This window comes from Apostichopus japonicus, chromosome 2 (assembly GCF_037975245.1).
Source record: "Apostichopus japonicus isolate 1M-3 chromosome 2, ASM3797524v1, whole genome shotgun sequence".
Taxonomy (NCBI): domain Eukaryota; kingdom Metazoa; phylum Echinodermata; class Holothuroidea; order Aspidochirotida; family Stichopodidae; genus Apostichopus; species Apostichopus japonicus.
In genome coordinates this window covers 7,709,489-7,832,080 of record NC_092562.1, presented here as the reverse complement: position 1 = coordinate 7,832,080, position 122,592 = coordinate 7,709,489, and the positions used below count along the sequence as shown (strand labels likewise).

Sequence of the window (122,592 nt, the reverse complement as noted above, 5' to 3'; positions counted from 1 at the left end):
TTACAACTTTATTTCAATTACCAAGGAGATCATTTTAAGCTATTCATTGCTATTTATTTTTCTTTCAGTAGGTGCCCGAAAAAAATGGGAAAAAATTTGGTGGGGGGGGGGGGGGAGGGCTGCAGCCCCCGCCTCCTACGGGACCTACGCCTATAGTGAAAGTGTTCGGTTTCGATATACCTGATATCGGAAATATCTGCTATTTTTCTGTTCCTTCAACCAAGTTTTGTAAAAGCCATTATAAGAGGTTGCAATATTTCTACACCAAGAAATTAAATGTGTCGGAATTTTCCAAAATTTCCTCACCAACATTCGTCATCATATTTTCCTCTACTCGTTCAATTTTGACCTGTCTGTTAGGGGTTCAAGGAGGTTTTTCTATATTGCTTGTCTATAGATTGAATTTTGTGCAACATTATGGGTATGTTTTCAAGTGATTTTATTCACGAGAAAAGTGAATTTTCAAATTCTCAACAAGTAATGGGCTTAAAACCTTCAAAAGTCGGGCTTTCGGATATTGTGGGCCGTGACGTAGAATAACCTACAAAAGCAATAATCCATAGGACATGCAATGAGGTCGAACATGATGTGTGACTGGTGACAATCTTCAAACAGGTTATGGATGGAAAAAACTTTTGGGAAATACTTGGTTCTCAGGCAAAAGTGTACATCTGGTTGCTCATTTTCAAGCCCGAGAAGTGCCATTTCCGGTGATCTGGGGGTATCAAAACCAGAAATTTTCTTGTACGCTCCGCGCCAACCGATGGTGGCGCTCCGCTTAGATAGTAATTCGCGCCCCCCGGGTTAGAAAATCCTGGATACGCGCCTGTATAGCCACACAAAAAGACTATGCCACCAAATATTGGGGGGGGGGGGATATTAGATACTATATCCCCCTACCTAAAATATTGGGGGACATGTCCCCCCCCCCGTCCCCCCCCCCCATGATCGCCGCCCATGGTTCTGTCTCTGCGTTGCTATGGCAAAATTGAGCAGTTGGGTAAATTGAAATGTGCCGCATACGTCCCTCGCCATATGACAGGGCATTGGGGATATTCATTGGGCCAATGTATATGTTACCGTTGCGAGATATATAAGCAGAAATTTGCTACTTGGACATGCAGCAGCTTCCTGCTATAGGCGTGTATACAATGCACAAGCGGATTAGTCTCTCTCACATCACGTCCAATGTGGTTCTTGAGAGTCGTAAGAGTATACAAATCGTGCGGGATTATTATCAGCTCAGCTAGAGAAAACCGATGTTCATCACTGTGCTTAGTACCACGATCTTGTGTTAAGACCTTTATTAAAGACCTAATTTATAGTTTAAATATGCCTTGGAATGCACAACTTGAATTCTAAAATTGCAACTGAATAAACTCAATAGAGGGAGGACAAATAGACCCCCCCCCCCTCACTAGGTCCGCTTCTTTGACCACCATTATAACCTAAATATAATACTGCCATGATGTCCAGATATAGTATTGTCAATTAGCCCTTTTTTAATCGCCCCCCTCCCTACACACATTTGTTTAGGACATTCACACCATTTTTCCAGAACCACCCCCCCCCCCCCCCCGCAACAATTAGCTGTTACCTTCTACGGTCTCTTTTGATTTATTGGTCGATTTTGGATATCATATAGTAAAAATACAATTTTTTAAGAAACTTCTCAACAGATCGGGGGAGGGGAGGGGTTTCAGAAAATATGCATTGTTTAGTTACATTTGTGTAGTACACGTTTTCCATTTAGTGCAATTCGAAACTGTGTCCCCACGCCCTCCCGGTATCTACAGCGGCTTTATATGTAAGTTCATGAGAATTATCTAATATATATCCTTCAAGTTACTTCCAGTATGCGGAGGCACGTGGAAGTAAATTCAATGACTTGCGATTATTGTTGAATTGTCGTAGGCATGTATATTTTACATACTTTGGTGATTTTTTGTTTTTATAGAAACATGCCAGAACATTTCTTGTCTGTTCGTGTGAACATCAGTAATCGAGTTGGTTTCGAATATTACATTTAAACTGAACGAGCATGTTCTATATTCCTTTCGATACGTCGATTTTTCGTAAGAACTATAGGACATGCCCCAATAAGGCAACATTTTCAGTAAATTGTTTAGATAACAAGATAATATCTTAACAAAAATCAGAAAAAAATGTTGGATTGCTCAGTTGCATTAACAGAGCAATTGAAAATATTTCTGCAAACTGTTGAATTGACCACTTATGATATGTATTCAATTCAACAATTTTCTGCAAAATGTTCAATTGTCAACTTTTCATATCTCGTCAATTCAACATTTTTCTGCAAAATATTAAATTGTTCACTTCATTCCAATTGAGCAATTGAGCACTTTTCTGCAAAATGTTTAATTGTTCACTTCATTCCATCTGAGCAATTGAACAATTTTATGCAAAATGTTTAATTGACAACTAATCATATGTCGTCAATTCAACAACTTTCTGAAAATGTTCAATTGTTCACATCATTCCATCTGAGCATCTAAAATGGTACATAGGAATAGAATGCAATGATTAGATTATGTTCCTCTTTAACATCAAAACGAAATTTTGACCTGGAATATTCTTTTAAGAGCGGACAATAAGAGCACACAATAGGAGAAGAGCGCCATCTAAATTCTAGCGGACAATAAGCAACGGTGAAGTTGCGGTGGTACTCAACGATTGTTTGTAATAAAATTGAAGGTACAATTCATCCAACTAATGAAATGTTTATAATTAATAATCTTTGTTATAGGAATAGCTACGAAGTGCGATACAGATCACGAGATAGAGTAAAGGCATTTCGATTTCTCTCATAATGTTTGATGTCCATGACATAACTTCTATCTTTCGCTAAAATTTTCGATTGAAAAAATAAATATATTAATGAGTGCGTTAATTAAATACCATTACAGCCAGGGGCGTCGTTCGAAAAGAAATTTTTGGGGGCCCGTGAGCAGGTGATGACTATCTAAGCGGAGCGCCACCACAGGTTGGCGCGCAGCGTACAAGAAAATTTTTCGTCTGGCAGACCCCTCAGATTGCAGGAAATGGCACTTGCCGTGCCTTATGGCAGTAAGCAACACCCCTAAAATTGATAAAAATTTCCGTCAATTTTTTATTTTGGGAAATATTCTCGAAGGAAGAGATCGCCATTTATTTCTCAGTTTACCAAATCCTCGTCTCCCAGGAGCGACCAAAATTTAAGAAATCGAAACCTTTTCGTGTTGGCTGATCCATGATCACTGCCCATGCCCGTGAAAAGTGGTGACTGGGTGAAGAAAAAGCTATGCCGTTTGAAAACATGGGCAGAAAAAGCGAAAGTAGTGAAACCCAGGAGCGTATCCATGATTTTCCAATAGGGGGGCGTCAGGCATGAATGATCGCCGTCCTGGGGGATGGGTCTAAGTGGAGGGGTGGACAATTTTTGCTTTCGAAGAAGGGCTGGAATGCAAAATGGTGCCATATGCATGGGCGGCGATCCGTACTTCCGAGTGGGGGGGGGGGGATATGACCTTGTTGACTATCTAAGCGTAGCGCCACCATGAGTTGGCGCGAAGCGTACAAGAAAATTTTGGGATTAACAAACCCTCTAGATGGCCGGAAACGGCACTTCCCGAGGTTTCCAAGCGGCATATACCCAACTTTAAAATAGGGATGTCATGTCCGAAATATCTCATAATCAGGATCCAAAATACTTTTTTTTTTAATTTCGGGTATTATTTTGGGAAAATTGCCCCTGTCAATCTTGTTTCAGGCGCAACGTTAGAATGTTCGAGAGCTCTTTTATATTATTCGATGAAGAAAATGGCCTCATACAGGCTATTATAGGCCTATACACATGCAATACACAATTACACATAGTTACATTCCTATAGGTACCGATTGCTAGGGCATCCAGGTGAAACGTGTATTAAGCATTACCCTGGTAACATGAGATTCTCAGCTGTTCGAGGGAACATGAACGTGTGTAGGCCTACTATAGGGCCTATATGAATACTATGAGGGTGCATATATGTACTATATCAATACCGTGGGCGCAATAATACATTTTGTTGTTATAGGGCCAATGAAGCCTACAGTCAACTATTCTTGCTTCATAAAGACGCTTTATTTGAAAAGATCGCACTGCGTTTATGGTAGGTGAGAAATGAAGTTAAAAAAGAGCCGTACTTTAACGATGATGCATAAATGTAGGCATGAAAATATTCTTATCCCTGGCATTTGGTGGGGGGGGGTATGGTGTATTACATCCCTCCACCCATTTTCATGGGGGGATATATCCCCCCTTCCCCCCAGGATCGCCGCCCATGGCCATATGTGATCCATTTTTCGACCTTAATAATAAGCAACATTTCCAGTAAATATGGACACAAAATGCACAATTTAGTATGGCTGGCATGTCACTTAGTGTTTATAGTGATAATACAAACACAATTACCATCTATGTTTCTAAAACAATTATGCTGCCGAACTTCGCCAGAACCTTTTTTTGGCAAACAAAAAATAAAGCATACGGGAGGGGGGGGGGGGGTTGAGCGATCACCGACATCTCACATAAAAGTCGTCATCAAATTTTTTTTTTTTTTTTTTTGCTAATCTTTTTTTTTTTTTGGTGACGGCCAATAGGGGGGCGCGCGCCTGTTGCGCCCCCCCCCCCCTGGATACGCCCCTGGAAACCTAAGGTAAAACGCGCGATAACGAAGTGATTATTTTCCAGGGTAATTGAGACTGTATCAAACGCGAGCTAAGGACAAACATATTCAAAGGCAATGGCATTACTAATCTCGATATGTCGTCTTCAAGTTGAGGTGTGTGGAAAATCTGCAACAACCATCAAAGAGCAATTGACTATTTAGTCTGCTTATCGATTTCGAAAAAACTTTTCTTTTACATTATGACAAACTTTTATGACACCTTTGACAAAAAATTTGGGGGCCGTTCCCCTCCCCCCCCCCCCGAGCCCCAATGGGCACGACGCCACTGACTACAGCGTGTACAATCTACCGTTACAACTCAATCAGTAACGATATGTTTAAAATTAATTATCTTTGGTTACAGAAATAGTTAGGTAGTGCAACTCACACACATCATGAAGGAGACAACATTAAAAGAGATAAGAACATCAAAAGAAACAGCAACATGATAACAGACAGCATAGAAGTAAACAACATAATACATGTCCATAATTCTGAAGCGTTTCAGCGTTCCATAGTGTTGTCCTCTTGTATTCCGCCCGAGTTGTACACTTCAATTTCTATGGTTGTGTTTCATTTGTTGTTTACGTACCACAATGCTGGATGTTCGGTGTCTCCTACAATATAGATCAACACCGTTCAATGCGAACTATATTCACTGCATATGAAGGAGGCACTAGCACTTCTAGACAGTATCTGGCTTTATTTTATAGTTATACCCAACGCTGACCCTGTTTCTCGTCTGGTCAGTAACTCAAAATCTAGCCTCATTAGGCATACCACTAGTACCAGCAACAAAACAGTGTAGGTATCTGTTCTGCTATTGTTAGACCATTCATTAATATTAAACAATAATTCATACTGTAATACAGTACTGAATACACTACATTATTCTGTAATTACTGAGTTCCATTTACGCGGCAGTCGGAAGACTGTACCAAGAACTATTATTGGACCGGTGGTGACTTAATAATCATATTATACAATATACTGCTCTTGTAATAGCTGGACGATTAGAGATTACTGACAACTTCCTCCAGCTGCAGTGTAAATAGTAAGATGGCTTGATATATTTCTTTTTGTTGTGACTATCAACCTGGCAGCTGGGTGAATAACAATGTTTTACCCACAACTCATCCTGCAGTTATTTAACCAACAAGAGTGCAGAGCTTATTGTAGCCTAATGAGTAGTACAATGAGTAGCACAATTTTGCACTTGTCGATGGCCAAGTAATTAGGATAATTCACATTACATTTTTTGAGACTGTGAGCTGAATAACAGACATGTCCCTCAATTAATTTCCACAATGTTCAGGCAGGACAAGAGCAGTATGCCTTATTTGTCTGACTGCCAAGTGAATCACATGACCAGTTTTCTTATTCCCCCAGCAGTCGAGGGAATAGTGCAAGTGTTGTTACTGTAAGGCGCTATCATTGTTTGGGTGTTGTTGTTAAAATTGGTAGTATGTGTAATAATTAGTAAGCTTCTCAAATAGATTCAGAATGTTCTGTGAAGCACTTAAAGGTACATCTTCTTCTAAATGGCTCTTTCTGACAAAGGTTGACAACAGATTGTGCTAGAATTGATCCCAACATTGTGTCAATGAAGTCTTGAAGAAACTGATTTCAGGGAAAAGAGTTCACAACATTTCAGGTTTTGTAACTGCAGTTTAGTAATCGGATAGCTCTCTGTTGTGTCAAAGAAAATAATCAATCTGATTAAAACATGGAATGAGGTACTTTCGTTTTTACTAACTTCTAAATTTTAGTATTACAATGACATATAAGAAGATAACTCAAGTTTAATATGTTATTTTTGGTTCCAGGTTGACTTTACATTAGCAGTAACCAGCAGTTCCTCTTTGGACAATTGTCCACCTTTCCATAGTAATGACCTGTTGCTTTTAGTCACATTATTATTTAAACTTTGTTATGGACTTTGTAAGCTTGACAAATTTGTTTTATTTACAGTTGGACTTTTCTCAAGACTTTTGATGAAGACAAAAAGGCCTCATCATGACACACAATCAAGAAAGAGGACACTTCGTGAAGGAAGGTTTAATTGGTCTTGGAGGTAGGAACTTTTCCATTAGTGTTTTAGTATAATTGAATGAACAGCTTCAATGTTTTGGCTAGAACCAGTGACCTCAGGAGGCTTTAAATCCCTGATGTCACTGGTTTGAATTTTCACTCAGGGCAATCATTTCTTTGTTATTTGATATAGCTTTAATTTATAATAGTATTTAGTACTATCATAATGTGACCCTGTCTGAATCTCATTCTTACTGGAAGATTTGGGAAGACAAAAGAAATCATTTAATGTAGGCATTAAAGTCTCAATACGTGTTTGCTGATGAATTTTGAAAACAAACTTCGCAGAGAAACCCTGGTCAAGTCAGAATTCTGGTCCTCGGAAAGGTTCAGACCAAGATCATGCCATCCGAGAGAGACCAGACTGGCCAGAGGGAACAAGATCATCTTCCAGGACCCTGGGAAGAAGAGCCCCACAGGGCAGGAGTCAAGGATCAATCAACAGAGTTCATCAGACCATCCCGTCCATGGGGAATCAGAGGCACCAGCAGAGGCTCCACAGCTACAGTACGACTGGACTGGAACAGCGACCACTAGACCGTCGTTCACCGCTAGGCCCTAGGGGTGCCCACCTCACCCCCTTTCAAATTCAGAGCACTCCCCTTCTGACTATCCACCGCTCGCAGAGTATTCATGGGAATGACTGCAATGGTAGTCTCCTACCTCAGAAAAACAGGAGTCACAGTTTCGTATACCTAGACGATTCGCACGTGGTAGGAGAGTCAGAGTCAGATGCAAAAAGCAATGTTTGCAAGACAGTACAGACTCTCCAGGAACCGGGTTGGATAATCAATGAAGAAAAGTCACAGTAAAAGATTTCACGACGGGATAACCAGTCCTTCAGTAGGGAGGATCGAGGCGGTCAAAACAATCACAGGTCAAATTCTATCACAACGAGAGTCATCGACAGGGATGTGGCTCTGGGTGTCTGGGATTGATGGCCAGCATGGTCATTGTGGTACATCTATGCAGATTGCACATTCATTTTATAGTATAGTCTTTTAAATTGAATGAATTACCAGAAGCAGACAAGTACATTGCAAATAGTATTTGTTTTATATGACATTGAAATCGGCACAGTATTGAATTGAATGACCTTGAAGTACAATACCCAGGCTCAAAACATGTGGAATATCAAAACAGGCAGAAACGTTTTTTTGGAAAAATCCCAAACTTTTAGGATTTTTCATTTCAAAATAAGGCAAAACACCCTCCTGAAATTGTTAGTACAAACAGGGTGGTACTATATCTCTTCCTTTTTAACCTGACGTGTTTTGAGTTATTGGCTGTCAAAGACGACCTCTTTTGTACATCGAAGCAACTTAACAACCTCATAAATGAATATTAGGAAATGCTAGAACTCTGAAATTTGGTAAGGTGTAAGGTGTAAGAGCTGGTCACAACTCTATGCATGTGTTCGTGGGTCGTTCTACTGTCTCCGTAGACTTATAATTAAAGTATAAAACCTTGACAGCTCTAACACGGTTACTTTGGTAAAAAATTGGCATCAAAACCTCTTCCTCATCTTGCTGAATCGCTGAATTGCACAACTTGCAAATATAGTATAGAAAAGCATTGTAATCATTATTTTGTATTGTTTGTACTATACAAAATAACCTCTGAAAGACTCAAGTACCCTAAAGCAATGGTTTAGGAGCAATTTTTCACTAATAAAGCACAGGTTTTAGTGAAAAAAACCCAAATCACATATTATGACACTTTGAAGTTGACCTAACTCCATAAGATAATGTTTTTATAACCTAATTTTTTATTTTCCATATTCATGGGATAGACTCTATAGACATCTGTAATAGAAAAGTAGTAGAATGTTTAATTGCTGAGAAATGAGACCTCAAAAATTAAAAATGTGCCAAAATGACACGGTCGCGACAAATTGCGGTACTTCAAAGTGTGATAAATTGGCCAATTTTGAAGCAGTGCAACTATATACTGTAAAGTTTTCAGAATGTACTTATATCATGGTGTTCCAAGCATACAATAAATTTGGGAATTTTTAGAGAGGGTGCAGCAACAGCCATCCGTTATTTGACACAGAATGACCCATATATTCATACTTGTTCTTATGTACCGATTCTGCGCATGATGTATATATTCATACCTGTTATTATACCAATTCTACGCATGACTATCCAAATATTTATCTGGTAATCCCCATACGGATTATATGCTACTGTACTGTTTGTGGTTGGACTGGGCCTTGTAGTGGAGTGTACTGAACTGAATGTTCGCGTTGATATGAAAGACACATAAACAACACTGATTTTGTATACTTTAATTTCTTGATAATCAAATCTTTAAATAAGTTGCTGCAAAAGGAAGCAACATAGATGGGGAAGTCCTCATCATAAAACCGCTGATACATTTGTAGGCTAGGCTAGTGTCAGTACAGTTCATGCTATTGTTTGATCATACAGTTAACACTGGAAGTAGCGGTTCCTCAAAATTTCAGGTATACCTGACAATACCAGTGATTCGTCAGCGGGTATATCGGTATCTGTAATTATGCTGATGCACCCTTGTGCTAATAGGATATATCCTGTGGCTGAAGTCAATTGCTGGGCATAATTGCCTAAAGGTTCTGCAGCTTTGTTTGATATCCTGTGAATGCATCTGGTAACAGCAGAGTGAAGATGTCATTGGGGCATTGCACTAGAAATGTCTCCTTTATAATATTTGATCATTAATACACAGAGGAAAATAGTATTTCTATAAAAATGTTGGAAATTCTAACAACAGAGAACATTGACCAGGATGACAACACAGACAAGCTACTGTGACAGACTTGTTGGAGTAGTTGAAGGTTTAGTTTGTCAATCTACCACATCTCAAGTTAGGGAGGAGGGCCAAGATATTGAGATGATGGAGTTTCTGACTTTTTGTGTTTGGAATATTGTTCACCTCAATATCATATTTTTTATAATGTCTGCCACCAGAATTTCCCTTTGACAATACAAATGTCCATACAATGTTTATTCTCAGATTGGTTTTATGACTTCAGACTGTTTGTTTTTAAACTAACCACAAACATTGAATGCCCATCCAGAACAAGAGGTTTATCCAAGATATACAGTAAGATCAGTAATAATCAAAGGGTCATCTTCAATGCTATTTTGCATTCTGTTGATCACTCAAAGAGAAATCCTTGTTCCCTCTTTCACAAATGTCTTTGGAGTGCTATGATAAAGTATAAATTGTTGCCCAAGTACTTTATTCCTGTGATATCTTTTTCCAGTTGGAGTCCTCTATGGTGTAACCAGTGTTGTGGTTGGTCATCCTTTTGACACGGTCAAAACTAAAATGCAGGGCCAGAAAGGCTATGAATCTACCTCTATGATCAAAACTATAGCAAGAACTTTCAAAAATCAAGGTGTCATTGGATTTTATAGGTAAGTATCTGGAGAGTTGGTTGCTTCGAATGAGTTGAACTGATGTAACTGTCCTGTCAAGGGCTGAACTGAGTTTACATAACTTTCTAGGTGGAAAGTTCTTTAATGCTTCAAGGAATGAATGCCCCCTTGAAGATTCTCCCAACTAATCCTCATACTCAAGTTCCTACAGGTGTATTCCTACTACTGTACAGTGATTTCTTAATTGTCCAGTATAAGTTTGGTGGTTTTTGAGGTAGCAAAGTCTATTAAGTTTGTCACTTTTGTATTCAATATTATAACCTCAAGCCACAGATCTGGATATCTGAATAAAATGAAGGGAAAATCACAATTTCTAGGTTCTTGATTAAAGACTATTACAGAAAATTCCTTTCTGATGACATCACCACACAGGTCCAAGTCACTGTACATTACCAGTGTCATGAAGTCATTTAAATTTGAATACCTACATCACTGTCAGCAAGAATGTGTTTTTAAATTTTGTTGATCAGTTTTCAGTTTTATATATCCTAACAACTGCAATGATACAACATATTTTCAATTACGTGCTAAAGCAATGTAAATATTATACAAGGGAAAACATTAAAAAACATTACCATAGACAATATTCTCTGTTATGATAATGTTGGATGCAGTAAACGATGACAGATAATATGAGAAATTTACGCTAAGGTATTGGTAACTGTTACTCTGCCAGTTTGTACAGCACAGAGCAGCGATTACATAACAATGTGATAAGTTGATAACATCACACAACATACATTGGATCATATAGTGATGCAATAGGTTTTAAAATATTGTAGAATGCTTTAATTGGAACCAATGTGGGACAAATATGTTACTGAGTGTAATTACAAGTTTTACAACAGTGCTACTTAAGTGAAAGTGCTGCATAGTATGCAGTGGCATCTCTAATAAGGATATATACTCATTAATGGAGCATTTTGGGTTATACAGTTATTTTGTAAACAATACTTCCATCATTGTTTCAATCTTCTTTATAAGTAATGGAAAGTATAACAGCTTTTTGTCAAAAGCATGTATCAGGTTATCAACTTTTAAACTGTTGAGTGAGTTTTGCATATTACCATATTCCAGTCTGTCCCATTTCGTTTCACCCACATTGGAAAAGCTGAAAAAGTTTACACTATGAATGACACTACCACATGTATTTTCTTAGGGCTCTTGTGCTTTGGTCAGGCTTGATTTTCCTTTGTACGCTGTAAAATGATGAGCACTCTTCCACAACAAGAATTCCGTCCTGGAAGCTTGGTTGTTGCTGATTATTTCTGATGAATTAATTAATATCTCTGTTACTTCATTTCTGCTTATGTGGCAGCCTCTTATCACATTTTTTCTGTGTTTTTCACTGCAATTGTTTTGCAAATATTACTATTTCTAACAAGACATATTTTCTTTTCACTTTTAGGGGTTCTATCCCTGTATTGTGGGGTTCTGGAATTTACAGATCAACCCAATTTGGTGTCTTTGAGTCAGTGTAAGTACAAACTTAAAACATTGTAGTGATAGAATATCCAAAGAAGTGACCTGGTGAGGGACTTACAAATACTACACCACTTGTACGGAAATAGGATTCATGTGTCAGACAGTTAAACTTCACCTTAGATGAGAGCAGATTGTTGTCATATACTCTTGTATTATACACACATTAATATTGTATCATTCATACAGAAGGCTTTCAAAAAATCTAACTAAGACACATACAGTGATGGATTTAAACCTCAGTTTTCCCCTTAAGAACTAAACATTGATCTTCCAATGGTATCTTGCCTGCTGTATAGGCCTGAGTCGGGTAGCAAAAAATCGGAAACGGGTACCTGTTATCGTACTTGAAACTCCGGACCCAATATTGAAAAACAAATCGTGGAACTAGCCAAGCACAATGTACAATGTACATAAATGCCACCTTACATAACACCTCCAAAATATACCTTTTCAATGATGCTCCTGTTGTTATTAACAACTGAATTCATGTTTTGATGTATAAGAATAAATAATGTAAATGCAAATGAAATAAAGAAAAACCTTGCAAACATATACTTCTGACTGTTTCTTTACTAAGATGATTTAGGGTTCGCATTAGCCGCAGGATTGCGCGATTCCCGCAATTTGGTTTCAAATCTCGCATGTCAAAAGTTGCCAAGACAGGAATTTCCGGTACTAACTTTCAGCTCTCAACTTGAGTTAAACAAACGTTTCGGTTATGACAGTGTAGCGGTTCATCGCTAAACGATAGCATTTGGAATAAAAGTTTAGTAAAAAGCCACTTGCGATTACTTTTGTTTTGTTATCCCATCTATAATCCATTTTAACATATTCCTTGCTAGTGTTTCCTTCTATGAAATAGATGAATGCAAAAATAATGATCTTGAGAGTTTCAATATTTACGCATGAACGAATGTCTACAGTAGCTACAACTATGAGAGGAAAGCACTTGCTACTTGATGACAAAGCCACTTGTCGTCAAAGACACATGCATTCGACAAACTATGTTTTCATAAAATCCCCACAAATCTATGATCGCATGGTAGCCTAAATCATAAAGATTCAACATTAAAATCTAGCCTAACCATCTGTTGATTCGCCCAAATTGGGTCGCAGTTAGCTGACCAGTGCTAAAACTATTCACCGAATAGTTTTGTTATTGCTGCTATCTTTGACCACATGGTAGCCTAACATCACGCTAAGTCAATAGGGAAATCAAGCCTAATCATCTGTATATTAGCTCAAATTGTGACACAGTTAGCTGGAACTAAAATATCCGTTGAATACTTTCATTAATGCTGGTATCTGTTATCCACATGGTAGCCTAACACCACACTTAGTCAACGGGAAAATCTAGCCTAACCTTCAGTTTGCCAACAAAAAAAAAACTTTGTGTAGCCTTGTTTACAACTTTCAATTAGCTGGAAATCAGCAATTGTTTTGAATTATGTGCTATGTTTTGTAAGAGGGAATGTAGTATTTTACGTACACTGTTGCTGTTGCGATGGATTGAAGGTTTCAGTTTTGAGAATTTTTCACCGGTATAATATTTTTGTTTTCGATGTTGAGTGATTTTATCTGCATATGAAAAAGAATCATTAAGAAAGGCTAAAACTTGATATAGGAAGTAATTAAAACAACCATCTACCCTACAAGAAAGTTATTTCATGAAATTTATCTTCCGTATTCGTGTGTCTCGATTAATCAAAACATGCAGACCTATTGAATTATTGAAATCATAAAAGCACTCGCACGGTTCCGCGATTTTCATCTCCGAAAACTGGTACCCGTTTTGTGCGTTTTCGATTCGAGTACCCGAATGTTGGTCGAGTACCCGGGTATCCCCGGTATCTGGGTACCCAACAAAGGCCTACTACTGTCAATACATAAGACTTTCACAGCTTTATAAAACCACCACGAGCATTTTTATGGAGCACACTAATGTGTATGTATGTGATACAAGATCTTGTATATATGTGATTTCAAATTGGTTGCTTAGCAAAAAGGATAGACATTTTCTGCATCTTTAGGGTCAAACCTGATCCTCATTGCGTATTGCATGGAGAGGATAGGAAGTTTTTAAAGTTGGTGATAATCTGTGAATCCATCTAACAGCAGCAGAGTGATTGATGTCATCATAGCATTGAGATGGATGCAAATGTTTTCATTTGCTTTCAAATATTTAACTCGCAGTACAGAAAATATCTCTGCAAAGAAGTTGCATTTTGATTAAAGTCTACAAACAGAGCAAATTGACAGTTAAACATTCTAAATGTATCACCTTTCAAGGACAAATCAATAAGAATATGATAGGAGAGTTTAATAGTAAATGAAAGCTTTTAAAAAGCATTTGACCACCTGTGATCCACACCATGGAAGAATCCATAACTTAGACAGTTACATTCAATTAATTATATCTTGAGTTAGGAGCAAGATACAGTGCTGACATACAGACATAACGTACTGTACAGTGTGTAAGTTTCTTCTCTTCAAAATAAGTGCTATATTGTCACCGGATATGCTTTGTAGGTGGATAACCTTTGTAGATCTCATACATGACATAATGTAATAAGAAATTGTTATGTTTTCTTAAACTATATTTATTCTTTGTTTGCATTCTGTAAATATTCTTTGTGTTAATCTCACCCTGCTGAGCATTAGACTAGATTTCCTGCCACTCTAATTGGTGAGCCTCAGATGTTTTAGTAGGTCTAAGCTTGTAAACATTATAACTCAAAAAGAATATCTTAGGTTGAAGACCTTACGTAGTATGTATATCTACCTGGAGTAAGGAAAATTAGATGAAATTAAGTGCAGGTCAAGGGTCATTTGAAGTCAGCACAACTCTGAACACTTGTAAACATGATAACTCAAAAAGTACAATTGGGTTGAAATTCGTATTCTGTTGTTGATTCATCTTCCTGTCAAATGAAAATGTTACTTTGTTTTGTGGAGTTGGAATGTCATCTTAAGGTCGACAGAAGTCAGAAGTACAAAAGCTTGTGAAATTCAGTAACTGCCAAAGTAAATCTTAAATGAATTTGATGTGAAGCTTTATATAAGTCTGAGAGCCTTGCTGATCACTTGAAGTGAACAGCACTTAAATTAATTGAATATTCTCATTTATCATGTGCAAGGAATCACTTAACCTTGAGCTTGGCTCTCTTGATGTGTTTTGTCTTTTAGGCCTCTCCTACATGTTTTCCATGTTATGTTTTACAGGTATACTCTTCTAGACAATCCAACTTGCAAGACTGAAATACCTCTCACCGCTGGTTTGCAGATGTATGTATGACTAGCTCACTGTAATGTTAAAACAGCAGTTTAAGATGTACTGTATGTATGACTAGATCACAGGTTGAAACCACTGTAATGTTAAAACAGCAGTTTAAGATGTATGTTTGACTAGATCACAGGTTGAAACCACTGTAATGTTAAAATAAGGGGTTAATCAACGGTGTAGTGTGCGTTACTCACAGGATTAATGCATGATCGGGGGATAATGCAAGCGATGCACAAGGGCGGAGCCCGAGTGCATCCAGCGATAGCATTAACACCCGGAGTGCATTAATCATGTGAGTAACGCACGCTAGACCGTTGATTAACCTGTTCATTCATACACTACCATTTGTGTGGGGGAAAAATCATAAAACAAAACATTTTTGGTGACATACTGTATAACCAAAGGTTTATTAAAGTGATGCCCCGTAATTTTACCGTGCGTTACTCACAGGATTAACCACGGTCAGCTGACCTGAATGGACCAATAGGATTTAGGAATCTTTACTAAGTATGAATGAACAGTTTAAAATGTATTTATGACTAGCTCACTGTCATGTTAAAACAGCAGTTTAAGTTAAACTTGATCATATTGTGAAGGCTTCTGATGCTAGATATCACACAGCATTATACGTGGCTTGATCAAGTCTGGTTCATGTAACGAAGATGAAGTAAAAATGTTTTCAAATTTGCAAGTTGCTTTTCACATATGATTTACATGGTATAAAATTTAACTGTAGGTAATGAATGTTGAGAACGGAATGGAGTTATTACTTGCTTGTATAGTTATACCATTCATTTGGTAAAGCAAACACTCTTACAAACATCTTAATGTGGACAATTGCAATCATATTTGGAGTAATAAAATTGGCTAGGATTAAATTGCCAACTAAATGCTAAACTAATCTGAATAACAACAAAGTGATGCAGTGTGCTATTTTTTTTAAGAGCAAGGCTAAACAGTTTCCATGTATATTTATACAGTAATTGTCACTTCTATGAGTTCATACGTTTATATGTTATTAATCATTCTCTGTTGTATGATATCACAAAATGATGTTATTGTAAATGGTGGTGTGTAAGAATCTAGGTGTTTTCATATTAAGTGCACATTTTATAAGGTAGTACAGCAACAGTTGTCAGAATTTTCAGCAGTATAAACCATTTTCCAAAAGGTGGTTGGAAATTTGTTGAAAGCAAATTGCTGCTACATATTTAATACATAGGAAGGTGCAGGTATCAACTATGCATGCTGTTATCTGGTATTCATCCTGGACAAGTATGTATTACTTGCCTGCAGTGCTACAACACATCAAACAGAGTGGGTATATACTAGTAATTCTGTATAATACACTGTTTAATTTTACAGAAGGGTAGTGATTGCTGGGATGTGTGGTTCTACAACACAACACATCAAACAGAGTGGGTATATACTAGTAATTCTGTATAATACACTGTTTAATTTTACAGAAGGGTAGTGATTGCTGGGATGTGTGGTTCTACAACACAACACATCAAACAGAGTGGGTATATACTAGTAATTCTGTATAATACACTGTTTAATTTTACAGAAGGGTAGTGATTGCTGGGATGTGTGGTTCTACAACACATCACATCAAACAGAGTGGGTATATACTAGTAATTCTGTATAATACACTGTTTAATTTTACAGAAGGGTAGTGATTGCTGGGATGTGTGGTTCTACAACACAACACATCAAACAGAGTGGGTATATACTAGTAATTCTGTATAATACACTGTTTAATTTTACAGAAGGGTAGTGATTGCTGGGATGTGTGGTTCTACAACACAACACATCAAACAGAGTGGGTATATACTAGTAATTCTGTATAATACACTGTTTAATTTTACAGAAGGGTAGTGATTGCTGGGATGTGTGGTTCTACAACACAACACATCAAACAGAGTGGGTATATACTAGTAATTCTGTATAATACACTGTTTAATTTTACAGAAGGGTAGTGATTGCTGGGATGTGTGGTTCTACAACACAACACATCAAACAGAGTGGGTATATACTAGTAATTCTGTATAATACACTGTTTAATTTTACAGAAGGGTAGTGATTGCTGGGATGTGTGGTTCTACAACACAACACATCAAACAGAGTGGGTATATACTAGTAATTCTGTATAATACACTGTTTAATTTTACAGAAGGGTAGTGATTGCTGGGATGTGTGGTTCTACAACACAACACATCAAACAGAGTGGGTATATACTAGTAATTCTGTATAATACACTGTTTAATTTTACAGAAGGGTAGTGATTGCTGGGATGTGTGGTTCTACAACACAACACATCAAACAGAGTGGGTATATACTAGTAATTCTGTATAATACACTGTTTAATTTTACAGAAGGGTAGTGATTGCTGGGATGTGTGGTTCTACAACACAACACATCAAACAGAGTGGGTATATACTAGTAATTCTGTATGATACACTGTTTAATTTTACAGAAGGGTAGTGATTGCTGGGATGTGTGGTTCTACAACACAACACATCAAACAGAGTGGGTATATACTAGTAATTCTGTATGATACACTGTTTAATTTTACAGAAGGGTAGTGATTGCTGGGATGTGTGGTTCTACAACACAACACATCAAACAGAGTGGGTATATACTAGTAATTCTGTATAATACACTGTTTAATTTTACAGAAGGGTAGTGATTGCTGGGATGTGTGGTTCTACAACACAACACATCAAACAGAGTGGGTATATACTAGTAATTCTGTATAATACACTGTTTAATTTTACAGAAGGGTAGTGATTGCTGGGATGTGTGGTTCTACAACACAACACATCAAACAGAGTGGGTATATACTAGTAATTCTGTATAATACACTGTTTAATTTTACAGAAGGGTAGTGATTGCTGGGATGTGTGGTTCTACAACACAACACATCAAACAGAGTGGGTATATACTAGTACTTCTGTATAATACACTGTTTAATTTTACAGAAGGGTAGTGATTGCTGGGATGTGTGGTTCTACAACACAACACATCAAACAGAGTGGGTATATACTAGTAATTCTGTATAATACACTGTTTAATTTTACAGAAGGGTAGTGATTGCTGGGATGTGTGGTTCTACAACACAACACATCAAACAGAGTGGGTATATACTAGTAATTCTGTATAATACACTGTTTAATTTTACAGAAGGGTAGTGATTGCTGGGATGTGTGGTTCTACAACACAACACATCAAACAGAGTGGGTATATACTAGTAATTCTGTATAATACACTGTTTAATTTTACAGAAGGGTAGTGATTGCTGGGATGTGTGGTTCTACAACACAACACATCAAACAGAGTGGGTATATACTAGTAATTCTGTATAATACACTGTTTAATTTTACAGAAGGGTAGTGATTGCTGGGATGTGTGGTTCTACAACACAACACATCAAACAGAGTGGGTATATACTAGTAATTCTGTATAATACACTGTTTAATTTTACAGAAGGGTAGTGATTGCTGGGATGTGTGGTTCTACAACACAACACATCAAACAGAGTGGGTATATACTAGTAATTCTGTATAATACACTGTTTAATTTTACAGAAGGGTAGTGATTGCTGGGATGTGTGGTTCTACAACACAACACATCAAACAGAGTGGGTATATACTAGTAATTCTGTATAATACACTGTTTAATTTTACAGAAGGGTAGTGATTGCTGGGATGTGTGGTTCTACAACACAACACATCAAACAGAGTGGGTATATACTAGTAATTCTGTATAATACACTGTTTAATTTTACAGAAGGGTAGTGATTGCTGGGATGTGTGGTTCTACAACACAACACATCAAACAGAGTGGGTATATACTAGTAATTCTGTATAATACACTGTTTAATTTTACAGAAGGGTAGTGATTGCTGGGATGTGTGGTTCTACAACACAACACATCAAACAGAGTGGGTATATACTAGTAATTCTGTATAATACACTGTTTAATTTTACAGAAGGGTAGTGATTGCTGGGATGTGTGGTTCTACAACACAACACATCAAACAGAGTGGGTATATACTAGTAATTCTGTATAATACACTGTTTAATTTTACAGAAGGGTAGTGATTGCTGGGATGTGTGGTTCTACAACACAACACATCAAACAGAGTGGGTATATACTAGTAATTCTGTATAATACACTGTTTAATTTTACAGAAGGGTAGTGATTGCTGGGATGTGTGGTTCTACAACACAACACATCAAACAGAGTGGGTATATACTAGTAATTCTGTATAATACACTGTTTAATTTTACAGAAGGGTAGTGATTGCTGGGATGTGTGGTTCTACAACACAACACATCAAACAGAGTGGGTATATACTAGTAATTCTGTATAATACACTGTTTAATTTTACAGAAGGGTAGTGATTGCTGGGATGTGTGGTTCTACAACACAACACATCAAACAGAGTGGGTATATACTAGTAATTCTGTATAATACACTGTTTAATTTTACAGAAGGGTAGTGATTGCTGGGATGTGTGGTTCTACAACACAACACATCAAACAGAGTGGGTATATACTAGTAATTCTGTATAATACACTGTTTAATTTTACAGAAGGGTAGTGATTGCTGGGATGTGTGGTTCTACAGCCAGAGCAGTGATAGAATCACCACTTGAACTTGCAAAGGTAGTTTATGGTGTCACTATACTAAGTATCTCCATATGTGTCAATATACTAAGTATACTCCACATGTGTCACTATACTAATTATACTCCATTGTGTCACTAAACTAAGTATACTCCATATTTGTGTCAATATACTAAATATACTCCATATGTGTCAATATACTAAGTATACTCCATATGTGTCACTAAACTAAGTATACTCCATATGTGTCAATATACTAAGTATACTCCATATGTGTCACTATACTAAGTATACTCCATATGTGTCAATGTTCTAAGTATACTCCATATGTGTCAATATACTAAGTATACTCCATATGTGTCAATATACTAAGTATCTCCGTATGTGTCAATATACTAAGTATACTCCATATGTGTCACTATACTAAGTATACTCCATATGTGTCACTAAATTAAGTATACTCCATATTTGTGTCAATATACTAGATATACTCCATATGTGTCAATATACTAAGTATACTCCATATGTGTCACTAAACTAAGTATACTCCATATGTGTCAATATACTAAGTATACTCCATATGTGTCACTATACTAAGTATACTATATATGTGTCAATGTTCTAAGTATACTCCATATGTGTCAATATACTAAGTATACTCCATATGTGTCACTATACTAAGTAAACTCCATATGTGTCAATATACTAAGTATACTCCAGATGTGTCACTATACTAAGTATACTCCAGATGTGTCACTATACTAAGTATACTCCATATGTGTCACTATACTAATAATACTCCATATGTGTCAATATACTAAGTATTTCCATATGTGTCAATATACTAAGTCTACTCTATATGTGTCACTATACTAAGTATACTCCATATGTGTCACTAAACTAAGTATACTCCATATTTGTGTCAATATACTAATTATACTCCAGATGTGTCACTATACTAAGTATACTCTATATGTGTCAATGTTCTAAGTATACTCCATATGTGTCAATATACTAAGTATACTCCATATGTGTCACTATACTAAGTAAACTCCATATGTGTCACTATACTAAGTATACTCCATATGTGTTACTATACTAAGTAAACTCCATGTGTCACTATGCTAAGTATACTCCATATTTGTCACTATACTAAGTATACTCCGTATGTGTCAATATACTAAGTATACTCCATATGTGTCACTGTGCTACAGTAAGTATTCTCTCTTTGTAGTTCTGTGTCCAGTTTTTGTTTGTTTATTATATTTCACTTCACTTTTGGCAGGCGTGTCTGAAATATACGCTATTCATTATCCTAAATTTGTGCTGTGATTATGTTATCTGTGTTGTATATGTTATCTCTCTCTCTATGAAATTTAAAATAAACACAATCTGTGTGTATTCTGATAAATATGTTATGAATGTACTTTTGTGTAAATTTACAGATAAGAAGACAAACACAGCAGAGCTGGAATTATAGAGGCTTGTATCAGGTAAGGTTAAGGGCGGGGGTGGTTGGGGTGGGGGGTGAACAGTTTGATAGGAACTAATGTTTACTGACAACTCTTTTATCTAGTGGGCTTGGTATTTCAATAAGTCATGTTTACTGGTTGATGGTTCTGGATTGGACCATGGTTACCATGGATTGACTGATTAACAAGGTTTTTGTGTTATTTTAATCTGTCTAATGCTCTAAAATCAAGTTGATATAGCTGTTTCATAATTTGGACCTTTTCAGAAGATTTCTGTAGATGATAATATCACCATGAGTCAAATTGTAACAAGAAAGAAATGAAATTCATGCCAGTGTTGACATTTTCAGTTATGCAAGTTAAGTTTGCATATATCCAACATGTTTGAGAGCTAGTTTATGTCAGTGCTACAATGATAATAATGTAGGTGAAGTATTGATGATGTGCTCAAAGACAAGTGATGTTGCTCATAACAAGTTTTGTGGAATCTTCATTTCGGAGACTAGACAATCATATGAATGAAAAACTGCGTATCCTAGTCTGAGCTAAGTCTGACATCCGTTTTTGGTTTCGATGATAATCGTAACCTTTGCATTCATGGTAATTTGAGGTCACTAGGGGTCAAATTGTGAAACCTTGTGAACACGAAATCTCAAGAAGGGAAGGCCGGACCAATTTCATATGTAGTGTGTAGGAGTACATTGTGTGAAAGAAGCCTAATGTTTTTGTTGGAGGCCAAAGGTCATTTGGGGTCATTAGAGTTCAAATTGTGAAAACCTTGTAAACATGGTATCTCTATATTGGTTGGGCAGATCTCATATTTGGTATGAAGGTATATAACATTGAGAAAAGAAGCCTATTGCTTTTGATGGAGGTTAAAGGTCATTTGGGGACAACAGGTCAAATTATAAAGGCCTTGTCAACATGATATTGGAAGAAGGGAACCTTGGACCGATCTTTATTTGGTTGTAGATGTACCATGTAAAATTTGGGGAGCCTATTATTGCTTTTGGTGGAGTGCAAAGGTCATTTGAAATCAACAAACTCCATTCATTTACTTCACTGCCCTCTTACCTGTCTCTCTACACTAACATGCGTTCCTCAACATAATATCCCAAGGGAAGCTTGGACAGATCGCATATTTGGTATGTATTTGTACCACATTGAGTACGTGAAAAATGCTTGATGTTGTGGATGGAGGTCAATGGTCATTTGAGTTCACCAGGAGTGAAATATTTCAATAAGAACAGATGTCATTTTTAGTATGTTGACGTATCTATCAAATTAAGTACAAGAAGCCTGTTGTTGAGGTCAATGGTCATTTCAGGACAGCCTGTGTCATTTTGAATTTATTGTTTGTCACATCACACTGCTTTTCACTGTATTACTAAGATCAAGTATGTTGTACACCCTCACTATTCATTATGTCAGATTCATGAAAAACACTGTTCATGTTACATCATCGAACCACAAAGCATTTTTGCATTCTGGTTATTTCCATAGAGCAAAGACCAGATATTTCATCACTTTAATAAATAGAATTATGGATGATAAAACTCAATTAGCTCCTCCATTCTAGACACATACACTAAATTTAGTGTAGTATTTGGTAGGAGATGGTAAAGAGTTGCTGTAGGTTTTAGTCTAGGGTCAGGTTGGTGATTTCACTTTGAATTCTTATGATCATTTGGTGTTCTTTTATGTTGTTTCTTTTCAGGGTTTTGGAGTTATGTGGTGTCGTACATTAGGTTTAATGACCACATACTTCATACTTATTGACACTCAGAGGAGACATTTTCCTCAAGTCTTTGAACAGTCTGTGTTTGGACCCTTCTTGGTTTCAGGAGTAGCTGCTACATATCCTTTACTTATAAACAGGTGATCATACCGTGATCAATATTAAATACTAGTAGTACTATCATTTCAAAATAGGAAGAAAGTAAACATTTTCTTAATAGCCTTGTTAAAAAGTTGGAAGAGTAACAAGTTCCTTGTCTCTCTTCCATCTCTTCCATCTCTATCATAGATGAAAGCTATCATTATGCCATATATGGTGTTTTGGTAATATTTTTAAATGTATGAATGACATATAAGAGGTAAGTAAATGCCTACCATGTCAGATAACTGTGACATAGGTCTTCCATTAACAAGATACGTTCTTATTAAGGCTACTCTGTATCTTGTATTAACCCTGCACATTCAATCAAGTCTGCTTACGGACAATCCAGTAATCATATCTCTGGCTTGGAGAGTGCACCCTGATAAAGTTACCACATATCTGAAAGCACACACTATTATCTTTATGAATCAAGAACCCTTTGATATGTAAACAAATACAATGTAAAAGCTTACACAAATATATAACAGATATGTTTGGTTTAGTCCCTAGATTCTGCAGTTATCTGAAAGTTGCATTTCTTAACTTGATACACTCTAGCATGGTGGGTGGTTTGGCCTTTGGAGTATATGAAAACACAGGTGCAGGCTGACTATGGAGAGTAAGTACAATGAGTTCACTCTTCGATGGTGGTGCATATGATTTACATTACATTGTAGTTATCAGTTATCACATGTAGTTATTGTAGTTATCAGTTCTGAGTCAGCAAACTACATGGCCCATAAAGATAGTTTAGCTTCAAGTTAACATTCAATATGCACTGCTCTCATTTCCTTTATTTTGTCTCAGTTGCCAATTACCATATATAAGTATTGGTGTAGTTACATTGGATAGATATACTGAATTCATTTTGACTTTGATGCATATCACTAAAGTGTTGAAGAAAAGGTGGAAGTATTAAGTGCAGATGTTGCTTGTTAAAGGTGGGGGTTGTGGGCAAATGGAAAATGCAATGGACCAGGGATCTAAGGATTGCATGTTTGAGTCCTGGTTAGTTCATTTAAGTTGTGTCCTTGGTCAAGGCGCTTCATCTCCATTGCCCCTCTTAATACCCAGGTGTATAAATGGGACCTGCGAGGTAACTTGTAAAGAAAGTTATGTGTGCCGGTTTGTGGCTGCACCCTATGGGAAGTCCTAAAGGGGATACATAGATTTGGCGCACTGTAGTGCCCGGGCAGCAACTGTTTGAATAGTACGCACTTAAGCGTGTAGATGTGACAAAGTTTCCAATGCCCAGGGTTAATTGATGTAAAGCCTTGGTTAGATACAAGAACAAAAACCTATACTTTAATTTAACTAAAAAATAACATGAATAAATGTTAGTATATCTATGTAATAATGATGGCTAACATGAAGGTTTGTACTTGTGTACATCTGCTTGGGTGTATAATCTTGTCATGTCTTGCTTGTAAATACTTCTGAAGAACAAAGAATTAGATGGATCTCATACTTGTAGGTGTTGCCCAATGTTGAGTGCAGTCAGAATATCGGTCTTGCTGGAGATGAAAGGTCTTTAGCAAACAAATTGTGAAAACTTTGAAAATTGATAGCTAAAGACAAGGAAACTTCAGATGTTAGACTTTGAAAGCAAATGATGCCATTATAGCCTCAGTGCATTTTTGTAGCCTGTTTCAACATTGCATTAATGGAAGCTGGATAACTTAATCTAACTTGAGGTGGTAACAGTGTCTTCAAATCTGCCATGCTTCTTTATTTTCCCAGAAAATTGCCAGTTATGAAAAGGATAAGGCTGGTACTCAAACAGAAAGGAGGTTTCTTTGGTCTGTATAGAGGTATTGGTCCAGGAACCATCCGTAGCTTCATTTCAAATGGGACCAGCATGATTGTCATGTCCAATGCACAAAAGAAGGTGACAGAATGGGGTCTAAGAGATTAGCGGAAGTAGAGCAGTCAACCGAGCCACAGTTCGTTAATTGAGAAGAAACAATAGGATGGAAGCTAATACTGATTAAAAACTAATGTGGCTCTCCAACACTTCTATGTAGGTTGCTGTTATATTGGTCCCGATGTTCTATACTGTTTACATATTTCTGTACTCTCACAAGCATCAAACACGCCAGTTAATCTTGCCTTCAGAGGGGTGATTGACTTGTTCAAAGCAGAGATATGTACAGCACAATACAAAATCTTTTGTGCACACTTGTGCAGTGTGGTTGAATGACATTTATGCTTTAGAAAATACAAGTTGAGGTGATTAAAACAATAAGTCTGACTTGGAACTCACAAATATGTCTCAAAGGTAACTTTTTTAATTATTACAAATGCAATTGTATATACCACTAGTGATCAATGTAGTATTATGATCTGCATTTAGAGATTGTTCAATGACCAAGATGACAGAAGTCTTTGTTGATTTGGGGTTGGAGAACCACATATTCTCAGGGTTTAATTTGCAATCAGGCATCATTAGTAATTTATTGCATCATGGCACAGTGTTTCTGATACTAAAAAGTGATTTCATACTAATCAAGTTGAAACTTGTAAGTGTAATGTCAGGATCATGAAACTTAGGGATAGTCACAGTTTTGATGTCTTGTGGTGTCACTCTGGTGTCTTGTTTGTGTTTGACATGTCCATTCAATATTTAAATACAATAAACAATGTCAAGAAAATAACTGAAAACCTTGCTGCAGAGAAACTCTATCAATTTGTATTTTCAGCTTTTGAATTTCTTGCAATTAGTAAAACAGTGACTTGATTGGACCAATCTTCTGGTGCTAGATCACTATTTTTAACAGTTATCCAAATTGTGTGAGGTATTTCACAGAGAATTCATTTTTGCAATTAGCTTGAAATATTTCCTTTTGATTTTCAGTAATATCTAATATGACTTTTCTGTTCCAAAAATGCAATAATACATTATAACTGAGGATTTTATCTTTAATTTATCATGATGAAAATCCTAGAGGTTTTATAAATTTACTTCACTCCTCTCTTACCTGTCTCCATTCTACCTATGCACTTAATCTACCTAACCTACAACAGACGGTAACATTTTAGCACTGCGCCCCCACTGACATACTTTAGGGTCAACACCTACTACCTCTTCCTTCCAAATCTATCATCCTCAAGGCTTACAACTGTTTTTCTAGTGTGATTTACATCCATTGGAATCTTGTTTGTTAAAAAGTTTTGCTGAAGTTTCTGAAGGCAGCTAGGTATTCAAGATAACATCACCTTCATCAAGCACTGATAAGTATCATGCTTAAGTTTGCAGATTTTTGGACATGAGGTTTGTCATTAGATTTCCCATCATGCCTGTCTATTTGTCTTTACAAGTACCAGTTGTGCACAATCTTAGTTGTCATTAGTGCATGTTATATATATTTATATATACTTATATAGTGTACTGTACCAGTTTGAGCCTTTGCTGTAACTGAATAGAACAGTCTCAATGTGTTGTGAGGTGAGTTTCAACCTTTTTTCACCTCTCAGGTGGTATGACTGAATCAGATTGTTGATTAGTTATTACACAGCTCATGATTGTATCTTTTGTCAGTTTCCAGATGATCAGCAATGGGTTGTGTCTATGTAACTTCATCATATGCCCTCCACTGACCCTGCTTTTGGGCTATGAACGCATCTGTAGGACTGTGGGTTGATTCGGAAGGAAGAGGTAGTAGGTGTTACATGGGGGCTCAGTGCTAAAATGTTACTAACTGTTGTAGGCTAGGTAGATTAAGTTAAAAGAGGAGTGAAGTAAAACCAGTATGTTTTGGGGATTTTAGTGGTTGTGTTTTCATCATTTTTGGTAGTAAGTGACAGGTATGAAAAAGGTTACAAAAAATCATGAATTCTAGATGTTGTAGAGAGCTTCATCAAAATAGGTGCAACAAAAATATTTTTTTAGTTATTTCCATTACCATTTGAAATTAATAGCGAGGCTGAAATTTGATGTGTAATAAGTTAGTTATATCACAAGGAGATTGGTATTTTCTTGGTCTACGTGTGACTTTGAAAAGTTTGTGAATCGTTCATGGTATCAAGGAAAACGTGTATTTCTACTCAGATTTGCAGAAATTCTGACCTCAGTAGTGATGCATACTTGGTTTAACAAGTACCATATGGAACTGGTATCCCTTCTGTATAATCTTACATGCATTAACAGGAGTGAACAGTGTATAATGGATCTTAGTAGAGCTATGCTATAACAACATCGTTGTGTATACAAACTATAAATAGACTTGAACTTGGTCACATGTCTTTTGATGGAGAAGATGTTTTGGGTGTAAATAGATATTTGTAATACTCTCAGCGAACTTATGTTAATTTTTAATGAAAGCAGCTGAGAAGTAACAACTTCTATGAACTTTTAAATTAAGAAAAATATATATATTTACTGTCATAGCAATAAGAGGCTAGTTTTAAACTACTATTATTAATCAGCCATCTACTGTTGGGGGAATATTCTGATTTAAACTGATTAATAAAATGCTAAATTAATGTCAGTCTAACTGGAGGTTACATGTTAAAATAACATGATTCAAAGACCTCTGTCAACTGATCTTAATTAGGCTCATGAACTGTTTAATTTAAACTATTCAATAAGTTTGAATTATCTGTCCCTCAGGTATTCTTAGAATTATTTTAACATGGCCACATTATTTTTGGCCCAAATATTTTGATGTTGCTTGACATAAAGAGAGCATAAACAGTTGGTCCAGTGATTTCTGCAATGTCTGTAGGAGGCTCCATGAAATAAGATGCAATATATATATATGCTGTGCACTTGTTTCAGTAATTAAGTCTTTTTTTATTTCTCGGTTAACATTACAACCGCTATGTTTTGATAAAGTTTTATTATCAGAGGTTGTTTAAAAAATATGTGATAATAACATGCTAGTTTTCATGATATGTCAAATTCTACGGAAGGCTTTCTCCAGTGTCAGGGATATGCAAGTATACATATATAATATTAATAATTGAGACTCGGTTACTGGAGCTTAGGACCAATAATGAATATTTATCAAGAACAGATTTCACTTATGAAAGTTGTTGATTTAGAGTTTGTTAATTGTTTTGTAAGGGTTGGGGGAGGTGGGGGAAGGAAAATAATCTTTCTGGCCTGTCGAGCAGAATTGGATCCTAACTTATATAAAGAAGTTTTCTCGGATATAACAATCATTCGACAACTCTGTATTAACCAATTTTATAAACCTATGAATACAGGATACTGTTATCTTCAATATAAGGATCTTTTAAAGTTGCTCTAACATGTCAAATTTATGTCTAATTTTACCATTTCTGCAACAAGCCATGTTGTCTTCATATGTAAAAGTTATTAGTGTTCACTATCGACTGCATGAAAAGTCAGATTAATGGAGCCATTATAAAATACAACAAACGATATGATTGTATCATTATAATTATATATCTGTAATCATACCAACAAATCTCTCCTCCTAAGTGGTGGTGGCCGCTGCCAAATAAACAGCAGACCACTATACTACAATGTGTCCTCACTTACAGAAATTAAGAGTCACCCTTGTCTTTTAATTAATCATCTGATCACAGGATTTTGCATCATTTGGTAGAACTACTCCATTGGAGGGAATACTCTGAACTGAATTCAACTTAAATATTACAATAACCAATTTCCTAAGATTCAGTTTCATCAGTTCTACAGTAATGTTGCTAATTTCATTTTAATAAAAACTTTTAGATAGAAGAATTGACGGGTGACATGGATATCAAGCCCTGTCCAATGTTAGAATTATTACTGTTACTATCTCCTGAAGCCTGTAATTGATATAACATATAGAAATATTTAAAAATTCTTAAAGTTTATGTTAAAATCTGATGAAATTGATAAAACAGTGATAAAATTGATACAACCCACTTAGTAATTTGTGGTATGAAAATCTGAACCATATTTTGGTGGAACAATCGCTGGGCAATACAGGAAAATGAAAAGAGATGTATAATTACAAACAAAAGCTCATAACAGGTCAAGATTTCCTTGGTTGAAGCAAGGGACTGTTAGCAGTATGTAGTAACGTTGATTTAACTTAAAAGCATTATACAGTTCTATCAATAATTGAAAGACAAATAAGGAAGGTTGTCTAATATAATAAACGATAAAGGCATGAACAGTTCACTATACTTTGCCAGAGTACTATGCAACATGAAACTCCCTGTTGCATATGCACCTCAAAAGAAATTTCTTTTTCTTTTCAAAGGTTTGGTCTTTTTAGCATTTCACTCAAGGTTTTCACTTTCTAGAACCCTTGCATTTATTTCACTTCATATAACCTTTCATACAAATTTAATTTCACAATATAACTCTCATTTCTTCATCATACTGAACCATTGCAAACAAGCAAATGTACCCATGAAACATGATGTAGCTTTAAACATTTACATATGAGTAAAACAATACATTAAATCCTCCCTAATAGATTAAGCAGTTGATACCTTTCTTATTAGTTATCTCGTTGTAGTCACGAAGGAAATTCCACTATACCATGACTTGGTAAGGGTGACTAACAATGCAAACTGCAACTCTGATAACCTAACACCACAAGCAGCAGAATTGCACTTGATATTTATGGCCTGATTGTGCCCACACTCTAGTGACTGAATTCCTGAACAGAGTGGCCTTAAAACTGTCTTTGGTAACACTTTGATACTTCTTTAGCTAAGCATCACAGAGACATTGGTGGTAGAATGAGCCCTAAGTCTTTAGTTTCTATAGACCATGGCTAGCATGGTACAACTGTTACAAGGTATTGCACTAATATCAATACAGATGTCTTACTCTTATTCATTCCATCACTTTTAAATTTTCTACTATATTTTAATTTCATGTCATAATTTTTGTCAACCAATCTCACATTGAATTGCTAAGTTGGTGCTGTTAACAGTTTTCTGTACATTTTTTCAAATTTACCACTTATGTCGTTAGCGTTGGCAGTGATTAAGTACTCACCTTCTTTGTTATTTGCTTTAAAGTGTAATACACTTCAGTATCTTCACTTCATAAACACAAAAACCACCTGGATCTGAGACTGACAATGTGACATGAAAAATGCATCACTGTTTTGACACTTCAAAGCATTGATAATACAGGTTCCTTTGGAAACATGTTCAATGAAATCATAGTTTTGGTTTAGTAAATCTCTGATTCATCAATCAAACTAGTACTGAGACTCACCATGAATCACTCAGTGGGGACCTACAGCTGATATGTCAATTACATGTTTGCTCACTGAATATCAAAATAGCAATGTACATATAAGCTGGTAAATGTTGAAGAGTGTGCCCAGCACCTGCTGTGTTCATTTATCCATCACCTATTACAGACTTAGTTGACTAATTTAGGTTTGAAAATTTCTTCAGTATAAAGTTTGTATAAAAGTTAATAGATACAATGATGTGCAGAGAATTAATTAACACCATCCAACTAATTCAACCTCATGCTTCTTTGACAAATCATCCTTCTTTGATTTGAAATAAGTAAAATTTTGAAAAATGCTTGTGGCATGCGTCATGCTAATATGCAATGTGCTAGCAGCTAATTTATGACTAGAAGGTTTACACACCGAATGCTATAAATTCATGATAACTTAATCACCTGACTTCACTTGAAGTACTCATTTACAAATCACACTGATCAGGGTGCTGTTTACCAGTGCTCTCTGACTGGTTATCCTGGTTTATTATGCCAATGAAGAATCTCTTAACAGATCTATGAACCAAACACCTCTGTCTCGGAATCAATCTCCTTGAACTCATAGTCACCTCTGCCATCGAACATCAGATAAAACTGTGGGTAAGAGGTGATCAATGCCTGTCAATTACGTGTTACAATATTCACATATGAATCACTCATGTCAGAGCCATTTGAAAACATTCATATAAACAGAAATAGTTACTCAAAAATATCTTCAAAAAGTAGGAAATATTCTTGTTACTTAAAATGTTAAACAAGCTGTATATGATGTGCATAACTTTGGCAAGATATGTCATTAACAAAGACAGTCAATTTCCAATATTTGTACTTTTACAATTGGTTGTAATTACAAACTCAGAAAGTAAATTAACCTGCACTAGCCGAGTTTTATAACAGACCAGTTGAACTGCAACACCAAGAAAATCCACATCACTCTTTTCTTGGTCTGCAAATTATGCATCCCAAGAGTATTCATATAAATATTGCAAACAAGACTGTTATGTTCAAGCAAAAACAATTGCATACAAACTTGATAAAGTGTGATACCAGGATAATACTGAAATAAAGAGGCATATACTGCATTGCAAACCAAACACTTTAAACTGGGCAAACTTTACCAGGATTTGAAAAGGCAAATACCCTCATCCACAAATAGGAGATGTGTAAAGTTTTGAAAGCCAATAAGTATTCTAGAAAGGCAAACCTGACATTTTTATTTCTCTTACTATAAAGTGTGGTCTTTTCACCAAATGGTGATTGCATATTAGCTTTACATTTCAGCTTAGACATATCGTACATGAACCTGTACTATGATAATTACAGGATTGCAGAAGCAACCTTAGTAAACTAAATTGTCCAATCAGCTTCCTATATACAATTTTTCTTTTCTGTGTTGGTTGCATTGAAACTGATATTTGTGTATGAATGAATTAGGCAGTTGTTAGTATTTTGTGATTACTTACATCATGGTGCTTCCAAAGAGACTTCCTGTGAGACACCGTAAACAACGTAATACCCACCTGGAGAAAATCCAGAAATATTATGACTTAATTTATAGAACAGTGCTGAGGAATTAATAATTATTGATCACATTACATACTTCTAAATTGTGCCTCTCTGTAATAATGGAAATTCAATTTGTCTTTAATCATAAAATAGTGCGCCTAGCAGTATTATAGCTGATGAATGACTGTAGTTACATCATAACCATTGTGATGTGAAATATGTATCTATGCCAGCCTGCTTCACTTAAACAAGGTAATACTTACAGGCCTTTCTGTAAGAAATTGCTCAAGAGTCATTACGGTTATCTTAATTTTGAAATTCCAGTGATGAAGTCCAACATAGACTGAGTGGCCTACTCAGTGTTGCTTCAGAGTACATAAACAGTGTTGGATTTTCAGGAATTTGAGAAGGTTGTCCGAAGGACTACCAGTTTCAAGGATTTTCAAATATTTGGTAGTCCTGCAAAAAACCTGGTAGTCCTTCCAAATTTTCCACCAAAATTGAAAATGAACACAAATAATACAAAAAAAAACATTTTGGTGCTCAATCTGATTGTGTCAACCAAAGCTTTATTAGTTTAGCATATAACCATGTTATTGTGTACTGTTTTCAAAAAGTGTTTGCACGGGGTATCCGGATACCCGCCCGACGCGATACTACCCGGTTCCTTATTTATTACCCAAATACTACGCAGTGTGATTTTTTTTTTGGCAAACCTATGGTTAGGCAAGATATTCCCATTGAGTTATGCTACCATGTGGTCTAAGATAACAGCAATAACGAAAGTATTCCAGCATTGTTATGAACACAGGATTCTGGGTACGGGACGCAATGTTTTGGCCAGGGACGCAAAATCTTCAAATTGCTTGCAATCCCCAAGTACACACTCACAACTAGGTCAACGGAAAACATAACAAAACATATTTTTGAATGAACATCTTTCATTATTTCTTCTTCTGACAAGAATCAAAAGTTCTCTACTCCTACAGATCGTTGAATTTGTTTGAAAATAAATATATCACAACAATCAACCGCAAGGTACAGGGCTACCAAAACTTCATTACAGAGATTTTCATGCTAAAAATAGACAATGACGCTTTACCAAGATTCCCGTGATTTGATTGGCTAATAGTCGCTACCGATTGTCTGCAAACATTCTTGCATTTTTAGTGCTCAATGAACACAAGTAACTTGTTTGACAACAATTACTTGCAACGTTTACTTTTTCCCTGTGTAGAAATAATGAAGCTTGTGGTAAAGACTATCATATGTCTGCACTCAAATATCATACCGTTAGGCCTTGTCTCATATTTGTAACGTACATTTTGACAACAATCACTGGTGGTACGAAGATGCATTTGAATTGTATCTGAGACTATCACGTAGGGTTGGGCGATATATCGAAAATTATTATTATCGCGATAATTTTTTTTTTCAAAACGATATTTTTTGAGGATTGAACAAATGACGATAATTTCAACTTCATTTACTGACTTTTGAACTTCGAAAAAACCCGTCCTTTACAACATTGACTGTATAGAGAAAAACTCTGCAAATCAGTAGAGAAATTACCAATTGTGTACGAACAGTAAGTTGGTACATCTTTCAAACTTTACGAAAGATCGAGCAAAATACTTTCGAAAAATTCACGCGAAACTGGCATATCGTGCTAAATGCAACTAATGTCATGTAAACAAGGCTCTAGTTCACCCATTTATGAACAAACCATCAGACCACATCTGGTGTTAAGCGCGGGGAAAAGAAAGTATTTTCTAGAATTTCCACCAAAAAAAAAGGAAAAATTAATATCCTACCATAGTTAAGTGTATACTATGTAGCCTAACCACTTCGTCGGTTACGGATCTCACGTAACAACAAAAACACAACTAATTGCATTTTGCGAAGTTGACGTTTTCCACAAGGACATGGGAACAATATTTAGCATTTAGTTAATCATGCCAAGTGGCCTAAAACATGGGATTAAAAGGTTATGGGATTAAAAACACATGGGATTAAAAACACAACTAATTGCATTTTGCGAAGTTGACGTTTTCCACAAGGACATGGGAACAATATTTAGCATTTAGTTAATCATGCCAAGTGGCCTAAAACATGGGATTAAAAGGTTTACTTTCATAAAGATGGCCATACTTTAGCCATTGGGCCTTGATATCGTGCTATGTCTGTATGTTATAGACTGTGCCTCGTGTATCATGGGGAATAGATTGTTTTGTTCATGCGGAGGAGTCGGTTGGCTTGAGGTGTGTTTTACGGGGATATTTACCTACTTTTCTTGAACGTCTAAGATAATATTTCGCATAACTTTACCGATCCTTTACTGACTGACTGACCTTATTAATTCTAGAGTGGAGCCAAAATAGTTTACTACATGAAAAGTTTTTTGGAAACGTGCCAAAAATGTTAGGGGTAAACACTGCAGTTGTAAACTGATGTACGTATAGTGCTCGCTGTTCATTGTAAGGCAGTCTAGAAACGGGGCTTTGCCGAACGTAGTTTGTTTCATAATATCGACAGTTTTGTTGTAACTTTTTAAAGATTGTAAAACAGATTTAATCTCTTTCATTTTATCACGTAATATAGCTACTCTAACTTGTCATTTTAAAATTTTCATCAGTTTCCGTTTCGTGACAATTTAAATTAAAAAAGTTGTCAGTATTTTTTTCGCTAATAACATTACTGTATTCCATGGCACCTTATAACTGCGTCACAAATTCAGCGGTATAGGCTAGATTTCCCCAATTGACTTAGTGTGCTGTTAGGCAACCATGTGGTCGAAGATAACAGCAATACTGAAAGTATGCCATGGATATTTTATAACTGCGTCCCAAATTCAGCAGTATAGGCTAGATTTCCCCCATTGTCCAGCAAAGCATTTTCACTCGGCCTATAGACTGTCAGTGTCTGATCGACTGTTGTTACAACACCGTACAAAATGCATTACATTGACATTTAGCCACAAGTCTCATTTGTTTTCTGGGTACATCATTAGAGACTAACGTTAGGCGACTTTATTAGTGAACAGATTTTTTCTAACGATGTTGTAAAGTTAATATTTCGCGCATGTTTTTAAATAATTCATGTTTGGTTTGGGTGTTATTCAGAAACTATTTAATTAAATTGACTTTCGTTTTTAATCAAATATAATTAGGCTCAATAATTCTTCAAAGCCTTCATTTTTTTTTGGTCGTCCGAAGGACTACCAAGCACACAACATTTTGAAAAATTTGGTAGTCCGACGTAATTTCTAGTCGTCACGGACGACCGGACGACCGTGAAAGTCCTACACTGATAAATGATAGCAAAGTAAGACCTGCTTACAGCATGAGGTAATCATATAGGGGACTGCAGTAGATATCATCTGTATATAATATATCTGCTGACATATCTTAATACTTACTTCTCTTGCATGTGCATAGATATAGCCTTCAACATCCACTGACACTGCACTGGTGCACTCATCAAGGATGGCAAACTGGGGTTTATGGTAGAACAAGCGAGCCATCTGAAAACAATCATAATATGTTCAGCGTAGATCATACTACTAAGGAATACTTACTCCACAAGTAACATTATTAAAGATCTCTTTGAGTCTTCCTAATACCAAGTACTGATACTGATATCAAATAACACTAAGCTTAAACTTTAGGGAAATAAAATCTTTTAAGTTTTTCAGCTTTCCTCAAATGTAAATTATGCGGTACCCTAAACAATAGCAATCAAAGCAACTGCAATAGATGACAGAGGTCAATCTCTGGTTAAACTTATGCGATCAAGGACTTCCACCAATAGCTAAAGTGTTACTTTATTCTCACTAAGGGAAATTACACACCATTTATATGCATTGAACCACATTGAGTCATCCAGTTTACAAGGTGGATTCTTTGAATCTTGAGCTCATTGGAACATAAGACAACACTGCTACTCTATGGCATATGAAGACTTACAGCAACTCTCTGCTTCTCTCCTCCACTCAAAACATCCATCCAGTCCTGGACAGATTCCCATCCTCCTTCCCTCTCAAGGATGTTAGTGAGCTGAACTCTAGAGATTGAGTCTTCTAGGTCTTGGTCTGTAATCCCTCTCTTCAACATATCCTCCTTGGAGTCAGGATATATAATCTGGTCTCTCAAAGTTCCAAGAGTCATGTACGGTCTCTAGAATCCACAGGAACACAAACACAAAACAGTGACTTCAAGACACAGAAGACAGCTATCAATCATATACATACTAAGTGACAATCAGGGTATAAATGTGCTTAGCAACCTGTCCTTCAAATAACAGTAATAGTGAGGTATGTGTCTAACAGTTAGGTATCACTTAGTAAATTACAGTATCTTAGTATCTAACAGTACATTATCCCTTAGCATGTAGCATCCAGTAGCTAACAGTAAATTATCCCTTAGCATCGAACAGTTTAGCATCCCTCAGTATCTAACAGTAAATTATCCCTTGGCATCGAACAGTGTAGCATCCCTCAGTAGCTAACAATAAATTATCCCTTAGCATGTAGCATCCGTCAGTAGCTAACAGTAAATTATCCCTTAGCATCGAACAGTGTAGCATTCCTTAGTATCTAACAGTAAATTATGCCTAAGCATCGAACAGTGTAGCATCCCTTAGTATCTAACAGTAAATTATCCCTTAGCATGTAGCATCCCTTAGTAGCTAACAGTAAATTATCCCTTAGCATCGAACAGTGTAGCATCCCTTAGCAGCTAACAGAAAATGTATCCCTTAGCATCAAACAGTGTAGCATCCCTCAGTATCTAACAGAAAATTTATCCCTTAGCATCGAACAGTGTAGCATCTCTCAGTATCTAACAGTAAATTATCCCTTAGCATCGAACAGTCTAGCATTCCTCAGTATCTAACTGTAAATTATCCCTTAGCATCGAACAGTGTAGCATCCCTTAGTATCTAACAGTAAATTATCCCTTTGCATCGAACAGTGTAGCATCTCTTAGTATCTAACAGAAAAAATTATCCCTTAGCATCAAACAGTGTAGCATCCCTCAGTATCTAACAGTAAATTATCCCTTAGCATCGAACAGTGTAGCATCCCTCAGTAGCTAACAGTATATTATCCCTTAGCATCAAACAGTGTAGCATCCCTTAGTAGCTAACAGAAAAATTATCCCTTAGCATCAAACAGTGTAGCATCCCTTAGTATCTAACAGTAAATTATCCCTTAGCATCAAACAGTCTAGCATTACTCAGTATCTAACTGTAAATTATCCCTTAGCATCGAACAGTGTAGCATCCCTCAGTATCTAACAGTAAATTATCCCTTAGCATCGAACAGTCTAGCATTCCTCAGTATCTAACAATAAATTATCCCTTAGCATCAAACAGTGTAGCATCCCTTAGTATCTAACAGAAAAAATTATCCCTTAGCATCAAACAGTGTAGCATCCCTTAGTAGCTAACAATAAATTATCCTCTTACAGTGAAGTATCCCTTACTATTGAAGAGTAAATTGTCCCTGAGCATCAAACAATGTAGCATCCCGTAGTAATTACGTGGCTAACAGTAAATTATCCCTTTCAATTGAACAGTCAAATATTACTTAGCATCTAACAGTAAATTATCAGAGTATCAACAGTGAAGTATCCCTTAGAGGTAAGAAAGGCAGAAGTCTCTTCCAGGAATTCATAACACACAATCTTCTACCTAACCTAGCAAAAAGAAATGTGCAAATCAAACCTGGGGTACATAGAAAAGCTTCCTAGCCTCTGGCTTGGTGACTTCTCCCCCGAATAAAGGCCAAAGCTAAAACAAAACAGTGTCATTTTCTGAGTTTAAACAATTTAAGCATGAAGCAATACATTTTTAACAGCTAAAGAATGATTGCAGGAAGAGAACTTCCTTGTCTTAGAGATGAGACATCAGAATATGATCAAAATGAAACATGAATTAACCACTACCTTCCTTCTACCAATCCATTGAATACGTATGTCATTGAATACGTACGTGTGTCCATCAACACAAAAGATGTTACTAAATCAGCAGACAACAAAATAAACTGACAAGCTAGTTTCTTTGCTTTGTACACACTCCCCTTAAAATCAGAAGGTAATAGAAGGGGAGGGGAGTGGAAAGAAACCCTGAGGTGACAATAGTTCTATCTCCTCTTCTCAATGAACCTCTTCCATACCCATTTAAAATGATTAGGTCACAATAGTATTACCTCTCCAAGGATTCTAAACAATGAGCTTTTCCCACATCCATTTGGACCACACACCAATACATTCACACCAGAGTTGACAGTAAAGGTCATCTCCTTCACCAGAACATCTCCATTTGGGGTAACAAGGGGAACTTTCTGAAAGCTAGTAAGAAAGAAAGAATTTAGACAAACAAGCGTGCATTCAATCACTAACCATTTCATTTTAATGTCACTATTTCAAAGTTTACTATATATTGTTCATGTTTGCATGTCATACACATTTAATCCATACTGTATAGCTGTATACATTGCAGTATCTGCATGTCATACACATTTAATCTATACTGCATAGCTACATACATTGCATTATCTGCATGTCATACACATTAGGAGTGTTAGCTCAGTGGTTAACGCCGGTACCTTCCAATCATAAGGTCCCCGGTTCGAGTCACTCCAAGATCAATGTATGTCGTCCAGTTACAGAGTTGTAACAATTCATAATCATGGACGTTAAATATGAATGTAAGAGACTGACTTCGGTCAGCTTGCAGGTTTGATAAGCCAATGAGGCTTCTCCGCGAGTTCCTGCTTGCAGGAGGATCTAAAATACATACATACATACATTTAATCCATACTGCATACCTGTATTATCTGTATGTCATACACATATATTCTATACTGCATAGCTACATACATTGCATTATCTGCATGTCATACACATTTAGTCCATACTGGACTTGTGTGTTCATTGTAGTTCCAGTAGCATCAGTATGTATTCAAGACTATAGAGATAATATATACTAGTAAATCACACCAGTCATACTAATAATGGCAGTTTAATACACCAAGCTTATCATAACAAGTTACACAACATTCTACAAAGGTTGATTTATAACAAATACTGACTCAATAATATTATCCTGGTAGACCATCTTGCCTGATCCAGGAACTAGAGGTTCCCTGTCATCTTCACTATCAGAATCTACAACAACAAAAAAGGAAGGGTTGATTAACCTCATTTGTGTTTTGTGTTTATAAACCAAAGTTTACAATCCTTATTTCCATACAGAATGAGAATCCCCCCAAATATCAGACAAAGCACTCTCCCAGTGATCTTTTTCCAACCAGAAAAAAACTGCTTTTACTGAGCCATGTCAACATTTTGCTTCTGGAAATGAGGGAACCTGTTTACTTTAACTCGCCAGGAATTCAACAGGCTCTGTGATTCTTACTATGTTATATTTCAGAGAATGTAAAACGATCAAACAAGACTATTGCCCTCAAGAAAGTGGATCCGGATACCAGTAAGGTGCATCCACATACTAAAGTCCGTCCAAGATTTCCTTTATAAAAACAATAGGTTTCTTTAATTCACTAAGGTAATTCCAAATTGGAAGGATAAACTTCATGAAAGGATCAAAGTTATCCTGTTTACAAGGATTTCATATTTTAGCCTCCCTTGACCTCATATGACCTTTGACATCTAATAGGGTTCTTGAAATCGCTAATATGGACGACAACACATTTAGGTCTTCAGAATTCTTGTGCCCTAAAGTAACCTGTGATATTCACAGCAAAAAAAGATTTCTTTGACTCAATGGAGGTGGATCCACATAACAGGTTCATTGACACTTTTCTTTAGTAGCTTACAACGTATTCAGACTTTGACCTCTGTTGACCTCAAGACCTTCACCTCTACAAAATGTGATAGAATTCTTGTATTCACTATGGCAGATCCACATACCAATTATGACAATTATTTATCTCATTCTATGCAAGTTATCTCATTTACAAGGTATCCAAATGACTTTTAAACTCTGCAAAACTAATGGGATTCTTATCCTCACTATGTTGGCTCCACACATGAAGTATAAAGTTCACCACAGCTGTGTCTTTTGAGATATATATGTTTTCAAGTGGTCTTTCTTCAAATGATCTTCAACCTCAACAGAAAGCAATAGGGCTCCACCTTCTACATGACTTTCATCTAAGCTTGAAAGTCACTGTGACTAGAAGGTTTTCAAACTGTGACCTCTAATGAACTCCACTTAAAACAATAGACTTCTGGTACTCAATACACACACCAAATGCAAAAATCTAGCCATCTAAACTTTTTTAGTTAATAGTTTGGAAAGGTTTTGCAAACAATGACAACTATGTTTCTTTGAATCTTGCCTATTATTTTATATAATTCCATAAATTACAAATTATTTTCCAAATAAAAATATTTTAGAGATTCAACTTTAAAACTGCTTTAAAAATCTATTCCCCATGATTTATTGTACAATAATTATTTTATACAAATTGTTTTGTACGTAGGAAAAATGCAAAACCCCTCCCATTGATAGCAAGTTCAAGGTTAACTCTATCACAAACTGAGAAGTCTCTAGATAATAGTAAGTTAGCTTCACCTTTTCCTTCCTTGACCATCGTCCGTTCGTATTTTCCAAGATTAAGATCCTTCAGCACCATCATTAGTTCATGAACACGTTCAGTGAAACTAAAAAAAAAATGTGACTTCCCTTTGCAACCAGTATTTTAAATTTTTAATATTTGGATAAACTCTTAGAAAATCTGTGCCTAGAATGGCACAAGATGTAATGCAGAGAGAACTGATCTAACAGTTACATATCCTTACAGGACATATGATATGTGCTCTGAGCTGTAATAGAAAGATACAGGAGTATCTGACCAATGGATTACTATCAAGATAATCTGACATGGAAGCAACTAATTAAAAGGAAATTGGCTAAAATGCTACAGGATCAATAGCAAACAAAGTGTCAAGCAAAAATCCACATATTTTTAACATTATATTGATAAAGTATATGATTTTACACTGTTGACTTGCATATGATGTACAAAAATGATAAAATATTGCATCCTTAACCAAGTTTGCCTACTGCCAACTCCACAAAACACTTGACCATATAGGGAGTATCATTTTCTATTCTAGAGGAGGGGAGGGATGGGGCATCATATTTGAGGGTTCTACACATTGTATACGTAATTAATCTCCACATTGTATACGTAATCACAGACTATATAAAACAATGCTTCACCCTGCAAGTCGAGCCATTTCTCTTCCTGACAGAACTACTCTTCCAATTGCTTCAGACAGACGGATCAACATACGTCCAGCATTGTAGTAGTGCTGAAACAGTAGAAATACTATGTAGATATAGGTCTATTAACAAAGCTACATTTGTATGATGAAAACAGTAAATAAGTATGTTGCAACGAGAGTATGATGAAGAACAGTTCAAGTTACCATGGTAATATGCTTAATCTCTTAGTAGATTGAGTTCAATAATTGGATTACAACTTAATTAATGCAGCATAATGCTATATGTTTGAGACCTTCTCACCTTCAAAGCTTCTGCTTGATTCATATTCTCCAGGAGAGGATCGTCAGGATTCATGAATGGCCGACTGACAACATACCAACCCACACAGGTAGCACAATCTGTTACAAAGTATAAAGAAACAACAATTTCATAGGTTGCACTGTATACTCACTATGTGAAATAGCATCTTCAAATCTGATGCAAGGCTTTAAGATGTTAGAGGATATTAACAACAGCAAGGCAGCAGGTTACAATGTAATACAGCTGTTGAGAAACTTTGATCAAGACCCTGTAAAGTGGTTGGAATACCTAGCTTACGACACAGATCAACAAGTCAGTTCATCACAAGAAACCCAACAATCAATAGGAAACCAGTACATTACTTCTCTCCAATTACAATGTGCTACCAAACGTTGCATCTCTTTTACTTACCTTTATTCTGTTTTAATTCACCTTTGAAACAAACTAACATTATGCTGATGATAAGTAAGCCTTCATCCCTAACATATTGTTCTGATGACAAGTACCCACACTGAGCTGCATTTCCTTCAACACCCAAATCCACTGTTTCTGTCCAGTTTTCTAGCTAGGACTATGTGAACAGGAATGCAATGAAATTATTTGTGTAGCTAAAACAATGCATTGTCAGACTTACACTTGGCAATGATATTATCCACAAAACCCATGGAGAACCTGAAGAAGATGAAGTTATTCAGATGTTCGACCTGTGGATACAGAAGAAACAGTGTTTGACTTGTTACTTGTTTACTAACAACACCTTGACTATGTAACTCTTAACCCATTTACACCAAATTCCTATTGACTGAAGCTTATAGCATGTGCACTATCACTTATAGTACATTGCACACAGTAGCTTGAAATGTTGGAATTGTCCAGTAACACTGATTGCAACATAACAAGTAACACAGATCTCACCAGCTTCCTAAAGGCTTTTAGTACACTGCACACTGTAGCTTGAAATGTTGGAATTGTCCAGTAACACTGATTGCAACATAACAAGTAAAACAGATCTCACCAGCTTCCTAAAGGCTTTAAGTACACTGCACACTGTAGCTTGAAATGTTGGAATTGTCCAGTAACACTGATTGCAGCATAACAAGTAGAACAGATCTCACCAGCTGCCTAAAGGCTTTTAGTACACTGCACACAGTAGCTTGAAATGTTGGAATTGTCCAGTAACACTGATTGCAACATAACAAGTAAAACAGATCTCACCAGCTTCCTAAAGGCTTTAAGTACACTGCACACTGTAGCTTGAAATGTTGGAATTGTCCAGTAACACTGATTACAACATAACAAGTAGAACAGATCTCACCAGCTTCCTAAAGGCTTTTAGTACACTGCACACAGTAGCTTGAAATGTTGGAATTGTCCAGTAACACTGATTACAACATAACAAGTAGAACAGATCTCACCAGCTTCCTAAAGGCTTTTAGTACACTGCACACAGTACCTTGAAATGTTGGAATTGTCCAGTAACACTGATTGCAACATAACAAGTAAAACAGATCTCACCAGCTTCCTAAAGGCTTTAAGTACACTGCACACTGTAGCTTGAAATGTTGGAATTGTCCAGTAACACTGATTGCAACATAACAAGTAAAACAGATCTCACCAGCTTCCTAAAGGCTTTTAGTACACTGCACACTGTAGCTTGAAATGTTGGAATTGTCCAGTAACACTGATTGCAACATAACAAGTAAAACAGATCTCACCAGCTTCCTAAAGGCTTTTTGAATAGTCCTTTCTTCTCTCTTATTTCCTTGGTAGAATGCAATTTCTTCACTGTTAGTGATGAGGCGAGCGTTTACAAAACGAAATTCACCCTCAAGACGTTGTTCCTGGACTGTCATCTGACTGACTGGCTTCCTCAACCTGAATATGAAACCAGGATTATTATAAGTCTTTACTGGTATAATGCTACTCACTGCTCTTTCAATTTATACACTTTCCTCTTTGTTCAAACCCTTCCCTGATCCCCTACCCCATCCCCACATAAATAATTTAACATACCTGGTCAAAATAAGCCCAGCAACAGCAAGGTAACCTATCATAGTAGCTGGACCTTGAGCTCCTATTGCCAGAGCGAGCTGGCGAATGTAAATAACAATGTCCAGTACAGGCTGTAAATGGAGGCAAAAGAGAACAAAATAATTGTAAAGAGAAACATGATGACAAGTCAAATGAACCTTGTCAACCAACATCATAACTATTAATTATTGCAAAAGCCTCAGCATTCCTTAGGAGGATTGTAATACAGTTAATTTCAGGGGGCAACGAACATGATATAAACGTAGGAAGATTTATTAAGCAACTCTCAAATTGTGAGGAGGTTAGGTCTGTGAGGATATTGATTACCAATAAACAAAGAGCAGATCCATCCATGTTCCCATTACTGTTGCTACTCACTGTAACCATTGTTTACTTAACCGAGACAATAGTCTAACATTACATCGTACCTTACTAAGGTTGGAGTACAAGTCAGCTACACTGTTGCAGAATTTCTCCACGTCTTGAGTTAGCAGTTGGTCAGCATTTGCAACACGGTTGTCCAAGTTACTCATCTTATAGTATGTGAAGCCCCTGCATTGAAAGTAAAGAATGTTGATTGATACCATCAATATAGAATCAAATGACATCTGACACATGGCTAGCTAGGGGTATTCTAAACAGATCTTACAACATACATATACTAAAGGAGTTTTGATTTGGGTGCACTTTCAATGCTAAAATGCAATGAATTGATTTTAAAAAATGAGAAGAAAAGTGAAACTTTGAACATTTTCAACATTCTTATACTGCCATTCATTTGCAAGACATACCTTGTAGGCAATCTGAATTTGATCAATTGTAATGTTATTCTGAGCAAGCCTAAGTAGGTTTGGTCAGATTGATGTAACTTTGTAACCATGCAAACTACAAAAGACTGCTTTAAGTTGCATGTTATTGCTTCATTGCTTCCTTTGTGGTGTTTGTGTACTTCATAGAGGGGTGGGTTAAATTAGTTACTATTCACATTTGATCTCCTTTCCATGAGGCTCATTAAATTTGTGAGATTCTCCTCTGCGATATTCATTTAGTGGCAACTGAAGTATCCAAAGGTAATTAGTTCTCTGACATTTCTCCCATTTCATTCCTATTTGCTGTTTTTATTTGAGAAAATATATAATTTTGACAAGTGTTGCCTTTCAAACTATAATTCCATTCTTCTGACACTGGTATTTTAAAAGCAAGCAAGTAAGCATTAGCAAGGAGCTAATGACAAGGCTATTATTTTACAATGCTAAGCAGCCACATCATGCATATGGGAGGAGCCGAATAGTGATTAATTACTCAATTAACAGTTTTGGCAAATTTTGAGTTAATATCATTGGTAGACCTTCAGATGAGAGATGGTGGGTTTCTCCTTGATGAAAAGCCCACCTACCCTTAGCCGTCCAGTTGTTAAGGTTTGGTACTAATGCCACCATCTTTACCAACACAACACTGACATTGATAGTTAGATTGGGACTGGATGACTCACCGTAGATACTTTGAATACAGGTAATTGGTCAATCTGGTTCTGAATCTCAGTTTAAGTTGGTTCAATCCATACTGTCAAATAAAGAATAACACAATCAGATAGTAGCATTCACAGCTTAGTATTTCATATTTTCTAACCCACACTCTGCTCACAATTGCATCTCAAACAACAATATGTGTTTGTTGAGCTTTAAAATAGTATTTTTGAGCATAAGTAGGTTACACTTTCCTACCATGTAAAGAATCATGCATTTAACAGCCAGAAAAAAAAGAATAAAGAAAGATTTGTGTAAGCTATGCAGTTAATGTATGCACAAAGCAGTGGAGTGGGTGCAATAGAAATAAGTATTAAGTATTATTTAATTTCTTACAGGGAGGCCTCCAAATATGTTACTTTCAGGTTAAAATCTAAGTCTAATTTGTTACAATCAGCTGGCTGAAACAGTTACTACAGCACTTTTGGTATGGTTATAATACACACTTGGTTTATTATTATTATTACTGTCATATTTATGTACATGTTTTTTTTTTAGTTTTTGTAGAGAGTGATCATTTGTCAGGCAAACATTTGTTTTTCTTGTTTTCACTTCCTTTCACTCCAATAATTCTTGTTCCTCCCACTCTGGGCTTGTTATATGATATGAGAAACAATGAAACTACACAGCCAATAGAGATACCTGCTATGAAGGTCCCAGCTCATTACTGATGTTTGTCTTATCTACTTTAAAGATTAACAAGCTTGAACCTTTCTGTTCTAACAATAATACAACCAACTAGCTGCAGATTATGTGCCAAGGTGTGCAATGACAGGCATCACTTTCAAAAGCAAACAGTTGCCCTGTGTACATAGAATGCAGCAACAGTTCTTTGATTTATTAAAGCCATAGACCAAAATTAAATATTAGATCATATAATCTCATGAGATACCAAGAGTCATTTATAACAACCTACCTTCAGGACATTGTTGACCAAAGAAATCTAGAAATGAAGAAACATAAATCAATTTGACATGCATACCACACAAGTAGCTATTCAATACTGGATTGTTAAAAAAGAAAATCACTTGGAAAGGAATTGCTGAATGAGGCCTTCTATTTCAGGCTATTATAAGCACAATGGTCAGTACTAAAACCAGACAGCCAACAGGCTATTCATTGCCATGTTTCAATGAGAATAATTAAGAAAAGAGCAGCAATGCCGCAAAAATCTCAGTACTATAGCTGTGCTTCTACTTTGCATTAACAGAGTATCAATTAAGAAAGGTAAAGCAAGGAATTGTAGGTGGGAGCTATTTAACCCTTTTATGAACGAAAGTTTTCATCAAGAGAGCGTAAGTTTCAAGTTACAAAAGCAGTACAACATGATGCAATATAAAACAAGATTGCAATCTATGGAGTAGCATATCTCATCGCCAGCATACACTGATTTCAAATGAACAAATTTACTATTAGCTACGCAATCTGACAATACAGTTTTTGAAGTTAACATGACTACATTCTTTTGTGAACCCTATACTGAACAAAACTAGGCTGTGAGTCCTGATTCCTGGGAGTTTAAACCCCCATGACCTTATCATAAGCATTTAATGCAACAATCAATGAGAGTAATTACCATAACCACTTCATGTCAATGCATTTTCTCTTTTCTGAAGTAAGTCTGCAAACCCTACTTCACCACATGTCAACCAATTAAGTCACAAGGTTATTTCAGTTGCATCATTTTCTCATTACTGTAGCTTCTCCTAATCCCTGAACTTACCATGGGCATGGCATACATGAACCTTATCAGATACATCTTAAACTGCTCATGGTTTCTTTGGATTATAGAGCTGTGAACAAGAAAGATAATGAAAATATGAGACTACAACACAGGAAATTCTGCAAAGAATCATGCCAAAATATGTTACTTATTAAGCACTCTTCTTAACTTACTACTGCATTACTATTTCATTTAAAGCAGGTTTCTGCCTGGTCTTCAATATTACTGTGTTTTACTTAAAAAAAACTCAGCAAACTAAGATGCTCTCCTTTCATGAGTAATTAATATTTCCTTTGGTTTTCAACATTTTCCTTCTTCATAGAGTATCGACCACAAGTCCAATGCACATTGGGAACATTTTCTGATTTCATTACTTGAGATAAAACTCACAAGCCAAGCTAATGCTTGCCATTGAGTCCAATATATTTTATAACGCTGCTTAAAAAAAAGGTAACTTACCTCTCAACTGAGGTGCTGTTCTGTATCATCCAAATATCACACACTGTTCTGAGAATCAGAGATAGTGCCACCAACAATAAAAGACCACCCTGTGTGAAAATTGTCATAGTAATAACTAAGCATATATACTTAAAGATTTAGCAAACCACAGATTTAAATTATGGATGAAAACGCAAATACATGGTTAGTGAATCTTTCATGAATTCATCTCAGATATGATTGCAAGGTCAGTTTCTCGTCCAAGATGTAGACATAAATTGGTGCGAGACTTTCCTGCTTCTAGATCTGGCAATTCACAACCTACATGTTTACTGATGTAACTTTCAGCTATGGTAAAACAATTTTATGGGATGTAGCAACTAAAATATACAGTTCAAGAAAATGTAGAACAATTGCAGCTGGTTGTCTTGGCAACGTAACATCTCTGCCATGGAAGTGAACTTTTTGTTAAAGACACATTGATTTTTTGCACTGAGCTCATGTCAGACTTTAGAATTAGATTCCCACAAGAAGGTGTAATTGTTGTGTTTCTAAACATATGACAATGCATAGCATAAGCTTGCAATATTTTTCTACCACTAGTACCTATCCTACTATATAATATCAGATGAGAGTAAATACAATCGTAAATAAACTGTAATTACTAGATATGATACACTTTTATTGAATATCTTGCAATATGATCATTAAGTGTAATACTGAAAAGTTACCAGCTGCTTGTTTTTTTAATTATATGAACTTCATCTGTCATTTGACTGCAGATATACATAGCACAGTATGTCCCTGCAAGAGAACCTTCAACCAGAGGGCCAGTTGGCTTTGTGATTATTGTCACATAATTTGCTCAAAATTTTCCAGCTCTTATTCGCAGCACTCACTTGTTGGGCATCCAACAATTAATTCACTAGTAAAGATTTTACAGTCTAGAATTTTCAATGTTTCAATATCCAAAAAGAACTGTTCCCTTTGTAATTATAGATATGTGTAGATGTTCTATTTAGCAAATGGACACTTTCATTTTCCAATTTTGAGTAAGCAAATCAGCTCTGCCACCAACCATCCTCTTAATAATATTTTTAAAATGAATGAAAGTTACATGACATTGTTCCTACACTGTGAAATATTTTCACAACTGACTGCCAGAGCGAATTTCATCTAGTGTAAATCACAGATAATAAGGCCAAATTTGAGATAAAATGTTCACCAATTGAAGCTCAAAGTGTGAAAACTGATAAGGGCCAATTGAGTGTGTTTAAAGCATCCAACACAACAGAGTAATAACTATTTGAGGTAGATTTCTTTCCTGGATGTCTATACAGTATGTATTATTGAAGACCTTTTGATGGAGACCTTGCAGCTTTAATTTGGATGTTAGCATGTTTAATAGGATTACAGACCTCAAGTGACCTTTGACCTCTAGCAATTTCTATAGGGTTCTTGCACTCAACAAGCTGGAGATATATACTATGTATAACAAAGCTGGATATACATACTAAGTATGAAGTTCAACAAAGATGTACTTTATGAGTTATCATGTTTACAAAGTTCCAGACTTTCACTTATGTTGACTGCAAACAACCTTTGACCTTCAAAGAAAAGGAGAGGGTTCTTGAACTCCATAAGATGGATCCGCATACTAAGTATGAACCACCATGAAGTTTGTGAGTTACTGTGCTTACAGTACAAGCAGGCGTCACATACACACACACACGCACTCACATGCTATCACCATAGCATAGATTTCTTTTGCCTCCAGCAAGCAATCAAGAATTGATCTAAGAATATATCGGATACATAGTCTCTTCTCTTACCTCTCTTGAAAACCATCCTGGTACAAGAATCTTTAGTATTTTATACAGACGGCTGAAAATAATAAGACAATTTTATTATTCATCTCTTTATGTGGCAGCCAAACAATGTTGTGTAAAGTTCTGTAAACAAATTTATCACTTCTAGAATCTTTCCAAGTAGATTTATTTAACAAAATTTAAAATAAGTTGAACTGAAGGAAACCTCAAATGTTCTTTTTGAAAATATTAATGTCACAGTAGATTCCAAATTCTTCTCCATTTGTGAAGTGAAATCCAACTTCTTTTCTAACCGACTGATTAACTAGAAATGCATCAGTCTTCAATGCAGAGCGGCTAAAACACTCTGATCTTAAATTTGTCAACAATTCAAACATTGGAGGCAAAAGAGGAGTAAAGATTGTGTATGCAAAATTACTGCTGGTTAGATGCATTTCACATAAAATCACCAAATTTTGAAACTTTGTCATACCAAATGTTATGAGGTTGCAGGTTTAGTTGCAGAACATTTCTAGTAGTAATTCTCAGCATTCATATTAATATCCAATTCAGGAAAGGATTCATAAACCAAGTATAACTTCACATTTGGAATACTGTGGTTAGAAAGTATTCAGACTTTGCCCTCTGTTTACCACAAATGACCACAGAAACAATACCCATAAGATTGACTCACGTATCAAGAATGAAGTTCAATATTTAATTTTTTAAGTAGTTTTTTTACAATCTGAAGAACAAGGGAAAATTGACAAGAAAATTACAAACAATTCTGAGAAAAAGATGTTTTGCTAGAACAGGATTTGTATCAGTGACTTTGAGATTAGAGGTCCAGGTTTCTATTACACATGGAACCTTATTGTATTGCCACAAGGTGGCAATTTATTGGATTGCCAGATGGTGGAAGGATTGCCACATGGTTATATCCTTCCTACTGCAACTATTGGTCAATAAAGTAGACTTTTTTTGAGCACTTGATAAATTTCAATCATGTTTTTTTTTTAATTTAGATCACAATTTAGAAGTATACCTAAAGAAGACAGCATCCACAGCAGCTTTGCTTCTGTTAGTTTTCTCCTCCTAAAAGAAAAGCAAACAAGTAAACATTAAAATGATAATCAGTCAAATTTGAAAATGAGAACCTCAAGAAGCCAATGAACCAAACCATTTTCTGTATTGTCCATTGTGACACAGCTATACTTCCAAAACAATCATTAAATAATTTATTGTACTTACAATATACAGTATTTAAAGTTGAAAGGTCCACCAAAAATAGACGGCACACATTTGTAATGAGGCATAGAAGAATGAACTTTAAGACTCCAGCAAGAACTAAATAAACATTATAAACAGCACTGAGTACACAATATAATACACTATGACTCAGTAAATGCTGCATGCCACCAACTACACAATGAAACTGAGGAGCCTCTGTATACTGTACAGTACCTGTTTGTCCGTGTGTGCTACACTATTGGTGAATCTGTACAATAAGGGGTTAATCATAGTCTACCAGGCAACTATCACAGGATATTAACAAGTCCAGCAATAGCCTTATACCCCAGTGCATAAACAAATTGTAGACTGTTGATTTATTCATTCATACAAAACACTGTTACAATTTAATAAATGCTATTAAATAGGAAAATAACCAACAATTGTCTCAAAACGGTACCCCACAGGTTCTTTACTTTTATTACAGTCAAGTCACAAACAATGTAAATGTGCCAATCAATTAACACATATATACATGATGTGTAAAAGTAAGAGGGCCTGACATTTCGATCCTAGCAGGATCTTCTTCATAGGCTGAATGACAAGTTACAGTAACAGAAGGGACCAATACAAGCAGAGAATACAGACAGGTTAATGAGCAGGGTGAACACAAAAAGAGAAAGATGTAAGGGGATTGGTAGACAAGGGATGGATAGAAGAAAGAATGGGAGCTGATGAGCTATGGATTGTAATGCTGAAAGGTACAGTAGCTGACAGAACCCACTGTCCCTTCTGGTAATCATCACATTGATGATGTACTAGTTCAAATATGACAAAGTTGACAAACCTCCCAAATATCCCAAGATAAAACCACTGGGATAACAAAAAGTATGTACGTATCTAATATGAGTTACATTATTTAAAGTAAAGGTTATATTTACTGTAACTTAGGTTACAATTTCCTGGAACAGTGTGATCCATCAGCCTACGCAGTTGAATACGATTCAGTTCTTTACTTTTTATTATCATGAAAGTTTGCTGATGTAAAGAAACATACCAGGAATTTCTTAACACTTAATAGTTTTATGGTCAGAATCACAGGGAACTGTAATTTACTTGAAACAAATGTAAATATTCTTGCACTTTTTAAGAGGGTTTGATCCAGGGGCTGTCAGATTTCTAACAATTTTGTAAATTTATATAATTATATAAACAATCAAGATAATAGTAATTGTGAATGAGGTCTGATCTAGTGATCTTAAAATGGGTGAAGCAAGGTTTATATGAAAGTCTGAAAAATGATGTTTACTGAGATGATACTCTGCTGATAACAATGCAGTGGATTTAAGATATGTAATCTAAAGCCCAGCCGGAAGAGATTTAAAAGTTAAGAAAAAGACATTAAAGTTAAGAAAAGAGAAATTAAACTTAAAGATTAGGCCTTATAGTTTCATGTAACATCCAATAAAAGCCAGTTAAGACAACTGACCCATACTGTAGGTTTGTGCCAGATTGTTTCTGTCTCTACAGTGGCACAGGCCCCCAAATATGTATTTGTCAGGCCTTTCAATCCCCACCCTTCTTCAGAATTGTCAGGAATTCTTTTGTCTTAGAAAATGGTTTGAGCAGTACCCCCCTCCTGCCCCCCTCCCCATACCTGACCAAACATGTCTAGCTACATCACTGAGTTTAAGCGATTGTAAGGCACATCTCTGCTTTCTTTTAATCTCAAATTAAACCAAGATCTTGATAAGCAAAGAATACTTTATTCTATGAGCAACATCATTGTCTAAATGGAAGCTACATCATACTGTTTAAGGATACCAAAGAATTTGAACACAAATATGGTTAGTTTACTTACTTTCAAGTTCACTTTCAGGTCAGCGAATGTGCTGAAAACAAGAAATGAGAGTTGTCACTTCCTTGAAGTATTGAATATATATCTTAAATTATAGAGATGCCGTGGCAATTATTTCAGTAGGTAAGGAAATTGTTTTCATAATAAGAACCTTAATTATAACAATGACAACATGACACTTTTCCTTTTATATTCTATCTGTGCAGTAAATACAAGTAAACTTGTTTGACAAAGTGACTCCACTGCTACACTACCTGCTCGAGCTTGTATGCATTATTCTTCTGACATAGGTAATTCAGTTTTGTGCAAAGATCAACTACAGTAGCCAACTAGAACTTGTAATAGGTATCCTTACATTACAGTCGGACTATATCCTGACTTAAAAATAATACCACATAGCATTTGATACATTGTTGAGACGGATCCATGTTATACAGCCTAAATGTAATAATCTGGTTGCCTTCTTCCCATCACTGTGAAAGAGCAACTTTAGTAAGTACAGTAGGAGCTCTAGTATTTGTAAAGTAAATATTATATGTTTAGATTCTTGTCAAATGAGGTTATGTAATTTGTACACAATTTCTGTACTGTACATTTCTTCTTGGTTCACTGGAATTTGACCAAAATATTAAAGAATTAATGAAGGCAAAGGATCAAAGACAATTTATTTTTTTCAGTAACCTCAAAACTCACCAAAATTCGAATTCTAAGTGAACCGATTCCTGTTTGACTGAATACGCTCGCTTTTAAAATTGGTCCCTACTCCCTAAGCCCTCACCACAGTACACAGTAAGCCACCATTGATTCCCTTAAACGCTTGAAATTCCATATTGATGACTTCAGAGAGGATCAACTCTCGTAACAAAGTCATTTTCCATGTGGTAACCTCCCCCTCAGCTGTTGTTGCTAGGGCTAGCACTCTAGAAGGGCTTGCAATTTGTATAAACCCAACGCAGTTTAAAATATTAACGAGGCACCCGAAGGTCATAGTTACAAAAAAAAATCAAGCATTCTCTTTTCTTTAAGTGTTCTTTAAAAGGAAGGCCTAGGTTTTGCTAAAGAAGCCAATGAAGCTAGGCATAGTGTACGCTAAAGTAACAGTAACAACGTAGGCTGACTGTCACGTTAAGCATACAGTATGCCTTGCCAGACTAAGGCTTACTTCATATCCAATTCAAATGGAATGTTCCTTATACATGTGGGCACGTAATGTCGTTCCTCATCACTAAGGTAGCTCTTAGTACATGTACAGTACCTTTATTTTGGAAAACGGTTTCAAAGTCTGTATTGACTGTTGAATAGCCTTCTGGTATGAAAGAAGCTTCGCAAAATTATCCACTTTCAGTCAACAAACACAAACCACCTTTGCAGGCAATATCGCACAGTTGAGTTGCCACAGTGTCCTCTTCTTCTCTCTTTACTGTTATCTTTCCTTGCCTGTCATTCCACTGCTTTTAATATTGGATCAAAATCATACGGCTGCAGCCCTGCCATTGAACCTTCTTTGATTTCTTTCAGTTTGGTTGAGAAATTCTAATGAAATTGTTGTTTACTGAGTACAGTATGCTTTAGTATCGCATTTGTATGGAGAAAGCGCTACTGCTCAATTGAGTTGTTCCTCCCTGACGTCATCAATATGAAATTTTAAGCCTCTTACGTAATCAATGGCGGCTTACTGTGCATTGTAAGGCCTTACTGTAGGAGTAGTGTTCAAAGATTATGCCAAAACAGAAAATACTGATTACCGATTATTTTTTTCATAATCGGGCTGATTTCGATTCCAATTATTTGAAAAAGAGAAAATATCCCATTCATATGAAATCTGCAATAAAGTATGTGATAGAAACAATTATTGTTGTGATTTTCCTCCCTTTCCTTTTGCTTTCCTTGTATAAACAGGCTCTTATGTATCCTTTTGTATGTATCAAATCCCCTCTGGAGTTTCACAGAAGGAAAAAAAAAAATGACAAATTTCCAAAATACGAAAATATGACATCTTACCTAGTAAGCATTGTGCAGAGCGAATGGCCTAACCACCATGGGTGTATGTTACCTGTTAATGACTTGAAATGCACTAAGAATAGTTACTCAAATTATCCATTTCAAAAAGTATCTCAGACAAACCATCCATCTTCAATCTTTACCAAAGTGTAAATTTTAATTACATATTGCTACATTCCGTCAATATTTTGTACTTATTTTCAGAATTATTCTGTTTATGAACAAATATAAATGTTACAAACTTGAAGTTAAACATCCTTATTCGTTACCTATTTAACTCCATTAAGTTCAATTAGAAACTGTGAGATTAGGCCAATCAAACTGAACAGCAAATGGTACCATCGTAACTTGTATAATTACTGTAAAATGTTACCAGATTGATGTAAAGAAATCATAAAGTTCTAGAAACTACTCCAATCATGTTTTTCACATGAAAAATTTGCATTTATTTGCATATTATTTGAGCAAAATTCTAGACTGTATTCCAAGACCTGTTTACAATGTAACAACCTAGTGTTAGGCCTCTAATGCAATGGCTATGGAATCGAGGCATATCAGCATTTCTTAATTAAATTAAATTATTTTTAAAGGCATTGCGGCAAACATCGAAAGGTTGAAAAAAATGGAGATAAGAGGGTCCACAGTAGTGGAGGTGATGGGCAGGGAAGTATGGCCCTTTGCAAATTGTGAGAAAAAGAAACATAAAATTACAAATTAGTGCATCAAATACTGCACTATGGAGCATATCATGCCTAAACATAACCGTATACTCAGCTAATCAACATAGGCACATTCGTTACTTCGCGAAATTGGTATTGTTACCATGCTTACTGTGCCGAGAAACATCAAAGTCACTAACCACGCGGGAAGCAAAATCGGCGACCATGGCAGCCTTATTTGAAAAATTACATTGTGAAAGACGTACAGTATAGAGGATATCTTTATTTAAATGTTTCGTAGTAAAAGAACAAACCTAGAACATCAGTTGATATTTTCACTTTCCATATGTTTTTGAATAATGATATTTTCACCTTCCATATGTTTTCGAATAATGGGCATGACATAACTGGTATTCCACGTAATTTTACCGATTCCGATTATGTTCCGATCATGCAATAATTGGCCCGATTCCGATTATCGTTTGAACACTACTTAGGATCCAATTTTCAAAGGGAGCGTATTCAGTCATTCAGGAAGCAGTTAACTTAAAAATCGAATATTAGAGAGTTTGAGGTTACTGAATAAAATAAATTGTCTTTGATCCCTGCCTTTGTTACTCCTTTAATTGGCAGATCACGTTTTCGTGCTCTTCAAGGGTTACCTAACCTATCCTGCTACTGTAGCTGAGTAGGTAATGCAAGAATGCAATGATGCTAACCATCAGTTTTTCTGTCAAAAACTGTCCAAATCTCAGTGAATCAGAAGAAATATATACTTATTGTTACCCCCAAAAATTTAAGTGAGAGAAAATAACATTTTGTTAAACTTCAGGGGTCACTAAAAGATTTTTCAGGAAGAAATGACACTAGTATGTGTGCATTCATGGTCTCCTTTCTGTAAACTCTACAAATACTCTCCCAGTTAAAGCCATTGGTACAATTTACATGAACTGATATGAAAGAGCTCTAAACAGATAATATACATTTGGCTTATTGCTACTAAGTTTGTAAATACTGATTCATTATGCACCTTTAGAAATCCAGTTAACATAGGCTATCCTTTTTGATAGCAGTTTCTGCGATGGCAATCATCAATGTGTGGTTCGATATACATAGGCCTAGGCCTACCATTACAAAGTACCGGGTGCAGTAGTTACATTACTTTGCAGGCTATGCTAAACTGTAACATGTACTGACTACTTGGTATGTGCCAATTAAATATTAACGCCGTTGCTAGCCGAGCTAAATTGGTATCCGGTATCTTGCCCTTGATATTTTCTGCCTTCAAGTTCTATTGGAGGCTAGCCTACCGTTACTAGAGGTTGAATACAATGACATCGTTGTGAAAGCCTAGCCAAGTAGGAGCTAACGTTAGCCGTTAGCCTAGTTTTCCCAAAGATTACATCTTACCTTTTCCTCTTTTGTCTCGAAAAGCTAAGAGGAGCTAGCCTAGAAAGGTAAAATATAGCAAAACCTGAGCAAATGGTTATTGCAGATGTTTTGCTGTAGAGAATTTTACTGATTGCTGGAGCCATGATTAACTCGCCCTTAACTGTACAAGTTGGTAGAGAGAGGCAAGGTTACAACAATGACGAGTTGATGATATCGAGGGTGCATATATATGCTACAGTCACTTGGCCTTTCTGTAAATTACTTGCGCATCGCCCATGAAATTGCACGCTATTGGAGGAGGGGAAGGGACGGTCACGTTTTTGATGGGTTGGAAGGGGGGGGGGGAGAGTTTGGAAAGTTGTATGATATAAATCACGAGCTGGTCCTGGCTTAGCATTATTTCCCAGTCAGATTATTTTTTTCAATTCAGTCCATCCGTTCAAACCACTAGTGAAGTTGGTTTCTTATTCTCAGTATGACAGAAAGGTTGTTCATGACTTATTATCTTTGGTTTCGTTTGTAATCATGAAGACGTACGCAATGGCAACGGGGGCCTACAGGGGCCCGGCCGGACAAGTTAGGGGATGGGGAAATGAGGCATGTGACTTTGAATCGTGGCGACAAACCACTAACGTTGTGCATTCCATGGCCACAGATTCCAGCAGTAGGATGTGCTCTTCAGCAGGAGTGTATATTTTTCAACAAGTTAACAACAGTTACCATCTTTTGAACCCCAATTTATATTTAAGATATAGTTCAACCAGAATGCAATATGTATTTGGTTTCGATGATGTAAAATGAGCCGTTTTCTTCATGAATCTGACGTACATGATCTTAGTGATACAGTGAAAACTGTGTGATGTGACAAAAAATAAATTCACGACACAGGCTGTCCTGAAATGACCATTGACCTCCACTACAGGCTTCTTGTACTAAATGTGATACATCAACATACTAAATATGACATGTTTTGATGAAATATTGTGTGAAACATGGTTTACACAATTTGACGACCATTGACCTCTCCCCACAGCATAGGCGTCCTGTACTCAATATGGTACAATTACATACCAAGTATGTGATCTGTCCAAGCTTCCCTTGTAATATTATGTTTAGCTGTAGAGAGACAGGTAAGAGTGGAGTGAAGTAAATGTTTGGCATTTTTTTTACTTCAAATGACCTCCACAAAAAACAAAAGGCTTCTTGTAATCAATGTTATAAACCTTTATACCAAATATGAAATCTGCCCAAGCTTCCAAAATCAAAACCCAAAAAGGTCACTTTTCAAATGGCAACATGAAATGTAGAATTCAAGGCTACTTAAGAATTAAGTATACATGACAAGCAAAACATATTTTCCATAACTTTAGACAACTATATTTTTTCTAGGATATTCCCCACCCACCTGGTGATGTTTTTACAGGGTTTTGCCTACACTGTTTTTCGATGGGGGAGGGGAGGGGGTGTAACTTAATGGGAATGCACCTCAGTGAATTTGTTGGTTCTAAGTTTCAAGGATGATATTTAAATACTTAAGTTTAGAACACCTCATTCAGAAACTAGTATTTTTTGCAAGATGGCCAAGATATAAAAATCCAATATCAATAATCTTGAAGATAACTGGAAGTGTCATTATTTATCATTAAGTTAAACAAGATGTTGTGCTATATTCCATGTGAAATTCAGCCTATGAAGTTATTCAATTATCTGGTTTGCTTCAAATACGAATCATGAATGAACTTAATGATTGTATAGTTGTAAAAAATCACAGCCAACTTTGGAGGTGTTCTACAAACTGAAGGCCAACAGGTAGAATTAAATTATATAAACCTTTTTAAAACTTCTTGGGTATTCCTGGGACAGTATTTAACATCCTGAGACAATATACAACATCCAGGACAACATTTCTGGGACTCTTTTTATCTGGAAACCGTATTTGGAATATGAATCTGGTTACCACAACTGATTATGGTAGTTCAGCTGTAAATTCATCAACAAGATCCCAGTGTACTCCAAAACTCTTTCAAGGGGAGAATAATTAAGACATGCTACACAATCGTTCTTTTTTATTGTCAAAAGTTTCTACTTCTACTTCTGACTTTAGACCAACAGGAATGAACACATCAAGAAAGATTTATTTTCTAAGCCAATTTATTCTTCACATCTTTTCTTCACCCTTTTGCTTCTCGTTTGTCAAACTGCTCAATACAAAACAAGTTCAGCTGCATATTACACCCAGATCTCCAATGATCATCCATAGGAAACATTTTAATAAGGATGGGAGATGCAAAAGCAATCCATCATATATAATTGATATGATAACAAACTCCATTAAGGAAATTTCACCCATATATCAAGAAATCCCTGCTTGTTTCACACACTTATATAAATAATAACTTCAGAAATTATTTAAACATGTTTTACAATTAAAAATTTCTAGACAATTCTAGACAATAGGGAATTCTGAGGTAAGGGGCCATTTTCTTGAAACCACACTTGTTGGCTGAGCTAAGTTGGAGATCAAGTTTAAATGTTCCCTTGTGCTTGTTCCTTTGACACTAAAGGTAAGATGCTGTTATTTGCATCACTCTACCTTGAGCTGACATGATCATCATGAATTTAACATGAAGCCTAAAATTGACAATATGACATTAAGTCAACTATACTTGGCAGGTTAAAAGATATCTGATTACTACACTCTGTAAAAATTCTTACAAAGAATAGATAAACAGGTCATTTAAATATCTATCATGTGATATGTGAAAAAGTATATCAATTAATAACATTAGCCACATTGTGAGCCATGAGTCTTATTCAGAAATATGTTAAGGAGTGTCCTTTGATATTTGCTGTTGAATCTATGATATATAATTTGTAAATAAAAGAGCAAGTATTTCACCTTATGTTAATAAGTGTTGTACAAAATCTTACAGAATGAAACAATACAGAGAGGATTTCTCTAGGGTAGGAATATATTATAAGCTTAAAAAACTAACTTTTTCATAAGCAATAAGACTGTGCCCATGATTGTGGTATATTTCACAAGACAGAATTAGTGTTTTATTTGGTTGCAATTGAGGCACACTTGAACATTCTTGGTGTACTTGACTGAGAAGATGGACTTGGCATCGGTTAACAAGCAGCATGTAATTCATATTAAGTAAGTTGACAGTCCACAGTCACAAATAAGGAGTATGTAACCAAATAAAATGTGTTGAATGTGTGTGTATACACAAACCTATACAAAGGCATGTCATACATTTATCCAAATATGCTAGGATATGTGACAAAGTAGCAACGATCAAATAAAGGGATGACCCCATTGCCACCTTGCTCAAGCCACATTCCTGAACCTAATTGTGGGAGCATTCACAACACCTCCCCAAAGAACAACAGCATTCTTTAGTTATCCTTACTGTGCTGAATCTATACAAAAGACCCTAAAATTAGTTTTTGCTGATTCTGTGTTGATTGTAAGAACTTGCTATTCCTAAACACTACTTGTTGTGTTGGTATTGTTTGCATTTTGACTGACAATAAAGAGAACCTTCTTGGCTAGTTCAAGGACATCGGAATGTACTGATGGGCTGACACTCTTGGTAATTATGTCTTCAAGTATATCCATTCCACCTTCTTCAACAAGCATTGGACAATACTTTGAAGCTGTTGAAAATGTAAAAGATAAATGTGTCAAGATCATTCACTTCTTTAAAACACGAAGACATGCCAATTCTATCAGACACAGTAAGCAATGTCCACAGAATTTCATATAAGTAACTTCACCTTCATTTAGTTCTCACAAGGTGACCTGAAAAATATAATAACTGATTACATGGCTTAAAAAAGCTTTGTGTAAAACCCTGAAACTTGTTCCAGTAGCAATAGTGAAGATAATAAAATATGACTAAGATAGTTTTACTTACGGTTCTTAGAGCAAACGTGATGGATGGCCCAAACGGACCAAAGTTGCACTTCTCCTATCAAGTAGCAGGTCAATAAAGGAAAGAAGGGACTGAAGGACCGATAGGCAACCATCTCACCCTCAGGGTTTTGCCAGCCTGAGATACTTTTATGCTGCAAAACAATTAGTTGCATTCTTGTAAGGAAAGCTTCCAACAATTTAAAATATTTCTTGCAGTGAAACACTGGCACTGGTATAAACAAAAGTTTATTTCTAGGATCAAACTCCTCAACAACCCCCTACCCCCCCCCCCATGTTCTTGTACATATCAATGTCTCACATGAACAACTTTGATTGAACCAGAAGCCACTGAAGTACTTAGCTTAGTTCATCACTAGTCAGATGTAAAAGGAAAGGAAAAATATAAAATCAAGTATCAAGTGGCTGATATGATGGTTGGCTGATCTCATAGCATCTAGTAATGAAATAGAGCAAAAGAAAGAAAACATATAGCTGCATCTTTTTGATGTTTCCCTTTTTACAAGGTCTCATGAGACTGTTCTGTTTCACTGACATGAAAGGACCGCTGAATTGCACTAAAATATGAGTGATGTTGTAGCTCTATTGACTTTGCAGAGTGACTTGTACAATAACTCTTATTCGCACTATCATGGCTTGTAGTTCATACACGATGACAAAGACAACAGAGGAAAGTAGCTATGTACTACAACCAATTTTATTTCTGCTGTAACATACTTAAGATGACATTGGACCTATTGTTCTGTACTGCTTACCGTGCCTTGTCACTAACTGAATTGTTTAAATCTTGGTTGTCTCCTATCTTGTTTAAACAAAGAAAATTCCAACTATCTTGAGTAGCAGGATGCATCCATTTGTTTGCACTCAACTCCATATTTCTGCAACTTCCCATTGACCTCTTACCCTTGTACAACTTTTGTGACCACCACCAATGGACTCTGCCTACCAAGTTTCATCCTGATCAGACTCAAACCTCAAGAGGAAAAGCATTTTAAATGATTTGTGTTTGGACTTGCCTTGAGCCCACATCATCTTCAATCTACTTTTTGTATAAGCAATAATGGAGTCCCTAATGGACAACAACTTGGTAAGCTTTCATAAGGACTGAGCATATGAGCTGCAGCAAAAACACTTGAACTGATGCTGACAGACAGATAAATAGGAAAGAGAATATTGCTGTGGTATAAGCTCCATCAGTGATGCTAGCTTAACACCATAAGGATTGGTACTCCTCAAGTGGGTATGAGATTCTTCCCAAACTCCATACTTGAGATAACATGTTCAGACTTTGATCTCTGATGACCTCAAATAGATTTTGTCCTCTAAAAAAACCATAGGGTTCATTTATTCAAATATGGGGCATCAAAGTACTAAAATTGAGATCCATGCAAGATTCCTTTCTTGAGATGTCATGGTTACAAGGTGTTTAGATTTTGAACCCTGCTGACCTCCAAGAAACAATATGGTTCATCTACTCAATATGGAACATCCACATAATAAATATGGGATTCATCAAAGATTAAATTCTTTAGATATTGTCTTTACAAGGTTTCACATTTTCACCTCTACTAACCTTTAACCTCCACCACAAACAATCTGCTTCTGGAGGTTACCATGGGGCTTTGCTCTTTGAGATATCGCATCTACAATGAGGCATCACACATGTATCATACACACACACACACACATGATTGCAAATGTTTACGGTCAACATCAAAACAAAATTCTACACTGAACAACACATATTATGTGTGCAAGACATACAATCACACTACGGTGTACAATAGGTGCTAATGTGAACAATAAACACTATGAATTCATTCATTGGTGGACAGTACATAGTTATTTATGGTGTTGTCTGCCTGATTGGCTTATGTCTTTCTGAGATTTGTCATCCCTGTATGTCCCACTGAAATAAAATTGAGCAAGCAACACTAATTAAAAAAACATTTCTTTATATGTTTTGATTACTTACCAAAGCATATCTAAGTTCACTTCTCTTCTCTTCTGACAATTTCCACATCTCAGGCCCTTCATGTAGAAGGTGAGCAACAATACCTGCTGCAAAATAACTCACTTCTATCTGTTTGTTGAACAAGAGGTTCCTGAAAGGGGAGCATAATCAAAGATATATTCTGAAATACATCTATAAGTCAATGTGAGACTATTCCAATCTCTTGTGTCATTCTGTATGCAGAATGAATCCCTTTCTTACATTTCAACATCATGGATGTGACATGTGCCTAGTACAGAAGCAATTTCTATATCATAAAATTATAAAGAAATATGTTTATAATTTGATTATATAGAAATTGGACAAAGTTTCAAACTGCAATGTTACTCTCACCAACTTAATGTTAACACACGCATAACCAACTTATAAGTACAGGTTCAGCATATGAAAACACACTTATTCAGCACAATCTAATAATATGTAACACAATGATGAAAAAAAATTCCTCCAGTGACAAAATTACCTGCAATGTTCAATAAAGTCTTCTCTCATTAGGGTATCTCGTAGTGACTGGACCTCTGCAATATTGTTGATAAGCCCCAGAACTTTTGTTTGTAAAGTTGCCTCATCTTTGAAAGTCTGGTAAACAATTGTAAATATTTTCATTTTTAGAAATCTATAACAATGAAAAGTATATACTTCAAAATAGTAAAACCAGAATGAAAAATGCATTGCGGTTATGATGACTTCATAACACTAAACTTCTGCTTGTTCACCAGAAATAGCTCTTATAATATAAATGTCGTGAATCACTATTTTGATGTACAATTACACAGTGACATGATAACACACATGTCAGTCTATTGTACATGGCAATAGGGGTCTTTAGTCAATATGGCAAATCCATATACAAGGTATGAGAAGTGTCCATGATTCTTACTTTGAGATATCATGTTTTAAAGGTTTTCAGAGTTTACCTTCCGGTGACCTTAAATGACCACCATAAAAACAATATTGATCATCTGCTAACCAAGAGCTACCAACATACCAAGTTTAAAGTTCAAGCAACTTTTCTTGAGATATCCTGTTTACAAGGTTTCAGTCTTTGACCTCCATGACAAACATTAGGTATCATTTGCTCACCGAGGGCTACCAACATACCAAGTTTAAAGTTCAAGCAACTTTACTTGAGATATCATGTTTACAAGGTTTCAGTCTTTGACCTCCATGACAAACATTAGGTATCATTTGCTCACCTAGGGCTACCAACATACCAAGTTTAAAATTCAAGCAATGCTTACTTCTTGAGATATCGTGTTTACAAGGTTTTCAGCCTTTGACCTCTAGTGACTTCAATGACCTTTGAAGTTTAGAGGTAAAGTAACTTTTTCTTCTTATGATATCCTGTTTATAAGGTTTTCAGCATTTGACCTCTAGTGACTTCAATGAACTTTGAAGTTTAGAGGTAAAGTAACTTTTACTTCTTATGATATCCTGTTTATAAGGTTTTCAGCATTTGACTTCTGGTGACCTTAAATGACCTCCATGCAAACAAAAGAGATCCAATTGCTCACCAAGGGCTACCAACATACGAAGTGTACAATTCAAGCAATGTTACTTCTTAAGATATAGTGTTTACAAGGTTTTCAGCCTTTGACCTCTGGTGACCTTTGACCATGAAAAACAAAGGGATCATCTACTTACCAAGTGTTACCTACATACCAACGTTCCAGTTCAGACAACATTTGGTTCATGAGATATCATGTTTACAAGCCAAGGCGTCACATACACACACATATACGTACACCCAGCTATAAATACACACACCCCCACACACGCCATAACCATCGCATAGATTCCTTTGGACTTCAACAAGGAATAAAAATTGACTGATGCCCACACTTTAAAAGTTCATTTTGATAGTTAATTTCCCTTAAATAAATTTCCCTCAAAGTGACATCATATGTCCAGAGAGTCAGGTGATGGTAAATGAGGTTGTCATACACTCTAATAACCTTTGTCTTTACTGGAGGCTCAACCTAATAAGATAACCAGATATGATTAAGAGATGACTGAATGTACAACTGGTTTCATGTTTTCACCATAACATGCTAAGGATGACCTACAACCATATACTGTTACTTTTGCCATTATGAATTTGAATTGAACAAGTCTCTAGGAAATATACATGTTTGTATCATTGTTGCTTGTTGCTGCTTATTACTTTGTATGACCTTTGATCCCCTTCACCTGTGCACTTTCTTTACTCCACTAACAAGTGATTACTGTTACCATGTTATCAAAATTAGAATAAAGCCCTTTAAGAGAAGATTTAGGCCAGTTATGACCTCAAATGATTTTAAACTCTTATCCTTTTACAAACAATTTCCCCTTTCACCTTTCATCCATTTTCACCAATTTTCACCCAAAAACAGACATGTCTCCCTTGGGTCTCATGGGTCTCCCTTGACCTTAAATTACATTTGCCCTAATTTTTGTGTCAGCATTAATGAGGCCCTGAATTGAGCAAACTTCAGCCACTTTTGTAAGGATTGAGAAAATAGACTAAGAGCAACAGACAGATTAGCACATAACACTGGCATAAATTAATTGGCTTTGCCAGTTGAGCTAATACCTAATTAGTTTGGAGAAAATATTTTCAATACAAAAAACCAGAAGAATTTTATATGTCACAAAAGGGTTCCAGAAATAATGAGTCATATTAAAACTGGAGGAATTCAACGACCCAAAAAAAAACAAAATCATTTTTCTGGGGGGGGGGTTAGACAGGAGAACATGTCGATATGCTTTGGCATATATCAGTCATTCAAGTCACATATGACAAGAGATCAAAATGTGATGGGACAAGCAATTGTACCTCTAAAATATCAATAAAGAGATCTAAACCACATTCATTGAGGAAGATGGAGCAGGTTGCAGGAGACTCATCTGTTAGGTTCCACAAGGCGCTCAGAGTAAACTTGAGGGTTATGTCTACTGTTTTGGCATCTGCCTTCTGCTTCACAATCTGAAGAAGTTTCTGCAAAAGTATGAAAATTTAAATTGAAAAGTTTCCTCCATCTTAATAAATGGAGATAGTATCCCATGTAAATAGATAGCTTCCCTTTTTGTAATTTGAGAAACCTCTACTTCTGCCACAGTATGAGCAAGGTTCTGAGAAATATTGAGAGCTTACTATAAATAGCTGTTCAACTGGTATGCCATGATTAGTTTTGTATCTTGTTCTGCAGCATCAAAAGACCAACATTTACTTGATATAAGTAGGTCTATATTATATTTATGATATTTATTTATCACAAAATACTTATTTCCAACTTACCATTTAATGCAGGAAACTGTCCTTTTACCTTACTATTATACTTCCCACCTTTTTAATGATGATAACATATCTACCAGGAAAAGCCTAATGTGCTATGTCTACAATTTCCAAAGCAAGTCCTCCTAGAGTATAGATAGCAGGCATTATGTCTTCACTCTAATTAATGCTATAGCTGTCTGGTGGTCTGCATTCTAATTAGCTCATCAATGCTATAGCTGTCCGGTGGTCTGAATTCTAATTAGCTCATCAATGCTATAGCTGTCTGGTGGTCTAATTAGCTGATCATTCCTTTAGCTGTCTGGTGGTCTGCATTCTAATTAGCTCATCATTCCTATAGCTGTCCGGTGGTCTGCATTCTAATTAGCTCATCAATGCTATAGCTGTCTGGTGGTCTGCATTCTAATTAGCTCATCATTCCTATAGCTGTCCGGTGGTCTGCATTCTAATTAGCTCATCATTCCTATAGCTGTCCGGTGGTCTGCATTCTAATTAGCTCATCATTCCTATAGCTGTCCGGTGGTCTGCATTCTAATTAGCTCATCATTCCTATAGCTGTCCGGTGGTCTGCATTCTAATTAGCTCATCATTCCTATAGCTGTCCGGTGGTCTGCATTCTAATTAGCTCATCATTCCTATAGCTGTCCGGTGGTCTGCATTCTAATTAGCTCATCATTCCTATAGCTGTCCGGTGGTCTGCATTCTAATTAGCTCATCATTCCTATAGCTGTCCGGTGGTCTGCATTCTAATTAGCTCATCATTCCTATAGCTGTCCGGTGGTCTGCATTCTAATTAGCTCATCATTCCTATAGCTGTCCGGTGGTCTGCATTCTAATTAGCTCATCATTGCTATAGCTGTCCGGTGGTCTGCATTCTAATTAGCTCATCATTCCTATAGCTGTCCGGTGGTCTGCATTCTAACTAGCTCATCATTCCTATAGCTGTCCGGTGGTCTGCATTCTAATTAGCTCATCATTCCTATAGCTGTCCGGTGGTCTGCATTCTAATTAGCTCATCAATGCTATAGCTGTCCGGTGGTCTGCATTCTAATTAGCTCATCAATGCTATAGCTTTCCGGTGGTCTGCATTCTAATTAGCTCATCAATGCTATAGCTGTCCGGTGGTCTGCATTCTAATTAGCTCATCAATGCTATAGCTGTCCGGTGGTCTGCATTCTAATTAGCTCATCAATGCTATAGCTGTCCGGTGGTCTGCATTCTAATTAGCTCATCAATGCTATAGCTGTCCGGTGGTCTGCATTCTAATTAGCTCATCAATGCTATAGCTGTCCGGTGGTCTGCATTCTAATTAGCTCATCAATGCTATAGCTGTCCGGTGGTCTGCATTCTAATTAGCTCATCAATGCTATAGCTGTCCGGTGGTCTGCATTCTAATTAGCTCATCAATGCTATAGCTGTCTGGTGGTCTAATTAGCTGATCATTCCTTTAGCTGTCTGGTGGTCTGCATTCTAATTAGCTCATCATTGCTATAGCTGTCTGGTGGTCTAATTAGCTGATCATTCCTTTAGCTGTCTGGTGGTCTGCATTCTAATTAGCTGATCATTCCTATAGCTGTCCGGTGGTCTGCATTCTAATTAGCTCATCATTCCTATAGCTGTCCGGTGGTCTGCATTCTAATTAGCTCATCAATGCTATAGCTGTCCGGTGGTCTGCATTCTAATTAGCTGATCATTCCTATAGCTGTCCGGTGGTCTGCATTCTAATTAGCTCATCATTCCTATAGCTGTCCGGTGGTCTGCATTCTAATTAGCTCATCATTCCTATAGCTGTCCGGTGGTCTGCATTCTAATTAGCTCATCATTCCTATAGATGTCCGGTGGTCTGCATTCTAATTAGCTCATCATTCCTATAGCTGTCTGGTGGTCTGCATTCTAATTAGCTCATCATTCCTATAGCTGTCTGGTGGTCTGCATTCTAATTAGCTCATCATTCCTATAGCTGTCTGGTGGTCTGCATTCTAATTAGCTCATCATTCCTATAGCTGTCTGGTGGTCTGCATTCTAATTAGCTCATCAATGCTATAGCTGTCTGGTGGTCTGCATTCTAATTAGCTCATCATTCCTATAGCTGTCTGGTGGTCTGCATTCTAATTAGCTCATCAATGCTATAGCTGTCTGGTGGTCTGCATTCTAATTAGCTCATCAATGCTATAGCTGTCTGGTGGTCTGCATTCTAATTAGCTCATCAATGCTATAGCTGTCTGGTGGTCTGCATTCTAATTAGCTCATCAATGCTATAGCTGTCTGGTGGTCTGCATTCTAATTAGCTCATCAATGCTATAGCTGTCTGGTGGTCTGCATTCTAATTAGCTCATCAATGCTATAGCTGTCTGGTGATTTGCATTCTAATTAGCTCATCAATGCTATAGCTGTCTGGTGATTTGCATTCTAATTAGCTCATCAATGCTATAGCTGTCTGGTGGTCTGCATTCTAATTAGCTCATCAATGCTATAGCTGTCTGGTGGTCTGCATTTTAGATATCTTATCATTCTTATAGCTTTCAGAGGCCTGCATTTTAAATAGCTGTGAATCACATTCTGTGGCGATAAGGAATTTGAATACTGACGAGAATGTGTTATTTTTTTTATTCCGAGAAGGAAGTCACCAATATATAAATATGAGGAGGTATGCATGAATGCGATCTTCCCTCTTAGTCAACAGACTATGTAGTTAACAGATTGTATCAATTTAAAAAAAAGCTGTTAGGATGTGAACACATGGTGTCTTCAATCATTTCCTTTGCAGTACCTGTGGAAAGAAGATTTTAGACTTACCACCATGTTCCTCTTGGTGCCCAACCAAGTTGTTTGGACAGTTGATATCTTGGCAGCAAGGATTGAACAAATGGCAACAGCCATTCTGGTAATGGAATGATCGTCAAACACAAAGAGGCAATCCATAACCATCCGTGAAGCCTTGTAACGATCAAAGTTCTGGAAATAAAGTTACATGTTAAAACCACTGAAAAAAATTGCAGGAAAATGGTTTGCATTTATTCATATTTCTCTGTTGTTTTGACCTTGGACACAACCACATAATAATAGGCTTAAATCGTGTTATGCAGTGCTATAGTGAAGTACCTTAATCTAAGTATAAAATACTTTTGAGTACTTGAGGTTCCAAGAACGTAGTATCAGTGCCCAAGTTCACCATTTTAGAATCTGAGTACTGGGGTACAAGTATTCTTGATTTATTAAATATACAAGAATCTGATGCTTATCACTGCTCCCTGGTGAGCATATAACAGTTGCATGTGATGAAATTGCTTTGATCTAGTTATAATTGTTCGAAAAATTCAGGATATATCATTATTTATGAGAAATTTTCTGATATTGGAACAGTAATGAGTCAGAAGCAAGCACCTTCTTGATGTGTACATAGGAGTGTTTGACTAACAGTAATACTGCAATCATGCTACAAACTATTCCGTACCTGAGCAACATACATCACTCATACACTTACTTACACATACGTTGTAATACACTAGCCTACATGTTTGATAGCTTACTGCTTGAGTAGACAGTAGTGTAACATAGAATGACTACTTGGGTGTATGTCACATGAAGTAACATTTTAAGCCAAAAGTTCAAAGGGTCATGTAAAATGTGGCTGTAGAAGTACTTAACAAGTCACTCTACACTCTTGATTCAACATTGGAGAGGTGCAAAGAGCACTTAAAGAGGGTGGTAATCATCCAGTATCATCAGAAAACATTTCCATATGTTGCTGCTAAGGGATTGAACGAGTTACCAAAGGAGTGTAAGAATGCCAACTCCTTAAATACCTTTAAACATTTTATCCAGGACTTAAACTAATTTCTTATGCTCTTAATTTCATTTCAGTGATTGTCATTTTTAAATGTATTTTTTCCTTTTCATGATGGTCCCAAAAAGGCCTACATTTACCAGCAATGTACCAACAACGGCATACAGTCGGACTTAAAATTGTGGAGTTATTGCAAAGTAAAGATTTGACCCCAAACCTCATTAATATTCATAAGGTCACTGTCAAAAACGATAGGTTGTACCTTCTTACTATAACAAATTTACATAGCAAGTATGACAAACATCAATCACCATGTTGTTGAATTATCGCGGACCCAAGCAAGTGTCACAGATGGACACACACACGCCAACCTAACTGCATAGGTGGTTCCTTTGCTTCCAGCAAGGAACCAAAACACCTTGTATTGATTTTGCACCAGTCTTAAGTAACCATTAAAAGGCTTTATTGCAGTACAGTTATCTTCAGTAAGGTGGTATCAGCTATTATTCTATTGTGACAAGACAATTAGGGGAATACCATTCTTTCCATGGTGGTTTAGTTCTAGACCTCTTCCATGTGTTTTAGTATTGGTGAATGTGTTTTTAATCACAAGGTTAAATGGAAAGAAAGTCTCCAACTATATGTTGAGTTAAGACCTGTGGATGCTGCATATAGGTTTGGCACTTGGCCCCAAAGCTGCTGTGCAAAATCATTATTGGTTACAGAATGTTAACAAATGATGTACGAGTATAGTCTTCTGTGGATTTTCTTTGTTTTCTTTGCCTATAAGGGAGCTGTCACAGCAAAGGGATCCTGAAATCGTCCCCCTCCTGTTATTAAACACCAATAATACAAACTTCATATTTTTTTCCATACCCAAAGTTATTTCACCCATATAAAAACTAGCCCGATATAGGTAAGAGACCTAACCTTGGTCCTAACAAGCTGCACTAATAGCACCAGTGCACTTTTGCATGTTTTCAATAAATAATTACTCATCTCCAATTGAAAAAATTACCTTTTAATGACACCTGTCCCTATGAAACCTAACACTAGCCCACATATATCACATAAAATAACCTCATAAGCCTAACTTATTTAATATAACAATATGTCCGCCTCAGTAAATACTCAAAAGTGGAAGTTCATTGTGTATGTAAAATTTATCTTCCACTGCAACACTGTTATGTCTGCTTCACACCCCTCTAAGCCTTTCACCAGGGGAAGGAACTTCTTGAATCTTGACATTATTAATTACCCAGGTCACCTAAATAACTGTCCCTCCCCCCCCCCCCCACCTACCACTGACAATTGAAGCAATGAATAATAACTTAAATGGCTTAAAATATATAGCTACCATCCTTTTAAGTTCTTTTCTACAAGATGGCCAAACTGGCACATTTACTGCTTCCCAACAGAGAAACTAGCAGAAGTCCACTACCATGACAGCCAATGGATGCACTCAATGACCAGAGGGATGAAATGGTTGTAAAATTATGCTATGTAATTATATATGAAAAGAAACAAGGGACAAAAGAAATACATCAGAAATACTAAGACAATTCTGCTCACTATGAAACTTACACTAGTCAAGTAGATGGCAGGAAACCCACTAATGGAGGTAAAAGGCTCATATTTACATCCTATTACTTACCACTTCCTGCAGTATTCTGTCACTGCACAAGGTTAGAAGAGCATTTTTCTGTAGCTGTAATGTATTTATAAGAAAAGATGTACTAATATTCAAGTTCAATTTCAAAGCAGCTAGGGATGAGTGGTATATATGATATGTATCTATATACAGTAGTGTGAGGAACAAAACTGAAATACATAACACTATAAGAAATGTCCCAGAGAATGTTCAGCTTTGCTTGTAAATGACTTAGAAGCACAAAAGAAGTTTTACTTGATGCACAGACAATAACTGTTTGTAAAAGAGTCTTATTATGAAAAGGCGAAGATCACCTTGATCTAAGAACACATGTTTTAGAGTAACAATTTTGACCCATATTCTTGTGACCTAGAGAGCAAACCTGAAAAATTTCAGGAGGCATGATGCCTTCTACATTGGAAGAGTAGTATGCCTATGTAACAAATGACTCAAATCTCTGGATTATTCACACTCCGCATAAGCGAACTGGCAGTCTATGATAGTGTTCAAACGATTAACTGAATCGGAATCGGATGCGGTCCAATTATTACATGATCGGATCATAATCGGAATCGGTAAAAATTACGTGGAATACCAGTTATGTCATACCAATTATTCAAAAGCATATGGAAGGTGAAAATATCATTATTCAAAAACATATGGAAGGTGAAAATATCAACTGATGTGTTAGGTTTGTTCTTTTAAATACGAAAAATTAAAATAATGACATCCTCTATATGTCTTTCACAATGTAATTTCATCAAATTAGGCTGCCAGGGTCGCCGATTTTGCTTCCCTCGTGGTTAGTGACTTCATATTTCTCGGCACAGTAAGCATGGTAACAATACCAATTTCGCGAATTAACGAATGTGCTGGACAGGGTTGAAAATAAGCGGGGGCGACGGGCGACTCGCCCTCGCAAGTGCTTAACCAGAATGAAAACATTTCATGGTTCCTTGCTGCTGTTCATTAGTTCCATTCATAGGGAAATTTCTAACAAAGCCCTAATACAGCAACAGTAATTTATGCTCACAAACTTTTGTTGCCAAAGTAATGCTAAGCCCTGATATCAATTGCAACACACATCAGTGTGTGAAGACTATCTACCATTATCATCGTACCAAGTTTGACGAAATTCCGACTAGTAATAGTAGCCAAGTAATTGCAATTTGGAGTATTTCACGTTTGACCCCATGACCTCATTAATATTCATGAAATGAGCACCAAAATCAACAGGGTTAATCTACTTACTATGGGCCACCCACTCACCAAGTATGGTAATGATTGGTCATTCCCTTGTTGAGTTATTGTGCATACAAACTTTTCATAACGAAATAATGCTAGGCCCCCCCCCCCTATAAACATGCATGATATCAATTGCAACACACATCAGTGTGTGGAGACTATCTACCAATATCATCATACCAAGTTTGACGAAATTCCAATAAATAGTAGCCAAGTTATTGCAATTTGGGAGTTTTTCACGTTTGACCCGTGACCTCATGAATATTTTTTAACTTTGGCCTCGTATAACTTCGCACACGAAGGTCACACGGGGGTCAACCTATTGACATTTATGATCAGAAGGCACCTTTGACATCTGAAAATAGCATCGAAACTGTAAAAATCCCCAAAACACGAAAAGGTCACCAGAGGTCAAATTGAGGTCAAGGGTCACCCAGATGCGGGTCGACAGCTGCATTACATTGAAGCAACTCCCAACCTTAACGGACAGTTAGTTCTGAAGTTATCACAAAAATACTAGTTTTTTTATCATTAATTGACCTTTGGTGACCTCGGATCACATGACCATTAAGTTTGAAAATATTCCCCTATACCATTTGCAACTTGTCCCAAAATATCAACCGTGTCACACCTTGGAACTGAGAGTTATTGCATTAAATGTCTGAAAATTAACTTTGACCTCGTATAACTCCGCACACGAAGGTCACACGAGGGTCAACCCATTGACATTTATAATCAGAAGGTACCTTTGACATCTGAAAATAGCATCGAAACTGTAAAAATCCCCAAAACATGAAAAGGTCACCAGAGGTCAAATTGAGGTCAAGGGTCACCCAGATGCGGGTCGACAATTGGATTAAATTGAAGCAACTCCCAACCCTAACGGACAATTCGTTCTCAAGTTATCGCAAAAATACTAGTTTTTTATCATTAATTGACCTTTGGTGACCTCGGATCACATGACCGTTAAGTTTGAAAATATTCCCCTATACCATTTGCAACTTGTCCCAAAATATCAACCGTGTCACACCTTGGAACTGGGAATTATTGCACTAAATGTCTGAAAATTTACTTTGACCTCATATAACTTCACACACAAAGGTCACCTGGGGTAAACCTATTGACATTTTTTATTGGTGAGACGTGAATATAGCATCAAAACTGTAAAAATTCAAACATTTTTTTCTTTGCCCATTTTCTCACCCAAAATACTAGTTTTTTAACATTAATTGACCTTTGATGACCTCGGATCACATGACCGTTAAGTTTGAAAATATTCCTCTATACCATTTGCAACTTGTCCCAAAATATCAACCTTGTTACACCTTGGCCCTGGGAGTTATTGCATTAAATGTCTGAAAATTAACTTTGACCTTGTATAACTTTATACACAAAGGTCACCCGGGTGTCAACCCATTGACATTTTTGATCGGAAGGTACCTTTGATATCCAAATCTAGCATCAAAACCAAACATTTTCTTTTTCGCCCGTTTTCTCCCAAACTAAGCACATTTTTTCTAATGTGACCTTTGACCTTTTCACCTTGGTTTCAAATGTAGTTTGATCTGCTGATTCCAAAAATCAACACGATAAGTCTGTACAGCCATCCTAACTCCGACCGAAAACTTTGACCCCTTATAAGTTCGCACACAAAGGTCACACGGGGGTCAACCTATCGATATTTATGATCGGAAGGTACCTTTGACATCTGAAAATAGCATCGAAACTGTAAAAATCCCCAAAACATGAAAAGGTCACCAGAGGTCAAATTGAGGTCAAGGGTCACCCAGATGTGGGTCGACAATTGGATTACACTGAAGCAACTCCCAACCCTAACGGACAATTCGTTCTCAAGTTATCGCAAAAAAACTAGTTTTTTAACATTAATTGACCTTTGGTGACCTCAGATCACATGACCGTTAAGTTTCAAAATGTTTCCCTAACCAGTTCACAACTTGTCCCAAAATATCAACCTTGTCGCACATTGGCACTGGGAGTTATTGCAGTTTTAGTATTTTGGGTTTTTGGACCATAACTGACCTTTGGTGACCTTTGTGGGCACCAAAAACAATAGGGTTCATCTACTCACTATGGGCCACCCACCCACCAAGTTTGATCATGATCAGTCAATCCCTTGTTGAGTTATCGTGCATACAAGCTTAAGCGTCACACACACACACACACACACACGCACACATACATACACACACACACACGCCAACCTGAATACATAGGTTCCTTTGCTTTTAGCAAGGAACCAAAAAGCCCTCCTAAAGCACAATTGCGAGTGCGAAAAAGAAAAGAGAAATATAAAAAAATCGCCCTTGTTATATCAGGTGTCTGTGTAAAATTAATTGTGACATGTGTTTGCTTTAGCTAGGGTTTGCAGTTGCAGCGCAATCGCGCAAACAGTTCTCACAATGCCGCATCAAATTTGAAGCAGTGCGGGAGGGTCGCACACAATCACCAGGAACTTCCCGCACAGTCACTGGCAAATTACGGCCTCCACAAAGCAATTTCAGTACCAGCGACAATAACCTAAAATCCCCACAAATCTCCGACCACATGGTAGCCTAACTTCACACTAAGTCAACATGGAAATCTAACCTAGCCATCTGTTTATTTGCTCTAGTTGTGTCGCAAATAAAAAATAAAAAATATCCATGGAAACTGCTATCTTCGACCACATGTTAGCCTAACAACCACACTAAGTCAATGGGAAATGTAGCCTATCCATCGGTTTGCAAAAAACAATTATGAGTACCAGTGATCTCCTTGACATGAGTAGGAGTAAGAGTGCAAGGCTTGTAAAAAAACAATACTTTGCGTAGTTTTGTTTTCATACTTTCCTTGCTGCTATTATCGCGCGCATGGTACCCGAACACCACACGTAGTCAACAGGAAAATCTAGCCTAAGCATCACTTCATTCGCTGAAATTGTCACGCAGTTAGCTAGAACTAAAATATCCGTGAAATACTGCAACCTTCGACCACATGTTAGCATAACAACCACACTAAGTCAATGGGAAGTGTAGCCTAACCATCGGTTAGCGAAAAAACAAAAAAAATTGCGTACTGTAGCTGTGTTTACAACTTTCAATTTGCTGGAAATCAGCATTTGTTTGGAAGGTATGAGTGAATGTTGTATTTTATATTGGAGATAGTTTCTAGTTGTTCTTATTTCTTTACATCAATCTGGTAACATTCTAGAGTAATTTTAAACAAGTTACGATGGTACAATTGCTTTTCAGTTTGATTGGCCTAAGCTTACACTTTCTAATTGAACTTGAATGGAGTTAAAAAGGTAACGAATAAGTATGTTTAACTTCAAGTTCGTAACATTTCTATTTGTTCTTAAACGGTATAATACTGAAAATAAGTACAAAATATTGACGGAATGTAGCAATATGTAATTAAAATTACACTTTGGTATAGATTGAAGATGGATGGTTTGTCTGAGATACTTTTTGAGATGGATATTTTGAGTAACTATTCTTAGCCCATTTCAAGCCATTAACAGGTGACATTCACGTCGAGGTGGTAAGGCCATTCGCTTAGCACAGTGCTTATTAGGTAGGATGTCATATTTTGTATTTTGGAAATTTGTGGGAAAAAAATCGTTTTTTTTCTTTCCGAGAAACTCCAGAGGTAATTTGGTACATACAAAAGGATACCTAAGAGCCTTCTATTACAACGAAAGCAAAAGGAAACAGGAAAATCACAACAATAATTGTTTCTATCACATACTTTATTGTCGATTTCGTATAAACGGGATATTTTTTTCTCTTTTTCAAATAATCGGAATCGGAATCGGCCTGACTATGAAAAAAATAATCAGTAATCGGTATTTTCTGTTACAGCATAATCGTTTGAACACTAGTTTATGAATAACCCTTTCGCTAGTAGCTATCTATCTTGAGTTTCCAAATTTACAAACAAATTGCTATCTTACATGTTTATCAATTAAAAGAAAAGGCCTTTGAAAGAGTTGGGCTTCAACATTATATCATAAGTGTAAATGATGGAATATGAGTAGTGACATTATCAAGTTAAACTGGATCTTATATAGCTTGGTGCGAGCTTTGCTAATAGTCAGGTATTCGTAATCAACATCGGGCAGGTTCTGAGATGAAAGAATCATTTAGAAGTAATTCCTTAAATTAAAGCCCTGCTGTGAGAGGGTACCATGCAACTATGAAATTCAACGAGCACTTTATTTAAAAAGGGTGAAAGTATTTGGCTCATTTTGACTATCCAGTAAAATCAATAGATTCATCAACTTTGTATTTGTATGGCTTTAACCTTTGACTTGTACCAAATAGGGATTATTTTTCCATATTTGGGAGCTTTAGTTTTATACCTAACCACTTACCATGACTGGTGATTTTCTTTTACCTCTATTGATCTCAAGTAGCCTTCAAGTTTACACAAGGTTTAGACAAGGTTTTAACCCTAACCCTTACACCTCCAAGGAAATTGTCAAATGTCTTTATAGGGTCTTGAAAGAGTCTTTACTTTGTTACTCACCTGTTGTTGTGTTGAGAAGTTCTCCATTGCATGTAGAATCAGATGTACCATCTTACTAAGCAGGGATACATGTATACTCTCGCCCAGACGGTTCTTAGTTAGGTTATACAAGCAAGCACTGCAATTATGAAAGCAATTTAATATTAAAAACAATTGAATGTTTCCTAACACCCTCACTGTGAAATCAAATGAAATGCATCAAACACGTAAAAATTAGCAACTAACAATGCTCTGCCATATACATAAAGCATTCCGATCTTTATAACCAAGGTGGAGGTTTCTTGAAGTGATTAACAACATGATTTTAATATCTTTCCAACCTCAAGAATGTCCTGCAACTGTCTATTGTGACTAGAAACCATCAACTTATTTTCTAACTCGTACAAGTTTTTGTAAACTTAAGCCAAATAATCAGTACCTGTTCTCAAAATGTTTGGCTGAGAAATAAACTTGACTGTTACAATAACTTTGTCTTGAAAGATCATACGTAGCAGTATGAACATACTGCATGAGTGGGTTCTAATTTGGTATTTCTGGTAAAGGCTATGTGTTTCAGCATTACGATTAGTTAAAAGTAGTGAACAAATGCAACCAACAAGTTCACATAGGTTTCACTGTTTCTTTCATCAGGAATTGATATTTCTTAATGGTGTCACGCTGGTACAATGGATTTTCCAGTTAAAGAAACATATATATATATAAATATATGTATATTTATATATAAGCATGATCAATTAATTTTAAAAGAGAAAGTATCTCACCTTGCTGCCATCTGAACACCAAGATGTTTTGGGTTTGCCCTCATTTGAGGAAGGATGGCCTGGCAATAGATTGTAGAAAATTATCACTGAATGAGAGCAATTATCTTTTTTGACAAATTTGAGCCATATGGAGTCACAACAAAACAAGAACCTATTAACATATTTGTCTCACCATAACTCTCAGGGAGGATATTAGAACAACCAGAAAGCCTGATGGCTTTATGATTTCTTGTCATATTAGTTGCTCAAATTCCACATAACTACTGTATCTGACTTAAGAATTAAGTAAGAACAAGAACATATCAGAGATTTCCAATTCTTATTTGTAGCACTCACTTGTGGGTATCAACCAAATTCACAAGTAAGGATTTTGCAAAGTAGAATTTGTACTCCCAAATGTTTCAATATCCAGAAAGAACAGTCTTCCTATGTGAAATATAGACACATACTGTAGATGTTCTACATATGATCAAATGGATGTTTTTCTTTCACAAATTTTGAGATAACAAATCAACTCTGCCACCAACCATACTGTACCTTTAATAATTGTTATTAATAAATGAGAGTTACATGAAGTTTTTATTCACTTTGAAATATTTTCACACCTTATTGCCAAAGTGAAAATCATCTAGTAAAACAAGAAGGCCAATTTTGAGACCATTTGAGATAACCTGTTGACCCCATGACCACAATAAGACCATTTAAGATAACCTGTTGACCCCATGACCACAATAAGACCATTTGAGATAACCTGTTGACCCCATGACCACAATAAGACCATTTGAGATAACCTGTTGAACTCCTTGAAGCTCGGAGATGAAAACTGGTAGGGGCCACTTGAGTATGTTTAAATCACCAAGCATTAACTTTATGCGGCAGATTTCATTTCTTGGCTGACTATCCAAGTTTACTTGAGGTCTATTGTATTTTAAGCCTCTTCACAAAACTATTAACTGAACTGAAGTTGACAAACCCATGTTCACCAAAAACAAACTATAGCATCAGAGAACTCACAGATTAATTGTAGAGCTCTTTAAGTTTGAAGCTATCATGTTTGCAATGATTTCAGACTTTGAAACCTGTTGACCTCATGTGACCTTTAACTTCTATTAATTTCAAAAGGGTTCTTGTACTCACCAAATTGGGTCTACATACTAAGTATAAGGTTGTACTTTTTGAGTTATCATGTTTACAAGGTTTTCAGACTTTAACTTATGTTAACCACAAATGACCTTAGACCTCTACCAATTTCAATCTATAGGGATCTTGAACTCATGAAGCTGCATTTACATACCAAGTATGAAGTTCAACAAAGGTGTACTTTTTGAGTTTTCGTGTTTGCATAATCTCATACTTTGACCTCTGCTGACGTTTGACCATCAGAGATCAAGATACCAAGTATAAAGTTAATCCACCATGAACTTTTTGAGTTATGGTGTTTACAAGCAGGTGTCACATACACACACAAGCCATCACCATTGCACAGATTCCTCAGGCAATAAAAAAAGAAGGCCTTTCATTATCTATGTGAAAGTATAAAATTTCAATAATAAACACTGAAAGTTTACAAATGTCCACAAAATTCCCTTTAGGATGGTTGTTAGTTTAAAGTTAGAATTCATATTACCTTAACTAACTCAGGTTTGGGGTCCTTCTCAATGTACTGTGTCATATTGAACAAACACCTCAACAGCTTGTGGCCATAATTTGGCCGTTGTTTGTATCTCAGCAATGCCTCCAGAATCTGATCTTCAGTTACCTGTCCAGCAATCTGAGTGGGAAAGCAAGCATGGGTTTATAGGAAATGAAAGAGCCACCACAAGTATACGATATATGTTTATTTACAAATATATTACTAATTTCTTCTTGGAAAACCTCACCATCAAACATTAGCATATATAACATTCACATGCAAATATAAGAATGTTGCTACTTCAATAATCAATGACAGCAAAAGAGTGTAATTCCACTTAAAACTATTTGCTGAATCTCTTATACAAATGACAACCTACCCATACCTTCAAGTCAGGGTTGAATTCTGTGTACTGTTTCTCCTTGAAAAACATACTGTCACAAACTTCTTGAGAAAGAGCCAAACCAAGAAATTTGAGCTTGTGGTGGCAGTGTACAAATCTCTCCAACATCTCATCTGTGATATCATCTCGGCCAGATAAATCTAAGGATACAATATTAGGTAATGCAATCTTGGAGTTGAGGAGCTGTTCCATGGTTCCTTTGCCTTTCAGTTTGTTCGAAAGCATATGCGGTATGCTGTCCTGTGAGATGTCCAACTGCCTCAATGCACACATTTCAATAATAACAGGGATAAGATCTTTGTCAGGTACACGAGTCTTGAACATGGACAGAGACTTCAGCGTATCCTTGAGGGCTAGTAGTGGTTGAATGTTATAAACTAGTGTCCCAGAAATATCTAAGCTATCCAAGTGAGGCAGATCAGACACAACACACTCAAGACCAAGATTGTAGCCAAACTCTGTATAACTGACATCAAGATGTCTAAGGGATTTTAACTGTGGCAGAGATATAACAATACAATATTTGGAGGTGTTCATGAATGTACACCTACTGACTGTAAGAGCTTTAAGATTTTTCCTCGTCCATTCTCCCTGAGCTCCAATGATTCCATTGACATTAACACCATGAAGTCCTGTAGCATCCAGCTCCAGTAGGTGCTGAGTGGACAGTGATCTCAGCCCTTTGGAGGAGACATTGGCATGCCTAAGACAGGCACGCCTCAGGCTTCCAATGGTTTCCTTTCGAAAGAGACTTAGTACTGTGTCACTTAGTGACCCTAGTTTACTAAGTTTCTTTAAAAGTTGTTCTGCTAATTCTTGATGAAGTATTACATTTGATTCTCTGAAAATCAGTTTATTCTCCAGGTGGTCTCCATCCCCTGCTGGAATTTCTTTGGTAAACTCTGGTAGGTTTGTGGCAATGTATTTCAAACATAATGTTTGAAGACTGTCTGCTGTGATAAATGACATCTCAAACAGTACATCAGTCACTGGTCACTGTGGCACGTTGGAATATATCTGAAAATAAAATTTGCTAAAGTTTAAGTATTTAAAGCTATAACGTAGAGTGCAGTCAATGATTGGGAAAATTGTAACTTGAATTGATAAACCTGCAACTTTGAATCTCTTCTTTGAAACACTCCCTCCCCTCTAGAAAAAAAAGCAACAACACACCATTGTACCTAGAAATTTGGGACAAGCTTTGTTCTAGCCTGGTCACTCCTTCAACAAACACGTTGATCTTGGAGATATAATCTAGATATATCATCAGCTATGACTTTGCACATGACTTCAAATTTTTATTCAAATATTTTCAATACATGACTTAATTCATGACACCTTATCGTTACTGTCATGAAGGTTGCTACGAAACGAGTATTTTGTAGTTAATTTTCGACACTTCACTCAGGTAATTCTATTCCTTATCAAAATTAAAATGTAATCCTTGTTTAAAATCACGATAAGTCATTGGCCTAACTTAACATTAGGCTGAGCATTGGCTAGTATTATTTAATATTAGGCTACAGTAGGCTATTGTGACAGTGCAAACGCTTCCGTGTTCACTTACCGATTCGAAAGACTCTGTCAAAGAACACTCACATCATTTTCAAACCTGATCATCCATGTGCTCCAGCAGTAAAATTTGTTTGTTGAATGAACCAGAAGAATGCCAAATTTCGGTCTTAGTATAGGAGGAACTTCCCTAAATAGTATGTTCAGACCTACTCTGCAGTGTGTACGTGCAGCGACTGTAACCTAACTTTTACAGTACGAATGGTGCGCAGTTCATTTACATTGGAGATACCATTTTCCGTTCTGACCTGCCGTGAAGTGCCATATCAGGGGTCATCAAGGGTTACAGCTTCCTTTTCCTCGAGATAATAACATGACAAATGTAACGCCCAACCAAAATTGACTCCGCCCGATAAGTACGGTACGGAAGCTTATGATGAACTTTCATAATTCCTGTCTTTCGTAGCATAAAGCCACCTCCAATGTAATGGGTTAATAACCCGTTGCGCAGGAAGTCAAAAGTCGTACTTTTACCAATATTTAATATTTAAAAAAAAAACTAAATACCTTCTACTTTTATACGCATGACCTTATGCAGTCCCAAGTTACAATCATAATTATTGGTTTCAATGATTACCGTTACCTATGCAGTAATGCTGACGGAGAGTGCGTACGTGTGATGCCTCGCTTGTAAACACGATATCTCAAGAAGGCAGTGGCGTAGCCAGCGGGGGGGGGGGGGGGGGGCAGGGGGCGGGAGCCCCCCAGTTGAAATGCTCGCCCCCCCCACTTGCCCCCCCCCCCAAATGGAGTTATTGACTGTGAAAAAAAACTTGAATGCACACTAAATATGGTGCTGCGCCTATGTGCATATTAACATGGTTTTTATGCAATTTTTATTCTTTACCTTTTACCTAATTCTCTATCTGCGAAATTGGGTGGCCAAAATAAAAATCACGTCCATGGGAACATTGCCTTGAAAAAGAATTTGACCCAAGCAGCAGCGCAAAAAACGCCACTGTCTCTGTATTGTCATATGTGGAAACGGGCTGGCAATTTAATTAAACGGTCTCCGCGGCACTCACAAGCGGAGGCTACGTTCAGTTTATGTTCACAATGTTATCCCTGATCCCTGGATTGTGTTCCGAAATGATTCACACGTGAGTGACGTGTATGGCAGAATGAATATCACAGTATTTAGAAACAATTTGCATTTTGACTGAAACTTACAACATGTTTTGCTACGCCTACGCGACCAATCGCGATGTGTTTCTTTGGTTAGGTATACACAGAACAGCCTAGTAGTCTATATACATATATATCAGTCACGCAATAAATGTCCCCGATTTCAGTCACGAAAATATGGTCACCTTTTGGACGCTAGGTATTATTAGGCGGTAAATTATATGAAATATAAAAGTACGTCACTCACCTCAAACACTACAGTCCTATTTGCGCTAGGTCGCCGTCTCGTACGAATACTACAGACAGGATCCAATTAAAAATCCAACACAAATTCCGCTATCAAAATCCTAATCCATAAAAACAATTCGCCCGGAAGCGGGGGCAACACGTATCCGATTTGATATTGAATAAAAGTAGGGAAAAACAATAAAAGTTTTCCGTTTAAGCGTAATTTCGTCGTAAGTATAAGCGTTGTCGATCCGTTGAATATCGTAATCCAAGTCGTAGTCGTTAGTCGTAAAAAGCTCTATACAATCTATCGTTGTGTGAAAGATTTCGCTTATCGTTCGTCGGAATAAAACCATCCATTGTTTTATCGAAACCAATGTCTCTTGACCTAGAATTAGTCATGACATTGATGGAGTGATTATCGATCGTAATTAATCTTATAAAAATGAGGGCGCACTTCCGATTTAAGAAAAGTGAAGTCCTCTACATAGCCCCCTTCCAGATCACTCGCGAAAAAGAGTGATCGATAAGAAAAACAAAACGTAATATAAAACATATATGTACACAGTTCTTCACCTATATCGCACTGGCCAATGAACCCGCCTACCTGATCGCGTAACGGTCTTTGGCTTGTGGTCAGGCTGTATGAGTCCGGTGGGCGTATCGTCAGAGTGGCGTGTCTTGGTTGAAAGTTCGTCGTTCTCGAAAGAGGGCGTGGGCAAAGTAAGTGGTTCGGTCGGTTCCACAAGTTCATCGTCTTCAGCATACGCGACCTTAACCTGTCAATCGACACTGTGTCGTGTTTGCAATTGATGTCCAATACAAATGTTTTGTCCCCCCTGGAAATGACACGGAAAGGCCCTCGGTACGGAGGTTGCAGTGGACGTTTCACTGAATCGACTCTAACCCAAACGTGTGTGCAGTGCTGAAGATCGTCGGACTGCTGCGCATGTCGTTGATTTGGCCTGGTGTCGGTTCGTTTTAAATCGGCCATCTGACGTTTCAGGCGGTCGACGAAAATTGTAGGGTCAAGTTCTTTCACGTCAGGAACAGGAGATACCAGTTGACATGGCACGCGAAGAGTAGTACCGAAAACTAATTCCGCTGCACTGCACCCGAGGTCGGCTTTTAGCGTTGTACGTATGCTTAACAAAACAAGTGGCAAAACCTCGGCCCACTTGGAAGGATCGCGTTGAGCTTTGATGGATGATTTGAGATGCCTATGGAAGCGTTCCACAAGCCCGTTGGATATCGGGTGATACGCAGTCGTACGTATTCGTTTGCTGCCGAGAAGAGCGGAAAGTTGTTTGAACAGAGCAGATTCGAATTGAGCGCCTCTATCCGTCGTTATAGTCGAGGGCACACCGAAAATGGAAATCCATCTGCTGACAAATGCTTCAGCTACAGTCTGGGCAGTGATATCTGGAATACAGATTGCTTCCGGCCAACGAGTGAAGCGGTCGATAACGGTGAGGAGGTATTTGTATCCTCTTGACGGTGGGAGTGGGCCCACAATGTCCAAATGAATGTGTTCGAAACGAGCATCGGGGACAGCAAAAGTACCAAGTGGCGTCGTCGTGTGTCGGTGCACTTTGGCGCGTTGGCAGGACTCACAGGATTTAGCCCATGACCTGACGTCTTTGTTTATGTTGGGCCACACGAAACGGTCCGTGATAAGTTTCCGTGTTGCTCTGATTCCAGGATGCGACATGGAGTGAAGTGAATTAAAAATGTCTTTCCGAAACACCTTTGGTATAAACGGTCGAGGTGAACCGGTTGACATATCACACCATATCGTGCCAGGTGATGATGGGAGCGGAATCTCCTGAAAGTTCATGACAGTGGAGTCCTTCAATTCTTGAAGCTGAATGTCATTCTGTTGTTTTGCAGCGATTTGAGCAAAGTCGATCAGGGTAGATGCGGGCAAACCTTGACGGAATGCGTTAACGCCTAAACGAGACAGTGCGTCTGCGACGACATTGTCCTTTCCACTGACGTGGCGAATATCCGCCGTGAACTGGGAAACGAAATCCAGATGCCTTATCTCTCTCGGTGAGTAGCGGTCGGTACTAGTTTTTAAAGCGTATGTTAGTGGTTTGTGGTCGGTGAGAATGAAGAATTGTCGTCCCTCTAGTATATGACGGAAATGACGTATTGCCGAGTATATTGCTAGTAGTTCACGACCAAATGCACTGTATCGCGATTCTGTCTCGCTTAGTTTTCGGGAGAAAAACGAGATTGGATGCCAAACTCCTTCAATATTTTGCTGTAACACGCCTCCTAAGGCTTTATCCGAGGCGTCCACCATTAATGAAAGGGGTTTGGATGAGTCGGGATGCGTAAGGAGAGTTGCGTTGGCGAGCGCTCGTTTGCTCTCCTCGAATGATTCGGATGCTTCGTCATTCCAGTCAATCGGTGCTGACTTGGGCTTCTTTCCCGCTAATAAGTCTGTTAACGGGAGTAAAATACTGGAACATCCCGGGATGAATCTCCTATAAAAGTTGATAAGTCCAAGATATTCTCGAAGTTTGCGTAACGAATTTGGCTTCGGAAATTCGGCTATGGCTTGCACTTTCTCCGGGAGAGGTGATATTCCTTTGGAGCTCAATTTGTGTCCAAGAAATTCGAGTTCTGGAACACCGAACTGACACTTAGTTGGATTGATCACCACTCCGTAATCTGCGAGTCTGGCAAACAGCTGTTTAAGGTGACGGGTATGTTCCTCTGGGGATTTGCTGGCCACGAGTACGTCATCAATGTAAGTGTAGCAAAATGGCAAACCGCGCGTTACCTCGTCCATGAAGCGTTGGAACGTCTGGGCGGCATTGCGGAGTCCAAACGGCATTCGTTTGAATTCGAAGAGGCCGAATGGGGTTGTGATGGCCGTTTTGCAAATATCGGAGTCTTCCACTGGGATTTGATGGTAGGCTCGCACTAGATCAATTTTGGAATAAATTGATGTTCCCGACAGTGAAGTTGAGAAATCGTGAATGTGTGGAATAGGGTAGCGGTCTGGAATGGTAACGTTGTTTAGCGCTCGATAATCGCCACATGGCCTCCAATCTCCGTTCTTTTTGGGCACCATGTGTAGAGGGGATGACCAATTGCTGTTAGATTGTCGGACGATCCCAAGTTGCAGCATGTGGTCAAATTCTTGTCGAGCGATAGTTAGCTTGTTGGGCGGTAGACGACGTGTGCGAGAAAAAACGGGTGCTCCGATCGTGTTGATATAGTGCGTAACCGAATGTTTCACCTGTGTTTCTTCAAAAGTTACCCGCAAAATTTCTGGGAATTCCTTTAATAGAGCATGATAAGGTGAATCGTTAGGTGTTGTGGCAAACATAGGACAAAGGGACGTTTCTTCGGTTGAGATGCCTTCAATAGTCAGATTGGTTAACCTGTCGATAAGTGTATTATTTCGAATATCGACAAGTAATCCAAAATATCGTAAGAAATCACAACCGAGAATAGCAGTTTCCACGTCGGCGATCACAAAAACCCACGGAAAGTTCCTTCGCAAACCAATATTGAGTGTTAGTGACTTGTGCCCGAAAGTGTCTATTTTGGTCCGATTTGCCGCTTGAAGATATGGCCCCTTTCCGCGATTATATAGGTCACAACGTACGGGGGGTACCACACTGACCGCTGCCCCTGTATCAATGAGAAAACGTTTCGTGGTGGTTCTGTCACGTATGTAAAACAGGCGGCTTCGATTTTGGCCAACGCTCGCCACCGTTACACGCTGGCCTGTTCGTTTTCCGGCTTGAAATTGCTTGGATACTTGCATGGCGCTCTACATTTCCTGGCCTTATCACCAAATGATTGATGATACCAACAAATATCACTGTCGACGTTACTGGTATTATTTGACTGGGAATTGAATCTTTGTCGGCTTCGAGATCGGCTTCGACTGCGCTCCCTGACCTCTGACTTTAGTGAAGCAATTTGGGCAGTGAGTTCACGGACTTGTTCACTTAGTTGTTGCACTTCTGATTTTTGTGCCTGGGCCTGGGATGTTTGTATGGCAGCGATGGGAGGATATGCAGGAGTTACTTCCATGATTTTATCGGCTAATTCGGCTACGGTTTCTATCGATGTTGTGTCGCTCATTGACGCCAGAATTAGTTGGGCGCTCGATGGTAGTCGCTGAACAAAAAGTTGTTTCAAAATGTTCGCATGAAGGGTGTTTGTACCTAGCAGCTGATGCATTTTGCACAACAGTTGCGTGGGTTTTCGATCCCCCAATTCTTCAGAAATTAACAACTGGTGGAGCCGTTTTTGCTCCGAAGCCGTTGTTCGCTTAATCAACTCCTCCTTTAGTTTTTTATAGGGTTGGTCGCTTGGCTTACTTATGAGCAAGTCGCGTACTTCCTGGGCTATTTCCGGTTGTAGGGACGATATCACGTAGGAATATTTTGTATCCTCGTTAGTAACTCTCCTCGTTAAGAATTGCGCCTCAACCTGTGCGAACCAGATAATTGGGTCATTGGGCCAGTACGGAGGTAATTTAATACTAACTGCGGATAGCGATTGTTGTGTTTCGTGGGAATTTTCTGGATCCATGATGTACAGTATTATATTATTCCAATGCGAAAAACAGTAGTAAAAAATTATGCGATTTTTAGTACATGGGAAGTATTCAAGGCAACCTAGCTGAATCACGTCGGGGTCACCACTTTGGACGCTAGGTATTATTAGGCGGTAAATTATATGAAATATAAAAGTACGTCACTCACCTCAAACACTACAGTCCTATTTGCGCTAGGTCGCCGTCTCGTACGAATACTACAGACAGGATCCAATTAAAAATCCAACACAAATTCCGCTATCAAAATCCTAATCCATAAAAACAATTCGCCCGGAAGCGGGGGCAACACGTATCCGATTTGATATTGAATAAAAGTAGGGAAAAACAATAAAAGTTTTCCGTTTAAGCGTAATTTCGTCGTAAGTATAAGCGTTGTCGATCCGTTGAATATCGTAATCCAAGTCGTAGTCGTTAGTCGTAAAAAGCTCTATACAATCTATCGTTGTGTGAAAGATTTCGCTTATCGTTCGTCGGAATAAAACCATCCATTGTTTTATCGAAACCAATGTCTCTTGACCTAGAATTAGTCATGACATTGATGGAGTGATTATCGATCGTAATTAATCTTATAAAAATGAGGGCGCACTTCCGATTTAAGAAAAGTGAAGTCCTCTACAACCTTAGTAATAGGGCGCGAAATTCGTCGATAAGTTCGCAGACAGTCATCAGAATAGGCGAATTAACCTTCGCTAGACTGTTTGAGTGAGCCCTAGAAAGTGCAAAAGAAGGGCCCGAAGGGGGAATGATAACATCTTTTGTTGATTGGGTGGGGGGGGGTGGTTACACTCCCAGGTAAGTCAGATATCATGCTGATCATCTTTGAATACTGACAGAAAGAGCATAGTCTATTCAGATTTTTAAAGAGAATTATCGATGACTTTTTCAGTGATCTGTTTTATCGTTAATAATACCTATGTGGAAATAACATAAAACGTCAGCTCACTAGAGTGACCATCTGTACCCTACATTGCTGACACAATACCCGATTTGCCACAGTTTGTCATGCAAACTGTTTGGTATGTCTTTTGTACTAGCTTAGTCTGCCCCACCAATCAGACCCTTCGCCCCCCCCCCCCCTTTGCCCCCCAGATGGAAAAGTCTGGCTACGCCACTGCAAGAAGGGAAGCTTGGACCAATGTCATATTTGGTTTATATGAGTAACATATTGAATAGAAGAACCGTATGGTTTTTGGGGAGGTCAAAGGTCATTTTGGGTCACCAGGGGCCAAATAGTGAAAACATTGTAAACACGGTATCTCAAAAAGAGAAAATTGAACCAATCTCATATTCAGTATGTAGTTGTGAAAAAGTTCGGTACAAAAAGGTCAAAGGTCATTTGGAGTCACCAGGGGCCAAATAGTAAAAACCTTGTAAACACGATATCTCAAAAAGAGAAACTTGGACCAACTTCATATTTAGTACGTAGTTGTGAAACGTTCGGTACCAAAAGGAGATCAAAGGTCATTTGGAGTCACCAGAGGGCAAATTGTGGAAACCTTGTTTCATATCTACCTAATTATCTCCCACCGACCAGCCTAGTAAATAATACTTGCATTACGCCTCATAAGAAATAGGAGGCTGTTGGCAATTGGAAATGACTTGTGAGCTTCCGTAGAATCATATAAAATTTCGCGAACGAAATCTCATAGCCTATAGCAAGTCGACTAAGGTGGCTACTTTCGCAAATACATTGCGTTCAAAAGGGTGTTCTCAGTTGTACATACAGCGGTGCTGTTAGGAGTTTTCCGTCGTATTTCGCAATTGTCTAGATTAATTTAAGGATTCAACGGTACCGCGCTTTCGATTCAACGGTAACGCGCATTGGATTGACAGGTACTGCGCATTCGATCTAGCAGTACCCCGCATTCGACTACACAGTACCGTGCATTCGATTGAACGGTACCGCGCATTCGATTCAACGGTTCCGCGCAATCGATTCAACGTAACCGCACCTTCGATTAAACGGTACCACGTATTCGACTGAACTTTACCGAACATTCGATTCAAAATCAAATGTGCGGTACCGTTAAATCGAATGTGCGGGACCGTTAAAGCGAATGGGCGGTAACGCTCTTTCGAATGTGTTACCGTTTAATGGAATGTGCGGTACCGTTTATTCGTATGTGCGGTTCCGTTAATCAGTACCGTACTACAATGCAGTACCGTTAAATCGAATGTGCGGAACCGATACATCAAATGTGCGGTGCCGTTAATCAAATGTGCGGCACCGCACATTCGAAGGTGCTGTACTGTTCAAACTAATGTGCGGTACCGTTGAATCGAATGTGCGCAACGCACATTTTATTGTTCGATACCGTTCAATTGAATGTGCAGTATACCGATAACCTGAATGTGCTGTACCGATCAATCGAATGTGCGGTACCGCACTTTCGAATGTGCGCTATGGTTAAATAGAATATGCGGTACCGTTAAATCAAATGTGTGTTTTCGTTATAGATAGAATGTGCGGTACCGTTAAATCATATGTGCGGTACCGTTCATTCGAATGTGTGGTATCGCTAAATGGAATGTGCGGTACCGATAAATTTAATGTGTGGTAACGTTAAATCGTATGTGCGGTACAGTTCAATCCAAGGTCTGGTACCGTTCAATCGAATGTGCAGTACCGTTAAATAGAATGGGCGGCATCGTTAAATCGAATGTGCGATACCGTTTAATCGAATTTGCGGTACCGTTAAATAAAATGTGAGGTACCGTTAAATAACATGTGCGGAACAGTTTAATCGAATGTACGGTACCGTTCAAACTAATCAGCGGTACCGTTGAATATAATGTGCGGTACCGTAATTAGGATGTGTGGTACAGTGAAATGTGCGGTACCGTTAAATCGAATCTGCGGTACCGTTCAAACTACTGGCGATACCGTTGAATCGAATGTGCGGAACTGCTCAATCGAATGTGCGGTACCGTTAAATAGAATGTGCGGTACCGATAAATCGAATGTGCGGTGCCGCACATTCGAATGTGCGGTACCGTTCTTTCGAATGTGTGGTATCGCTAAATCGAATGTGCGGTAAGATTCAATCGAACGTGCAGTCCCGTTAAATGGAATGTGCAGTACCGTTAAATCGAATGTGCGGTATCGCTAAATCGAATGTGCGGTACCGTTCAATCGAATGTGTGGTAACGCACACTCGAATGTGCGGTTCCGTTCAAACTAATGTGCGGTAACGCACACTCGAATGTGCGGTTCCGTTCAAACTAATGTGCGGTACGGTTGATTCGAATATGCAGAATCGCTCAATTGAATGCGCGGTACCGTTTAATCGAATATGCGGTACTGTTAAAAAGATTGTGTGGTATCGCATATTCGAATCTGCGGTACCGTTCAAACTAATGTACGGTACCGTTCAAACTAATGCTCGTTACAGCTCAATCGAATGTGCGGTACCGTTCATTCGAATGTGTGGTATCGTTAAATCGAATGTGAGGTACCGTTCAATCGAATATGCCGTACCGTTTAATCGAATGTGCGGTATTGTTCAAGCGAATGTGGGATAGCGTTAATTAGAATGTGCAATACCGTTGAATAGAATGTTCGGTAACGCACATTCGATTGTGCGATACCGTTCAATCGAATGGGCGGTACCGTTATATCGAATGTGCAGTACCGTTTATTCGTTCAATAGAATGTGCGGTACCGTTCAATAGAATGTGCGGTACCGTTGAATCGATTGTGCGGTACCGCTTATTCCTAAGTATTGTAACGCCGACCGAATTCTATACAGTCAAGTCGGAACACAGTCTTGAAAAATCAGCCAAAGAGTTCAAGTAATGTCTAAAAACTTTGTTAAAAAGAAAACACTTTCGCCTGTTACAATGGTTAATGAAGTACATCAATTAATCCTCCAATCAATGTTTAAACGCTTTAAGATGAGTTAAATGGTAGCAATACATCTTTGGGCATAATACATGGCTTAACTCATTTACAACACTATTGGAAGTAAAGCAGTACCAAAAGAAATACAAGTGTAGACCAACCCTCGCAGCCGGCGAGTTCTGACAATAACTCGCAATATGCGAGCGAACCCTAAAAGTCGTTATTCCTGCGAGCTGATCTGTTTCCCGCTACTTGCGATCTGTGCTGTATCTCGCAAATCAGTCAGAGCTGGGATGTTTCTCGCAGCTTGCGATCTATACTGTATCTCGCAAATCTGTGCGAGTTGGACTGTCTCTCGCAGCTTGCGATCTGTGCTGTATCTCGCAAATCCGTGCGAGTTGGAATGTCTCTCGCAGCTTGCGATCTGTGCTGTATCTCGCAAATCCGTGTGAGTTGGGCTGTGTCTCGCAAATAGTGCGAGCTGGGCTGTGTCTTGCAAATCCTGCGAGCTGGGCTGTGTCTTGCAGCTTGCGAGCTGGGCTGTTTCTCGCAAATAGTGCGAGCTGCACTGTGTCTCGCAAATCCTGAGAGCTTAAACTGAAACCCAGGTATAACTCGGGTCTTAAATACACATATTCACAAAATAGGGAGATGGTCGAGCTTCAGCCTTAGGTTACTTTTCAGTACTTGTACGTCAATCTTTCTCAATATACCGCATTGAATTCTGAGCTACGTTAATGCTCCAGCCTTGTAAATTTTAGGGTTACATCACAAGTAATTCTGGCAACTTTAATATTATATTTGGTCGAGATAGATAGACAAACAAATATACTATCCTTAATTGGTTCACTTCACTGACACGGTCGATATAACATTGACGGGTACTAACGGCTTATTCCCAAGTTCCCTTAACACATAAAAGAAAACAAATGAAAATCATTACCAAGTAAATGTCTAGAATCACCGGTCACCAGGTAGAGCCAGGAAACACAATAACGGTTCCTTGATACACAAGTATCACAGTAGAGATCCGTGTAGAGAGTACACATGAGTAATATTGCAGTAAACGATTGCAACTTAGCGCTAACTGACTACTTTCACAACTTTTGGGCGTCTGCCTCTTACGAACAATGAACCAATCCTTTTTATACCAAGTAGCTTGAATAGCTGAACTCGGTGACCCCCTTTTATGTTTTTGATGTATGCCGAAGCGCGCGCACGCAGGAAGCGGCTTCCTCTTTGTTTTGGAAAACTGTCTACACTGCTGGGAAAACACGGTGAGCTTCCTTAGATCTAAAGAGAAAGGGTTAAAGGTCTGGGGCCCGAGACGGGGAAATCAAAATAAGAATAGTAAACAGTCCGAGCTCAATACAGAACGAAACAAATTAACAGTAAGAAATCTGCTAGGCTTATACGTCAAATTTCTGTAACAGTATGGTACCGATATATCGAAAGTGCGGTACAGATAAATCGAAATTGCTGCACCTTTAAATCGCATGTGTGGAATCGCTAAATCGACTATGCTGTACTGTTAATCGAATGTGCGGTACCGTTCATTCGAATGTGTGGTATCGCTAAATCGAATGTGCGGTACCAATCAATCGAAATTGCTGTACCGTTAAATGGAATGTGTGGCATCGTTAAATCGAATGTGTGGTACTGTTAAACCGAATGTGCGGTACCGTTCAATTGAATGTGCGGTAAGTTCAATCGAATGTGTGGTAAGGTTGAATCGAATGTACGGGACCGTTGAATTGAATATGCAGTAACGCACATTCGAAAATGCGGTACCGTTCAATTGAATGTGCGCAACCGTTCAATAGAATGTACGGTACCGTTAAATCAAATGTGCGGTACCGCACATTCGAATGAGCTGTACCGTTCAAAACTAATGTGCGGTGCGTTGAATTGTCTGTGCGGCACCGTTAAATTGCCTGAGAAAGTCCCGATATATCGAATGTGCTGTACCGATAATTAGAATGTGCGGTACCGCACTTCGAATGTGCGCTACCGTTAAATGGAATATGCAGTACCGTTCAATCTTATGTGCGGTATACCGTTGAATCTTATGTGCGGTGCCGTTAAATCGAATTTGTAGTACCGTTAAATGGAATGTGCGATACCGTTTATTCGTATATGCGGTACCGTTCAATCGAATGGGCGGTACCGTTAAATAGAATGTGCAGTACCGTTAAATCGAATTTGTGATATTGTTCAGTCGAATATGCGGTACCGTTCAATGGAATGTGCGGTTCTGTTAAATCGAATGTGCGATACCGTTAAATAGAATGTGCGGTACAGCTTATTCGTATGTGCGGTACCGTTAAATCGAATGCGTGGTACCGATCAAAAAAATGTGCGGTACCGATCAATCGAATGTGCGGTACCGATAAATAGAATTTTCGGTACCGGTAAATCGAATGTGCGGTACCGATAAATGGAATGTGAGGTAACGATCAATCGAATGATCGGTAACGATGAATCGAATGTGCGGTACCGATCAATAGAATGTGCGGTACCCATCATTCGAATGTGTGGTAACGATAATTCGAATGTGCGGTACCGATCAATCGAATGTGCGGTACCTATCATTCGAATGTGCGGTACCGTTCAATCGAATGTGCGGTACCGATCAATCGAATGTGCGTTGCCGATCAATCGAATGTGCGGTGCCGATCAATCGAATGTGCGGTACCGATCAATCGAAACTGCGGTACCGTGTGCGGTACCGATAAACAGAATGAGCGGTACCGATAAATCGAATGTGCGGTACCGATAAATAGAATGTGCGGTACCGATCATTCGAATGTGCGGTACCGATCAAAGGAATAATCGGTACCGATCAATCGAATGTGCGGTAGCGATCAATAGAATGTGCGGTACCCATCATTCGAATGTGTGGTAACGATAATTCGAATGTGCGGTACCGATCAATCGAATGTGCGGTACCTATCATTCGAATGTGCGGTACCGTTCAATCGAATGTGCGGTACCGATCAATCGAATGTGCGTTGCCGATCAATCGAATGTGCGGTGCCGATCAATCGAATGTGCGGTACCGATCAATCGAAACTGCGGTACCGTGTGCGGTACCGATAAACACAATGAGCGGTACCGATAAATCGAATGGCGGTACCGATAAATAGAATGTGCGGTACCGATCATTCGAATGTGCGGTACCGATCAAAGGAATAATCGGTACCGATCAATCGAATGTGCGGTACCGATAAATCGAATGTGCGGTATCGATCATTCGAATGTGCGGTACATATCAATCGAATGTGCGGTACCGATCAATCGAATGTGCGGTACCGATCAATCGAATGTGCGGTACCGAACAATCGAATGTGCGGTACCGATCAATCGAATGTGCGGTACCGATCATTCGAATGTGTGGTAACGATAATTCGAATGTGCGGTACCGATCAATCGAATGTGGGGTACCTATCATTCGAATGTACGGTACCGTTCATATCGAATGTGCGGTACCGCGATCAATCGAATGTGCGTTGCCGATCAATCGAATGTGTGGTGCCGATCAATCGAATGTGCGGTACCGATCAATCGAAACTGCGGTACCGTGTGCGGTACCGATAAACAGAATGTGCGGTACCGATAAATCGAATGTGCGGTACCGATAAATAGAATGTGCGTTACCTATCAATCGAATGTGCGGTACAGATAAAATGAATGTGCGGTACCGATCAATAGAATGTGCGGTACCGATAAATCGAATGTGCGGTACCGATCAATCGAATGTCCGGTACAGATAAATCGAATGTGCGGTACCGATCATTGGAATGTGCGATACCGATCAATCGAATGTGCGGTACCGATCAATCGAATGTGCGGTACCGATAAATCGAATGTGCGGTAGCGATAAATCGAATGTGCATTACCGATCATTCGAATGTGCGGTACCGATCAATTGAATAATCGGTACCGATCAATCGAATGTGAGGTACCGATAAATCGAATGTTCTTTATTGATCAATCGAATCTGCGGTTCCGATCAATCGAATGTGTGGTACTGATCATTCGAATGTGCGCTACCGATCAATCGAATGTTCGATACCGATAAATTGAATGTGCGGTACCGATCAATCGAATGTGCGGTACCGATCATTCGAATTGGCGGTTCCGATCAATCGCATGTGCGTTACCGATCAATCGAATGTGCGGTACCGATCAATCGAATGTGCGGTACCGATAAATCGAATGTTCGGTACCGATCAGTCGAATGTGCGGTACCGATAAATCAAATGTGCGGTACATATCAATCGAATGTGCGGTACCGATCAATCGCATGTGCGGTACCGATCAATCGAATGTGCGATACTGATAAAACGAATGTGCGGTACCGATCATTCGAATTGGCGGTTCCGATCAATCGCATGTGCGGTACCGATAAATGGAATGTGCGGTACCGACCAATCGAATGTGCATTACCGATCAATCGAATGTGCGGTACCGATCAATCGAATATGCGATACCGATCAATCGAATGTGCGGTACCGATCATTCGAATGTGCGGTACCGATAAATCGAATGTGCGGTAGCGATAAATCGAATGTGCATTACCGATCATTCGAATGTGCGGTACCGATCAATTGAATAATCGGTACCGATCAATCGAATGTGAGGTACCGATAAATCGAATGTGCGGTACCGATCATCCGAATGTGCGGTACAGATCAATCGAATGTGCGGTACCGATCAATCGAATGTGCGGTACCGATAAATCGAATGTGCGGTACCGAACAATCGAATGTGCGGTACCGATCAATCGAATGTTCTTTATTGATCAATCGAATCTGCGGTTCCGATCAATCGAATGTGTGGTACTGATCATTCGAATGTGCGCTACCGATCAATCGAATGTTCGATACCGATAAATTGAATGTGCGGTACCGATCAATCGAATGTGCGGTACCGATCATTCGAATTGGCGGTTCCGATCAATTGCATGTGCGTTACCGATCAATCGAATGTGCGGTACCGATCAATCGAATGTGCGGTACCGATAAATCGAATGTTCGGTACCGATCAGTCGAATGTGCGGTACCGATAAATCAAATGTGCGGTACATATCAATCGAATGTGCGGTACCGATCAATCGCATGTGCGGTACCGATAAATCAAATGTGCGGTACATATCAATCGAATGTGCGGTACCGATCAATCGCATGTGCGGTACCGATCAATCGAATGTGCGATACTGATAAAACGAATGTGCGGTACCGATCATTCGAATTGGCGGTTCCGATCAATCGCATGTGCGGTACCGATAAATGGAATGTGCGGTACCGACCAATCGAATGTGCATTACCGATCAATCGAATGTGCGGTACCGATCAATCGAATATGCGATACCGATCAATCGAATGTGCGGTACCGATCATTCGAATGTGCGGTACCGATAAATCGAATGTGCGGTAGCGATAAATCGAATGTGCATTACCGATCATTCGAATGTGCGGTACCGATCAATTGAATAATCGGTACCGATCAATCGAATGTGAGGTACCGATAAATCGAATGTGCGGTACCGATCATCCGAATGTGCGGTACAGATCAATCGAATGTGCGGTACCGATCAATCGAATGTGCGGTACCGATAAATCGAATGTGCGGTACCGAACAATCGAATGTGCGGTACCGATCAATCGAATGTTCTTTATTGATCAATCGAATCTGCGGTTCCGATCAATCGAATGTGTGGTACTGATCATTCGAATGTGCGCTACCGATCAATCGAATGTTCGATACCGATAAATTGAATGTGCGGTACCGATCAATCGAATGTGCGGTACCGATCATTCGAATTGGCGGTTCCGATCAATTGCATGTGCGTTACCGATCAATCGAATGTGCGGTACCGATCAATCGAATGTGCGGTACCGATAAATCGAATGTTCGGTACCGATCAGTCGAATGTGCGGTACCGATAAATCAAATGTGCGGTACATATCAATCGAATGTGCGGTACCGATCAATCGCATGTGCGGTACCGATCAATCGAATGTGCGATACTGATAAAACGAATGTGCGGTACCGATCATTCGAATTGGCGGTTCCGATCAATCGCATGTGCGGTACCGATAAATGGAATGTGCGGTACCGACCAATCGAATGTGCATTACCGATCAATCGAATGTGCGGTACCGATCAATCGAATATGCGATACCGATCAATCGAATGTGCGGTACCGATCAATCGAATGTGCGGTACCGAACAATCGAATGTGCGGTACCGATCAATCGAATGTGCGGTACCGATCAATCGAATGTGCGGTACCGATCATTCGAATTGGCGGTTCCGATCAATCGCATGTGCGGTACCGATCAATCGAATGTGCGGTGCGGTACCGACCAATCGAATGTGCGTTACCGATCAATCCAATATGCGTTACCGATCAATCGAATGTGCGGTACCGATAAATCGAATGTGCGGTACCGATTATTCGAATGTGCGATACCGATCTATCGAATGTTCGGTACCGATCAATCGAATGTGCGGTACCGATAAATCAAATGTGCGGTACATATCAATCGAATGTGCGGTACCGATCAATCGCATGTGCGGTACCGATCAATCGAATGTGCGATACTGATAAAACGAAGGTGCGGTACGGATCATTCGAATTGGCGATTCCGATCAATCGCATGTGCGGTACCGATAAATGGAATGTGCGGTACCGACCAATCGAATTTGCATTACCGATAAATCGAATGTGCGGTACCGATCAATCGAATGTTCGGTACCGATCAATCGAATGTGCGGTACCGATCAATCGAATGTGCGGTACCGATCAATCGAATGTTCTTTATTGATCAATCGAATGTGCGGTTCCGATCAATCGAATGTGTGGTACTGATCAATCGAATGTGCGGTACCGATAAATCGAATGTGCGGTACAGATCAATCGATTGTGCGGTACTGATCAATCGAATGTGCGGTACCGATCAATCGAATGTGCGGTACATATCAATAGAATGTGCGGTACCGATCAATCGAATGTGAGGTACCTATCAATCGAATGTGCGATACCGATCAATAGAAAGTGCGGAACAGATCATTCGAATGTGCGGTACCAATCAATCGAATGTGCGGTACCGATCAATCGAATGTTCGGTACCGATCAATCGAATGTGCGGTACCGATCAATCGAATATGCGGAACAGATCAAACGAATATGCGGTACCGATAAATGGAATGTGCGGTGCCGATAAATCGAATGTTCGGTACCGACCAATCGAATGTGCGTTACCGATCAATCGAATGTACGGTACCGATCAATCGAAACTGCGGTACCGTGTGCGGTACCGATCAATCGAATGTGCGCTACCGATAAATGGAATGTGCGGTACCGATCAATCGAATGTGCGGTACCGATCAATCGAATGTTCTTTATTGATCAATCGAATGTGCGGTTCCGATCAATCGAATGTGTGGTACTGATCAATCGAATGTGCGGTACCGATAAATCGAATGTGCGGTACAGATCAATCGAATGTGGGGGTACTGATCAATCGAATGTGCGGTACATATCAATAGAATGTGCGGTACCGATCAATCGAATGTTCAGTACCGATCAATCGAATATGCGGGACAGATCAATCGAATATGCGGTACCGATAAACAGAATGTGCGGAACAGATCATTCGAATGTGCGGTACCAATCAATCGAATGTGCGGTACCGATCAATCGAATGTGCGGTACCGATCAATCGAATGTGCGGTACCGATCAATCGAATATGCGGAACCGATCATTCGAATGTGCGGTACCGATAAATCGAATGTGCGGTAGCGATAAATCGAATGTTCGGTACCGACCAATCGAATGTGCGTTACCGATCAATCGAATGTACGGTACCGATCAATCGAAACTGCGGTACCGTGTGCGGTACCGATCAATCGAATGTGCGCTACCGATAAATGGAATGTGCGGTACCGATCAATCGAATGTGCGGTACCGATCAATCGAATGTTCTTTATTGATCAATCGAATGTGCGGTTCCGATCAATCGAATGTGTGGTACTGATCAATCGAATGTGCGGTACCGATAAATCGAATGTGCGGTACAGATCAATCGAATGTGGGGGTACTGATCAATCGAATGTGCGGTACATATCAATAGAATGTGCGGTACCGATCAATCGAATGTTCAGTACCGATCAATCGAATATGCGGGACAGATCAATCGAATATGCGGTACCGATAAACAGAATGTGCGGAACAGATCATTCGAATGTGCGGTACCAATCAATCGAATGTGCGGTACCGATCAATCGAATGTGCGGTACCGATCAATCGAATGTGCGGTACCGATCAATCGAATATGCGGAACCGATCATTCGAATGTGCGGTACCGATAAATCGAATGTGCGGTAGCGATAAATCGAATGTGCATTACCGATCATTCGAATGTGCGGTACCGATCAATTGAATAATCGGTACCGATCAATCGAATGTGAGGTACCGATAAATCGAATGTGCGGTACCGATCATCCGAATGTGCGGTACAGATCAATCGAATGTGCGGTACCGATCAATCGAATGTGCGGTACCGATAAATCGAATGTGCGGTACCGAACAATCGAATGTGCGGTACCGATCAATCGAATGTTCTTTATTGATCAATCGAATCTGCGGTTCCGATCAATCGAATGTGTGGTACTGATCATTCGAATGTGCGCTACCGATCAATCGAATGTTCGATACCGATAAATTGAATGTGCGGTACCGATCAATCGAATGTGCGGTACCGATCATTCGAATTGGCGGTTCCGATCAATCGCATGTGCGTTACCGATCAATCGAATGTGCGGTACCGATCAATCGAATGTGCGGTACCGATAAATCGAATGTTCGGTACCGATCAGTCGAATGTGCGGTACCGATAAATCAAATGTGCGGTACATATCAATCGAATGTGCGGTACCGATCAATCGCATGTGCGGTACCGATCAATCGAATGTGCGATACTGATAAAACGAATGTGCGGTACCGATAAATCGAATGTGCATTACCGATCATTCGAATGTGCGGTACCGATCAATTGAATAATCGATACCGATCAATCGAATGTGAGGTACCGATAAATCGAATGTGCGGTACCGATCATCCGAATGTGCGGTACAGATCAATCGAATGTGCGGTACCGATCAATCGAATGTGCGGTACCGATAAATCGAATGTGCGGTACCGAACAATCGAATGTGCGGTACCGATCAATCGAATGTTCTTTATTGATCAATCGAATCTGCGGTTCCGATCAATCGAATGTGTGGTACTGATCATTCGAATGTGCGCTACCGATCAATCGAATGTTCGATACCGATAAGTTGAATGTGCGGTACCGATCAATCGAATGTGCGGTACCGATCATTCGAATTGGCGGTTCCGATCAATCGCATGTGCGTTACCGATCAATCGAATGTGCGGTACCGATCAATCGAATGTGCGGTACCGATAAATCGAATGTTCGGTACAGATCAGTCGAATGTGCGGTACCGATAAATCAAATGTGCGGTACATATCAATCGAATGTGCGGTACCGATCAATCGCATGTGCGGTACCGATCAATCGAATGTGCGATACTGATAAAACGAATGTGCGGTACCGATAAATCGAATGTGCATTACCGATCATTCGAATGTGCGGTACCGATCAATTGAATAATCGGTACCGATCAATCGAATGTGAGGTACCGATCAATCGAATGTGCGGTACCGATCATCCGAATGTGCGGTACAGATCAATCGAATGTGCGGTACCGATCAATCGAATGTGCGGTACCGATAAATCGAATGTGCGGTACCGAACAATCGAATGTGCGGTACCGATCAATCGAATGTTCTTTATTGATCAATCGAATCTGCGGTTCCGATCAATCGAATGTGTGGTACTGATCATTCGAATGTGCGCTACCGATCAATCGAATGTGCGGTACCGATCATTCGAATTGGCGGTTCCGATCAATCGCATGTGCGGTACCGATCAATCGAATGTGCGGTGCGGTACCGACCAATCGAATGTGCGTTACCGATCAATCCAATATGCGGTACCGATCAATCGAATGTGCGGTACCGATAAATCGAATGTGCGGTACCGATTATTCGAATGTGCGATACCGATCTATCGAATGTTCGGTACCGATCAATCGAATGTGCGGTACCGATAAATCAAATGTGCGGTACATATCAATCGAATGTGCGGTACCGATCAATCGCATGTGCGGTACCGATCAATCGAATGTGCGATACTGATAAAACGAAGGTGCGGTACCGATCATTCGAATTGGCGATTCCGATCAATCGCATGTGCGGTACCGATAAATGGAATGTGCGGTACCGACCAATCGAATTTGTATTACCGATAAATCGAATGTGCGGTACCGATCAATCGAATGTTCGGTACCGATCAATCGAATGTGCGGTACCGATCAATCGAATGTGCGGTACCGATCAATCGAATGTTCTTTATTGATCAATCGAATGTGCGGTTCCGATCAATCGAATGTGTGGTACTGATCAATCGAATGTGCGGTACCGATAAATCGAATGTGCGGTACAGATCAATCGATTGTGCGGTACTGATCAATCGAATATGCGGTACCGATCAATCGAATGTGCGGTACATATCAATAGAATGTGCGGTACCGATCAATCGAATGTGAGGTACCTATCAATCGAATGTGCGATACCGATCAATAGAAAGTGCGGAACAGATCATTCGAATGTGCGGTACCAATCAATCGAATGTGCGGTACCGATCAATCGAATGTTCGGTACCGATCAATCGAATGTGCGGTACCGATCAATAGAATGTGCGGTACCGATCAATCGAATGTTCAGTACCGATCAATCGAATGTGCGGGACAGATCAATCGAATATGCGGTACCGATAAACAGAATGTGCGGAACAGATCATTCGAATGTGCGGTACCAATCAATCGAATGTGCGGTACCGATCAATCGAATGTGCGGTACCGATCAATCGAATGTTCGGTACCGATCAATCGAATGTGCGGTACCGATCAATCGAATATGCGGAACAGATCAAACGAATATGCGGTACCGATAAATGGAATGTGCGGTGCCGATAAATCGAATGTTCGGTACCGACCAATCGAATGTGCGTTACCGATCAATCGAATGTACGGTACCGATCAATCGAAACTGCGGTACCGTGTGCGGTACCGATCAATCGAATGTGCGCTACCGATAAATGGAATGTGCGGTACCGATCAATCGAATGTGCGGTACCGATCAATCGAATGTTCTTTATTGATCAATCGAATGTGCGGTTCCGATCAATCGAATGTGTGGTACTGATCAATCGAATGTGCGGTACCGATAAATCGAATGTGCGGTACAGATCAATCGAATGTGGGGGTACTGATCAATCGAATGTGCGGTACATATCAATAGAATGTGCGGTACCGATCAATCGAATGTTCAGTACCGATCAATCGAATATGCGGGACAGATCAATCGAATATGCGGTACCGATAAACAGAATGTGCGGAACAGATCAATCGAATTTGCGGTTCCGATCAATCGAATGTGCGGTACCGATCAATCGAATGTGCGATACCGATCAATAGAAAGTGCGGAACAGATCATTCGAATGTGCGGTACCAATCAATCGAATGTGCGGTACCGATCAATCGAATGTGCGGTACCAATCAATCGAATGTGCTGTACCGATCAATCGAATGTTCGGTACCGATCAATCGAATGTGCGGTACCGATCAATCGAATATGCGGAACAGATCAAACGAATATGCGGTACCGATAAATGGAATGTGCGGTGCCGATAAATCGAATGTTCGGTACCGACCAATCGAATGTGCGTTACCGATCAATCGAATGTGCGGTGCCGATCAATCGAATGTGCGGTACCGATCAATCGAAACTGCGGTACCGTGTGCGGTACCGATCAATCGAATGTGCGCTACCGATAAATGGAATGTGCGGTACAGATGTACAGAAAATGCGGTACAGATAAATAGAATATGCGGTACCGATCAATCGAATGTGCGATACCTATCAATCGAATGTGCGATACAAATAAAATGAATGTGCGTTACCGATCAATCGAATGTGCGTTACCCATCAATCGAATGTTCGTTACCGATCAATCGAATGTGCGGTACCGATCAATAGAATGTGAGGTATCGATGTTTCGAATGTGCGATACGGATCAATCGAATGTTCGTTACTAATCAATCGAATGTGCGTTACCGATCAATCGAATGTGCGTTACCGATCAATCGAATGTTCGGTACCGAACAGAAATATGTTCGTTACTAATCAATCGAATGTGCGGTCCCGATTAATCGAATGTGCTGTACCGATAAATCGAATGTGCGGTACCGATCAATCAAATGTTCTGTAACGATCAATCGAATGTTCGGTATCGATGTATCGAATGTGCGGTACCGATGAATCGAATGTGCGGTACCGATCAATCAAATGTACGGTACCGATCAATCGAATGTGCGGTACCGATCAATCGAATGTACGGTACCGATAAAATGAATGTTAGGTATCGATGTATCGAATGTGCGATACCGATCAATCGAATGTTCGGTACCGATAAATCGAATGTGCGTTACCAATCAATCGAATGTTCGGTACCGAACAATGAAATGTGCGGTACCGATCAATCGAATGTTCGGTACCGATCGATCGAATTTGCGGTACCGATCAATCGAATGTGCCGTATCGATCAATCGAATGTTGCGATACGTATCAATCGAATGTTCGGTTCTGATTAATCGAATGTGCGCTACCGATAAATGGAATGTGCGGTACCGATCAATCCAATGTGCGGTACCGATCATTCGAATTGGCGGTTCCGATCAATCGCATGTGCTGTACCGATCAATCGAATGTGCGGTGCGGTACCGACCAATCGAATGTGCGTTACCGATCAATCCAATATGCGGTACCGATCAATCGAATGTGCGGTACCGATAAATCGAATGTGCGGTACCGATTATTCGAATGTGCGATACCGATCTATCGAATGTTTGGTACCGATCAGTCGAATGTGCGGTACCGATAAATCAAATGTGCGGTACATATCAATCGAATATGCGGTACCGATCAATCGCATGTGCGGTACCGATAAATGGAATGTGCGGTACCGACCAATCGAATTTGCATTACCGATAAATCGAATGTGCGGTACCGATCAATCGAATGTTCGGTACCGATCAAACGAATGTGCGGTACCGATCAATCGAATGTGCGGTACCGATCAATCGAATGTTCTTTATTGATCAATCGAATGTGCGGTTCCGATCAATCGAATGTGCGGTACTGATCAATCGAATGTGCGGTACCGATAAATCGAATGTGCGGAACAGATCAATCGAATTTGCGGTTCCGATAAATCGAATGTGCGGTACCGATCAATCGAATGTGCGGTACCGATCAATAGAAAGTGCGGAACAGATCATTCGAATGTGCGGTACCAATCAATCGAATGTGCGGTACCGATCAATCGAATGTGTGGTACCGATCAATCGAATGTGCGGTACCGATCAATCGAATGTTCGGTACCGATCAATCGAATGTGCGGTACCGATCAATCGAATATGCGGAACAGATCAAACGAATATGCGGTACCGATAAATGGAATGTGCGGTGCCGATAAATCGAATGTTCGGTACCGACCAATCGAATGTGCGTTACCGATCAATCGAATGTGCGGTGCCGATCAATCGAATGTGCGGTACCGATCAATCGAAACTGCGGTACCGTGTGCGGTACCGATCAATCGAATGTGCGCTACCGATAAATGGAATGTGCGGTACAGATATACAGAAAATGCGGTACAGATAAATAGAATATGCGGTACCGATCAATCGAATGTGCGATACCTATCAATCGAATGTGCGATACAGATAAAATGAATGTGTGGTACCGATCAATCGAATGTGCGGTACCGATAAGTCGAAACTGCGGTACCGTGTGCGGTACCGATCAATCGAATGTGCGCTACCGATAAATGGAATGTGCGGTACAGATGTACAGAAAATGCGGTACAGATAAATAGAATATGCGGTACCGATCAATCGAATGTGCGATACCTATCAATCGAATGTGCGATACAGATAAAATGAATGTGCGTTACCGATCAATCGAATGTGCGTTACCCATCAATCGAATGTTCGTTACCGATCAATCGAATGTGCGGTACCGATCAATAGAATGTGAGGTATCGATGTTTCGAATGTGCGATACGGATCAATCGAATGTTCGTTACTAATCAATCGAATGTGCGTTACCGATCAATCGAATGTGCGTTACCGATCAATCGAATGTTCGGTACCGAACAGAAATATGTTCGTTACTAATCAATCGAATGTGCGGTCCCGATTAATCGAATGTGCTGTACCGATAAATCGAATGTGCGGTACCGATCAATCAAATGTTCTGTACCGATCAATCGAATGTTCGGTATCGATGTATCGAATGTGCGGTACCGATGAATCGAATGTGCGGTACCGATCAATCAAATGTGCGGTACCGATCAATCGAATGTGCGGTACCGATCAATCGAATGTACGGTACCGATAAATCGAATGTGCGTTACCAATCAATCGAATGTTCGGTACCGAACAATGAAATGTGCGGTACCGATCAATCGAATGTTCGGTACCGATCGATCGAATTTGCGGTACCGATCAATCGAATGTGCCGTATCGATCAATCGAATGTACGATACGTATCAATCGAATGTTCGGTTCTGATCAATCGAATGTGCGCTACCGATAAATGGAATGTGCGGTACCGATCAATCGAATGTGCGGTACCGATCATTCGAATTGGCGGTTCTGATCAATCGCATGTGCGGTACCGATCAATCGAATGTGCGGTGCGGTACCGACCAATCGAATGTGCGTTACCGATCAATCCAATATGCGGTACCGATCAATCGAATGTGCGGTACCGATAAATCGAATGTGCGGTACCGATTAATCGAATGTGCGATACCGATCTATCGAATGTTTGGTACCGATCAGTCGAATGTGCGGTACCGATAAATCAAATGTGCGGTACATATCAATCGAATGTGCGGTACCGATCAATCGCATGTGCGGTACCGATCAATCGAATGTGCGGTGCGGTACCGACCAATCGAATGTGCGTTACCGATCAATCCAATATGCGGTACCGATCAATCGAATGTGCGGTACCGATAAATCGAATGTGCGGTACCGATTAATCGAATGTGCGATACCGATCTATCGAATGTTTGGTACCGATCAGTCGAATGTGCGGTACCGATAAATCAAATGTGCGGTACATATCAATCGAATGTGCGGTACCGATCAATCGCATGTGCGGTACCGATCAATCGAAAGTGCGATACTGATAAAACGAAGGTGCGGTACCGATCATTCGAATTGGCGATTCCGATCAATCGCATGTGCGGTACCGATAAATGGAATGTGCGGTACCGACCAATCGAATTTGCATTACCGATAAATCGAATGTGCGGTACCGATCAATCGAATGTTCGGTACCGATCAATCGAATGTGCGGTACCGATCAATCGAATGTGCGGTACCGATCAATCGAATGTTCTTTATTGATCAATCGAATGTGCGGTTCCGATCAATCGAATGTGTGGTACTGATCAATCGAATGTGCGGTACCGATAAATCGAATGTGCGGTACAGATCAATCGAATGTGCGGTACCGATCAATCGAATGTGCGGTACATATCAATAGAATGTGCGGTACCGATCAATCGAATGTTCAGTACCGATCAATCGAATGTGCGGGACATATCAATCGAATATGCGGTACCGATAAACAGAATGTGCGGAACAGATCATTCGAATGTGCGGTACCAATCAATCGAATGTGCGGTACCGATCAATCGAATGTGCGGTACCGATCAATCGAATGTTCGGTACCGATCAATCGAATGTGCGGTACCGATCAATCGAATATGCGGAACAGATCAATCGAATGTGCGGTACCGATCAATCGAAACTGCGGTACCGTGTGCGGTACCGATCAATCGAATGTGCGCTACCGATAAAGGGAATGTGCGGTACAGATATACAGAAAATGCGGTACAGATAAATAGAATATGCGGTACCGATCAATCGAATGTGCGATACCTATCAATCGAATGTGCGATACAGATAAAATGAATGTGCGGTACCGATCAATCGAATGTGCGGTTCCGATCAATCGAATGTGTGGTACTGATCAATCGAATGTGCGGTACCGATAAATCGAATGTGCGGTAAAGATCAATCGAATGTGCGGTACCGATCAATCGAATGTGCGGTACATATCAATAGAATGTGCGGTACCTATCAATCGAATGTTCAGTACCGATCAATCGAATGTGCGGGACAGATCAATCGAATATGCGGTACCGATAAACAGAATGTGCGGAACAGATCATTCGAATGTGCGGTACCAATCAATCGAATGTGCGGTACCGATCAATCGAATGTGCGGTACCGATCAATCGAATGTTCGGTTCCGATCAATCGAATGTGCGGTACCGATCAATCGAATATGCGGAACAGATCAAACGAATATGCGGTACCGATAAATGGAATGTGCGGTGCCGATAAATCGAATGTTCGGTACCGACCAATCGAATGTGCGTTACCGATCAATCGAATGTGCGGTGCCGATCAATCGAATGTGCGGTACCGATCAATCGAAACTGCGGTACCGTGTGCGGTACCGATCAATCGAATGTGCGCTACCGATAAAGGGAATGTGCGGTACAGATATACAGAAAATGCGGTACAGATAAATAGAATATGCGGTACCGATCAATCGAATGTGCGATACCTATCAATCGAATGTGCGATACAGATAAAATGAATGTGCGGTACCGATCAATCGAATGTGCGGTACCGATAAATCGAATGTGCGGTACCGATCAATCTAATGTGCGGTACCGATAAATCGAATGTGCGGTACCGATCAGTCGATTGTGCGGTACTGATCAATCGAATGTGCGGTACCGATCAATCGAATATGCGGAACAGATCAAACGAATATGCGGTACCGATAAATGGAATGTGCGGAACAGATCATTCGAATGTGCGGTACCGATCAATCGAATGTGCGATACCGATCAATCGAATGTGCGGAACAGATCATTCGAATGTGCGGTACCAATCAATCGAATGTGCGGTACCGATCAATCGAATGTGCGGTACCGATCAATCGAATGTGCGGTACCGATCAATCGAATGTTCGGTACCGATCAATCGAATGTGCGGTACCGATCAATCGAATATGCGGTACCGATCAATCGAATGTGCGGTGCCGATCAATCGAAAGTGCGGTACCGATCAATCGAAACTGCGGTACCGTGTGCGGTACCGATCAATCGAAAAAGGAACAGATCAAACGAATATGCGGTACCGATAAATGGAATGTGCGGTGCCGATAAATCGAATGTTCGGTACCGACCAATCGAATGTGCGGTACCGATCAATCGAATGTGCGGTGCCGATCAATCGAAAGTGCGGTACCGATCAATCGAAACTGCGGTACCGTGTGCGGTACCGATCAATCGAATGTGCGCTACCGATAAATGGAATGTGTGGTACCGATCAATCGAATGTGCGGTACCGATCAATCGAAAGTGCGGTACCGATCAATCGAAACTGCGGTACCGTGTGCGGTACCGATCAATCGAATGTGATCAATCGAATGTGATCAATCGAATGTGCGGTACAGATCAATCGAATGTGCGGTGCGGTACCGTGTGCGGTACCGATCAATCGAATGTGATCAATCGAATGTGATCAATCGAATGTGCGGTACCGATCAATCGAATGTGCGGTGCGGTACCGACCAATCGAATGTGCGTTACCGATCAATCCAATATGCGGTACCGATCAATCGAATGTGCGGTACCGATTATTCGAATGTGCGATACCGATCTATCGAATGTTTGGTACCGATCAGTCGAATGTGCTTTACCGATAAATCAAATGTGCGGTACATATCAATCGCATGTGCGGTACCGATCAATCGAATGTGCGATACTGATAAAACGAAGGTGCGGTACCGATCATTCGAATTGGCGATTCCGATCAATCGCATGTGCGGTACCGATAAATGGAATGTGCGGTACCGACCAATCGAATTTGCATTACCGATAAATCGAATGTGCGGTACCGATCAATCGAATGTTCGGTACCGATCAATCGAATGTGCGGTACCGATCAATCGAATGTGCGGTACCGATCAATCGAATGTTCTTTATTGATCAATCGAATGTGCGGTTCCGATCAATCGAATGTGTGGTACTGATCAATCGAATGTGCGGTACCGATAAATCGAATGTGCGGTACAGATCAATCGAATGTGCGGTACTGATCAATCGAATGTGCGGTACATATCAATAGAATGTGCGGTACCGATCAATCGAATGTTCAGTACCGATCAATCGAATGTGCGGGACAGATCAATCGAATATGCGGTACCGATAAACAGAATGTGCGGAACAGATCAATCGAATTTGCGGTTCCGATAAATCGAATGTGCGGTACCGATCAATCGAATGTGCGATACCGATCAATAGAAAGTGCGGAACAGATCATTCGAATGTGCGATACCGATAAATGGAATGTGCGGTACAGATATACAGAAAATGCGGTACAGATAAATAGAATATGCGGTACCGATCAATCGAATGTGCGATACCTATCAATCGAATGTGCGATACAGATAAAATGAATGTGTGGTACCGATCAATCGAATGTGCGGTACCGATAAGTCGAAACTGCGGTACCGTGTGCGGTACCGATCAATCGAATGTGCGCTACCGATAAATGGAATGTGCGGTACAGATGTACAGAAAATGCGGTACAGATAAATAGAATATGCGGTACCGATCAATCGAATGTGCGATACCTATCAATCGAATGTGCGATACAGATAAAATGAATGTGCGTTACCGATCAATCGAATGTGCGTTACCCATCAATCGAATGTTCGTTACCGATCAATCGAATGTGCGGTACCGATCAATAGAATGTGAGGTATCGATGTTTCGAATGTGCGATACGGATCAATCGAATGTTCGTTACTAATCAATCGAATGTGCGTTACCGATCAATCGAATGTGCGTTACCGATCAATCGAATGTTCGGTACCGAACAGAAATATGTTCGTTACTAATCAATCGAATGTGCGGTCCCGATTAATCGAATGTGCTGTACCGATAAATCGAATGTGCGGTACCGATCAATCAAATGTTCTGTACCGATCAATCGAATGTTCGGTATCGATGTATCGAATGTGCGGTACCGATGAATCGAATGTGCGGTACCGATCAATCAAATGTGCGGTACCGATCAATCGAATGTGCGGTACCGATCAATCGAATGTACGGTACCGATAAATCGAATGTGCGTTACCAATCAATCGAATGTTCGGTACCGAACAATGAAATGTGCGGTACCGATCAATCGAATGTTCGGTACCGATCGAGCGAATTTGCGGTACCGATCAATCGAATGTGCCGTATCGATCAATCGAATGTACGATACGTATCAATCGAATGTTCGGTTCTGATCAATCGAATGTACGCTACCGATAAATGGAATGTGCGGTACCGATCAATCGAATGTGCGGTACCGATCATTCGAATTGGCGGTTCTGATCAATCGCATGTGCGGTACCGATCAATCGAATGTGCGGTGCGGTACCGACCAATCGAATGTGCGTTACCGATCAATCCAATATGCGGTACCGATCAATCGAATGTGCGGTACCGATAAATCGAATGTGCGGTACCGATTAATCGAATGTGCGATACCGATCTATCGAATGTTTGGTACCGATCAGTCGAATGTGCGGTACCGATAAATCAAATGTGCGGTACATATCAATCGAATGTGCGGTACCGATCAATCGCATGTGCGGTACCGATCAATCGAATGTGCGATACTGATAAAACGAAGGTGCGGTACCGATCATTCGAATTGGCGATTCCGATCAATCGCATGTGCGGTACCGATAAATGGAATGTGCGGTACCGACCAATCGAATTTGCATTGCCGATAAATCGAATGTGCGGTACCGATCAATCGAATGTTCGGTACCGATCAATCGAATGTGCGGTACCGATCAATCGAATGTGCGGTACCGATCAATCGAATGTTCTTTATTGATCAATCGAATGTGCGGTTCCGATCAATCGAATGTGTGGTACTGATCAATCGAATGTGCGGTACCGATAAATCGAATGTGCGGTACAGATCAATCGAATGTGCGGTACCGATCAATCGAATGTGCGGTACATATCAATAGAATGTGCGGTACCGATCAATCGAATGTTCAGTACCGATCAATCGAATGTGCGGGACAGATCAATCGAATATGCGGTACCGATAAACAGAATGTGCGGAACAGATCATTCGAATGTGCGGTACCAATCAATCGAATGTGCGGTACCGATCAATCGAATGTGCGGTACCGATCAATCGAATGTTCGGTACCGATCAATCGAATGTGCGGTACCGATCAATCGAATATGCGGAACAGATCAAACGAATATGCGGTACCGATAAATGGAATGTGCGGTGCCGATAAATCGAATGTTCGGTACCGACCAATCGAATGTGCGTTACCGATCAATCGAATGTGCGGTGCCGATCAATCGAATGTGCGGTACCGATCAATCGAAACTGCGGTACCGTGTGCGGTACCGATCAATCGAATGTGCGCTACCGATAAAGGGAATGTGCGGTACAGATATACAGAAAATGCGGTACAGATAAATAGAATATGCGGTACCGATCAATCGAATGTTCGATACAGATAAAATGAATGTGCGGTACCGATGAATCGAATGTGCGGTACCGATAAATCGAATGTGCGGTACCGATCAATCTAATGTGCGGTACCGATAAATCGAATGTGCGGTACCGATCAGTCGATTGTGCGGTACTGATCAATCGAATGTGCGGTACCGATCAATCGAATGTGCGGTACATATCAATCGAATGTGCGGTACCGATCAATCGAATGTGAGCTACCTATCAATCGAATGTGCGGTACGGATCAATGGAATGTGCCGTACCGATAAATCGAATATGCGGTACCGATCAATCGAATGTACGGTACCGCTCAATCGAATGTGTGGTACCGATCAATCGAATGTGCGATACCGATCAATCGAATGTGCGGTACATATCAATCGAATGTGCGGTACCGATCAATCGAATGTGAGCTACCTATCAATCGAATGTGCGGTACGGATCAATGGAATGTGCCGTACCGATAAATCGAATATGCGGTACCGATCAATCGAATGTACGGTACCGCTCAATCGAATGTGTGGTACCGATCAATCGAATGTGCGATACCGATCAATCGAATGTGCGGAACAGATCATTCGAATGTGCGGTACCGATCAATCGAATGTGCGATACCGATCAATCGAATGTGCGGAACAGATCATTCGAATGTGCGGTACCAATCAATCGAATGTGCGGTACCGATCAATCGAATGTGCGGTACCGATCAATCGAATGTGCGGTACCGATCAATCGAATGTTCGGTACCGATCAATCGAATGTGCGGTACCGATCAATCGAATATGCGGAACAGATCAAACGAATATGCGGTACCGATAAATGGAATGTGCGGTGCCGATAAATCGAATGTTCGGTACCGACCAATCGAATGTGCGGTACCGATCAATCGAATGTGCGGTGCCGATCAATCGAAAGTGCGGTACCGATCAATCGAAACTGCGGTACCGTGTGCGGTACCGATCAATCGAATGTGCGCTACCGATAAATGGAATGTGCGGTACCGATCAATCGAATGTGCGGTACCGATCATTCGAATTGGCGGTTCCGATCAATCGCATGTGCGGTACCGATCAATCGAATGTGCGGTGCGGTACCGACCAATCGAATGTGCGTTACCGATCAATCCAATATGCGGTACCGATCATTCGAATGTGCGGTACCGATTATTCGAATGTGCGATACCGATCTATCGAATGTTTGGTACCGATCAGTCGAATGTGCGGTACCGATAAATCAAATGTGCGGTACATATCAATCGCATGTGCGGTACCGATCAATCGAATGTGCGATACTGATAAAACGAAGGTGCGGTACCGATCATTCGAATTGGCGATTCCGATCAATCGCATGTGCGGTACCGATAAATGGAATGTGCGGTACCGACCAATCGAATTTGCATTACCGATAAATCGAATGTGCGGTACCGATCAATCGAATGTTCGGTACCGATCAATCGAATGTGCGGTACCGATCAATCGAATGTGCGGTACCGATCAATCGAATGTTCTTTATTGATCAATCGAATGTGCGGTTCCGATCAATCGAATGTGTGGTACTGATCAATCGAATGTGCGGTACCGATAAATCGAATGTGCGGTACAGATCAATCGAATGTGCGGTACTGATCAATCGAATGTGCGGTACATATCAATAGAATGTGCGGTACCGATCAATCGAATGTTCAGTACCGATCAATCGAATGTGCGGGACAGATCAATCGAATATGCGGTACCGATAAACAGAATGTGCGGAACAGATCAATCGAATTTGCGGTTCCGATAAATCGAATGTGCGGTACCGATCAATCGAATGTGCGATACCGATCAATAGAAAGTGCGGAACAGATCATTCGAATGTGCGGTACCAATCAATCGAATGTGCGGTACCGATCAATCGAATGTGCGGTACCAATCAATCGAATGTGCGGTACCGATCAATCGAATGTGCGGTACCGATCAATCGAATGTGCGGTACCGATCAATCGAATGTTCGGTACCGATCAATCGAATGTGCGGTACCGATCAATCGAATATGCGGAACAGATCAAACGAATATGCGGTACCGATAAATGGAATGTGTGGTGCCGATAAATCGAATGTTCGGTACCGACCAATCGAATGTGCGTTACCGATCAATCGAATGTGCGCTACCGATAAAGGGAATGTGCGGTACAGATATACAGAAAATGCGGTACAGATAAATAGAATATGCGGTACCGATCAATCGAATGTGCGATACCTATCAATCGAATGTGCGATACAGATAAAATGAATGTGCGGTACCGATCAATCGAATGTGCGGTACCGATAAATCGAATGTGCGGTACCGATCAATCTAATGTGCGGTACCGATAAATCGAATGTGCGGTACCGATCAATCGATTGTGCGGTACTGATCAATCGAATGTGCGGTACCGATCAATCGAATGTGCGGTACATATCAATCGAATGTGCGGTACCGATCAATCGAATGTGAGGTACCTATCAATCGAATGTGCGGTACGGATCAATGGAATGTGCCGTACCGATAAATCGAATATGCGGTACCGATCAATCGAATGTACGGTACCGCTCAATCGAATGTGTGGTACCGATCAATCGAATGTGCGATACCGATCAATAGAATGTGCGGAACAGATCATTCGAATGTGCGGTACCGATCAATCGAATGTGCGATACCGATCAATCGAATGTGCGGAACAGATCATTCGAATGTGCGGTACCAATCAATCGAATGTGCGGTACCGATCAATCGAATGTGCGGTACCGATCAATCGAATGTGCGGTACCGATCAATCGAATGTTCGGTACCGATCAATCGAATGTGCGGTACCGATCAATCGAATATGCGGAACAGATCAAACGAATATGCGGTACCGATAAATGGAATGTGCGGTGCCGATAAATCGAATGTTCGGTACCGACCAATCGAATGTGCGGTACCGATCAATCGAATGTGCGGTGCCGATCAATCGAATGTGCGGTACCGATCAATCGAAACTGCGGTACCGTGTGCGGTACCGATCAATCGAATGTGCGCTACCGATAAATGGAATGTGCGGTACCGATCAATCGAATGTGCGGTACCGATCATTCGAATTGGCGGTTCCGATCAATCGCATGTGCGGTACCGATCAATCGAATGTGCGGTGCGGTACCGACCAATCGAATGTGCGTTACCGATCAATCCAATATGCGGTACCGATCAATCGAATGTGCGGTACCGATAAATCGAATGTGCGGTACCGATTAATCGAATGTGCGATACCGATCTATCGAATGTTTGGTACCGATCAGTCGAATGTGCGGTACCGATAAATCAAATGTGCGGTACATATCAATCGAATGTGCGGTACCGATCAATCGCATGTGCGGTACCGATCAATCGAATGTGCGATACTGATAAAACGAAGGTGCGGTACCGATCATTCGAATTGGCGATTCCGATCAATCGCATGTGCGGTACCGATAAATGGAATGTGCGGTACCGACCAATCGAATGTTCTTTATTGATCAATCGAATGTGCGGTTCCTATCAATCGAATGTGTGGTACTGATCAATCGAATGTGCGGTACCGATAAATCGAATGTGCGGTACAGATCAATCGAGTGTGCGGTACTGATCAATCGAATGTGCGGTACATATCAATAGAATGTGCGGTACCGATCAATCGAATGTTCAGTACCGATCAATCGAATGTGCGGGACAGATCAATCGAATATGCGGTACCGATAAACAGAATGTGCGGAACAGATCAATCGAATTTGCGGTTCCGATAAATCGAATGTGCGGTACCGATCAATCGAATGTGCGATACCGATCAATAGAAAGTGCGGAACAGATCATTCGAATGTGCGGTACCAATCAATCGAATGTGCGGTACCGATCAATCGAATGTGCGGAACCGATCAATCGAATGTGCGGTACCGATCAATCGAATGTTCGGTACCGATCAATCGAATGTGCGGTACCGATCAATCGAATATGCGGAACAGATCAAACGAATATGCGGTACCGATAAATGGAATGTGCGGTGCCGATAAATCGAATGTTCGGTACCGACCAATCGAATGTGCGTTACCGATCAATCGAATGTGTGGTGCCGATCAATCGAATGTGCGGTACCGATCAATCGAAACTGCGGTACCGTGTGCGGTACCGATCAATCGAATGTGCGCTACCGATAAATGGAATGTGCGGTACAGATATACAGAAAATGCGGTACAGATAAATAGAATATGCGGTACCGATCAATCGAATGTGCGATACCTATCAATCGAATGTGCGATACAGATAAAATGAATGTGCGGTACCGATCAATCGAATGTGCGGTACCGATAAATCGAATGTGCGGTACCGATCAATCTAATGTGCGGTACCGATGAATCGAATGTGCGGTACCGATCAATCGAATGTCCGGTACAGATAAATCGAATGTGCGGTACCGATCATTCGAATGTGCGGTACCGATCAATCGAATGTGCTGAAGTGATCAATCGAATGTGCGGTACCGATAAATCGAATGTGTAGTACCGATAAATCGAATGTGCGGTACCGATCAATCGACTCTGCGGTAGTGATCAATCGAATGTGCGGTACCGATCAATCGATTGTGCGGTACCGATAAACAGAATGTGCGGTGCCGATAAATCGAATGTTCGGTACCGACCAATCGAATGTGCGGTACCGATCATTCGAATGTGCGGTACCGATCCATCAAATGTGCGGTACCGATAAATCGAATGTGCGGTACCGTTCAATCGAATTTGCGTTACCGATCCATCGAATGTGCGGTGCCAATCAATCGAATGTGCGGTACCGATCAATCGAATGTGCGGTACCGTGTGCGGTACCGATCAACAGAACGTGCGGTACCGATAAATAGAATGTGCGGTAACGATGAATAGAATGTGCGGTACCTATCAATCGAATGTGTGGTACCGATCAATCGAATGTGCGATACCGATCAATAGAATGTGCGGAACAGATCATTCGAATGTGCGGTACCGATCAATCGAATGTGCGATACCGATAGATAGAAAGTGCGGAACAGATCATTTGAATGTGCGGTACCAATCAATCGAATGTGCGGTACCAATTAATCGAATGTGCGGTACCGATCAATCGAATGTGCGGTACCAATCAATCGAATGTGCGGTACCGATCAATCGAATGTGCGGTAACGATCAATCGAATGTGCGGTACCGATCAATCGAATGTTCGGTACCGATCAATCGAATGTGCGGTACCGATCAATCGAATGTGCGGAACAGATCAAACGAATATGCGGTACCGATAAATGGAATGTGCGGTGCCGATCAATCGAATGTACGGTACCGATCAATCGAAACTGCGGTACCGTGTGCGGTACCGATCAATCGAATGTGCGCTACCGATAAATGGAATGTGCGGTACAGATATACAGAAAATGCGGTACAGATAAATAGAATATGCGGTACCGATCAATCGAATGTGCGATACCTATCAATCGAATGTGCGATACAGATAAAATGAATGTGCGGTACCGATCAATCGAATGTGCGGTACCGATAAATCGAATGTGCGGTACCGATAAATCGAATGTGCGGTACCGATCATTCGAATGTGCGGTACCGATCAATCGAATGTGCGGTATCGATCAATCGAATGTGCGGTATCGATCAATCGAATGTGCGGTACCGATAAATCAAATGTGCGGTACATATCAATCGCATGTGCGGTACCGATCAATCGAATGTGCGATACTGATAAAACGAAGGTGCGGTACCGATCATTCGAATTGGCGATTCCGATCAATCGCATGTGCGGTACCGATAAATGGAATGTGCGGTACCGACCAATCGAATTTGCATTACCGATAAATCGAATGTGCGGTACCGATCAATCGAATGTTCGGTACCGATCAATCGAATGTGCGGTACCGATCAATCGAATGTGCGGTACCGATCAATCGAATGTTCTTTATTGATCAATCGAATGTGCGGTTCCGATCAATCGAATGTGTGGTACTGATCAATCGAATGTGCGGTACCGATAAATCGAATGTGCGGTACAGATCAATCGAATGTGCGGTACTGATCAATCGAATGTGCGGTACATATCAATAGAATGTGCGGTACCGATCAATCGAATGTTCAGTACCGATCAATCGAATGTGCGGGACAGATCAATCGAATATGCGGTACCGATAAACAGAATGTGCGGAACAGATCAATCGAATTTGCGGTTCCGATAAATCGAATGTGCGGTACCGATCAATCGAATGTGCGATACCGATCAATAGAAAGTGCGGAACAGATCATTCGAATGTGCGGTACCAATCAATCGAATGTGCGGTACCGATCAATCGAATGTGCGGTACCGATCAATCGAATGTGCGGTACCGATCAATCGAATTTTCGGTACCGATCAATCGAATGTGCGGTACCGATCAATCGAATATGCGGAACAGATCAAACGAATATGCGGTACCGATAAATGGAATGTGCGGTGCCGATCAATCGAATGTTCGGTACCGACCAATCGAATGTGCGTTACCGATCAATCGAATGTGCGCTACCGATAAAGGGAATGTGCGGTACAGATATACAGAAAATGCGGTACAGATAAATAGAATATGCGGTACCGATCAATCGAATGTGCGATACCTATCAATCGAATGTGCGATACAGATAAAATGAATGTGCGGTACCGATCAATCGAATGTGCGGTACCGATAAATCGAATGTGCGGTACCGATCAATCTAATGTGCGGAACCGATAAATCGAATGTGCGGTACCGATCAATCGATTGTGCGGTACTGATCAATCGAATGTGCGGTACCGATCAATCGAATGTGCGGTACATATCAATCGAATGTGCGGTACCGATCAATCGAATGTGAGGTACCTATCAATCGAATGTGCGGTACGGATCAATGGAATGTGCCGTACCGATAAATCGAATATGCGGTACCGATCAATCGAATGTACGGTACCGCTCAATCGAATGTGTGGTACCGATCAATCGAATGTGCGATACCGATCAATAGAATGTGCGGAACAGATCATTCGAATGTGCGGTACCGATCAATCGAATGTGCGATACCGATCAATCGAATGTGCGGAACAGATCATTCGAATGTGCGGTACCAATCAATCGAATGTGCGGTACCGATCAATCGAATGTGCGGTACCGATCAATCGAATGTGCGGTACCGATCAATCGAATGTTCGGTACCGATCAATCGAATGTGCGGTACCGATCAATCGAATATGCGGAACAGATCAAACGAATATGCGGTACCGATAAATGGAATGTGCGGTGCCGATAAATCGAATGTTCGGTACCGACCAATCGAATGTGCGGTACCGATCAATCGAATGTGCGGTGCCGATCAATCGAATGTGCGGTACCGATCAATCGAAACTGCGGTACCGTGTGCGGTACCGATCAATCGAATGTGCGCTACCGATAAATGGAATGTGCGGTACCGATCAATCGAATGTGCGGTACCGATCATTCGAATTGGCGGTTCCGATCAATCGCATGTGCGGTACCGATCAATCGAATGTGCGGTGCGGTACCGACCAATCGAATGTGCGTTACCGATCAATCCAATATGCGGTACCGATCAATCGAATGTGCGGTACCGATAAATCGAATGTGCGGTACCGATTAATCGAATGTGCGATACCGATCTATCGAATGTTTGGTACCGATCAGTCGAATGTGCGGTACCGATAAATCAAATGTGCGGTACATATCAATCGAATGTGCGGTACCGATCAATCGCATGTGCGGTACCGATCAATCGAATGTGCGATACTGATAAAACGAAGGTGCGGTACCGATCATTCGAATGTGCGATTCCGATCAATCGCATGTGCGGTACCGATAAATGGAATGTGCGGTACCGACCAATCGAATGTTCTTTATTGATCAATCGAATGTGCGGTTCCTATCAATCGAATGTGTGGTACTGATCAATCGAATGTGCGGTACCGATAAATCGAATGTGCGGTACAGATCAATCGAGTGTGCGGTACTGATCAATCGAATGTGCGGTACATATCAATAGAATGTGCGGTACCGATCAATCGAATGTTCAGTACCGATCAATCGAATGTGCGGGACAGATCAATCGAATATGCGGTACCGATAAACAGAATGTGCGGAACAGATCAATCGAATTTGCGGTTCCGATAAATCGAATGTGCGGTACCGATCAATCGAATGTGCGATACCGATCAATAGAAAGTGCGGAACAGATCATTCGAATGTGCGGTACCAATCAATCGAATGTGCGGTACCGATCAATCGAATGTGCGGTACCGATCAATCGAATGTGCGGTACCGATCAATCGAATGTTCGGTACCGATCAATCGAATGTGCGGTACCGATCAATCGAATATGCGGAACAGATCAAACGAATATGCGGTACCGATAAATGGAATGTGCGGTGCCGATAAATCGAATGTTCGGTACCGACCAATCGAATGTGCGTTACCGATCAATCGAATGTGTGGTGCCGATCAATCGAATGTGCGGTACCGATCAATCGAAACTGCGGTACCGTGTGCGGTACCGATCAATCGAATGTGCGCTACCGATAAATGGAATGTGCGGTACAGATATACAGAAAATGCGGTACAGATAAATAGAATATGCGGTACCGATCAATCGAATGTGCGATACCTATCAATCGAATGTGCGATACAGATAAAATGAATGTGCGGTACCGATCAATCGAATGTGCGGTACCGATAAATCGAATGTGCGGTACCGATCAATCTAATGTGCGGTACCGATGAATCGAATGTGCGGTACCGATCAATCGAATGTCCGGTACAGATAAATCGAATGTGCGGTACCGATCATTCGAATGTGCGGTACCGATCAATCGAATGTGCTGAAGTGATCAATCGAATGTGCGGTACCGATAAATCGAATGTGTAGTACCGATAAATCGAATGTGCGGTACCGATCAATCGACTCTGCGGTAGTGATCAATCGAATGTGCGGTACCGATCAATCGATTGTGCGGTACCGATAAACAGAATGTGCGGTGCCGATAAATCGAATGTTCGGTACCGACCAATCGAATGTGCGGTACCGATCAATCGAATGTGCGGTACCGATCCATCAAATGTGCGGTACCGATAAATCGAATGTGCGGTACCGTTCAATCGAATTTGCGTTACCAATCCATCGAATGTGCGGTGCCAATCAATCGAATGTGCGGTACCGATCAATCGAATGTGCGGTACCGTGTGCGGTACCGATCAACAGAACGTGCGGTACCGATAAATAGAATGTGCGGTAACGATGAATAGAATGTGCGGTACCTATCAATCGAATGTGTGGTACCGATCAATCGAATGTGCGATACCGATCAATAGAATGTGCGGAACAGATCATTCGAATGTGCGGTACCGATCAATCGAATGTGCGATACCGATAGATAGAAAGTGCGGAACAGATCATTCGAATGTGCGGTACCAATCAATCGAATGTGCGGTACCAATTAATCGAATGTGCGGTACCGATCAATCGAATGTGCGGTACCAATCAATCGAATGTGCGGTACCGATCAATCGAATGTGCGGTAACGATCAATCGAATGTTCGGTACCGATCAATCGAATGTTCGGTACCGATCAATCGAATGTGCGGTACCGATCAATCGAATGTGCGGAACAGATCAAACGAATATGCGGTACCGATAAATGGAATGTGCGGTGCCGATCAATCGAATGTACGGTACCGATCAATCGAAACTGCGGTACCGTGTGCGGTACCGATCAATCGAATGTGCGCTACCGATAAATGGAATGTGCGGTACAGATATACAGAAAATGCGGTACAGATAAATAGAATATGCGGTACCGATCAATCGAATGTGCGATACCTATCAATCGAATGTGCGATACAGATAAAATGAATGTGCGGTACCGATCAATCGAATGTGCGGTACCGATAAATCGAATGTGCGGTACCGATCAATCTAATGTGCGGTACCGATAAATCGAATGTGCGGTACCGATCAATCGAATGTCCGGTACAGATAAATCGAATGTGCGGTACCGATCATTCGAATGTGCGGTACCGATCAATCGAATGTGCTGAAGTGATCAATCGAATGTGCGGTACCGATCAATCGAAAGTGTGGTACCGATAAATCGAATGTGTAGTACCGATAAATCGAATTTGCGGTACCGATCAATCGACTCTGCGGTAGTGATCAATCGAATGTGCGGTACCGATCAATCGAATGTGCGATACCGATGAATGAAATGTGTGTTACCGATCAATCGAATGTGCGGTACCGATCAATCGATTGTGCGGTACCGATAAACAAAATGTGCGGTGCCGATAAATCGAATGTTCGGTACCGACCAATCGAATGTGCGGTTCCGATCATTCGAATGTGCGGTACCGATCCACCAAATGTGCGGTACCGATAAATCGAATGTGCGGTACCGTTCAATCGAATTTGCGTTACCGATCCATCGAATGTGCGGTGCCAATCAATCGAATGTGCGGTACCGATCAATCGAAACTGCGGTACCGTGTGCGGTACCGATAAACAGAACGTGCGGGACCGATAAATAGAATGTGCGGTAACGATAAATAGAATGTGCGGTACCTATCAATCGAATGTGCGGTACAGATAAAATGAATGTGCGGTACCGATGAATAGAATGTGCAGTACCGATAAATCGAATGTGCGGTACCGATTAATCGAATGTCCGGTACAGATAAATCGAATGTGCGGTACCGATAAATCGAATGTGCGGTACCGATTATTCGAATGTGCGATACCGATCAATCGAATGTTCGGTACCGATCAATCGAATGTGCGGTACAGATGAATAGAATGTTCGGTACCGATAAATCGAATGTGCGGTACAGATCAATCGAATGTGCGGTACCGATCAATCGAATGTGCGGTACCGATCAATCGAATGTGCGGTACATATCAATAGAATGTGCGGTACCGATCAATCGAATGTGCGATACCGATCAATCGAATGTTCGGTACCGATCAATCGAATGTGCGGTACAGATGAATAGAATGTTCGGTACTGATAAATCGAATGTGCGGTACAGATCAATCGAATGTGCGGTACTGATCAATCGAATGTGCGGTACCGATCAATCGAATGTGCGGTACATATCAATAGAATGTGCGGTACCGATCAATCGAATGTGCGGTACAGATCAATCGAATGTGCGGTACCGATCAATCGAATGTTCAGTA

At 39.4% G+C, this 122,592-nt stretch overlaps 4 protein-coding genes across 5 annotated transcripts; 1 reads left to right on the top strand and 3 right to left on the bottom strand.

The window, feature by feature from the left end:
• The first annotated feature begins 5,231 nt into the window (after positions 1-5,231).
• LOC139976521 (uncharacterized) lies at positions 5,232-28,364 on the top strand. 2 transcript variants are annotated; one of them, XM_071985359.1, is made up of 10 exons: positions 5,232-5,511; positions 6,681-6,783; positions 10,054-10,207; positions 11,637-11,705; positions 14,936-14,998; positions 19,594-19,666; positions 21,073-21,120; positions 22,817-22,956; positions 23,532-23,597; positions 24,719-28,364. In XM_071985359.1, exons 2-10 carry the CDS (start codon positions 6,726-6,728, stop codon positions 24,891-24,893), a joined length of 846 nt encoding a protein of 281 aa, XP_071841460.1. In that variant the 5' UTR covers positions 5,232-5,511; positions 6,681-6,725; the 3' UTR covers positions 24,894-28,364. The 2 variants fall into 2 exon arrangements, with proteins under 2 accessions (XP_071841460.1, XP_071841461.1); XM_071985360.1 differs by lacking the exon at positions 5,232-5,511 and adding an exon at positions 5,562-5,763.
• A 2-nt stretch (positions 28,365-28,366) lies between these two features.
• On the bottom strand, positions 28,367-56,122 carry LOC139976514 (ATP-binding cassette sub-family D member 3-like). Its single transcript, XM_071985350.1, has 22 exons — positions 55,934-56,122; positions 51,867-51,897; positions 49,821-49,870; positions 48,800-48,851; positions 46,989-47,077; positions 46,530-46,599; positions 45,723-45,749; positions 44,773-44,843; positions 43,709-43,832; positions 43,263-43,372; positions 42,965-43,124; positions 41,884-41,953; positions 41,250-41,347; positions 40,944-41,035; positions 40,293-40,381; positions 38,788-38,863; positions 37,903-38,044; positions 37,419-37,484; positions 35,660-35,869; positions 35,113-35,217; positions 31,652-31,708; positions 28,367-30,782 (listed from the first exon to the last, which is right to left on the bottom strand). The coding sequence occupies exons 1-22, from the start codon at positions 56,056-56,058 to the stop codon at positions 30,705-30,707; spliced, it is 1,992 nt and encodes a 663-aa protein (XP_071841451.1). The 5' UTR covers positions 56,059-56,122; the 3' UTR covers positions 28,367-30,704.
• Positions 56,123-58,048: 1,926 nt separating this feature from the next.
• LOC139976505 (protein zyg-11 homolog B-like) lies at positions 58,049-80,986 on the bottom strand. The gene is made up of 12 exons (XM_071985336.1): positions 80,721-80,986; positions 79,136-80,170; positions 78,745-78,888; positions 77,118-77,176; positions 76,357-76,474; positions 70,588-70,641; positions 67,943-68,101; positions 64,688-64,849; positions 62,333-62,448; positions 61,831-61,960; positions 59,839-59,989; positions 58,049-59,578 (listed from the first exon to the last, which is right to left on the bottom strand). The coding sequence occupies exons 2-12, from the start codon at positions 80,120-80,122 to the stop codon at positions 59,406-59,408; spliced, it is 2,253 nt and encodes a 750-aa protein (XP_071841437.1). The 5' UTR covers positions 80,123-80,170; positions 80,721-80,986; the 3' UTR covers positions 58,049-59,405.
• Positions 80,987-85,678: 4,692 nt separating this feature from the next.
• Positions 85,679-87,280, bottom strand: LOC139976503 (uncharacterized). Its single transcript, XM_071985322.1, has one exon. It carries the CDS (start codon positions 86,639-86,641, stop codon positions 85,814-85,816), a length of 828 nt encoding a protein of 275 aa, XP_071841423.1. The 5' UTR covers positions 86,642-87,280; the 3' UTR covers positions 85,679-85,813.
• Between the last annotated feature and the right edge of the window lie 35,312 nt (positions 87,281-122,592).

Excerpts from the sequence above, each read along its gene's own strand:
- LOC139976505 (XM_071985336.1), bottom strand. The coding sequence starts at position 80,122 with ATGTCATTTATCACAGCAGACAGTCTTCAAACATTATGTTTGAAATAC. Across the intron at positions 78,889-79,135 it reads AATTCAACCCTGACTTGAAG|ATTGCTGGACAGGTAACTGA; the intron begins GTATGGGTAGGT and ends TTTCCCACTCAG. Across the intron at positions 61,961-62,332 it reads GACTTTATTGAACATTGCAG|GAACCTCTTGTTCAACAAAC; the intron begins GTAATTTTGTCA and ends CTCCCCTTTCAG.
- LOC139976521 (XM_071985359.1), top strand. The coding sequence starts at position 6,726 with ATGACACACAATCAAGAAAGAGGACACTTCGTGAAGGAAGGTTTAATT. Across the intron at positions 6,784-10,053 it reads AGGTTTAATTGGTCTTGGAG|TTGGAGTCCTCTATGGTGTA; the intron begins GTAGGAACTTTT and ends ATCTTTTTCCAG. Across the intron at positions 11,706-14,935 it reads TTTGGTGTCTTTGAGTCAGT|GTATACTCTTCTAGACAATC; the intron begins GTAAGTACAAAC and ends TATGTTTTACAG.
- LOC139976503 (XM_071985322.1), bottom strand. The coding sequence starts at position 86,641 with ATGGATCCAGAAAATTCCCACGAAACACAACAATCGCTATCCGCAGTT.
- LOC139976514 (XM_071985350.1), bottom strand. The coding sequence starts at position 56,058 with ATGGCTCCAGCAATCAGTAAAATTCTCTACAGCAAAACATCTGCAATA. Across the intron at positions 48,852-49,820 it reads GTGGATGCTGTCTTCTTTAG|CCGTCTGTATAAAATACTAA; the intron begins GTATACTTCTAA and ends TATTATTTTCAG. Across the intron at positions 41,348-41,883 it reads GGATAATATCATTGCCAAGT|ATTGTGCTACCTGTGTGGGT; the intron begins GTAAGTCTGACA and ends ACTTTGTAACAG.